This window comes from Aristolochia californica, unplaced genomic scaffold (genome assembly GCF_029961685.1).
Source record: "Aristolochia californica isolate CCGP_79_NKW_82.1479 unplaced genomic scaffold, dmAriCali1.0.hap1 SCAF_6, whole genome shotgun sequence".
Classification (NCBI taxonomy): Eukaryota; Viridiplantae; Streptophyta; class Magnoliopsida; order Piperales; family Aristolochiaceae; genus Aristolochia; species Aristolochia californica.
Window position 1 is genome coordinate 3,127,722 of NW_027182257.1, and position 101,167 is coordinate 3,228,888.

The 101,167-nt window shown below is 37.2% G+C and overlaps 14 protein-coding genes across 25 annotated transcripts; 5 read left to right on the top strand and 9 right to left on the bottom strand.

The window, feature by feature from the left end:
* Positions 1 to 4,477: 4,477 nt before the first annotated feature.
* LOC137934334 (heavy metal-associated isoprenylated plant protein 4) lies at positions 4,478 to 5,451 on the bottom strand. Its single transcript, XM_068778615.1, has 4 exons — positions 5,340 to 5,451; positions 5,069 to 5,244; positions 4,899 to 4,986; positions 4,478 to 4,815 (listed from the first exon to the last, which is right to left on the bottom strand). Exons 1-4 carry the CDS (start codon positions 5,449 to 5,451, stop codon positions 4,484 to 4,486), a joined length of 708 nt encoding a protein of 235 aa, XP_068634716.1. The 3' UTR covers positions 4,478 to 4,483.
* Positions 5,452 to 6,853: 1,402 nt separating this feature from the next.
* Positions 6,854 to 7,806, top strand: LOC137934397 (late embryogenesis abundant protein 6-like). Its single transcript, XM_068778693.1, has 2 exons — positions 6,854 to 7,079; positions 7,160 to 7,806. Exons 1-2 carry the CDS (start codon positions 6,993 to 6,995, stop codon positions 7,481 to 7,483), a joined length of 411 nt encoding a protein of 136 aa, XP_068634794.1. The 5' UTR covers positions 6,854 to 6,992; the 3' UTR covers positions 7,484 to 7,806.
* Positions 7,807 to 7,810: 4 nt separating this feature from the next.
* LOC137934396 (B3 domain-containing transcription factor FUS3-like) lies at positions 7,811 to 14,237 on the bottom strand. Of its 3 annotated transcripts, none has more exons than XM_068778691.1 (6): positions 13,511 to 14,237; positions 9,681 to 9,761; positions 9,450 to 9,610; positions 8,740 to 8,786; positions 8,556 to 8,632; positions 7,811 to 8,442 (listed from the first exon to the last, which is right to left on the bottom strand). In XM_068778691.1, the coding sequence occupies exons 1-6, from the start codon at positions 13,790 to 13,792 to the stop codon at positions 8,005 to 8,007; spliced, it is 1,086 nt and encodes a 361-aa protein (XP_068634792.1). In that variant the 5' UTR covers positions 13,793 to 14,237; the 3' UTR covers positions 7,811 to 8,004. The 3 variants fall into 3 exon arrangements, with proteins under 3 accessions (XP_068634792.1, XP_068634790.1, XP_068634793.1); XM_068778689.1 differs by having other exon boundaries at positions 9,681 to 9,770; XM_068778692.1 differs by having other exon boundaries at positions 9,450 to 9,550; positions 9,681 to 9,770; positions 13,511 to 14,236.
* Positions 14,238 to 14,910: 673 nt separating this feature from the next.
* Positions 14,911 to 24,263, bottom strand: LOC137934432 (uncharacterized). Its single transcript, XM_068778758.1, has 2 exons — positions 23,810 to 24,263; positions 14,911 to 15,396 (listed from the first exon to the last, which is right to left on the bottom strand). Exons 1-2 carry the CDS (start codon positions 24,023 to 24,025, stop codon positions 15,166 to 15,168), a joined length of 447 nt encoding a protein of 148 aa, XP_068634859.1. The 5' UTR covers positions 24,026 to 24,263; the 3' UTR covers positions 14,911 to 15,165.
* A 315-nt stretch (positions 24,264 to 24,578) lies between these two features.
* LOC137967154 (AP-2 complex subunit mu) lies at positions 24,579 to 32,196 on the top strand. The gene is made up of 13 exons (XM_068813616.1): positions 24,579 to 24,940; positions 25,737 to 25,914; positions 26,177 to 26,267; positions 26,470 to 26,564; positions 28,667 to 28,756; positions 28,839 to 28,887; positions 28,989 to 29,127; positions 30,031 to 30,147; positions 30,367 to 30,457; positions 30,612 to 30,754; positions 31,024 to 31,138; positions 31,663 to 31,707; positions 31,797 to 32,196. The coding sequence occupies exons 1-13, from the start codon at positions 24,858 to 24,860 to the stop codon at positions 31,875 to 31,877; spliced, it is 1,317 nt and encodes a 438-aa protein (XP_068669717.1). The 5' UTR covers positions 24,579 to 24,857; the 3' UTR covers positions 31,878 to 32,196.
* Positions 32,197 to 32,346: 150 nt separating this feature from the next.
* LOC137967155 (AT-hook motif nuclear-localized protein 10-like) lies at positions 32,347 to 40,597 on the bottom strand. Of its 3 annotated transcripts, none has more exons than XM_068813618.1 (7): positions 40,502 to 40,584; positions 40,132 to 40,315; positions 39,294 to 39,792; positions 37,974 to 38,026; positions 34,003 to 34,134; positions 33,150 to 33,311; positions 32,347 to 33,057 (listed from the first exon to the last, which is right to left on the bottom strand). In XM_068813618.1, the coding sequence occupies exons 3-7, from the start codon at positions 39,736 to 39,738 to the stop codon at positions 32,752 to 32,754; spliced, it is 1,098 nt and encodes a 365-aa protein (XP_068669719.1). In that variant the 5' UTR covers positions 39,739 to 39,792; positions 40,132 to 40,315; positions 40,502 to 40,584; the 3' UTR covers positions 32,347 to 32,751. The 3 variants fall into 3 exon arrangements, with proteins under 3 accessions (XP_068669719.1, XP_068669720.1, XP_068669718.1); XM_068813617.1 differs by having other exon boundaries at positions 32,348 to 33,057; positions 39,294 to 39,796; XM_068813619.1 differs by lacking the exon at positions 40,132 to 40,315 and having other exon boundaries at positions 39,294 to 39,796; positions 40,502 to 40,597.
* A 2,280-nt stretch (positions 40,598 to 42,877) lies between these two features.
* On the top strand, positions 42,878 to 47,798 carry LOC137934389 (uric acid degradation bifunctional protein TTL). Of its 2 annotated transcripts, none has more exons than XM_068778677.1 (6): positions 42,878 to 43,217; positions 43,309 to 43,400; positions 44,547 to 44,604; positions 44,984 to 45,085; positions 46,323 to 46,485; positions 46,828 to 47,798. In XM_068778677.1, the coding sequence occupies exons 1-6, from the start codon at positions 43,065 to 43,067 to the stop codon at positions 47,304 to 47,306; spliced, it is 1,047 nt and encodes a 348-aa protein (XP_068634778.1). In that variant the 5' UTR covers positions 42,878 to 43,064; the 3' UTR covers positions 47,307 to 47,798. The 2 variants fall into 2 exon arrangements, with proteins under 2 accessions (XP_068634778.1, XP_068634777.1); XM_068778676.1 differs by having other exon boundaries at positions 46,825 to 47,797.
* Positions 47,799 to 57,783: 9,985 nt separating this feature from the next.
* LOC137934473 (protein LSD1-like) lies at positions 57,784 to 60,097 on the bottom strand. 3 transcript variants are annotated; one of them, XM_068778826.1, is made up of 6 exons: positions 59,995 to 60,097; positions 59,664 to 59,818; positions 59,025 to 59,138; positions 58,526 to 58,639; positions 58,254 to 58,363; positions 57,784 to 58,149 (listed from the first exon to the last, which is right to left on the bottom strand). In XM_068778826.1, the coding sequence occupies exons 2-6, from the start codon at positions 59,722 to 59,724 to the stop codon at positions 58,114 to 58,116; spliced, it is 435 nt and encodes a 144-aa protein (XP_068634927.1). In that variant the 5' UTR covers positions 59,725 to 59,818; positions 59,995 to 60,097; the 3' UTR covers positions 57,784 to 58,113. The 3 variants fall into 3 exon arrangements, with proteins under 3 accessions (XP_068634927.1, XP_068634929.1, XP_068634930.1); XM_068778828.1 differs by lacking the exon at positions 59,995 to 60,097 and adding an exon at positions 59,901 to 59,991; XM_068778829.1 differs by lacking the exon at positions 59,995 to 60,097 and having other exon boundaries at positions 59,664 to 59,876.
* A 2,365-nt stretch (positions 60,098 to 62,462) lies between these two features.
* Positions 62,463 to 66,773, bottom strand: LOC137934475 (eyes absent homolog). 4 transcript variants are annotated; one of them, XM_068778837.1, is made up of 7 exons: positions 66,560 to 66,630; positions 66,348 to 66,473; positions 64,684 to 64,988; positions 64,355 to 64,522; positions 64,077 to 64,170; positions 62,953 to 63,144; positions 62,463 to 62,882 (listed from the first exon to the last, which is right to left on the bottom strand). In XM_068778837.1, exons 3-7 carry the CDS (start codon positions 64,960 to 64,962, stop codon positions 62,617 to 62,619), a joined length of 999 nt encoding a protein of 332 aa, XP_068634938.1. In that variant the 5' UTR covers positions 64,963 to 64,988; positions 66,348 to 66,473; positions 66,560 to 66,630; the 3' UTR covers positions 62,463 to 62,616. The 4 variants fall into 4 exon arrangements, with proteins under 4 accessions (XP_068634938.1, XP_068634936.1, XP_068634939.1 ...); XM_068778835.1 differs by having other exon boundaries at positions 66,203 to 66,473; XM_068778838.1 differs by having other exon boundaries at positions 66,203 to 66,465; positions 66,560 to 66,609.
* Positions 66,774 to 67,594: 821 nt separating this feature from the next.
* Positions 67,595 to 70,172, bottom strand: LOC137935067 (plant intracellular Ras-group-related LRR protein 5-like). The gene is made up of 3 exons (XM_068779709.1): positions 69,647 to 70,172; positions 68,051 to 68,964; positions 67,595 to 67,947 (listed from the first exon to the last, which is right to left on the bottom strand). Exons 1-3 carry the CDS (start codon positions 70,170 to 70,172, stop codon positions 67,792 to 67,794), a joined length of 1,596 nt encoding a protein of 531 aa, XP_068635810.1. The 3' UTR covers positions 67,595 to 67,791.
* A 9,899-nt stretch (positions 70,173 to 80,071) lies between these two features.
* On the bottom strand, positions 80,072 to 81,298 carry LOC137934335 (E3 ubiquitin-protein ligase PUB23-like). The gene has a single exon (XM_068778616.1). The coding sequence runs from the start codon at positions 81,296 to 81,298 to the stop codon at positions 80,072 to 80,074; it is 1,227 nt and encodes a 408-aa protein (XP_068634717.1).
* Positions 81,299 to 85,764: 4,466 nt separating this feature from the next.
* On the top strand, positions 85,765 to 88,668 carry LOC137934350 (MND1-interacting protein 1-like). Of its 2 annotated transcripts, none has more exons than XM_068778633.1 (3): positions 85,765 to 85,914; positions 86,001 to 87,606; positions 88,008 to 88,668. In XM_068778633.1, exons 2-3 carry the CDS (start codon positions 86,020 to 86,022, stop codon positions 88,524 to 88,526), a joined length of 2,106 nt encoding a protein of 701 aa, XP_068634734.1. In that variant the 5' UTR covers positions 85,765 to 85,914; positions 86,001 to 86,019; the 3' UTR covers positions 88,527 to 88,668. The 2 variants fall into 2 exon arrangements, with proteins under 2 accessions (XP_068634734.1, XP_068634735.1); XM_068778634.1 differs by having other exon boundaries at positions 86,005 to 87,606.
* Positions 88,669 to 91,082: 2,414 nt separating this feature from the next.
* On the top strand, positions 91,083 to 93,111 carry LOC137934338 (aluminum-activated malate transporter 12-like). Its single transcript, XM_068778621.1, is given in 7 exon segments — positions 91,083 to 91,305; positions 91,386 to 91,526; positions 91,674 to 91,730; positions 91,733 to 91,945; positions 92,033 to 92,154; positions 92,241 to 92,384; positions 92,503 to 93,111. Coding segments are annotated over 7 exon segments (1,509 nt in total).
* A 227-nt stretch (positions 93,112 to 93,338) lies between these two features.
* On the bottom strand, positions 93,339 to 97,254 carry LOC137934937 (DAR GTPase 2, mitochondrial). Its single transcript, XM_068779533.1, has 8 exons — positions 97,081 to 97,254; positions 96,837 to 96,941; positions 96,555 to 96,632; positions 95,970 to 96,117; positions 95,774 to 95,844; positions 95,023 to 95,119; positions 94,727 to 94,932; positions 93,339 to 94,515 (listed from the first exon to the last, which is right to left on the bottom strand). Exons 1-8 carry the CDS (start codon positions 97,243 to 97,245, stop codon positions 94,252 to 94,254), a joined length of 1,134 nt encoding a protein of 377 aa, XP_068635634.1. The 5' UTR covers positions 97,246 to 97,254; the 3' UTR covers positions 93,339 to 94,251.
* Between the last annotated feature and the right edge of the window lie 3,913 nt (positions 97,255 to 101,167).

Consider the following 101,167-nt stretch of genomic DNA (forward strand, 5'->3'; position numbering starts at 1 on the left):
TCTATATCCTTGCCACATACGATTCCTCCGGCAAGTATGTTTGTATTCTTAGTGTCTCATTCCCCATCTTGGGTCCTTGATTTTGTTGCCACAAAACACATGTCAGATATGTCCTCACTATTTTCTAATTTAAAGGAGTATGTTATCGTTAAGCATGTTAATTTTGTTGATGAATCAATTTCACCAGTATAGGCAATGGGAATTGTTACACTTGCTCTTTTTCTTTTCCCTCAATCTGAATTGTTAGTTCCAAAATTTTCTTTAAATTTGTTGTTTGTCAGTCAGGTGGCTAAATCTATCAATTGCTCTCTAGCTTTTTATCCTACTCATTGTGTCTTTCAGGATCTCGTGAGGAGGAAGATAATTGGTTCCGTTTGTGAGAGGACTATACTATCTGGACAACCACAATCCAGACAATACTTTACATGCACTATATACGATTGATTCACCACTTCAGTGGCATCTCAGACTTGGTCATCCATCTCCTGTGAAATTAATTCAAGTAGTTCCAGATTTTCCTTCTAGTATTACCTTTCAATGTGAATCATGTCAGCTGGGCAAACATCACTGAAGCTCCTTTCATGTTTCTTTTCATAAGACAAGTAAAATTTTTGAGCTTGTCCACTCAGATATTTGGGTTCCTTGTCTAGTGACTGATCAATGTGGTCTTAGGTATTTTATTTCCTTTATTGATGATTTTAGTAGATGTAATTAGATTTATCTCATGCGAGAAAAATCTGAAGTTTTTTATGTATTTCAACTATTTTATAATAAAGAATCAAATTGCAATTTCTATCCATATTTTGCTTATAGACAATGGTCATGAGTTTATAAATCTTAAATTTGACTTTTTTTGCCAATCACAAAGAATCATTTGTCAGACTTCATGTATGTTCACTCCACAACAAAATGGAGTTGTTGAACACAAGAATAGTCATTTACTTGAGGTAGCTCGCACTATGCTGATTTATATGAATGTACCAAAGCCTTATTGGGGTGATGTTGTTCTTACTACATGCTTTCTGATAGGTAGAACGTCGTCTTTTGCTCTTAATGGCAAGATTCCTATTTAGATTATTTTACTTATTGCACCTTTGTTTCTAGTATCACCTTGAACCTTTGGGTGTGTATGCTTTGCATACGTCTTTGATCAATCCAAGGATAAATTGTCTTCACGGTCTATTAAGTTTATATTTTTAGGTGTTCTCAGACACATGAAAGATACAAATGTTATTGTCCGTCTATGAAATAAACATTTGTGTCTGTTGATGTTGCCTTCTTTGAGGATGTTTTATTTTTTGAATCTTCAAAATCTGAGTCAGTTTCACCCGAACCCTCTGTATCTAGTTCGGTTATTCCTCTTCCAGTTGATAAATGTGCTCCAACCTCACGAGATGCTCCTATTGAAAAACCACTATAGGTATAACATTGTTGACAGTAACCATCTCATTCTGATCCAGACCCCCTCCTCACATCCAACCATGATTCTTCATCGACTCCTGATCCTAAGATAAGTGATTTAAACCTTCCTATTACCCTTTAGAAAGGTGTTCATAAAGGTGCCCACCATCCTTTATCTCATTTTGTCTCCTTTGATTTCTTGTTTAATAATTATCGTAAGTTTGGTATTTTCATCTCCACTTGTACTATTCCTTCTTAAGTGTAAGATGCCTTGTTGACACCTCATTGGAAGAATGTTATGGATGTTGAAACGAAAACATTAATTGATAGAGGGACTTGGGAGTTTTGTGATGTATCACCAAGTATTGTTGTAGTTGTATATTGATAGGCCTATACTATTAAGTATAACTCTGATGGATTAGTTCAGTGGTACTAGGCTCGTGTTGTTGCCCAAGGGTATATGCAAATATTTGGTGTGGATGTTTTTGGGACTTTTTCTCCAGTTGTTCGCTTGTCTTCTGTTCATATCTTTATTTCTTTTGCAATCCATCAAAGTTGGTATTTGTTCCAACTGGATATTAAAAATACATTTTTATATGGTGACCTTGAGGAGGAAGTTTATATGAAGTAACCTCTAGGGTATGTTGCCCATAGTGAGACATATAAAGTATGCCAACTCAAGAAGGCTCTTTATGGTTTAAAATAGAGCCCGCGAGTTTGGTTTGAAAATTTTAGTCAAGTAGTTATATCCATGGGATTTCGTAGAAGCCACTATAATATCTCATTATTTATTCTGAAACGATCATATAAAATTATTATCTTACTAGTATATGTAGATGATATCATCCTATCTAGGAGTAACAAATCAGAGATTGAAAAGGTGAAATCCCATTTGGTGAATCACTTTCAGACTAAGGATCTGGGTCAACTAAAATATTTTCTAGGTATTGAGGTTGCAATAAGCACGGAATGAACAACTCTGACGTAGAGGCAAAATGTTATTGGTATGTTTAAAGAATATGGACTTTTGGGGGCTACACCCGCAGATACACCTATGGAGGTAGAACTTGATATTCATGATGATCAAAGTCCAGAACTGAAAGATAAAATAATGTATAGAAGGTCGGTAGGCAAACTTATCTATTCTAGATTTACTAGACCAGATATTTCATTTGTAGTGAATGTAGTGAGTCAGTTCATAGAGTATCCATGCAAGATTCACCTAGAGGCTACACAAAGAATCTTGAGATATCTACAATGAACATCGGGAAAAATGTCTCATTTTCAAACCTAATAATCACTTGAGGATTGAGGTTTTCCCTGATGCTGACTATGCAGGCTCCAAGCTTGACAGAAAATCAACCACTGAATACTGTGTATTTTTTGTAGAAAATCTAGGTAGCTAGTAAAGTAAAAAAGTAAAGTGTTGTTGTTCAGTCCAATGTAGAAGTTGAATATAAAACAATGACCCACACTATCAATGAGCTAATGTGGATAAAATCTGTTGTCCGGGAATTTGGCCTCGATCAGAAAGATCCTTTGACTATGTATTATGATAACCAGGCTGCAATCTTCATTGCAAACAATCTAGTCTTTCATGAAAGAACAAAGCATATAGAGGTAGATTGTTATTTCATCCGAGATGCAGTAATGAGGAAAGATGTAACTACTACATATGTTCAGTCTAGTGATCAACTCGGCGATATCCTAACTAAAGCATTGGGAAAATGTGAATTGCTGAACTTTTGCGACAAGTTGGGATTGTTCGACATATACTCTCCAGTTTGAAGGGGAGAGTTGGAAAACAAAAATATGAACATTTTGGTTATTTTTCCTTGTCGTTATTTATATTTTTATGTAATTTTGTTCTACAAATCAAACTACGTCTATGGACCAAATTTCATGTAAAGAGGACACTTAGAATAAAATATATAGGGAACTAGGGTTTTTACTTAAAGTAAAGGTAATATTATAAATTATACTCAACCCTGATTATAAATAGAGGCTGGGGGACGTGCAGATCCCCCAACTCAGCCACTTTCTCAATAAATTTGCAAAAAGGTTACCATAATTGAATACTCAGGTATGAAGCTTTCTTTCAGAACATGAGACATAATAACAGTTGTTAGAAACCAGATACATTGATACTCCAATTTCATGATTTTCTTTAACCCTAGATGACTATACAAGTTTATGAAAAATTGTTTTTTCTACTTGTATACTACTCTCATTTCAAAAAGAAGTCTGTCATGTTTTTGCTAGTAAAGGCAAAACTATGATAGTTTAAACCTTAATTGTTCTTCAGTTATCACTTTCGACCAACCGAAAGAAGTAGAATCAAATAGAGACAAAATTTAGAACTTTAATCTCCATAGCTAATTTAATGGAGGATTGAATTGAAATCTGAAAGTTTTGAGACCCATTCGAGTAAAACTGGTTTTCCTGAGAAAAAGTAGACCTTCTCGATTACATACCCACCAGTAATGTGAAAAACTCAGCTTCAGCAATTCAATTTCTTTGCTTAATTATGATCTCAATTGCATAATCAGTTCAAGCGTTCAAGAGCAAAGATCAGCTACGACGCCCTGTTCTCGTTCCCTTCCATTCCTTCTCCATTAGACGCCATTGAAGTTCAGCCATGGAGGGCTGAATTGAAATCTGAAAGTTCAGAGACCCATTAGATTAGCTAGCCTGGGAAGATCCTTGATGGCAAAAGTCTTGAATGAAGCTGCAAACTGGTAACAAGAGAACATGTTGCTTGTTACCGTTCTGAAATTTTCTAAAATAGAAAAAATAAAAATCTATGAAACAAAATGATTCTCATTGTTCCTATGAATCCATTGTATATCCCAAAGATCGCCTGCGAACCGACGAATGTTGTATAAAACAAACCCAGAAAGAAATTGTTGTTTCTCGAAATCTTAATTTACAGTGCAAATAAGAGGCACTGATTGATTGCTTGGAAAGAAACATTTTACAAAAGAAACATCTACATGATTCGTTAAGTTCCTGTAATCTGCTTCCAGCAAATTTTTGTATCCATCACAACCAAATAAAACAGTTTTTATACGTCAGAATCCGATTACATAACACGACAAGCATTCGGATTTTCGTCACTGAACAGCTGAGGAGCATAAGCATGGTGGACGAAACAAGGAACAGTAGCCAACCCATCACATTTCAGTTCCTCTCTCTGCTCCTTCCCCTCGACTCTGCAAAATGTCACCACGTTCTGCTTAATTCCAACCTCGTTCACGTATTCTTCCTTCTCCTTCCTCACTTGTCTAGTCTGTGACACCACCTCTACATGTTTATGCATCTTCTTCCAGAAATACTCCCTCAGTTGGTGTCCTTCAGCGGTGCTGTCAACAGTGCAAGTCTGTCTCTTCGAATCTATCCGAACGCTGTGCACACCTGAGTTGATCGCATATTCAGAATCCGAGGATCATATGAAACTGGGCCAGAGTTGGCTGAACGATTCGTTGTGGGAGAGTTACCTTTGAGTTTAAGGAGCCTCCTCTTCACATCATATTCGCATTTCTTACAGTGCATAGGGACTTTGATTACTGTCGTACTCACTGCAAGCTGCACCCACTTGAAGAAAAGGAAGCAATAATCTGAAAGTGATTCATATTAAGAAATTTCAGGTTTAGAGAAAGCGGCTTACTTCTTCGGTCTCTTTCTTTATGATTTCTCTGTTGCCATGTTTGCTGGAGAGAAGTGATATCAGCTCAACCTTTGTGTTGGTGGTTTTCTCTATCAGTTCATGAACTTTCATCGAGTCAAGCTTTCCCCTTACTGAAACTTTTCCGCTCTCGATATCAACCTCAACTTTCTGCACTCCTGCTAATGGAGATTTTGATTTGTTAAACGTGCAGCTTAGTAGTACTGGAGAAGAAGAAAAGGATGAAAATATGGGCAGATAATTAATGGATCACCTTGGGTTCTTCTGAGATGCATTTCGATCTCATATGCACAATGCCTGCAGTGCAGATTGACTCTGTAAATGGCAATATTGATCACCTCATCCCTGTCTGCTCCACAATCCATGGCTAATTCTTCCAGATTCCCCCCAAAAAAGATATATTATTAAAGAACCTGAAATGTTAAATTCCTTGAAAATGCTCACAGAAGTAACAAATGGAGCCATAAATGGCAACAAATATGAACCCTTTTCGCAGTGGGTAGAACCTGCTTGAGGTTAGCTCAACGGTTCTGGGTTTCTTGGAGAAAAGTATAAGCAACGCCAAAATGTCTACTGTCTTGAGAGGGTGAAACACGAAAGCTTCTCCATGGAGAGACAACCAGGTAATTAAAATGGTTTACAAATACACGGAAATGGATTACCGTCTTCCATTGAAGAACAGCAAATGCCACAGAAGCTGCAGCTTGCATGGTGAGGGAAATCAGAGGGGGATTATACAGCAGATTTGAGCCTCCATTTTTTCTGTTAAATGGGAGGGAAAGAAATCCAAATGAAATTAAAGAATACGAAGAGGAGGACGTGGGGAAGGTAGATCAAATCAGTGAACAGAGAAACGTATTTTATGGATCATAAAAAAGGTTTGAGTTCTTCTCTTCGACCCTCTTTTAAACGGAAAAAAAATGGCTAAATGAAGTTTTTAGCTGGATCCTGCAATCCATTATAGTTTCAGTTTTTCTGTTTGAAATCCGTCTTAAACTGTGGAAACAAGCTGAAAACATGTATCTGAAAAATGAAGAAGAGGCCAATCTCCATTTTTCCATATGAGATCAGTAACCTGATTTCTGGTTTTCTTGCGGAAATGAATCAAAGATTTGGACACAATCGACCACCAACCGTGTTCATTTTTCTCTTGCAGTTGGTAGGGGCTTTTGCCTTCGTCTTCGTTTCCAATTCAGACAGGAATAGGAGCTTCGACCTTTGCTCTTTGTGACAAAAAAAAAAATGGAGGATGGAAGGGAGGAGCTTCCACCCTCCATCCCAAAGCAAGAACCAGAGGGGAAGAGAAGCAATTTGATATCTCAATCTGTGATAGTTTGATTTCTCACCCTCCTGAGACCTGAGATATCTCAGATTTTTCTTAAATAATTAAAATATCTAAAAAAGCCATTTTCCAATTTTTCCCAATTTTAATAAATATGTTTAATATAATTAAATTATTTCCATAAATAAATAAATAAAAATTATATTTGATTGTAAACTATTATTTTACATCTATTAAAATGAAATTTTTATATATATATTTTTGTATATTTTTAATTTCCCGTGAAAAGGAGACGTGGAATGAAATCTGGATTCTTCAATTACACGTGGCAGCGAGGTAAACAGCCTATCAGAAAAATCGACACGTAAGTGATGACATGTCAGCATTATAACGTGACCAAAGCGCGGTGATCTCTAACCCTATTTTACAGAGAAACTCCGAAGAAGAAGATGAGTCGATCGATAACGTGTCAAAGAGAAGACAAGGCGCGCTCCGCCGCCATTGTTAGTATGAACACGACAAAGACTTACGAGGTCCTTCGCAGGTGTTTTGCGGATTCCTTGCCGAAGAGATCAATTTCTGTGTTTGATTCCGATTTACTCGAATAAAAAGAAAGAGCTAAAAATGCAGGTGATGAAGGAGAAAGCGAAAAACTTGGCCAGTTCAGCCAAAGAACACATGAAAATTTACAAGGCCAAAGCGGAGGAGAAGGTAATACTGTAATAGACGCATCACAAGTACTGATGAAACCCCTTGTGTCTGCTTATCGGGTTTGTTTGTTTGCGTGACAGGCAGCGATAGCTGCGGCGAAGACGGAGGGGGAGAAGGTGGTAGCCCACGAGGTGAGGAAAGCGAAAGAAGCAGAAGCGAAGAGAAAACTGCACGAGGCCAAAGCTCGACATAGAATGGAGAGAGCGAATGCCCAGCACGCCCGCCGAATGGCTGCCACAGGCGGGAGCAATATGTATGTTTCAACCCACGACCACCACGGCGGCCATACCCTGGGCAGCACGATTCCTGTAGTAGCAGCAAAGGCGGCGCCTTCGTCGATGACAGCGAAGGAACCCACTAATCCGATGGGTGGATATCCCAGTGGTGGCAGCAAGTACCTATAGATCAATGGGAAAGCTCCGAGGGACTTGGGAAATTTTGGTAGTCGATTTGCTGTCTCAAAAAGGTCCGATTCATCATCCATTATTGGCAGAATCGGACCTTTTTGAGTTTTCAAATGACGAACATGTTTTTTCTCTATCCAAATTCCGGATCGGAAGGTCCAAAGGAACCGGACTGTATCCTGTTCTCAAGAAAAGGGAAATTAACACTCCCTGCAAACCAATGCAGTTTGAACCCTTGGATGGCCATAATTTGAGACCTTCCAGCTTCAAATTCATTACACAGTTTCACCAACGATGCAGCTAAATCATTATACCTCAAGTAATAGCTACTCACAAATTTGTCAGAGGCCTTATTTTCCTCAATTCATAACACCAGTTTCAACTTTGCAATTATAAACAAGACCAAAGACCAAAAACCAGTCTTCAACAGAGACTATAACTCTCCATTAGAACAACTCCACCACATAAAGCACCAAACATAGTGTCATGCTCTTTACACACCCACTGAAGCAAAGTGGCTTCTATAAGAAGTCATCAAAAGACAAATTATCATCAGACCCTACACATGGACTTCTTTCAAGCCATGGAGAGCTCCCATTTGTGCTACTTGAGAAATCAAAAGGTGTATGAGCTGCAAAGGCATCATCAAGAATGCCAGTAAAGGTAATATTATCCATCATAGGAAGAGTTGCATGAAGGTAGGTCAATTGATTGGCCTCTGCATCGGGCATTGCTGGTACACAAAAAGCATCAATGACAGAGGGAGCTGCAGTTGTTACTTCTGTGGTCTTTGATATGTTGCTCTCTTTAATGGAGGGATTCAGATGATCTTTCATCTTCCATGAGGAGCTTGTCTTATTTGTGGAATGTGCCCGGTCTGTCATTTTTCCTGAGAGGCTCTTCCTTGGTGGAAATATACTACAGGGCATGCAATTTATGATCTTCTTTGCTTGAATTAGCTGCTCATCAATTTGTAAAGAATGAAAAAAAAAAAAAAAATAGAAATCTGATCCAAGCAGCTGTTTGTTACAAAGATGGAAACCAGGGCAAATGATGTTAAACAGAGGCTTACATATTTTTGTGTATGGTCATCCTTAAATATCAATATGACATCACCACATCGTAAACCATTAGTTTTGATGAACTCGCCTGAGATAAAATTAAAATAGAGCAAGATAATCTGCATGGTTTACTGGTACTTAAACAAAAGGCAGAATGTGAATTAAAAAGTAAATGGGAGAGACAAATGCCCTCACCTATATGCTCAAGAATGTACATTCGACTCTTGTTATTTGGCCAATACCTTTACAAGACAAAAATATCAATCGGTATGCATAAAAATATAAATCCAATTTAACAGCCAGGTTTGAGTTTGCTATTCTTCTCTTATTTAAGAGACTATACGTGCCAGGACCAAAGTCATCAACATTCAACCCCACACAGGCTTCAGGAGACCACCATTTAATTCAAAGGACCGAGTGGCATGTGAAACTCTAAATTCTTTTTCCAAATGGAAATTTTGGTGCAAGAATACATGGTTTGTTGTAGACAGGAAACATGCCAAAAAGTTGTTTCTGCTGCCAAACTAGAAAATGATGACAAACTCATAGGTCCAAACATTGGATAGTTGGTTGTTAATTGGTAGGAGAGAACTAGCATAAGGGAGGAAAAGAGAAGGAGTCTCACCATCTCTTTACATTCTGAAGCTACGAGAAATCATGAAAGAAAGAAAGTACTGTTGCAAAAACAGGCACAAGTAGCATGAAATAGCTAGTGTACAAATGTTTTTCTTCTCCAGCTTTTGCTAGTGAATGTATGGAAGATACTCCTTTAGCGTCATATGACATGGGACCATTCCAATTGTATCCAACAGTTTGAAAACAGTGTAACATAAGAAAAATGTTCAGAAGCTTTAAAGACAATGAAGTATGATAGGCAAAAAGTTAACGAGAACATAAATTCAGACCTGTACTTGAAATTCCATGCCTGTGCAGTTTCCATGTCTTCCATGGTTATCATTATACCATCCCTCACATTAAGAATAGGCAGATGGGCTTCAGCCTCCTTCTGAAACCCAATCTCATCTTCCATCAATCTTATGTAAATGCAGTAAGAACAACTAGAAATCTAAAGAAGGCCCCAAAGGTTAGAATAAACAAAAGGCATTCATACATGTAATAGTTTAATAAACACTAACCTTAGGAAGAACCATTCGCCCAAGGGAACTCACATCACTGTTTTGTAGTTCTTTCTGCAGGAGGAATCTCAAATGTCTATCCTGCATTAGCTGACAAGAAAGCTCACATCATAATATAGCTCAAAAGGGGGAGAGAGAGAAAGAAAGAGAGAGAGAGAGGACTGTACATACGTCAGCAAACTTGTAAGATTGACTACATTTGCAATTTCAAGATGTATATCCATAATTATCAGTTTGAATGATATTACCAAAAAGAGGACCAGTACAGAATAGGAAGAGAAAAAGTTAAAATATGTGGCAGTATAGTAAAAATAAATTAATTAATGACAATAAATTTTAATTGGTTTAGTGTAGATAGATTTTTATATCCATAGCAAGGTTCGTCAATCATTTCAACTTGTTTCTTTCTTCACACCATCACATGATTAAACTAGGTGTATCAGCACACTATGTCAGCCCAGGCACTGGTGTTAAAATACACTAAAATCCACTGATAATTGTTAAGTGTGATGACTACATAGAGATTCAATGGAGGCAGCCAAATTCCACACTCGTGACCTTTCATATACTTTTTTCAGAAATAGTATTTATCTAATTCAAAATTCAGTATGATGCCTCAAGCAAGCTTAGTATTTGGCCGGCTAGGTAAAGCAACTGAGCTTGATCAATATTTAAATTTTCAAAACTAATTAGTGGTAAGAATGCAAAAGATTAATCAATGTGTGATAACTGAGAAGTATTTCTATTTGAATCAGGGGTATGTTGTAATTTTCGGATCAGCTGTATCAATATAGAAACAAAGAATATGATGATAATTACCCAAATGATATACAGCCCAACCCACGAATGTGACTAGCTCAACCAGGTTTGACCACCGGCTAGCCCATTGCTCACATCAACAACTTCTTGAAAAATCATGGAGAGCAAGCTTTCCTTCACCTTGATCTTACTGTTACAGACCCACATTCTTTCACAAGGCAAGGGAGTGGCCTCTGCCCAGAAAGAAATCCAATGGGCTTCCTCCTGCTTCATAGCGAGGTAGGCACCCCCAGCCTCCCTTCCGCCTTGTGAAACTTCCACACAACAAAAGGGAAGTTGTGGGTGCCGCCCTCACCAACAAACTAAAAGGGGAAGGGAACAGCCCCAGCCCTTCCCTGTTCATATGCCAGCAATGGGAGAGCAGGGCAGAAAGTGCAAGGTGGAAAAGCCCCCTCCCCTGCTAGAGGCACTCAGAGGTGTCCCCTGTGCAGCCCAACTTCACCTGAGCAGGCTAAGTCACCAAGTAATCAGTTGCACTTAGATTGGTCAAGAGGGGTTTGACTGGTTACCAGGTTTCTCAGGTATCAGACTCAACTAGCCACTCCAGTCTGGATCTGATAACACTGGTATTACCTGCAAACTTTATTGGTATAAATTGAGCACTTTTGTGCACTTTGCTACTAGTTATACAATCAATAATTAATGGGAACGTCTTTGCTTTTTTTAAAGTTACTGATAATGAGATCTTATTGACGGCAAAAATAGATCATTGCCCACAAAAAGAAATGAAGAAAATATAGTGCTTCTCAACCAATGCATTACTTTTAAGATTTCAAATACTAATGATAATTGCACGCAAATCAATGCTTGCAGATTCAACATACAACAATACAAGTAGGTATCTATCTTTTTTCCTTGAATAGTGTTTCGGTCATTTTTAAGGAAACATGGACAGCACTGAGTCTGTTCTGCCCTCGGGAATGAAACAATGAAAGCAATCCAGTTAGTCATAATATTTTAAAATCAGTCCCTAAAGACAAATGAAAAAAAAAATGCTTGCAATTAAAACACAACTCAACAGATTAGTTATTTCTCAGTTTGGAGGAAAAAAGAACAACATATAAACCTTTAAAAGGACATTTTATCGTTTAGTAATGACAAAGAACTTAAACAACATATTATCTACATGTATGAGTCACTTACAACAAAACAAAGAGTCTTGCCAACAACAATTTGGCTAAAGACACATGTAAGCCTACTCTTTCACAGACAAATGGACACACCAAACTATACATGGATTCATAACTTTTAATATTTTTAACTCAGAAATTAAATTAGGTTATTGATAGCAAAGTGAACCATAAACATTGACTTGATAGGGAAAATACTCAACAAGCAATTTCTATATTCAAAAGTGCTGGATTCAAAAAGCTCATTCAGCCATCCCTTCATGCAGCTGAGGCATAAAACACTTGTGCAACACTCCTATGCCGATACATGAGTGAGGTGACAGGCATCTACTGGAACAAAACATAAATTTCTGGATGCTTAACCAGATGATTATACATATCTTTATTGGTTTTTATTAACAAAATACTCATATGCCAAAAGAAGAAAATATCCAAAGCATGAGATTGAATTCAGAACCTACAGCTATCCTAACAGCTAAATCCTTTCTATAAATCAGAAATATTTTGAATGTCAAACATTTCATAGAATATAAAATATGTTTATATTTATTATAAACATATATATGAAAATTCCAACAATTGTCAAGAAAATGTGTAAAACATGTTAAAGGATTTATTATAAACATACAGGTGGCGAGCTTCAACTGCCACATACATATAAAGTAAGTAAGAAATATCCAACACTCAAACTAAAAGACCATCCTCATAAAAGATAGTTCACTCCAAATCTAAAAAAGAGACAAAGCAGATTCAATTCAATCAACTTCCTGTATTTTACTTAAAAAATATAACTAAATCTCATAACCAAAGTTAAATTACCTCGTAAGTATATCTTGGATCAAGAGACCAGCACAATAACCAAGACAGGAAGGACAATGGTAAATACAACGTAGACCTACTAATTGAATTCAACACAGGCAGTGAACCAGAGAGACAGAGTTTCATCAGGATGTTAACAAAAATATTAAATAATTGTTATTAATATTATCAAGTAACCATTTTTTGACAGGCTTCATTATTTATTTCCTAGGAGGTATCAAGTTATAGAAGAAAACCAAATTAATGTCTTTGCCAACAGGATCCAGCACTTGATGTTCTAAGAACAACTAAAGCTAAAAACCTATTTTCTATACAAACATTTACATGCACTTATCACTTTGTTTCTTCTTTCTGTTAAATGGAGCAAATTATCAGAATGTCAACTCTCATCTATCCCAAATATCACGTGGTCACCAGCAAGCAGCGATAACATAATGGACCAAGCATGGATCATTTTCAATGGCCTGAAGCGCTACTGATCTGGAGAGGGTCTCGAGTTGCGACCACCTTACCCGACCATATAGCATATAGAGCTCCAAGTTTAATGTCCTGATTCAAAATTTTGCCACATTCCTTTGGACCTGTGCCTCTCTCAATTTTTCTTCTTTCTCATTTCCTTTTTATCTCATAATTTCCTTCTATACCAAGAAGCAATTGTTAAGAAGAGCACACACAAAAAAAGGCAAAAAATCTCAAACCAAAAAAGAAATTAAACAGAATTTAGCTAAAGAAATACCAATTAAAGGAAAGAACTTCCTTGAACTTATACGGGATTTTTTTTTAATGGTATAAGAAGAAATTTTTAAGCAGGTGATATGTACAGTAGAACTCGACATCAAACGCAAGGTCGATGAATTAGTAATAAGGTGGTTGAAGCACATAAGCAATGCTTCTAAAAATAGAAATGTGAAAAAATAAACGTATGTCAGTACTACACTTCACTCCCAGCAAATAAGGATCAAAATAGCATCCTCAAAATCATAAAGCACTAAACCAGTTAGAAACTCATGCAAAAAACCAAGAGGAAAGAAATGAACTCGGGGAAAATAAATGAAGCCTTACACGGGAAACGGGTGAGGGGCTGTGGATGGTGAGCTTGGGCAAGAGGGGAGGCAGCGGAAAAACGCTGCCGACCGATCGCCTCTGCCTGGCCATTCTCTTCTTCCTACTTGCTCTCACACTGGCGGCGTCACGGAAATCAGCAGTTACGAGCTCGCGACTCGTGTCGGCACGGCTCGTCTCCTCGCCACCCACCTCGATAATCACGGTCCCAGTAGCAACCTCCGTGATGGACTTAGGGGTTTCAGAAGCAGGAGGAGGTGAGTGTAGGTTAAATGCCTCCATTTCTATCACTCCCTCTCAGCCTCCTCCTCCTTGGATCATACAAAAGAGAAAGCTCTGGTAACAGAAAGAAGATGGTAGTGCAGTAAATATAAAGGGCGCTTGAAATAGCGTAAAATTGCTATTTTTAGAAGGAATTTGGTGATTTTGGTCTCTGATTCGGAGGAAGTTAACGCAAGTAGTGTCCATTTTTTCTAAATTTTTTTGATTTTCGGACCGGAGTTCGTGCCAAGAGGCGAACGATGGGTGGAAGAAGGTGGAGAGAGAAAATAAGAGAAAGAAAATAAGAGAGAGAAAGCCCTTGTGGTAGAGAGAGAAGAAGCGATGGATCATTCTGATAATGGCGGTCCAGGTGTTGAAAAAGCTCTGAAATTCTGCTACGAGATGAATGGGTTTTGGGTTTCGTTCTGAGATTTGCTCTCTAGAAAGACAGAGGAAGAGGGTGAGAGGGGCCTTCCCAATCCCGGCTTTTTGAATTTTGAATTTTGCATTTCCCTTCCTTCCCTGCCATTCCCCAAGCTTGACGGTAATACTCCCTCTTTACCGAAAAGCTAACCATCTTCCCTCTTAATGCCGGATCTGTCCCCCTCCCTCCAGATGCCTGGGCCCTAGGATCGCCGTTCTGCGAAGTGGTCGATTTGTATCGTTGGAGGATCTAAGCGAATTACGTGGTTCAAGGGGAATCCAAGCCGTCCATTGGGCAGAGGACGTTGAGAGTTCGGACACACAGTAATAATTCCTTTTTGTCGCATTGCGCGTTCGCGGTGGTGTCCAGCCCCGAGCCGGAATCGATCTGATGGATCTGAGATTAACGGCGGGCGCGGGCCTCTTCAGGTGGGGAACACGATCTTGATCATTAAAGGCTCAGATTTAAGAATTGAGATCACCTGGGATTACTTGCTAATTAACCAAAAGTCGTAGCGGGTTTTAGGCAATTCAACATTAACTTGAACCCTTCGATTCATGAGTTAATACTCATAAATACTTGATAAAGGAAGAATATCTAACTTTAAACTTTAGGTTATGAACATAAAAAAAAATGTGAAGAATGGCCATATCAGCGCGAGCACAAGCTCGTGAATCAAAGACAATCAATCGTTCAACCCTTTTTGTTCCCTCAACATCTAATGTTATTGTTTGCGAAAAGAATAAACACTATTGTTGTTTACCCTTTAGGCATCCGATCCAAACGCTTCTTCTGCAGTTGCCCTTTATAATAGATTTGAACTTTTGAACTGAATTCTCACGTATATGCACACATAGCACAGTAGATGATAAATATACATGAACAAGTGTATCAAAAGAAAGAAAAGGCTAGTTTTTCACATTGATATTCATCATTCAAAACCTTTAAAAGAGAGACCTTTTAAGACCATTCATACCCACTGCAACTGGCCCTTGAATTCCACACTTTGATGAATACTACCGCCTGCTGCTACTACTTGGCTTCTTACTTTCGCGGGTCTTGTGCTGTATTTCACTTCAAACTTTGGAGGTTGGTTTTGATTATCTGACTGCAGCACACCTGAATGGACCTCATCAAGGAACTCATCTGCAACATCACCATCTTCATCTATTCTAAGACGTTTTGCATGCCACCTTAAGCCCTGAACAAACAAGAAAAAAAAATGCAGAAAAAATGTGCTTTGAGTGATGAAGATAATTAGGCTGAGCATCTTCACAGTCAAAAAATCAAAGATATGCTGTAAAAAGAACAGTTCTCAAGCAATGGTTAGCATATACAGGTTACTGAGCTGAAACCCAAAACACACTTCATAGATGATTGTTTTCTTTTCTTCCTTGTCCTACTCTTTTTTTTGTTTTCTTTAAACATTCTTTGCCATGATTCTCAAGCTTTGCACAGAGAAATTTTGCTATGACTCCTAACTTACAAATCAATAGAAGTTACAGAGTTCCTATTTAACAAAAGACTAAGCTAATTTAAAATGTTTGTGCCATCACAAGAAGAGAAAAAAGTGAGGTTAACTACTTTTCCCATTAGAAAATTTCCCTATTGAAAAATAAATTCTCTTCGACTGATTTTCTTACATTTATTACTTCTTGGTTTATTTTTTTCCATTATTTCTTATTAGAGCAACACGCAAGTCATTTTCTTATTCTATTTAACTTTTTTGTGAGACAAGGGGAATTGGGATTGTGAAGTGGGTCCAAGGCCCATCCCAAAATGACTAGTCAACTTAGGAAACCTCTTTTTCGACTAATAAACTCAACATTTTTCTACTCACTAGACCATGTGAAACTATTCCTTAACATTCCCCCACAAGTTTAGGTCCTCTTTTGTGGCTCTACATGTGGATAATTTGGGTGGAGATCCACATATGAGAACCTACTCTTATACCATGTTAAGTTAGGTCTACAGCCCATCCCAATATGACTAGCGTACTTAGGAAACCTTTTTTCCCACTAATAAATTCAACATCTTTCTACTCACTAATCCATATGGGACTATTCCTTAACATGGATGGATATTTTTCCATCTCCTAAAACCTGCACAAACACAAACAAGAAAAAAAAAATTTGAGATTTTTTCCTATGATGAGTCTAGATGTACTTGATGCTAACTACTCAGGTTGACAGTGCAGAAAAAGAGTCTCAAAGTTTGTTATATTATAGATCAAGAAATTCATTGGTTTAGTGTCCACTTGACAAATGATAACAACCCTGCATATTAGTCATCAGCAACATTGATAAATTTGGTGTTGAAATGCAAAATTTCAGGATTAGTATTGAACCAATTTTGGACAAAGACATGGAGTGATTGATCTCAAATTGTCCCCAAAAAAAGGTTTCACTTTATTATGGAAAAGGCAAACAGAGGTCAAATGGCACATTAGTGACCCGCCTCGCCACTTTGTCACAAGTTCTCCAAATAAGTGGGTTCAATGAACACTTTCCCCAAACATCTGAAAACCACAAATCAGAGCATCATAGTGCAGCCACATTTGCGGAATGAAAATTTAAATTCTTTGAGGTTATTTGTCAGAGAGGTGTCAGCTTGATTTCCAGTGATTTCTTTTCTATGCTTTTCTCCTTTTTTCCTTGAAATTGATAATTTCCACATCACTCATATAAGTTTTAACAGCTGAAGTTTTTTTGGATTGGCATTTGACTCAATGGCCACGTGTACGAGAAAAGGATGGGGGGAAGGTTACGGTGAGGCCCCAGATTAAAAATCTCACCAGGGAAAGGGGTGTAGTGAGTGGGTGTCATCAAAATTTCTAACTTACACTCCTCTCATGTGACACCCCCATCCAATCTGATGCTGAGACATTATGCAAGTAAAATACTTATTTTGTACCTTTATGTCCACAAGGAAAAGTCTGTAACCCTGCAAGAAGACTGTTATAAAGTTTGAGATTTAGATGCAAGAGAGAGGAGAGAAGAGAAAAATAAAGAAAGGAGAAAAGGAGGGAAGAAAAGCAATATGAGATCCTGCTCTTGGTTAGGGAGAGCATTTGATCCCTAAACTAATTTATATCACTCAAGTAAAAAATGGACAAATGACTAAAATGCCTCTGAATACAAGAACACATAATACACTACATGTAAAGGCTTATAAAATGAACAGAAAATAGAATAAACTTATGGACTAAGTTTCCTATACTGCAATCTAACCACTAGAAGGAACCATCGTATAAGTGAAAATACCAAAAATACCCCTAGTCTCATTTTCTAACATGCCCCTCAAGTTGGAGCATAACTATCTAATAATTTCAGCTTGTTACATAATATCAAATGTTCACGTTTCTAAAGAGGTTTCGTAAATATGTCTCCCAATTGCTCAAAGGTTTTACAAAAGGTGTAACTATCTTTTCATAAAAAAAAAAGGTGTAACTATCTTCCCTAGCATAATAAAAACTCAGATAAAAAGATAGTCGACTTCAATGTGCTCCGTTCTCTCATGGAATACTGGATTATTTGCAATTAATATAGTTGTTTGATTGTCACATTTCATTATCATTGGCTCATTCACTTGAAGTCACATCTCAATAAGAACTTATTTTACCCATAGAAGTTCGCTCACAATATGAGTCATGACTTTAGACTCGGCTTTTGCACTTCATCTAGCTACCACACTCTATTTTTTATTCTTTCAACTAACAAATTACCTCCCATATAACACCAATATCTAGTTGTACCCTTCTAGTTAATTTTGATCCAACGTAATCAGCATAAAATTTTTTCATAAAATCAACTTTATCATGTGAAGTGTACCACAATCCTTTTTCAGGAGCTCCTTTCAGATACTTCAAAATTTTATAGACAGCCTCTAAATGAATTTTTTTGTGGAAATTCCATGAACTAACTGACTACGCCAATTGAAAAGGAAATGTCAGACCTTGTAAATGTAGCATACACTAACTTCCAAACCAGACCTCTATTCTTTGTTTTGTCCCTAACCTTAGGGCTTTTGTCGTGATGAATATGATTAACTTTCATGAGTGTTTCTATAGGACGAGCACCCAATAATCCATACTTCTTTAACATGTCCTCTACATACTTCCGCTGAGATAGGACAATCTCTTTTCTACTTTGGGCTACTTCAATTCCAAGCATATATTTCAACTACCCCAAATCCTTTGTCCGAAAATATCTCGTTGTATATTCTTTAACTTCCTTAGTCCCCTTATCGTCCCTCCCAGATAATACAATATCGTCCACATATACAACTTGAACCAGAACATTTGACTGTATCCTTAGCACAAACATAGAGTGATCAAAATGGCTCTTAGAAAATCTAAACCCAATAATCACCTTGCTAAATTTCTTGAACCGTGCTCTAGGACTTGGATTAAGGCCATAAATAGCTTTCTTCAACATGCGCACCTTCCCTGTCTCCCCTGAGCAACATCCCAAAAGGTTGTCCATACTAACCTCTTCCTTCAAATCATCATAAAACAATGTATTTTTTATATCAAATTGAAATAAAGGCCACCCTTTGTTTATAGCTACATATACCAAAATGCGAGTACAAGTAAGTCTGGCAACCAGAGAAACCAAAGAAGATGTTTCAAACATATCCACTCCGACTGTTTGAGTGTACCTCTTTGCAACCAACCTAACTTTGTGTCATTCAATACTTCCATCATTGTTATACTTTATTTTGTACACCCAACAACATCCCACAACAGTTGCTCCAGCAAGAAGGTCTTAAAAATTTCTCGTCCCCTTAGAGATCAAAGCATCAATCTCCTCATCCATAGCTCATTTCCACTCTAGTGAAACTAGGGCATCCTTCACCGACCAAGGAATAAAACATGTAGACAAGGACATGGCAAAGGATTTGAAGGAAGGCGACAAAGAATAAAAAAAACACATATTTAGAGATGAGATGAGAAGTATATGACCTTTTGGCTTTTCAAATAGAAACCAAGAGATCCAAATCAGAGATAACAAGGTCTGCAGGCAAAGAGAATGATGGCTGGTCCAGAGAGGGGGCTCAAAAACTTGGGTATCATGTGCTGGTGAAACTTCTGATGCTGGTAGGAAGGTCCACGATCATCTATACATTTGTAGAGGCTTTGTTAATGATGGTGAGATACTTGTACCCAGAGCATCCAAAACAACTATCGGTAATGCACTATCCACAAATGGACTAGGCATATATGGAGATTGATCAAAAGAACACAAAATATGAAGCATTTTAAAACATGTCACATCCGTTGAAACATATGTTTTGCAAGTACTAGGATCAAAGCATTAATAACCCTTTGATAACGTGAATAGCCCAAAAAAACACACAACGACATGAGGAGATAGTTTGTTAGCAGAATGACCAAACAAATAAACAAAACAAGTGGATCCAAACACACAAGGGAGAATATAATTTTTTTTGTATAAACACTTCTATGTGAGTACATCCTTATAAGACGGATGATGACAGTCGATTAATCAAGAAACAAGAAGTCAAAACAGCATCACCACAAAAAGATTTAGGAACAAGCCTTTGAAACATCAATGTTTGGGCAACTTCAAATAAATGCATGTTTTTCCTTTTTGCAAGCCCATTCTGCTGAAGGGTATACATGTAGGAGATTTGATGAATAATGTCATGAAGATCACAAAAAGAAGTAAACTTACGATTCATAAATTCAAGACCATTACTTATACGAAAGGCATGAATCAAAGTACCGAACTAATTTTTTATTTTCAAAAAAAATCAAAAATACATCAAAGACTTTTGATTTCTCCTTCAGGAGATACACCCAAGTAATTTTGTTGAAATTGTCAATAAAAGACACAAAGTAATAGAAACTAAACAAGCTACGGATCTAAGAAGGGCCGCATACATCACAATGAACCTACTCAAATACTAGAGCACTATAGCTAGAACTTGTTGGAAAACTAGTTCTATGGTGCTTTCCCAGATGACATGATTCAGACTCAAAGGAAATATAAACCAGCAAAGAAAGAAATGATTGATGAAGCTTAGCTGGTGATTAGATGTCCCAAGGGCAGGTGCCACAGGTACGGGGAGTTATTTGTTGCAAAAGTCACTTCCTTTAGAATGAACACATCGTCTAGGAAGTAGAGCCCACCCTTCTCATGTCCAAAACCAATCGTCATCTTTGTTTGCAAATCCTGGAAAACACAAAAAAGTAGGAGAATAGGTTATAGAACAATTTAAAGATTTAGTGATATTACTAATAGACAAAAGATTCATAGGAAAGTTAGGATTAAACAAAATGGGACTCAAGGACATACGAAGTGCAGTATGAACAATGCCCACCCCCTGAATTGGGGAGGTAGATCCATCTGCTAGTATAACAGTTCGATAGGATTGAGAAGGAGACATGGATTGAAATAAAGTTGGCATACCTGACATATGTGTGGATGCTCCTGAGTCAATGGTCTAGGAAGGAGAATAAGATACATTCATTGCTTGCATACCTCTGTTTGCCATGGTGGCACTCGCATCGATAGAGGAATCTAAATATTTGGAATCAGAGGAGATGGTGCTAGTCAATTGACTCAATCGTTGGAGTAATTGTTATATTTCTTCTTGTGGATAAGCATAAGTTATAGTCTCCTTTCAGTTGAAGTAGAACTAGCCCAGGCTGGTTTTCCAAACTTCTCTTAGCACCTACCGGAGAAATAATTGGTTCTTCCACAATGAACGCATTTTCTTTCACCTCTATCACCACATCACATCCTCGAGTGGAAGAAACTTTTCCACAACCTCGAGAGGCTTCATACTTTTTTGAGGTAGAATTAAGTTTGGTGTAGCTCCAACTATTTTAATATTTTTTTCACTTTTGGTGGCCATTGCAGATTTAGCATAGGTTACACAATTGAAGGCCTGCTCAAAGGTGGAGACATAATTATTCGACAACAACTAGGCTCAAATGGCCTCATACTCAGGTTTGAGACCATCAAGAAACCGAACCTCTTGAATCTTATTCTTTTCCTTATGAAATTCATCTGCATTAGTAGTAAATCGATGAAAAATAATAATTTCTTGTAGAGTACCTCCCATTTCAGTAAAATAGTCAGTAATTGATTGATTACCCCTTTGCATGCTGAAATACTTCAAATATAATTCATACACCTTTAACAAATTTCTTTCTTGAGATAGAATAGATGAAAGTGCATACTATATTGCTTTAGAAGTTCCACTACTCTTAACCTGATCACTGAATGTTGGTTCCATACTATTAACTAACCAGGTCATCACCTGATAATCTTCAGCCTCCTAGTCCTCAATCAGGGATCTGGGGGGATCATCCTTAAGAGATTCCACCTTTCTCTTCGCCTTCAAAAACATAAGCACACATCTAAACCAATTCACAAAATTCTGTCCATTTAATGTTATAAAAGTAATTTGAATAGAATAAGAATTTCTACCATCTGAACTTTTAGTAGGTTAATCAGAGCTACACAACCTTGCTAGCTTCAGCCATTTTATCTCCAAACAGCGCCTAATCAATCCACAAGCAAAGCTAGCATACTTTGAATAAGACACAAAATACTCCAAAGAAGAAACCTTGTTTGCACAGATCTAGTGGGTTTCACACACCTTAGATTAGGTCATAGAAAGACAAATCTGTCAGCTATAGTAACAGATCTGTAATAACACACCAGAAATCCTCAGATCCACCAAAAGTTCCAAAAACATCACAAAATTAGGGTTGATGCAGGGATGATGTAGGCACAGAATAGATGATGTAGACAGTATTCCAGTATAGAAGCATTAGACAACCCTCTAGAGGGGCAGTAGTAGAATAATAGACTGATCAATCAGCAGAAGAAGCCATCAACCAAATAGTTATAGCAGAAACATGTGGAAAAATCAGACCTTAATCCCACCCGTATATGAATTGCGAAGAATCTTCCTGTAAAAACATTGAAACCTGAAAGAAGAGAAGAGGAGATTGCAAAAAGAACTTCCCAAGCTTGAGATGTAGCCCTCTGATACCACGTAAAGTTTGAGATTTAGATGCAAGAGAGAAGACAGAAGAGAAAAAGACAAAAATGAGAAAAGGACAGAAGAAAAGCAACATGAGTAGGGTAGGGGGAGAATTCGAACCCTAACCTAATTTATATTACTTAACTGAAGAAGGGACGAAATGGATAGAATGCCCCAAAATACAAGAACACATAATACACTACATATAAAAGCATAAAATGAATAGAACATAGACGAGACTTATGGATCAACTTCCTATACTGCTATCTGACCACCAGAAGCAGCTATCACATAAGTGAAAATACCAAAAACACCCTAATCTCATTTTCTAACAACTGTATTTCAGTTCAAACTGGTAAAACCTCTACAGTGGCTTTCAAAGTGCACCAAATTACTGTCTTAGAAAATGGTCCTTCTGGTATAGAGGTTACTGACTAGACTTTTCACCAGTTTCCCCACCAAGTGTCCAACTGCATTTGACCAAAGAGGTCAATTAAAACCAACAGAATACCATCTCCAAAACTTGGGCAGATGAATACCACACCTCAAGGAATGAGAAAAAATGGCAAGAACAATTGATCAGAATAGTTAATGTTTTCACCAATGAGATCAAACAAACCATTTTTTTAATGAGATCAAACAAATCAATAGAACTCATAGAACATGGACAATTGAGTTCCAATTGAGCAGGGATTAAATGCCTAAAAACATTTTAACCGGATTGACAAAGACGCATTTAAATAACCAATTTCAACAAAAGCATGAGGCTATCAATCACTAGAGGTTATCATTTAAAGTCTTTATAAAAGATCAAGGATGGACTTTCAGACTTGCTCCATATAGGTGTCAATGCAATAAGTTGTCGGGAACGTAGGGGAATGAAAGGAGGAAACAATGATCCTGAGTAACAACATTCGCCCTTGAAAGGCAATGAAAGGGAATTATTACTTTTCATCACGAAGTTCACCATCTTCTAAGTTTGTGGGAAATGTCAACATTACAAGGTTGCAACCATTAACCTAAAGAAGGCAAATTTGCAATGTAGAGGACACTCAATCACACCCTTACTTGCACACCTAAGTGGTGCATAGGAAATTTTTACTCAATTTTTGGGATCAATCAACGTAAAAGCTAGAAATTAAGGAATCCCAAAAGGAGAATCTTAAATTCTCATGTAAGCATACTGCCCTTCTGATATCTAAAACCTTATTCCCCACAGAGTTCCTTATCCTAGAGTTTACGAAGAATAACTGAAGTTAACGAGTAAAGTTGGATAATGTAGATAGAGTAACGTCCCGAGATCAGCTATTAGTGTAGCTGACTCGATAGCTAGAGAAGGGTGACCCTCCAATCTCTCGTTGTATGGAGCTTGTAAACTTTAAAGTAAAATTTTCACCCTCTTAAAAAAAATTGGATATTTAATTCAGTGAGTAGCACCAAGAACTAACGCATTATCTGTCCCAAGACTTCAAAGCACACTTCCGCTTCAACCTGTGTTCCTTAAGCATTAGGATTATTCTAAAACCATTATATCTTATTATTAACAATGGCAAATGGTCCTGAACCAGAACAAGCAAAAAAGAGATGAAAACCTGAACACCGCCTTGTCCGAAACTGCACGGAGCAAGAAGAGGTCCCGGATGAGTTTTTTCCACAGGCACGGGTACCTGAACGCTGAACCTTTTGGTGGGGCCACGAGGACGAGCCTCTTCCTTATGTTCACGATCTTCATCATCTTCCTCGTTGGCTTCGTGGCTTTCATCTTTGAGCAAGCCAAGAATTCCCGCTAGCCTTCTCAGAAATTTCATCTGCCTTCTTCAAAGTCCCCAGCAGAAATAGAAAGAAAACACCACAGGGAAAGAGCAAAACCGATACTGGGTATTCTTCGATCAGATGCTGCCGAGCGTCTTGGATTGTGTGAACAGCGTCTGACTTGACAGTTAAGCAAGAAAAGCAGATGAAGGCCGATCGGAATTCGGAAACGTTGCTCTGAGATCTCTCGTTCGGTATTAAATAAATACACGCATCCTCTCTGTCCAGACGTTCGCGAAGAGTTCTTCCAGTTAAAAAGCGATAGATCCACTAAGCGTGTAAGTAAGGTGAGCAACGACGCATCACGCGAGTCAGCATGGCATCGCTTGTGATTCGTCGAAAATGAAGCAATGTATCTGCCCACGTCATCCGAGTAGGAAATTTTGCTTTTCGTACGAGTGAATACGTAATTTATTTCACAGCTTGTCAGACGCGACTTACGCCGTGCTTAAGATAATGCGTCTATCTACCAAACAGACACGTACGAGGACTCTGTCACGTGTGACACCGAAGGCGAAAAAGAAAGCCTCGGAGGAGAAAATTAAGCAGCTGCTGGTGGAAATTTCTCATTTCACTGCCCGTCGGGTCTCTCTTTCAATCCTCAGTCGACGACGAGAACGACGACCAAATCTGCCGGAAAAAGTCTTCTGATAGAGCGCCGCTCGGAAATCTAGATCTGTATGCTGCGTAGTGCTGTTGTCGTTATCGCTCCTGCGGTGATTTGCTGTCGTTTGTTTTCTTTCTCATGATAATCCGGAGATCCAACCTCTGTTTTTGAGATTTGTGTGTCATCGGCTTCAGCTCCGATCCTAGATTGCTGGATCCGAAATGCCTGTCGCTGCTTCGGCTATATATTTCTTGAATCTCCGAGGGGACGTTCTCATTAATCGCCTCTATCGCGACGATGTCGGGTAAAGCCCCTCCCCATACGTTTCTTGTTTTTTCTATATGCCTTTTTTTCTTCTGAAGGATTCTTATTCACGGCCTAAATTGCTTATGTTTAAATTTTTTTTAATCAATATGTAATATTTAGAGTTTAGGATGGACGGCAATGTATTTAAGCGATTAGTTGGGCTTTGGTGGATCCAAGCTTTCAGTTTTGTTTTTTACAGAATAATCATAAGCAGATAGAAGTATTCATGCTGCTCATTCAGCTCATCCTTGGTTAAGAATCTGGATTCTTGAAAAGGAACTACTGAATTGCGTGAACTTAGATACGTCCAGCAATTTGTTGATAACGCAAAGTCTTTTCTGTTTTATCTAGTCTTTTGCTCAAAATAGAGGGGTCGTTTGGGAGAAACAAATGTTGGCGGTTCATGTTGATTAAAACTCACAGTTCTGCTTGTGGGAAGTCTGAAGACTGAAACTGGAAACTAGAGATGTAGGTTGGAGAAAAACGTCTTTTGCAGTATCTTTCGATGCTTATACCTTAGTAATGTTAGTCATTTTAAGGACAAAATCGCAGTTAAAGTCCTTCCAAGAAGTATTTTTGAAAAGAGAAGGAATCTTCATTTCTTTTGCTGTGATAGTAGAAAAGAAGGCCCTTTTCTTGCATTTGTGACTGCTGTGTCATCTGGACTGCCCTTTTCCTTACAGCAATATGAATATTTTTCTAATAAATTATTTAAAATATTATGTTTGTAAACTTTTTTTTTGAATTCATGAATCTCTGTATTAATTGGATATTTAACTTGTTGGCTGCTGCAGCGGTAATATGGTGGATGCATTTCGGATGCATATACTGCAAACGAAGGATCTGGGTACATGCCCTGTTCGTCAGATTGGAGGTTGCTCTTTCTTTTACATGAGAATAAGCAATGTGTACATTGTCATAGTTGTCAGCAGCAATGCCAATGTTGCATGTGCATTCAAGTTTGTTGTAGAGGTATCATCCATCCTTTATGAGTTAACTTCAGTTGCAAATTGATAAAGTTGAGTAGCGGTTATTTTAGGCTTTCTGTGTCTTAATTTTGTCAAACCACATTACTCTGTATTATAACTTATTGATGTGTTACCATTTCATCAGTATGTTGTGCTCAGTCCAATTGTTCATAGCACTTATTAAAGCTCAGTCATGTACCTCAAGTTTAAATGGATTTTCATCTGCAAAAAATTTTGATACAGTTGACATCTCATTTTGTGAGCAGGCAGTTGCATTGTTCAAATCGTACTTTGGTGGGGCATTTGATGAGGATGCTATTCGTAATAACTTTGTTCTTATTTATGAACTTTTGGATGGTATGGTCCTTTATTCATATATTTATCTGCTATTTTTAGAAACTGAAGGCATTTAGAAAAAAACTTGATGTTAGAATATGCTAATGTTGGAATCTCGATAAGGTCTATTGTCAAGTAGAAAATTAAGAAAATATATATATGAATGTTGGTGTTTTCTTTTGTCAATTATCTGAGAGTTCTAGTATCCTCCCTTCTTATGCAGAAATTATGGATTTTGGTTACCCCCAAAACCTTTCTCCTGAAATTTTGAAGCTGTATATCACACAGGAAGGAGTTCGTTCACCATTTTCATCCAAGGTCAGTGTCTAATAAGCATCTTCTACAAAAGAAGGGTCGGTATATAAGAAGGGGTAGATCAATCTCTCATTGTTAGGATCCCCGTCTCTTAGCTCTTTTTGTTTTGATGCTGACCTTTTGGCCTTTTAATAAAATCACCTTTCCAAAAAAAAAAAAAGAAGCATCTTCTGCAAAATTTAAGGATGCATTTGACTGAGGGGAGGGGAGGGGAGAAGGCAGGCAGAATAGAATTGGAATTTCAAATAGCGGGCTTTTTAGTAATGCATTTGTGAACCAGGCCATTATCCTGCTCTTTAGAGTTTAAGGGAGCAATTTGCCAGAAAACAATCATCAGAGAAACTATTCGACTTACAGGCTTCAGAAAAAGTTCAATGAGATTCCTAACTGGGGAATACAAAATGACAAATAGAACATAATTATAAAATTCAGTAAGATTTAACTATATACAGTGCCTTGTTGTCCCTAAAAGAAAAGGCTAATTAGATCCAAAATTTATGAAACTACTCACACAGCTGCAGTCTATTCCCTTCAGTTAACACTAACTGGGAGATAAAATAGTAAATACCATTGTGGAAGGTTATTGTATCTTCTCTGAATTATGGGCCTATGGACCCGTTACAAGAGACATAATACTCTTTTTTAAGAATATATTTATATTTCTTTTCTCATGTCCTAGTTAGTGTTAACTAACAGAAGTAGATGGCAAGAGGTGGGAGTGATAAAATTTTGAAACTAAGAGGTGGTTTCACAAAATTTCAGGTAATTTCCATTGTAATAGTTACCAAATTTATAAGCATAATATGTTTAAAAGTAACTTATAAAAGATAAACATTAAAGAATGACAAAATACCCCTCTTTGTAATGAACAGTAATGATATTAGAAAATATAAACATGCATAACTTACCAAACTCTCTTAAAAGTTCATCTTCAAGGATACTTCAATTTTTATATGATATGAGTAAAGTATAAACTACCCATCAATAGTAGACAGCCAACAATCTGTATTTCAGTATTAGCTCAACAAATATGGGATATGTCCATGATGGATGCTGCCATTTAAATATTCCTTGATTGTTGTAACTGTGTTAATTTCATGTATGAGCTTCATACTTTCTTTTGAGTTACATTAGTTTACTATCCTTGAGTCTTGAAAATCTATTCTGTAATATCGCTGTAAACATTGTTTCTAATACGGATAGTCCCACACACATTAGTGAGTACGAAGATCTTGCATTTATTAGTTGGCAGAAGAGGTTTCCTAAGTGGTTAGTCATTTTAGGATAAGGCCTTGGACCCAATTTAACATGGTATCAGAGCAAGGTTCTCATATGTGAACATCCACCCAAATTATCCACGTGCCACCACGTGAGGGCCTCCGCCCAAATTATCCACGTGTCTATACATGAGGGGGAGTGTTAAGGATAGTCCCACATACATTAGTGAGTACAAAAATCTTGTGTTTATTAGTTGACGGAAGAGGTTTCTTAAGTGGCTAGTCATTTTAGGATGCCTTGGTCCCAATTTAACAGTTTCCATTGTATATGTGCTGAAATTAAGCATATTAGATGAGATTGAGATATTCTAGAGGGTCCTACAGCACTAACAAAGTTGGTGAACATTATTTTAAATAGGCCCATGGCCAACCTTGGTGAAGATTTCATGGCACCTGCCTGTAGTTGCTATTGGTGATCTGATCAATTGCAAGCCTCAGTAACACCAGATTTCTGATGTTTTCGAATATAGTGTAAACACACTATTTTTTGTGTTAATTAAAAGTACAAAAACTTTATGGTATTTTTTTAAAAAGGGTTAAAATACATATACTTATATGTTCATGGGACTCTCGTTTTTGAATGGTGAAGATGTTATTGGAGACTGAAGAAACCAAGTAAACAATCTCATGAACTTTTAATTTCATATGACTTCCTATGTTCATAAAAAAAAAAAAACTTATGAATTTTGTGAGTTTCAGATGAGGTTTAAAAAGTTTAATTTCACTAGTTCAAATTTTCTCTATGCAAAATATGGTTGACCAGTAATCTTTATAAGTAGATTAAGTTATGTTAATTCACTAATTTCTCAAATTTTTATAAATTAACAGCCGACAGACAAGCCCGTTCCCAATGCAACTCTCCAAGTAACAGGTGCTGTTGGTTGGCGGCGTGAAGGCCTTGTGTATAAGAAGAATGAGGTCATCTTTTTCTCTTTTGCTTGCTATACTTTATAACCATGCAAGACTTTGGTCCAAGGTTGACAGAGTTACTCTTTTCCAGGTTTTCTTGGATATTGTGGAGAGTGTGAATCTACTCATGTCTTCAAAAGGTAAGCATGTTAGTCAAGTCATTCATTTTTCTTGGTTTCTTTGCATATTGAATTTGATTAAGGTGTTCAATACCTTGGTGAAATATGTTTTGTGTCTTCAGGTAGTGTTCTGCGATGTGATGTGACTGGAAAGGTCCTCATGAAGTGCTTCCTTTCTGGGATGCCTGATTTGAAATTGGGTTTAAATGACAAAATTGGTCTTGAGAAGGAATCACAACTCAAGGCTCGCCCCTCTAAAAGGTATCTATGATATCCTACTTTCTTTTTCTGGAATGACAAGGAACATAACATTTGCAAACCTTCAGTTCTTAGGTTCTCTTTGTATCTCTAAGTATACATAAATTGTGCTTACTGCATTTTTCCTCTCTTGATGATTAATGACTTTTATTCCTGCACTTTCAATTGTTTCTGGATAGGATATTATTAATTAACTGTTAGAACCTGGGTTGTCTGAGCCAGAACTGGGACTCAATTCGGGTCCTTGAAAATTCGAGTCAGACTGGGGTGAGTGTGACTGAGACTTGCGAGTGCGGTAGCGGACCTGGGAATGAGTAGGGGTTGACTCACCCTGAATAGAAGGGTCGAGCCTGACCCCCTGACCTGACCTAACTTCTCCTCAATCCAAGTTGACCTGGCTGAGTTGTGGGTTCGACTAAGCAAGTCGTAAAACCATGGTTAGAACTTCTTGTCATAATGAACCAGATTTCCATAAGATAACTCTATGTTTATAGATTTCTGGAAGAAAAAAAGGTACGTCTATGCTTAATAGCTCCAGCATTTTTGGACATCATATGTTGTCTATTGATATATGCTAAGTCAACGTAGTCATTGTTTGAATTGTATAAATTGCTATTGGAGATTATAATTTCCTTTTACAGAAAATCTGTTCTCTTATTGATGTGTAAACCTTTTACTCATTTGTTTAAACTATTTCCTTCGGCATTTTTTATCTAAATTCTGATTGAAGACACCCTTTATTTGCAAGTAACTAATCATGAATTTTACTGCACCTCTGTCGGATATATCCAGTCTTTGCACTCATAGATGTATTTCGTTCACGGTAAGACCTACCGTTTGGAAGACTCTTGCAGTTTTGTTACCTTCTAACTGGAGCTGCTACTTTTAAAAATTTTATTTTTTCAGTGGAAAGACCATTGAGCTGGATGATGTTACTTTCCATCAATGTGTTAACTTAACAAGGTTCAACACAGAGAAAACTGTCAGTTTTGTTCCACCAGATGGTGAATTTGAACTGATGAAGTAAGTTTCTCATTCCCCTACTGCTGCTCTTGCATCTAGGTCTATATTCTCAGAAATTTTTGTTTATTTCAGCCAGGACTGGATAATTACATACTGTTCTCCTTGTCATCTGTTACTGTCTGCTAGTTAACTCATCTAGCGAAACCTTCTGGAATATGTCACATAGTTTGTTTGTTGTGGATCTCAACTTTAACACCATACTGATAACACCCCTGATAGGTACCGAATCACTGAAGGTGTAAATCTTCCATTTCGAGTGCTGCCAACAATTAAGGAACTGGGTAGAACACGGATGGAAGTGAATGTTAAGGTATGTAATTCGCACTGCATGTCTCATCATGCAGTGAATGAAACTGGAAATGGAATCATTTTTCATCATTCTCAAAAAATTTGGCACTGCATAGAAGGAGGGCAATTCTCTCAAGTGACTTGGTTCTGCTCTAACAAATGCTAGCAATTTGCAGGTGAAAAGTGTCTTTGGTGCAAAAATGTTTGCACTTGGAGTCGTCGTTAAGATTCCTGTCCCAAAGCAAACGGCAAAGACAAGCTTCCAAGTGACTACTGGGCGTGCCAAGTATAATGCTGCTATTGATTGCTTGGTCTGGAAGTAAGACCCATTTGCCTGAAATGATTAATTTTAGAATTCTTGTTTCTACTACGTGTGGTTGTTCAAATTTTAAGGACCCTTTGTGAAGGTTCTACTTCTGCTCGTGCAGATTTTTCAGTTTGTATACAGCATGTGTAAATTTTACTTATGAGCAGTGAGTTTTAAGTTAATGATATTCCATATGGTGAACATGTAGCATGTCTCATTCCAGCTTAAAGTTTATTTATGTCAATTTTTGTGCATTACAATGAATGTTCTCAATCTTGCAGAATTAGAAAGTTCCCTGGACAAACTGAACCAACAATGAGTGCTGAGGTCGAGTTGATCTCGACAATGGCAGAAAAGAAATCATGGACAAGACCACCCATTCAAATGGAATTTCAGGTATTGTACAATGAGAATTCTTAAGCTATTTTATGTATTCTAAATGCAATAAGATATGTGACCTCTTGCAAACTAATGCAATAGTTTGTTCACTAATATGATGCAAATTTGTAGGATGTGTAATTTCTTTTCTGCTCTTAATTTGTGCTTTTTCATACATACAATACTGATCCCCTTGAGCAACTTTTTTTCTAGTGAGAATCTTTCACCTTGGTCTCAATTTCTTCCTTTGTTGTGGAGGAACAGTTTTGTTCTATTTTGTCTCACACGTTTCACCTTTCTTTTCACAATCACATGGATAATTCGTCCATTCTTTTTCTGTTCCTTAGGAAAAGTGATTGTCAATTATTTAGAAGTACTGGGAGCTGTCATGAAAATGATTAACATTCCATTACTTAGCTAGTATAAGTTCGGATTCAGCTTGGGCACTCAGCAAGTTTTCAATCCTGCCGTTACATTAACAGTTTTCACTCGTACAAGCCAGAAATTAAGTGATTGAGTTAGTGGCAAACTTGATTTTGCAGGTTCCTATGTTCACAGCATCTGGCTTAAGGGTCCGATTCCTTAAGGTAAAATTGAAACAACTCACACCGCTATTCTTTTTGTATGATTGGTACCGATATCTAAACGATTTGGTATTTCGATAATGTATTGACAGGTTTGGGAGAAGAGTGGATATAACACAGTCGAGTGGGTTCGCTATATCACAAAAGCTGGGTCATATGAGATTAGATGTTAGAGACAAAGACGCCTGTTGTTTGACTATTGACAATTTTCTGCAGACTTATTCGAGGGGGGAAGCTCAGCCAGTGGCCAAAACTGCAAATCTGGTTTTGCATTGTTGATAAAGTGAACTACCCAATTATCCCCCACTAAAAGAGCGCCTCATGTTATATTATTCTTGTATTATTTTGCTACAACATTGTTTCTTTTTTTCTTTTTTCTTTTTTGGAGTGGAGATATCTTTCATTTTTTGGTGTGGGAGTTTAGAATGGAATAGTCGTTGTGTAAGCGCTGAGTAGCTCGATTTTAACAAATTGGCTGGTAGCCATTTCAAAGTTTGGTTTGAATGTTGCTTCGTCCTGGCCTCAACAAGAGTCCCAGAGAGTGCAGGGGTCGTATGTTTTGCACTAAATTAGACAGTTGATTTCATATGTTTCGCACAACCCAGAATTGGGACCTAAATCATGAACTCTATAAAAGTCAAGAGTAATAGGAACACATTCAGTAAATTATTGGATCAAGGTCCAACTCGTCTCGATGAAAATTGTTTCTTCACACATAAAAGTCGGCAGAAGTGAACTTCTATTCTTTACACAAATCTCATGTTAAGAGAGTCTGTTGTTTGTGAAACTGCTTAGGGCCATAAGCAGCTTTTCTTATACTCACATGCTTAGTACAACTACAAATAACAAAAACCTTAGCAGGACATCTTCTTGGAAACAAGGAAGAACATGATCTGCTTCCTAGAAAGCTTAAATACGTCTAACATGTAATGAAAACTTGTCATAAAGTACAAATTCTAGATCTAATCCTGTCCGGAGCCTCCACTTCCCCAAGGGCACAGAAGACTCGAGGCTTCAAGCTTCCCATAATCCAAGAGATTAAGACTTTCACTTGGGTAATATTTTCGTGTCAGCATCATGCCTGTGCTGATTGGTAGCAAGAGAACCTGGCCAGCTCATCGTGGGATATCCAGACATGTGTTGTACAGGTTGATTGTTGTTGTTGCAAGTTCCTGTGCTCCCGTTGATAGGGCTGCCAGGTTCAGATGATTCACTTGAGGTCCCCTGAGAAGGTGGGCTGGCCGCTGTTACAGGACCCATGCCGGCCATTTGTATGCCGGCCGAAGGAGATTCACGATTTGCCGATTCAGGCTTTGATTTTTTACTGTCAGAAATGAAACTGCCAACTACTACCTGATTGAATGTGAGAGATTGGATGAATCAGTACTAAAAACGTAGGATGGGGAACAAGAAGCTAAAAAGGGGTCTTTTAGATGCATTCAGACCTGTACAGGTGTCGCAGCCATTAGCATACCAGCTACACCACCACCCAAAACACGACCATCAGATCCAGCTAATGAGACACTCAAACCACCAGTTCTACTTCGAGTTCCACCACTCTCTGTTAATAAGAAAGAACCAGAGAGAGAAATAATCTCAAAACGACCCTGCATGGAAAAAAAAAGTTGGGGAAATTATGTATGTTGTGTTCAAAACAGCTTGCATCACAAGAGACAAAAATAGAGCATAAAACATTAATCAAATATTTCGTATGAAGGGCAGTTGGATGACCAGTTTGATGACCAAAAAAATACAAGAAATACACCAGCTTTTGACACACGCAATCTTTGTCCTTTGCTGATTCCTAGTTTCTATTATCTGCATCCCAAAACAGTCATGAGGTTGTCTTACTCATATTTCAAGACTTACATACACTCCATCTGTCATAAACACTATGCCAATCAACGTCCTGACATATTTTATAATCCTTTCTTTGCCACATTCTTATTTAATCTCTCATTCGCCAGCCAATAAAAATGCTCACAGCCACCAAATAAAGCTTGCATGCCTCCATTTTCTATTCGTGGACAATTATCTCAGTTTTTTTTAAAGTAATATTATATCTCAAATTCAACTAAAACTATAAAAAAAACATCTTTCAAATATAAGGGTTAAAAATAAAACTTAAAATGATCTATCATAAGATACACATGTTCTAACATTCTTTACATTATTTGAATCAGCATGAACCACTAAATGAGAGGCAAGAAGAGCGGTCCCAAATACATGTTCTGTTGCTTTGATAATTAATTGGAGGCAGAGATATATAGGGAACTCAAAAAGAACCTCCACACTGACCTCATATGTGACCGTCCCACCAGATGTTGCCGGTTGCCGAAGGGTGACATTACAAATTGCACCGTTTGCTGACAAGATGCATACTGTACGTGATCCTTGCTGAGAAAAAGCCATGATCTTTGATGCCACATCCTGCCAAAAACAAGGCAAACATATAATATGCTTCCAACGAAAAAGTTCAAATCCTGTATCAATATTTTTCAGAAAACATAAACTGTATTTATTGCATCCAGATCCATAGACAAACCAGGGAATATAACAAAACATCTACCATAAATGACCATTTTCTCAAGTACAAATCGTTAAAGTTTTTCATCATCATAACTTGATCAAAGAAAAAAAAACATTTTTTTATCATGGACACTGAAAGAAAGTCCTATTAAAAATAATAAAATAGTGTTAATTACACGTTTATTATTTATCCTTTTTTGCTCAACCTTTTTTCATTCAGTAAACTCCTTGTAGCTCTGGTAGTCGGGGCAGGGATCGGGCTGGAGGAGCAGTGCAATTTGCTTTTTTGGTACTGCCAATGAAGAGGAAGCTAATGTGATAATCCAACCAGGTTTAGCTAGACTGTAAAGGGTCACAGAACAATCTCCTTTCTGCAATATTTTTTTACCATGACCACCATTACTTGAATGAGATTATTTGTCACAGTGACAACATGAAATTTCATTACATACAAGTGACATCTCACTCCGGTTTTCTATTTGGAAAAAGAATAAAAGATTTCAGTCTTTTTGTTTTAAACTTTGGCAGAAGAGTGGGAAACAGATACATACTATGATATAATTCAAAGTCAATAATTTGAACTTTAAATACCGAAGAGTAACCAAAAAGCAGAGTTCTTGTCAATTTTAAGGAGCAAAAGGAATCATCATTTCCATATACAGCACCCTTTTCTCATTTTCTAATTGTATTCCTTCATCGTCTCTCATTTCTAGATTCCAGCTCAAGAAATAAGGAGGCAAACCAGCCACCTCCACATATTATGCAAATGAAATCAGCTTCATGTTACAGTTAGAAAGAAAGGATTCCAGACTCAACAAATATAAAAATATTATGTTTTTTTACCCCCAATATAATATTAATTAGTTTCCCATAAAAACAAAATAAATTGTACCGTACTCCTTGTCTTTTCTTGCTATTATTGTTGATTTTATGAAATTATCATTTTCTCTTCTTAGATAAGAAAGAGATATGATTGGAATAATTTCAGTTCACTTAGTTTACTTAGTTTACTTAGTTTTCTAAGAAAGTATTTTCTAAAGGAATCTTATTTCCTAGGATGGGTGAAAAGGAAGCAAAGCTATTATTGTAACTTATGTCATAGTTTATGTTATAAATATGAGAGGGGTAAATCCTAACCTTAATCTCTTCCATCCTATTTCTTCATCAAACATTCTCTCTTGCCTTCTCTCTTTACTCACATGATCTCCTCTTCCACCCACTTTGTAAATTCTGACAAGATTAAATATGACACATGAAGCATGCCAAACAAGGGTGAGTCTCCTTCTTGATTTACCTAGAAACAAGTAGCACACTGGGGGTTCTTAGACCATCTTGACTAAAATGCATTAGGCTGATGGGATTCTTCATAAGACAAATGATTTTTGGTTTCCAGGATGGAGGTTCATTTTTTAGCCTCAGTAGCTCAATGCATTAGTATGAAAACAAGAAAAATAATTAAAAATATGTAATTAATTTTATGCCATTTAAAAATCACCAAACCTGTAAGTCCTTATTAACACACATCGATTGTAGCAATTTCAGTATCAATTAGGTTTATCTACAATTAGGCCCTTCAAGAATAGGTTGACTCGCCTATCTAGCTGGCTAAGTTTGTTAATCATTTGTCTCAACATTCTAACCTCTGAAAGGCTTTTTACCTATTCTAAAACAAACAATTTTAGAGGAAATTTTGAAACCATGGAATATCATAAGGTAAATTTATGCTCCTGGGAAACCTCCTTTGGATGAATAAGGCACATGTTGCCTAGGTTATCAAAATTCCCTTTTTCAGAGAGAGCAAGATCCTATCTTGGTTAACTCCAGAATACACTTAACAGTCCACAAGAGATTTTCTTCATAGTAGAGGAGGTATCATATATCATGCAGTCGATAATAAAATGGCAGCAAAAATAGTAGCACAGCTGACACAAATAGTCTCATACTATATTTGAATTAAATAAACTCTCTTTATCAACAGATCAAGTTAAGTTTCAAACAGAAACTTTACAAGTTCCACAGATCACCAAAAAATTTCAACAATAACCTTAACGCCCCAACAACCACACAAAAGGCCACAAGCCTCGATCATTGCATATGAGTCTTTCAAGATCACCTGAAACTGTGCTTGCTGACCTTTTTTTTTTTCCAATATATCACCAGTGCTTGTGTGAATATAATTTCTAGATAATTGCATTTGTCATGAATGTACAACAAATAAAATAAGCAGCATAGAGGTATAGAGGGCTCAAGGAGCCTGATGACCTATTTATGGGGTGCATGTGTCCGTGTAACTATCTTTGCCATGAACATACAACAAATAAAATAAACAACATATTTTTTAACCATCAGTTCACTGAAAACAGAATGGTGTTACTGCTTCAGTAATAAAAAGAAAAACTAGCCTAGGATGGTAATAGTTTGAATGTCTCAATGTATTTTGGTACCATCAATTCACATGTATCAGCTGAATACACTGAACAGAATGAACCTTGAACAAAACCCACCAGACAACTCAAATAATGAATGAACATCATAATCAAATTTCAAAACAATTAACTAATTTAATAGACCTTTTTTTACGAAAAATGCATCTTATAAGCCCAAGAGGGACAAAAAGGCCTTGGGGAGGAGGGGGTTAACAAGGGATTGAAGGGCAACCCCCTCTTTGGCCAAGGAATCAGCAAAACAATTAGCAGACCTAGGGACATGAGACCAAGAACAAACAAACAAACAAACAAACAGAAGTTCTAAATCTAAATAAAAAACAAGACCAAAGACACCAAGGAAGGTCTTTTTTTCTGCAAACACTAACTAATAACAACAGCTGAATCACCCTCAATCGCCAGCGGGCCCTGAAAACGATCTCTGAAGATCCTCAATCCATGCTTCAATATGTGGAGCTCAGCTACCATAGAGTCAGTCATGACAAGGAGGCCAGCATAGGAAGCAACCACGCACTGGAAGAGTTGAGGAAAACACCTCTTAAGCTAGCTTACCCTGGAAAGAGCTGTCAAAATTGAGTCAGATGACAACTTCACCAGGGGGCAGCCCCACTCGACCACAAGGGATGGCTTGGGGATGGAGAGCCAAGCAACAGAGGACCAGGCTCTTCTCCAAGAGCTGTTAGAAATGTAGTTGAAGGCTTCAAGGGTATGAAACCAAGATATAGTGCACGCAAAGTTCTGTCCACGGTGATAGAATATGGAGTGCTCTTGTTCAGGAAAATCCTTTGATTTCTCTCGAACCAAAGACTCCAAGGAGTGTGGGCAAGACAAGCTTTCATGATAATCTTCCCAAGGCATGGAAGGGTGGCGCCCAAACAGAGATCAATCAAGCTAGAGAAAGAGCTGGGGGAACAAACCAGCATCTCAAAAAGATTTAAAAAGAAACTCAAACACGCCAAGAGTAGGGGCAATGAACAAGCAAGTGATCAATACTCTCAATGGACCACCCACATAGCTCACAATAAAGAGAGACCAGCTGGGAGCCACATTGCCAAGAGTTATCTCTGGATAGGATCTTACCATGAAGAGCACTCCGAACAAAGAGTTTTGTTTTATACAGGCCACATAAGGTCCAAGCACGGCTAGCTCTAGCAATGGCAAAGATTTAATAGACCAATTTAAACATGTACATAAAATGCAAAGCATGGCATATGAATTTTTCATTACTATTTTCCTTTAAACAACTTGAGAAAACAAGCTAAAAACACACAAAGACAGTAAGCATTATAGAATTACCTCACCAGCCTTCACAGTAATTATATGTGGAGTAAAAGCAAGCCCTGCAGAACCTGCCAATCACCCACTGATAAGCACACCCTACTGCAAAAAGCAAAGCAACTATATATGCCTAAAATAATAAACACGTATGTAGTATGAGAAGTGAACTGTATAATGCAGAGAAAATATGAGATAGATGAAATCTTTTTGGTTTGTGCCATGGAGCACGAGGGGCAGTATATTGATCATAAATAACTTGAGCTCTTCCAAAACGGCACAACTGGCCTGTAACGTGTAATGGTCCCAATGCATCACCAGTATAGAACACTCTAGTCTCACAAATCTTAACCCCTAGAAATGACATGATGAGCATATGGCAGCACAATCTTGAAGAGGCAAGTATGTCTCAAGACAGTTTTTTATTCCTCCCAATAAGTGTAAACAGTTTCTTTGTCATTAACCTTTTCTTTTTACTGATTTTCAAAAAAAAAAAAAAAAATCCTTCTCGATATATCTTGTTATCAACTTTTTAACAAACCATATTTAGCAAAGTGGGCCTATGGGTGAATCAGTCAGGGGGTCTCGACAATAGTGGTTGAAAGAAGAAATAGAATAAGAAAGAAAGTACATTGGATGAAAATGGTATGGGAAGCCTTGAAGAAAGGTAAGTTAATAATGAGGTCACCTAAAGTTAAATAAGATGGAGGAGGAAGATAGCTTACCCCCTGGTAGTTGGATAAGGCTATGACGATGATGAACATGATGTTTGTTAAGTTGGGTCTAAGGCCCATCCCATAATAACTAGCCAAATTAGGAAACTTCTTCCCCAGCTAATAAACTCAAGATTTTTGTACTCACTAATCTATGTGGGACTATTCCTTAACAATGTTGAAGATGATGATGAACATGATGATGATGATGAAGATGATGATGAGGGCAGCAACGACAATGATGTTCTCAAGCTACGTTGGTAAAGTCTTACCAATAATAAAAAGAGACCCATGTCAAAACTTGAGAACTTACAAAAATAAGCTTCACTAAAAGAATAAGAAAGAGAGTACTCAAAAAGCCTTGAGCACATTTCTGAAACCAACTCTCTCCCTTCTTCCTCATATGGTTCAAATGTTAGTACAAAACATAACTTACTGGTGAAGTTGATTAATCAATACACGGATAAGAAACAGAAGCTTTTTGTCAAAGATAACAATAAAATGGACAATGATGCATATAAAGAAAAATGGACAATGATAAAGTAAGACAAGATAAATAATAGTACATAAGAAATGTGCATCCACAAAACAAGCACATTAAAGAAAGACAAAGTAGGAAAGGAAGTACCTAAAGCATCTAATTGTTGTTTCTTTCCTGACCCAGGGGGGCGCCCTCGATTCCGCTTAACAAATGGTTCAGAAGATGGTGTACTTGAATAGCCCATTGATCCTGAAACTGCCGACAGAGGAGTCAGAGCCAAAGCCATATTACCATCAGGCCCATACTTCCTTGGCCTTCCTCTCTTCTTTTTTATGGGCTCACTCATGCTGAAGCCACCACACGGTCTCATAGCCGAAGATGCATCCCCATGATATGGAGAGTTTGACGTATCATTTGGCTTTGATACAGAAGGTAGTGCAGTACCAAATGGAAGCCGCATGGCCTGCATCATCCCTGCTGAATGGGCAGTCATCATTGAGGTATTTGGCAAGTTTGCTCCAAAAGAATTGGGACCCACAATCATTCCCGGAGGCTCATTCGGGGCCAACCGTGCAGGTTCTCTTGCGTCCATTCAGAAATTTCAAGCAGTCCCTCCAGTTTTCTCCACACTGATAACTAGGAGTTTCTTGCTAAGAAAAAAAGATGAGTTTACTCGAATGCCAACTTACGCATTTACAAAAAATAAAAAACTAAAAAAAAAACATATGATAAGTCATACTAACGCAGGACCGAACTAGTCACCACTGTAGAGAATCTAAAAAATATCAAAAACGTAGAAATCTCCAAAAAAAAAAAAAAAAATAGGCCACAAATGGGTTCTTCATTCACAAAAAGAAAATCAAGAAAACAACTCACAACGACGCCTCAGACACGAGAAACTACCAACGCATAGAAAACAAAACCATGGACATGTCCAGCAAGGTTTATTAAACAAAAATGCAAGAGAAGAAACAAAAAGTTCTACCTCGGAACAGAAAAACAAAATATGCAAGGAGAGAAATTAGGGTTGAAGCAAGTTTCCACTACAAGCTTTTTCCCTCGGCAACCCCTTTTTCCTCCAGCAGCCAGGCCGTCCAAAAATGAGAAGAATGTAAAGAAAAAAGTGGAGACACTCTTCTCTCCCTTCTCTCTCCCCTCCTCCTTAATACCTAAAATAAATTAAAATTAGCAAAAAAAAAAAAACAATTTAATAAACTCCTCATCACATCCTTATAATAAATTTTCGATCTTAAATTATTCAAAACAATTTCAAATCGTGAAATAATATAACATACAGAATCCACAATCTTCGTGTATTTTACTTTTTTTTATTTTTTAATTAATTAATTAATTACCTTTTTTGGCGTGTCGTATTCGCGCTTGCGCCACTTCTGGTTGTTCTTTTCCCTCCTGAATCATCCTCGTTCAAATATTAGGGTTTGCCCCTTGCATGTGTCTCGCCACATTGAACCACTTCCCCATGTAACTATAAAAAATTGGAATAAGCGAATGCGAAAGAATCTAACAGATGGCATTACTCCGCTTAGATTTTTTACTAGAATCTCCATATGATTCTCTGTAATTTCTTTTAATTTTATGTTTTTGTAATTTTACTTTTTTGAAAATTTTATTTTTTTATTTTTTTATTTAATAATAAAAAAATCAACTAAATATAAACCCAAATGTAAACAATAAAATCCCAATAATTCTTTAATAAAATTATAAAATCAAATAAAACGTATAAAAATTATAATATACAAAAAATAAAAATTACAATAAATCCCAAAAAATCTTCTTTTTCTTCGTCTCCTTCTCGTATTTTTTCTTCTATGTTTAAGAATATATACAAAAGAGTCTTACATAACTCTCACATTAAGAAATCTCATAGAGTCATAATTAATACGGTGGAGTATTACAGGAGTCTCGTAAGAAGATATCTTATAGAAGAAACTCTGTTAAAAGTATTTTTGAACTTTTTTTTTTAATTATCGAACAACATCATGAACTAAAAGAGTTAACTCTATTTTAAAGAGTTTCACTTTATTGTTTTGCTTCACTCTACCTGGTATATTTGTTGTTTACATCTGTCTTTTCATTTTAGTCTTTTTTAAACTCTCCTGCTTGCATCTCTCAACGACGAGGCACTCTTTTATAGGGATATAAGGGGATAAGGTGTCAAGATTGACTTTCCTCAAACCCAACCCCAAATTGACTCGAACATTTTCCCTCTCTTCTCACTCTCGGTGTACAGACAGAGCGCCACCTCCGTCGCCGTAGTCTCCTGCCATTATCGGCACTGAGGAAGACGACGCACACCGTGAGGAAGATGAAGTTTAATTTTTTCTAATTTAGGAAAAATTAAACCTGAGTCATAAAAATAATAATTTTTATTTTTTATTTATAAAAATAATATTTTTTTATTTATTCAATATATTCATTTTATAATTACCGTATTAAATTAGTGATTTAATAGTCATAATTAAAATATTGTTAAATTAAATATTTGATGAATTATTTTGGTTTAGTTATCTTATTGCTATAATTAATTAAACAAATGGTTTTAAAAATTTGTGATAATATATTATTAATTAATAATACATAAAATATTTATTATGTTATTGATAAAATAATATATATTTTTTATTATATTATTATTTTTTATTATTATATTAAAATTAGTGGTTTTTAATGTTAAAATATATCTTATGTTATAAATAAATAATTTATTTATTTATTACAAACCCAACGAATTTATTTTAATTTTTGTTTTTGTAATTTTTACATTTTTGGAAATTTGATTATTTAAAAATTGTATTTAATAATAAAAAAACACAAACCACTAAATATAAACCCAAATATAAACAATAAAATCCTAAAAATTCTTTAATTAAATTATAAAATAAAAAATGTATAAAAATTATAAGAACTATTAAATCAAACGTATACAAAAAATAAAAATTACAATAAATCCCAAAAAATATTCTTCTTCTTCTTCTCCTTCTCATATTGCTTCTTCTATGTTGAAGAACATATGCAAAAGAGTCTTACGTAACTCTCACATTAAGAAGTCTCATAGGGCCATAATTAATACTGTGGAGTATTATAAGAGTCTCATAAGAGGAGGTCTCATAAAAGTATTTTCAACCCCAACCCCAAATTGACTCGAACATGTTCCCATCACAATCCTTATATATTAAGGTAGCAAATGGGTTAGGTTAAGTCGGGGAACTGTAAGATCCACATGAGATCCAATACAAGTTGGGTTTTTAAATTTTAATACACATATTATTATGGATCATAAGTATAATAATAAAAGAGAATAACAAAATCCTGGAAATTAATCCTCTAATTTGATCTCCATGACAAGACTCTTTCCACTCTCTATGAGACAATGACACTTCACCTTCCCCTTTTGAAATGGTGCCACCTTTTTCTTCTAGTGGAACTTCCCTATGACACAATGTGTCACTTATATGCCAAATTATTTGCTTGAGTGGAAATTTCATGTGTTACCTTTTGGGCTACTATATTGCTTATGTGGAATTCCCTTTTAATACCAACTGTCACCAATGTCCCAAATATTTTACTTTTGTGACTCTTAAGTGGCATCTAAATGACATTTTCCTTTTAATTTGAATTTGATAGTGACCCTCTATAATCGACTTCATCTTGACAACTTCAATTTTGGTAATCGACTGCAATTTGAACTGAAAGCCTAAACATTTGAGAATATTGACTTTGATCATTGATCCATGGGGCGATATTGATCGTTAATCAATATTATTTCTATCTAAATACTAATTTAATCCATTTTGCTTACGGATTAGATCAGCGTATTGGAGGCCGTTCGGATTGCGTCCCATTTGCAGCCTTTACTGTAAATACATGCCCTGAATTGGGCGAGAGGGAGCAGTGGCGATGGATACCAAGGTGTGGAGTCCGCAACTGCAGGAATCCGATTTTCTGGCGTGCTGCGGCAGCGCCAGGTTCGCTAGAGAGATGGCGGCGGCAGCTCCGTTTGCGAACTCTGAACAGGCTGTTCTAGCCGCGAGAGAGATTTGGATGAATAAGGTTGTGCTTTATTTTCGCAGTTAAATGATTAAGTTATTGGAGAGTTTTAGACGGTGATGATCTTTGCCTTTGGGGGGTTTTCGAATGTCAGGTAGATGTGACTGGATGGTTAGAGGCCTTCGCTGCGCATCCGCAAATCGGTGAAGGGTCTTCTGCACGCAAGACGAACGAGACAAGCGCAAAGTAGGTTTTTTCTCTATTTCACTGCTCTGATCTGAAATGAAAATGAAGGGCAGTTGGAGTTTGACCTTGTTGTTAAGACAATCATTGATTTTCTGGGAAAAAGTGTCTAGCTTACTTTTTCAGTAGCAACGACTTATAGGCAAACGTAATGACCGAGGTTTGTTGGATTTCTTATTGTTTTGGAATTGAAGAAAAGGGTTTCGTTTGGAGGACTGTATTTGGCTTTCTCTCTAATAAAAACATAGGAGAACTGAAAATTGCTTTGCTTTTTCTGTTAAAAATGGTCTCTTGGGATTGAATCAATGGTATATGGCTTCACCGTACCAGAGGAAGCCAAGTGGAATGAAGGCTTTTAGTTATAGTAAAAATCTGATTGATCAAATCAAAGCATTGATTTGGTCCTGCATTATATCGAGTTAAGTTTTTTAATTTTTAATTTTTTTGCTGTTAGTGACGTTTAGAGAGAATATCAGCTCAGCTAAAAATGTGATAGAGTGGAGCATTTTCGTTCCAGAAAGGAACTTTTGTGAAAGTGTAATACCTCATTTTACTGGCCACTGACCAAACGTATATACTTGTCTAACTTTTTTTTTTTTACTTTTTAATACAGAAAGGCTGATCAACTCTGTAGGGCATGAAAACAGCCATAAGGCAAAGGTCCCAAGGCTTCTTTAATAAGTTGTAGTTGTCAGAGGTGGTTCCGGTCTACCTCTTTTGAGTAGGGGTGGACGGAACCTAACCCAGGTGGACCGGAACCACCTAGCTCTGACACCCACCGATCCCGTTCCCTACCGCTTTTACCGGGATTCGAATGCGGAACGTGGTACCTAGTTCTGATACTATGTAAAATGCCTAGCCAATACAACTCAACAGGCCGGTCTCTTGGGTTGTATTGGCTAGGCGTTTGACAGTAGTTTCAATTTGTATCTGTTTGAGCACTCTTTAGTGTCAGTTTGGATGCAACTACTAGCATTAAGTGTAAAATCATGTGTAATTTCCCTGAACCATCTGTTTTACAATTTGATCTTTTCATTTCCATCATCTGCATTGCCAATTGCATTTCATCTCCTTTTCTAATAATTTCCTAGTTTAGGCTTGACTAGTTTTCAACTTCGAAATGGTTCGTTAAGGGTTGATTATTTGTAGGTGGAGCAAGGGAGAACAATCTACTGCTTTAGCAACTGCAACAAATTCCACTTTGCAGGTATGCAAATTATTAACACACTCTGTTGTTTATACCTTTAGCTAGCTAGCAGAATAATAGTTCCAAATTTTATCAGAATTAATTGATTTTGTTTAAACAAGGAATCCTTAAACAAACAAGTAAGTCTCTTTCTTTCTTTCTTTCTTTTTGTGTGTGTGTGTGTGTTTAAATTTACCATAACTCCATACATGAAAAATTAACCTGTGATGTTGATGCATCATAATACTGGTGACTGTTCCTACTAGTCACACCAATCTTAGAACCAACTAGAGTTCGATTCTTACCTCATTACAGGGCTGAGTGTTATTCATTGTTTTTTGAAGTCTACTACTTGTGATTATTGTGGATCTAATCCTTTTCTGCCAACCATATTTCACAGGAATTATTTGAGTGGAATGCACGGTACAGACAGAAATTTGGATTTGTTTTCCTTATACGTGCATCTGGGAGAAGCACTCCTGAAATACTTGCAGAATTGAAGGTAATTAAAAATTGTGCTGAAATGACATTTCCTATTATTTTGATGACATTGTGGTCTATCCGCCAAAAGATTTACAGATCCTCAGTTCAGTATATGACTGCGTAGTAAAAACTTTATTCAAGATTAGGAATGGTTCCACTCCTTTTTTTTGTTTTTTTTTTTTTTACAAACAAGGTAGGTCCTTTTCCATCAAAGAAACAGAATGAGGGTACAGTCATAATACTTTTTGTACTTCAATATGTTAAAAGATAACTCTTAAATCCGCCATACTTGAAAGTGGCACTACTGAAGTAAAAGGTGAGAGATGCTAAGTTGAGATCAACTTATGGCAAATTTATGAATGATTAATTAGAAGTAGAAAACACTTGGCACAAAACAAGTAAAAGGGAGTTGTTTGAAATGTTAAGCCATGTGCAAGCGTGTGTGTAATAGTACAAAGGGTCAGAATGATGATGGATAATGGCTTTTTCAAAAAAAATGATGGATAATGGTTTGAAAAGATGATTTTAAATGACATGCATAGAAGTTTGGAGACTTGAAGGAGGGTAGCGTAATGATGGAGTTGGCAAATAGTAGAGTGGAGGAGGATCATGAAGCCAATCCTAACATAGTTAGGAGAGAATGATGATGAATGAGCAATCACTGGTTGGTGTTTATATTGGTTTAAGGTTCCTGAAGATGCATTCTTCTTTTTCTGGCTACTGAAATGGATGAGAAGAATGCATTAACAGAGAAGAATGCAGCGGAGTACAAAAGAGCGCAGCATTAAATTGAGCCCTTAAAAGTTGTCTTTAACTTTCTTTGGCATGTCTTCTTCGGAATGGGGCTGGGCTAATTGTATTCTTTTTCTATGTCTCTTTTGAGGTCAAAATGCACTGAAAACCTGAGTTTTTGTTGACTGAGTTAGTTCTGTTCATGAATTCTTTTGCCAGGTGGTCTAAAATCCACTAGCTAACTGCCATTTCTCCTTTTAGATTCTCTTAGGAAGCACCGAAAATACTGATGTTGCACTAGAAAACTTTGATGGCTGTGTTTCCTGTTTTAAAAAACTGGGATGCTTCTTCATAGTAAATATTAGGAAGTCAAAAGTTTAGGCTATCTCTTGTGTCCTTGTCAGAGCTTAGCTGTTATTCATTTAGGTCACTCATGAATGAAATGGTTTACACATTCTAAGATTGCTATTTTTACCCATACTTGTTTCCAATTATTCTGCTCTTATTGTGAATTTTTTTTGCAGAAAAGGTACCCCAACAGGCCCATAGTCGAACTTGAGGTTGCAGCCCAGGAGCAGATGAAAATTACAGAATTGCGTCTTGCAAAGCTCTTTGAATCGAAAGTTCCCACAGCTTCACCTCCAACTAGTACCCAGTATCCTGCCAGCCTAACCGAAAAAGCAGAAGGTGCTATTCATGTCAGAACAGAAACTCCTTTTTCCTTTCATTAGATGTTCAGATCACATGCCATATTTGGTGCTCTTCTCTGACACTGTGTCCAAATCAATTTTTGGAGGACAGTATAATTTGTCATCTCTCATCTCTGTTATTTTCTACTTTTTCTAGTTCTTTTATTTCATCTAGGCATATTCTTTTGATAGTTTCTATTTTTTCTTGTTATTTAATTTCATCAAGGCGTATCCTTTGACTTTAGCCTTTTAGTTTTTAAACAAATTGCTTGAATTTCTTATTTTTCTTCTGAAAATCACAGTTGTTGAGTTCTATTGTCTTCAAACTTTCATGTAGAAGACCGGCTAAGTGTAATTGGTGCACATTTGATTACTGGAGCGAGGAGAATTCCTGCCCAAGTCCCTTCCATCGGTTCAACTACATCTGTCAACTCAAATAGGACCCGCCCACCAATTACAACGCATGTACTGGATGTCTCCCAGGGGAGTCCCGCTTCAGGTATTGAGGTGCATTTGGAGAAGTGGAAAGGCTCTTTAGATCAGCAGCTGTCATTCGGAGCAAACAGTCCAGGTGAGTGGGTATTCCAGGGTTCTTCAGTCACAAACTCAGATGGAAGATGCGGTGCACTCACAGACATCGTTGATAATGTCGCCCCTGGATATTACCGCCTAAGCTTCAATACAGGGAAATACTCACCTAATGGGTTCTATCCATATGTTTCTATAACATTCGAGATCAGGGAGTCACAAGGGTCAGAACACTTTCATGTCCCTCTTCTGCTTTCACCCTTCTCATTTTCAACATACCGCGGAAGCTAGAACTCGTTTTTCAGGCTAGAAAGCTGTCTGTGTAGTCAGATGATATAAGTTATAGTGAGCCAAGCAGAAGTAGAGCCAAATACATCTGGATGATTGTATGAGTTTTATTCACGGATGAGGCTAAGTTTGGCTTGAACAAGTTGCCCAAAAGAATAAAGAAGAAAATGTGAAGCAGAATGCAGGATTGACAGGCCATTCATGCATGTATTGAAGGAATGTGAAAGATTTCAAAAGTTTTTACGAGTGTACTGAAGCTCAGCTCCCATCTTCAGTGAAAACAAAATGCCAATCTGTAAAAACGTGAGTCGTCCACAACAAATGGAAATATTTCGTTAGAGTGAAAGAAGGACAGTTGTGACGTTAACTTCATCGTGCTCTTGTCCTTCTCTGATCAATTCATCGAACATAGCTAATGCTGTTCAAGGGATATTGAAGTCTAAACAACTCTGTTCCTGTAACCCATCTTTCAAAATACAATAGCCGCTGATTTTAGATCCCCACAAGCTGCTTATAAGTTAATTATCTGTCCATGAAAAATCCATTCCTCTTTCTGTTTTAACGATTGAGAGCAGCCAATTCTGTAATGACGGGAAGTGAAGCTGTCGGGACTATAGATTCTTAGAGCATCCCAGTGGTTGACTCTTTTTGTTGAAAATCATGCATAAGTGAGGCCTGCAGATTCTGAGTTTGACAAGGATTGGAACGAGTATGGATATGTTGCAGGTGTTACGTGTGCAAAACATTTGCCTTCCGCAAGAGGAAAGACGGCAAAACCGGTGGAGCTCTTGCTCGATGCTTCTGCTGGTGGCGCTGGCTAATGTTGCAATTAGAAGAAGAGGGAGGACATTTACTTGCAGGTAAATGGTGGGAAATTGAGAATCCTTTAGGTGGGTGGGGGGGGGGGGGGGCTTAGTCAACAAACATAAAATTTGATCCTCATCTTTGTTTCATGTATCTACATGAACTTCATATTCGAAATGGGGGTTAATGTGGACAAGTTCATGTCCATTGAAAAATAATTTCTACTGTTAGTGCTCCCAAATGAGGAAAACACAGAAAATAAGAGAATATGTAACTTGTAATAGTATATTTAATTAAAATATAATACTTAAACATTAAATTAGGTAAAATAAATATTTTTATTACACGAATAATTAATTTAATGTATAACTAAAATATATTAATGTACTAATTAATTTAGTTATATATTATATTAGTTAAAGATTATTATTTATTGTACATTAATACAGTAATTACGTGAGTCAATTAATTGTGTGCATGATTAATCATAAAAATAAATAAATAATATTAAAAATAACATAAATGAATATAATACATTTAGTTATTAATTTATTGATAATATATGGTGTTCTTTAACATAAAAAAGTCATGATTAAACAGGAAAAAATTATCAAAAACTAACTTTAATACACTATATATTTTTACATATTATTAATTAAAAATATTTTTCCATTAAATTTAAAACCATTGATTTTATTAATTATAAAAACGAGTTAATTAAACCAAGTGCTTGAGTTAACAATATTTGTAGTTATAACTAAAGATATGTGATTATCACTAGCACTTTTCAACAGGAATGTCCTTGGATATTATAACTTAAGAAAAGTTAAAAAATTCCTGATTCCTTAAAGCTTCATTTCCTCATTGTATCAAATGAGATTGAACAAGTTGAGCCAATTACAATAAGTAGCAAACACAAGAAAATCCAGTTGATGGAATTCAGATTATACAAGAGTAATGATGCCATTAATTCTAGAACAAGCAGTCATAGTTGCGGAAATAATTTTTTGTCAATATCGGTGGCCTATATGAAAGCCCAAAAGACTAAGGCAGAGACAATTACAAAGAGTTCTTGTGAACAAACAAATGTACTGTGACAACTCCCCTGAACCCAAATCTACTGTTTTACTTGTAAAAATCGAAATCTGTGTCAGGCTTCTTCACGTTGGTTATGTAGCTTTTCTCAAAATCCTAGGAAAGAATTATGTAACGGTTCTTCCGGACTACATGCATTACCGCTTCTTGACAGATTGCTGCAATCTGCAAACATTTTACCAGAGCAACAAAATATATGTTAAACCATCAAGAAATCTGAAGAGTTACCAAAGTTCAAAAGTAATAATAAATACACTTACTGCAACACTGATTTTGTCAGGTCGAGAAATATAGTCTTCTAAATCAACCTCATCACCCAAGTTCATTTTAGCAGTGTAGACCTGTTGTCAAAACACATACAACAGAATAAATAAATAATAAATGATTAAAATGCAAGAATTTGGTACAACAAAATTTAACACTAGAATCACCCCAAAAAATGTACAAACAATTTCTTTCCTAGCAAGTTGGGAATGGTAAACTTGAAATTGATATTTTGCTAGGCCAAGAGCCAACTGAAACAACTGTGCTTTTAGTAAGGAACCAACTACAGATATGTGATTATCACTAGCAATTTGCCCGTGGCTGTAAACAAAAGACTAAGTAGTTATAACTACAAATTTTAAAGATATGTGCTTGAGTTATAACTAAAGATATGTGATTATCACCAGCACTTTGCCAACGGCTATAAATAAACAGAGAATTTTGGCTTGCTCAACCAAGAGATCGAGCATTTTGCTGTCATCTTTGAAGGTCCAAATGTAATATGGTCGAGCAGTTGGTTGTCTTCTTACAACCATGTATAATCAAAATCCGAGATGGTCCTCATGGAAAAAACTTTATCAGACAACCTTTACCCGTCACGGAAACACAAACCATAAAAAAATAGAATACTATGTGGTTGATATGTATAACACCCGAATCTCCTCACCACATGGCAAAAAATATTCTATAACACTTAAAAAATTCTCAACAATATTCTAAAACATTTCAAAATTAATCAAACTATTTTCACTACTACATGTGCACTCAACAATGCAAAAACACACACATCAAGTCCAAATTCACCGAACACCCTTGGTAGAGCCCCATATGACTTAGCAGTCACTACGAACTGTACCTCGTCAGTGATGGGGGTCGGGTTTCGTTGGCTAATGGAAGCCTGTGTAGGCGACTCAGCCTTGTTTGAATTGGACTTAAAAATCCCTAATAAAACCTAAACCCTAAACCATCAAACCCTAAAGTCCCTAAACCCTAAACCCTATCACCTACTAAACTCTAAACCCTAAACACTAATTCCAGAACTTAATACCCTAAACCCTAGACCCCCTAAACCTTGAAAGCCCTAAACCCTAAACCCTACACCCTAATTACAGAACCTAAACCCAAAAAACCCTAGACCTTAAAAACACAAAACCCCCAAAACTTTAAAAACCCTAAACCCCCTAAACCTTAAAAACCCTAATCCGTAAAAATACCATAAATCCTTAACCTTAAACCCTAAACCCTAATTCCAAGTCCCTTAAATACCGAGCACCAAACCCTAAAAATAAAACCCTAACCCGAATCAAGAATTTAGACCCTAAACCGTAACCCTAAATCCCACAATTATGCACAAATAACCCCCAATTAGGCACTGAAACTAAAATTAAATCAAATAAAACACTAATTTAATGGAAAAAAATTAGGGTTTAGTCATACCTTCTGAAATTTGGGAAAAACCGAATCTGAAGGGTGAAATCAAAGCTGAATGGGGAAATTGATGCCTAATCGAAGTAGAAATTAGGCAATCGATGCCCAAATGTCAAAATCGAAGAAAATCAAAATCGAAATGGGGAAAATCGAACAAAATCGGAAGGTATTTTGGGGGAAAAAAGAATAGTGAGAGAGAGAAGGGAGTGGGAGGTTGAAAGGAGAAGGGAGGGAGAAGAGAGAGAAGAAAGGGAGGTCGAGAGGGATAAGAGAGAGGGAGAAGCGAGAGAGAAAAACAGAGAGCAAGTCCGAGAGAAGAGAGGGAGGCACGAAGACGAAAGAGGAGGTGTGGGAGAGAGGGCGAGTCTGAGAGAAGAACGAGAGACGGAGGCCGGAGAAGAGAGGGAGCAGAGATGGAGACTGGAGAGTAGAGTTTGAGAGAAGAGAGGGAGAGGAGACGTTGGGGGCGTAGGGAGACGAGAGAGGGGGTGCGGGAGAGAGGGAGAAAAAAATGAAAATGATAAGAGAGCGAGAGAGGGGGGTGCGGGGAGAGAGAGGGGAAAAAAACGTTGAGGGTTCGAACCCCCGCGTTTTCTTCATCCAGATGATTGGCAAAAAGGGTCAGAAACCAGATTCCATTTTTTATAATGTGGAGATGATGTTTCGCTTCATCTCCAACATCCAAATGACATGAAGTCTGGCGCTCCACTAACGACGTAAACTGATGAACAACATAATGCGGCTGATCTTCATCTTACCCTTCAAGTTGACTAACCCCCCCTTAGGGTTGAAAATGAGGTGTGAACGTGCTCTAAAAGGCAACAATGACAGTCGTACGTTTTTTCTCCATTATTAGGCTAAAAGTTTGTGCGGAGCCCTTGGCAATTTGTACCTGCAGACAAACTGAACAATTGAGTGGTCTTCAAAATATTTCCCTTAAAATCGATATGTTAGAGAATTTTGTAAGCAAATTGTTTTCCGTTTAAATTGAACTATATTTTTGTATTGATTTAAGAGTGTTATTTATATATAATTTATAACAGAAATCTCCTAAATTGAAGGATAAATATAATCAACATAAATCTCCTAAATTGAAGGGATAAATACAATAGAAATCTCCTAAACTGAAGGGAAGATAATATTCTTTATGCTGCCTCAAGATAAGCGAGGCTTTGTAAGAAAATTAGTAAGTAGGTCAGGAGAAGTAATATGAGCAACTTGAAGTAGACTAGATTGAACCTGATTACAGATTAAGTGATAATCAACTATTAAATGTTTTACTTTGGAGTGAAATACGGGGTTCGAGTTTAATTGAGTGACACCAATAGACAATAAGAGAAGATCACAAAGTCACACCAAGTTCAGTAAGTAGAGAGTACACCCACAGAAGTTTAGTAGCAATAGCATCAACTGATCGATACTTGACCTTAGTAGAAGAACGAGTAACAGTGTGTTGCTTCTTTGAACTCCAGGAAATGAGATTATGCCCAAGATAGACAAGGTAGGCACTAGTGGAAGAGTAATCATCTTTATTGCTAGCTCAATCGGCATTTGAGAACCCATGTAGAGATATTAGAGACTTACGATGTAGAAGAACTTCATTATCCAATTTGCTACATAAAAACCTTAAAATTTGTTTGACAAGTACCAAATGCTCGCCAGTCAATTGATGCATAAACTGGGACATCTTATTGACAACAAAGAAAATATCAGGTCGAGTGAGAGAAAGATATTGTAAGCTGCCAACTACTTCACAAAACTGAGATGGATCAGAAAGTGGAGAGCCTAAGGTTATAGTGAGTGATGAAAACTTTGTCGGTAATGGGGTGAGAATAGGTTTAACATCTTCCATATGAGTCATTTTGAGCAGGTCTTGGATGTATTTGCGTTGAGAGAATAATATGTCATTGCGATGTGAAAAACCTCAACTCCAAGGAAGTAAGAAAGAGAACCCAAATCTTTTAGAGAGAAATGATGAGAGAGGCAATCAACAAATTGAGAAATGTGGTCATCACTATTACCATTAATAATAATACCATTGAAATAACCCAGTAGAAACAAAATATGCTTGCTAGTATTGAGAGTAAATAGGGAAATATTAGAGTGAAAATTCTTGAAACTTGAACCCACAAGAAATTAACAAAGTTCATGATACCAAGCCCGTGGAGTCTATTTGAGACCATAAATAGCTTTATGAACTTTACAAACATAGGTTAGATGTTTTTAATAAACAAAACCCGGAGGTTGTGCCATATAAATATTTTTTGAGAGCCAACCTTGAAGGAAGACATTGTTGATATCAAGTTGACAAAGGGACCAACCATTGCTAACTGTAATACTAAGTACAAGTCTCATGGTGGTGGGCTTAAGAACCAGGTTAAAAGTCTCATGGTAATCTACACCTGGTTGTTGATGAAATCCTTTGGCCACAAGACGAACTTAGAATCTGTCAGTGGACCCATTAGAGTGCCTTTTGATTCGAAAAATCCACTTACAACCAACAAGATTAGTGATACCATCAGGAGGAACTAACTCCCATGTCCCATTACAAGCAAAAGCATCATATTCTTCAGACATAACTCGATGCCAGTTATGATCTTTGAGGGCTTGAGTCATGGAGGTAGGTTCACGGTAGGGTTGGGATGGTAGGTGGGTGTAAAGGTTGAGTTTTTGAATGGGTTTATAGATATTGTTTTTGGCTTGAGTGGTCATGCGATGTTGGGTAGTAGATTGGGTTTCGATGGATGGATGGGTAGCATTTGGTGATTGTTGGATGAGTCGTGGTTGCTGCTCAGTTTCTGTGTGATGTGTTGGTGTCTCAGAGGTTTGTAAATTATCATTAGAAAGAGGCATGTCTTGAGGGCACCCTTGAGGTGGAGTGTTAGAAGTGTTGTGGTGACGAAATTGATGAAATAGTAAGCACAAGGGGAATCCAAATATCTATAGTGGTGGAGGTGGGACAAGGTAGGTGATTGTTGAGGGAGGTGCACGAGAATATTGACTTTACAAACTTGACATGACGAGAAACAAATATTTTTGAAGTAGATGGGTCAAAACATAAGGAAACACTTTGAGATAAAGAGTAACCAAGAAATACATATGGTTTAGACCTTTGATCAAGTTTGTGAGATGTATATGGACAAAGTCAAGGATAACATAAACAACCAAAAATCTTTATTTTAGAATAATTTGGAGTTTGGTGGAAAATTAACTTATAAGGAGATGATAGATTGAGCTTAGGGGTTCACATAATGTTTATTAAATAGACAACTATGGCAAAGGCATGAGACCCAAAGGTAATTGGAAGGTAGGCATGAGAAAGTAAGGTGAGACTAGTTTCAACAATATGACAATGTTGTCTTTCTGAGTAGCTATTGTGTTCAGGTATATGGGGTGGAGTGGTTAGGTGAAAGATGCTACTTAAAGAAAGGTAATCTTTAAGGCCCATATATTCTCCTTCATTGTTTGAATAGAGTGTGATAATTTTTATCTAGAAGTAATTTTCCACAATGGCTTTGTAATAGTGAAAAACTTTCTAAACTTCAGATTTTTATTTGAGTGGGTAAAACAATATGTATTTGGTATAGTGATCAATGAAAATGACATAGTAGTTGAAATCATCTTGTGGGAAAACCGAAGAAGCGCATAAATTAGAAAAAAATAATTTCAAGTGGTTGTGTAGAGATAAAAGATGAAGTTGGGAAATGCATCTTATGATTTTTTTTTGCACAGATATACATGATAAGAAAACTCTTTTGGCATAGGAGTAGAAAATTTTAAATGATCGATAGAAAGAATATGTGTCAAAATAGGAAGAGCAGGATGACTTAATTGATGATGCCAATTGGATGATATGGTTTTGACTTGAGAGAAAGCAAAAATTGGAGAAGACATATTTATGAGTCAACCACTCATATACTCCTCTAGTGCTGCCCATCAAATGGATTGCCCTCATGGAAAGATCATTCACATGAAAGGAAGATGGGAAAAATTCAACGAAAATTTTATTAGTAGTGCAAAATTGAGATATAAAAATTAAGTTCTTTTGCATGGTTGGCATGCAAAGGACATCATTAAAAGTTAATATAGTGGTGAGAGTTGAAAGAGATATAGAACCGGTGTAAGTGATGGAGAGACGAGTGCCATTGCCAATCATAATATCATCAGAGCCTGTATAAGGTATATGGAGAGATAAGTTGCTAAAGTCTTTTGTGGCATGGTGAGATGCTCCACTATCAAGTAACCAAACCGGATTGTTGGAGGTGACGTTAGTTGCATAATGAGCTCGTGGTAGCCATGGTGTTGCCGAAGTATGAGAAGGAGGAAATCTTGTGTTGGTTGGTTGGATTCGTACGAGTTTAAATGATGGGCATCACTTAGCCAAGTGCCCTTGGATGCTACAAATCTAACAAAACCTTAGATATGGATGAGGTCAATAACGATTGGTGTAGTCATGCTTGGTTAGCAAGGGTTGTTAGGCGATGGGCGCTAGCCGCATGACCATACATAGTGATTGATCTGTCTGAGTTGATGTACAAAAAATAGGCGGTAAGTTGGAACTGAAAAACATTGAGTAGGCAGTCCTCGATTGTGAGTTTTTTTTCCTTCCGCATGTGTGGCTCACTTCGTCTTCAACGTCGCACTGACAGAGTTGGGAGCGGAGGTAGTTGCACTTGGGCAGTCATTGCGGTACATCGAAACACCATTCCGGAGGCTCACCTGGAGTTGTCGGAGGCGCATGGAAGCTCGGCTACTACGAGTTTTCACTGTAGCTCTTTGACGTGTACACGCTTTGTCTTTTGATTTTGATCTCTAAAAAAAATGGTTGAATGAACGACGACGACGATGATTGGTGCAGAGCAGAGGAGGGATAAAGACTGCAAACAATGGGGTCGAACATCGATCGAGTAGAAGAGAAAGGGAAGAGGAAGAGATGACAGAGATTTTGAGTGGTGGTAGTCAGAATGCAACGACAATGGAGGAGAAGAAAATGTATTTCTTTGATACCATGCAAACAAATTGCTTTCCGTTAAAGTTGAACCACATTTTTGTATTGATTTAATAGTAGTATTTATTATACAATTTACAACAAAAATCTCTTAAACCGAAAGGATAAATACAATTTACAATAAAAATCTCCTAAACCCAAGGGAAGATAATCAGTTCTTTAGATTTTCCCGTCTTCAAACTACAATGACAATTCATTGTTCTGATTTTACTAGACTGGTTTTATAATTTCTATAGAAAACAGTATATCCCTCCAGTTTGTTTACTCCAGCTTTGTTTTTAGTTCTTAAAGTAGTGAACACCAGACCAGCTTGTTTTATATGGTTTCTGATACTAGGAGAGCATGTCAAAGTTTAGATCACAATTGAAGAAATAGTGGAATGATCCTTTAATGGCTTTGGTTCTTACCCACCATGAGAGCTTTAAAGGCCAACTAGGCAGAAAACGAGGATTAATTAGCATGCTTTGCCTTTCTACCTTTGCATTTAATTTGATCAAACAAAATCATGGATTCCCCCTTTATCCAATCAGCACCGATAGAGATATGAACAATGACAGAAGAGATTGCTGCTTTCCAGGATAAGATTTCCTAGGATTTAATTTGGTGAAGTCACAATAACAAAAGTAAGACCGACAGAAGAAATGGGCCAAACCATTAAATGAAGCAACAAAAACTGCAAAAGTTCATTCTAGATCAGGTCATGACAGCCGCCCTGCACATGGGAGTAAATAGACAGATGATGCTACTGAAGGATAATAAGTGATTGAGACTTGATCGAAGCACTCGGTATTCCTTAGCTATTTACAAATCCTTCTGACCCTATACCAGAAGACATCAATAATGACAGTGGGTACAGAAGATGAGAAAGACAGGTTGCTGCCTTGCTGGAACTTGTATCTCTCTCAACTGCAACATTGGAAAATGGAGTGCAGAGAAAATAAAAGTTTGCAGTGAAGTAATGGTTCTTATTAATTTCCAGGAAATTTTCAGGCTGAACAGCTGTCGATGAAGCCCTTGATCAACCCTTTTAACCATCTTTGATCTTTAAGAGAACCCAATAAACGAATTCCAACTACAGTATTCAGAGGTTTCTCTGTCTTGAGATTCCTCAATTTCACTATAAATTAGCATCAGAACAAAGTTTTAATATTATGGTCCTGGGTTAAATATCTATACCTTACGTTACTCTTAACAGGTTGGTCTTTTGGATAGTATTAACTAAGTGCTTAATATTTAGTATTAAAACGGGTTCCCATATCGCGTATTCGAATCCCAAAGAACGGGTTCCCATGTCGTGTGTTCGAATCCCGAAGGGGCCAACCTCTATGTAAAGTAGGCCGACCTCTATGTAAAGTAGGCCGTCGCTAGAGTGGGCTGCCGTAGACGTCGGCTCACGAAGGTGGGTGTGATGTTATGATTCTGGGTTAAATATCTATGCTTTCTGCTCCTAATAAGCCAGTCTTTTGGATAATATTAGCTAGGTACTTAACATTTAGATACTCCGCTCTTTTTGATAAATATGTGCAGATAAAGTGACTGAAGGACTGTAGCTGCAATTTGAGGATACGAAAGTAGTCAATGATATTCTGGCTGATTGAGAAAGATGAGTTTCAAGTCTTAAATGCTTATGAAATGTTAAGGAACACCAGTTTAGCCTAGAAGACTATATTGCAGACGGGAGCGACGGACTTCACACGACAAAGATTAAAAGGGAAAATGTCCAATCATGCTGTCTGATCTGTTCTCTGATTGAAGAATTCTTCTATCTTGCCTTTCTCAAGGAAAAGAAAAAGGATTCTTCTGCAAATAGAAAGTTCCATAACTAGACAAGAAGGCAGTTAAATATACACATGACTACATGGTTTATATGATCATTGATAATTTAGTGATGAAAACTTTGATGAAATGCTGGATTTCATGGTCGTGCCACACAAAACACAAATCCCCTTGCAAGGATCATTATTAGATAAAACCTATTCAAAGATGATATTCTCTCATAGAAGGATCCTCTCACATCAAGCAAGCCAAAACTGCTTATTCAACCACAAAAAGAAACCGAGGAAAGAAAAAGGAAAAAAAGCTTTTCTTTACATTTTACTCATATGAGTGGACCAGCCAGAGATGCACCTCTTTTCCAGCTGGTTCAGCAGCACACAGGAGAAGGAAGATCCCTTGCAGATGGATTTAACCATGCTTGCCATCAACAGAAGCTCAATTATTGAACTTTTGCTCAGTGTTTGGGGGCGCCTGTGAGGTCCAGAAACAAACACCTTAAGATCATGAAAAAAGTCTAGGAGATGGGGAAGATGTAGTATCTAAATAAATAAAAGACAAGTCATTTGATTACTGACCCCAATGGATGTCACAAAATTGCAGACTGCACATTTAACAGATCTTGCTCCATATTGGTACATCAATAACATACGGCAATTTCCACAGTTAACATGAGCAACCTGGTTAGCTGTTACAGAGACAAGATGTAAGTAACTGGTGGTTGTCTTGAATATTTGATTTACTCTATGTGAAGTGCTCCCAATGTTGGTTCAGTGATTTAGTTTAGCCTTGCTGGTTGATTGTTTTCTTTTCTCTAGTTCTGGGTGTAATGAAGGTTCTGATTTCTCACCTTCCATAGCCAGATTAACTGTGTGACAACAAGAGCACTGCACATTTGTTGCTCCACGAATGTACATCAATAGAGTGTGGCAACCTCCACAGATCAATTGGGCCATTTCTGTTCCTGTTCCAATTCAAAACAGCTTGATGATTTGTAGTGGAAAAAACCTATGGTCATTTATCTTGCAGTCATCTTTAAACAATCATAAGTTTTTGCTTGTTTGGTGCTGCAGAATACCAGTGCTCCAAATTAAAACTTGCTATGTGCTGCTTAATGATCCTGCGTAGCTGCTGGCCTTAAGAAATAGCAGATTTCTGATACAGAATTGTCAAAACTACTAAAAAAAGCAAAAACATGGACTACTTGAGCTTGTGCTGAACCTTATTTTATTAAGCATTCACTATCATTTGTCAGTAAATAACTCAGACCCATTATCTCTTTTTAGGATATATTGGATTCCTTTCCAGTTGTCCAACTAGATGGAAGAAAATTTTAAGCAAAAACATACCAGGAGGTGGTACTGTTGTCACGGCGTTGCAGACAGCACAGCATACAGAAGTTGCTCCAAGCGGATAGAGGAGGAGATTCCGACAGCCGGAGCAGACGAGTTGGCTCTGCACACCTACGGGTTTCGCATAAAGGTTAGTCAAAGTCATCTCACATTTTTAGAAATTAGATAAGAAAAGTTACGACCAGAAATTGAATCTCCAGATACCCATCTTCTGATTTCTGAAAATATGCCTTTTTAGCATTTTAACGCATACTTTTGAGACCATAAATGAGTGGTTCTTGTTAGACAATCTCGTTAGCAGAAACATTCAAAAGCAGAGGAGATCTGAAAATTTCCAACAATAATTCGCACCGTCTTGAAGACGACGAACTCACTCGAAGGAAAGAGGCAAATTCTCTAAGAATTTATTCATATAGGAGACAGTGTGAAGAGAAGAAGACCAGTGTGGTGATGGCCAAAGACATACCGGAAGGATCTCCGGAAAACCGGTTTCATCTTGTCAGGAACTGACCGCTTTTACACATTGCAAACAGAGCCAGATTTGAACGTGTGGCATATTTTGAAGAAAGCAGAAGAAGAGGCGAGAATTCAGACAAAATTTCGAACCAAAAAACCAGAGCAACCGATGAGACTCACCACCATTGGGTGGACTAAAATGCGTCGGAGGGGTGGGATACGGAGCCAGAGGAACTGGCATTGCTTTTCTGACGTGCGTTTGGTTTCCTTTTCGTATGCCTCCACCGCCTACAAACCTAAATCAAGTAAACAAGCTCTCCTTCATTCCCACCAAACTGAAAGACGAAAACAAAAGTAGTGTAAGACCCCAGAAAACAAAGCTGCAACTGAAGAAATTTAGTAATATCCAGTAACAACCGTCCATGAGCTGAATTCTAGAGAGAAAAGGCCATTTGTAATTAAAACCGAGAAGGAAAGTTAAGAAAACGAAAACCCATTGAAGATCAGGTACCCATTGAAGAGCAGACGACGAGACAGCGAGAAAGTATAACTCTGCTGTGTGGATAATTTGACAGAGAGAGAAAATTTAACACAACTATAACTCTCTCTTTTTTATTTTTAACCAATTTCCTTTTTCATGCTTTGGGTGAGTGGTTGTTGATCAGAACGCTGTTCCCCTTTTATGATTCACACTGGTTGCGTTTCAAGACCAGCCTTGTCAGGTCAGTGTCTGCGTCTGACTGCCTTCCTCTTCTGTCTTTGCATGGGTTACTGTAATGCAAAGAGATGTAAACGTGCTTTTCCCACGACTCACCACACGCTCTCTTCTGCAGATTTCAGGGTGGAGGTTGGGCCACGTACACGGCAAACTACTATCAAATCCTCCAAAAATGGAGCCTGGTGAAGGTAAAAGTTGATAATTGCTTCAACAGTTGGTCCCCATCGGTTTTTTATGCCAAGCAAGAGATTGCACCCTACATGTTTGTACTCGTGCCTTTACTGTACAGGCTTTCGTATTGCGATAATTGACAACGCCGGACAAGGAAGAGCTATTGCCTGTTGCTATTTCAGAGAAAACTCTGTGTATACAAGGAAGAAGTTATCGCGAAGGAGCTTTACAGCAAGTTTGAGTGGTCAGACCAGAGCTTGATATAAGTATCTCTTCTCCCTTCATCTTTTACTGTACAAAAACAAACACCCAGAAAGCATGAGAAGTAGTGTGCCCCATAAATTTTCATGTCCTGTCTTATCAACAAAGTGACCCACTGAATCAAGAATCCCATCCCTTCCCACTACCAGAAACGATGGCCTTTGCCTTCTTGAAATCCATATATGCAGCAGCAGCAGCTCATGGAGGGCCATTCAGCGGGTGACATTGGAGCCTGGTAATTTGAGTTTTGACAGTCAAGGCTGGAGTAGCAGCAAATCTGCTGAACTATGTATCGGGAAGAAGCCGCTTTTGAAATAGACATGTCGAGGATCCCATCCACTTCAATATATTGGTGTGGTCACCCAAATGACTGAATTGCCTTTTGCCTGTGCAATGAGACATTCTGCATCAATGCTGCCCAATCGTTTCCAAGCTTGCTACTGAAATATCAATTATTTTCAATCTCCTCCACCAAGTATGATGAAAAACAAAACGACCATTGGCTCCGAATATTTTTCTGAAACATACTTCTCGGAAAAGATTTTGGGTCCCGAAGGAGATGGTACCACAGTTTTCACCTATTGTGATTGTTGCACATGAAAAACTACAAAAATGGCTGTAAATTCCTTTCTTCATCAATTGAACAAACAATCATAAAGTAAATTACTCCTCACCAATCCTATTTTCTTAGTTGTGTTTCGAGGAACTCTTCTTTCTGGCTCAACTTTCCAATTATAGCCTGTCTTCCACCCCCTTCTCCTGTACAAAGTGCTTCCCTGAAAATAGCATAAGACGACGAGGAGAAAGACAAGAAAGATGGGATATGTTTGGACAGAGAGGAAGGTGGCAGAGGCGTGGGACCATTTTTATTGTACTTTGCAGGCTTTTCTCCGCGTTCATTGTTGATCCAAAATGGATATTCGCCAAAGTTTTCTAGAACCAGCGACTTAGGGCTATAAGTCGACGATCTGTTAGAAAATCAGAAAAAAAAAACCCCATTAATCCGTCTGTAACTAGTTTAATAATCTCTCAGCTTGTTGATCCGTCTGTAATTAGTTTAACTGATATTATCGTATCCTTGAAGAGATAAACTTGTGGCTCCGGCAAACTAGAAATAGCCTTCCCCAATTGTCCAAAAAGTCGTCTAAAACCCTGTCAACACCTTCTCGATTGTGTGGCGGCCGGTTAAGAGCAGAACGGCTTCTTTTTCAGTTGCCACGCTGAGCTACTCTTAATCACCAATTTGGTCCGTAACAGGAGGGAACATCTTATCTTATCTTACTGAAGCTTATCCTGATTACGCAGGTCGGATTAATGGCATTAGAAAACACGCAGAGGCAATCATCCCATCTTCTCTTTGCTTCTGTCACAGAATTGCTCTCTTTCTCCGCGTGATTGGAGATGATGTCAGGATTGATAAAGCTATATAAGCATTGATAAGCTTTGTCAGGATTCAGGTCCTATTCTTTGGTTTTGGTAAGAAGGAAGTCAAATCTCAAGAGTGGAGTTGTATGGTGGGGTTTCAAACACAAATCGGATATCCATCTCTGTCCCTATCCTACTGGTTTAAATTGTAGAATTTTCTAATGAGGGAAGGGACTTCGGAGTTGGGATTTGTTAGTCTCAGGGTGCAGTTTGGGGAAATTGGAGGGTAAATTGAACTAAGAATTGATTGATGAGTACCATTCTTCTTTTCTAACTATCAACTCCTTCACTTTCTGCTCAAGATTAATACAAGACACCGGCAATTGTGATTGATACTGCATGAGCTGTATATTGTGTAGCCCAGAGGTAGTGAAATCAGTAACAACAATAAGAGAACTATAGCAACGAGTATATATATACTAAATAACTTTCTTGGATACTCATAACCAGTAAACACATACCCTGCTTATTTTCATTCATCTATGAACAAAGGGAAATGGAATGTAAATGAAAAGCTAGCAAAACCCAAATTTACAAACACAGTAGGCTGTCAGCAGTTCACTGCTCAACATCATTTCCAGTGGTGGCACTGCTCTTATATATGACTTCCATATAGCGCTTCACCATTTGCATAGTTAGGCCAGGGAACCTGTGAAAACCATCAGGTCGTGGATCGATTCTAATAAATGGCCATCCCATAGCTTCTGCAGCTTTGCACTCTTCAAAACCATCTCCAATTACACAAAATTGGACATTGGCACCAGCAAACCGCTGCTTGACCCAAGAAAAGCATTGGAGTTTGCCCACCTCCCATGAGCTGTAGACTGAAGAAAATAGTACTATCAGAAACTCTCTTTTCCTTCTTTTAATGGAATTAAGGCATATGGAACTAACCATTTTGAGCTTCTATCAAGTCATCGAGTCGAAAGAGTAGGCACTTGACAAGACTGGGGACCAAGGAACCAGAAGTAACCAAAATATTGACATTTTGGTGTTTTATATCTGTAGCATTAGGGCCACACGTGGGTGAAATAAGTGGATCTGACATTCCAAGTCTTCCTGAAGTCTCCTGCAAGAGGGTCCGAGCTACACTTTGCAAGAATGAGGATTAGGAACAAGAAACACACACACACTCTCTCTCTCCCTCTCTCTGTATTTTCTTTTTCTTCTTCTTTTTTTTCCAGGTTTATAAAGGAATACAGTCTACTTTGTCCCTTTCAAACAAGAAGCAGGAGTGCAATTTATGCCATCATAATGAAGAAAAGCACAATGTGATGTAGCTGGAGAATATATAGACAGCAAACCCTCCATACCATCAAAAGTTGCAGTCTTCTATAAAATAGTACGATGTCTAGAGCAGATCTACGATGAAACCTAAACAAGCATGCAGTAATGGGTTGATTACCGACATAAAACTCAACATATGGAATAATATTTATATATCCTGGGGCATTATATTAATACCTAAATAAGACTATAATATAAACACCTACATAAGCTGCCTTTAATTTCCTAGTTAACACTTACTAGGGCATAAAAAGATAAAATACATTCATAAAATTAATATTATGACTTTTTTCCAAAGGGAACCCATGATTTGTTGGAGGGGTTCCTAACAAAATGCTGTGAGACCCACTTGATTGGATCCTCAGAAATCATGTGAGATTCACCTAAATAGTCTCCCACATCATTTTGTGTGCAACAACATTGCTCATAGACCTAAGTTATAAGAAGATCATAATATCACATTTAGAAGAGTACTTTCGTCTTTCATCTGCTATAGTTAAGAGTTAATTCAAGGAATTAATGGCAGGGAAACATACGTATTTTTTATGGGATTATAGGACTATGTACCTATCAATTTGAAACTCAGGGGTATGCAGGTATGTATGCAATATTTCAGGGGGTATGTAGGCAATTTACTCTTAATTTATTCAGGACATTTCATCCACCAATAGGAATCTATATTATGACAGTCAAATTTCGTCATATTGAAGCTTGTACTCATGGTTTAATACCTGAAGAGAACCATCCATCTGTATAGGAATCAGTTAAGTTATATAGTTGTTCCCATAGAGTAATCATCTCTGGATCAAGGAAATTGTGCAAGCCCTGCCGCAATGGTAGTGATAAGATTGATTAGTCACATCATCAAACTTCAGAGTTTTTATTCATACAACTACATCTGTGGGTGAAGCTACTGTAGTATTTGATCAACTGATCACCAGGATATAAAAATTCCAGAGACTTGAAGGAAGAACAATAATTGTCAGGGGTGCAACAACTTAATGTGTACCTTTGCATACTTCTGTGCTATAATACGGTGCCGGTATGCGAGCTTCCTTTTGTTGACATCATCACAAGGGGTACCAAGGCCATCATTTTTGAAATCATAGTCTGATAGGTCTTTGGCATCATCATACTCCCTCAAGATATCAAGGGATGGCTCATTGTAATTCTCAATCTGGTTTATAGCAGATCATAGAAGAGTTGATAATTTCTCTGATTTTATAACGTTTTAACATAGGACATCTTCTCTGATATTAAAATCTTAGAGAAAATGAAAGACTCATGAAACAGTTCAAAGAGCAGGATCAAATTGAAGGTTTGCCACAAGCTACTCACTTGCTCATAGAAGAAAAATTCATCAGAAAATTGAAGAATATATTTCTCCCAGTTTCTACCGATTTCTTTCCCTTTGTCTATATCCTTTGAGCCATTGAAAGATATTGCAAATGTCCCATTCAACAAAGACTTGAGCAATATAAGTGTCTCATCCATGTCCCATATGTACACAGTCATCTTATGATCTGAAGTATCCTGGCCAGTACCTTTTGCCTTTTGACAATCAATGATTGAGGTTTGAACTGACGAATGGTCCATCTGTTCAATCTTTTTCAGCATAGGGGTGCAAGATGAAGGGAAGCAACCTAAATATCACTACAAAAGATCAGAACTTAAAACCATTAAAAGAAATGAGAATTCAATAGTTCAGATGGAATGCCATAATCTGAATACACATCCTATTGTGTTTTGAATGTTGATTACATATGCAGACACCCATTCATCCCCTGGAGAGACTTGAACCCAAACCCTCACACTAAAAACCTCCCTAAGTGACCATTGAGCCAAAGGCCTAAGCTACAATACACATCCCATTATTGTCATGAGAACTATGATATCTCCAACAACACAAGAGTATGTGCTTTAGTTTGCCAAATAAAACCAAAAGTATCAACATATCTAACTACTACAAGATCCCCAAGATAAGTGGTTCGAGACAACTGGGTGAACAAAAGCACAGAAAAGTCATTGGCTAAAAATGGTGTTGGAGACAGTGGCCCAGTGTCCTGCTCTGGATTCAGGCAACAAAGAAAAGAATGAATAACTCAATGACTGCATTCTGCCATTTATTGGGTCAAAGAAGAAAAATAAGGTGAAGATTGCTAACCAAGGAAGCACAGGAGAGGATTCCCAGGCCAAGCTCAAAACTCCTTCAGGTGTTCATTTTTTGAAACATGAATGGCTTTAGAAGAGGTAAGAAGATTTCCTTAAGATTAGAACAGGCCCCAAGTGTCAATTGGCAACAATTTGAATGAACGAGTTGATAAGTGGGATCTTTCTAACTTTCTTCATGTTTTTCTTGTTGTTAAGAAGCAAAGACCTGAGGGCCTAAACAACTGTAGGGTATATCCAACGCTGAAGTTCAAATATGTTTCTGTGACATTAGTCTTTTCTTCCTGTGCCATACAAGACACCTGCAGTTTTTCCCACTTTAATTGATGTAAACTTTCTATCATTCTTGGCTGAAATCCTAGCCCAGGAATCATCACAACCCTTATATAATTATTACTTTTCCGGCGTGCTTCAAAATTCTTGAGAACGGAAAGTGAGGCCAACTACAACCAACAATATAGAACATTTCCTATCAATTTTAACAACAAAACACTACCAATGATCATTGAGGCCTGAGGATAGCGAACACGTAAATCGAACTCGACTGAGGAGCCCCATTACTTTGCAAAATCATCATATAAACAGCAAAACAGAAGCGATTGCATACTAATGAAGGAAGGATATTCGATTGAATCCGGCGTCAAATTACGAAAGCAAAAAAAGAATGACCCAGAATGAGAAACAGAACCTTTCCCAATTAAATTTCCCAGAAGGAAAGCAATTATCTTCTCCACGGGCTGTTGTCGTGCTTTCAAAACTTCTCGTTCTGAAGCTCCGCAGTAAAGCTCTTCCAATTATGATAAGAGAGATGAACTAGAAAACGAATCTCGTACCTCTCACTATCACCAAGCGAGTGCTCCGTTAAGAACTAAGAAAGAAAGGGTGAGGCAGAAGCAGCAGCCCTAAGGAGCCAAAGAGCATCAGAAGGTCCGCATCTATTTAACCAGTTGCCTGTAGCCCTACATCGACGAATCATTCAAATACATTCAAAAGAAAAATAAAACCCATTTATACTTTCTTAACTCGAGCATCTTGGCCTCATTACCTGAGCTCAGCCTGATCGTATCGGTACTACACGGAGCTAACCGATTTAAGCAGGCGCAGCAGGCGGCAAGCATGCGCCCTCAGCGCTCAGCGGCGTTGATGGGTTTTATGAATGGTTCCAACCCATCGGCAGCTACTTACAAGATCGTCAACAAGGGAAGGTTTTAGCTTTTCACAGAATCTGTGGTTCGACTGTGGAAAATCCTTGTGCGATTTCCGTAAAGCTAAAGTAAAGCAATTAAAAATTGATTAAAGACAAAAAAAAAAAAAACGTTTGGAAATCAATCATAGCATTACCCTTAATTCACAAATTTCAGGTCATATTAGTACCGAATTTATAAGCTGTAACAAAGAGTCATCTTACGAAGAAGCTATTTCTTCATTTTTTTTTGTTTTAGCCAGATTAATACACCAGGAACGGCCAATAAATTTGATATGTGTTGAATTTTAAGGCCTTCTCTCCATACATATTACGAATCCCATTCAGACCCATCAATGCTTCAAACTAGTCTACACTGATTTCAAAAATAAAATCCATTAAACTTGAGGTAATTGATAGTTAAATAAACTTGAAGGGAAGGATCGAACCTTTCCTCGCTCTGATGAATATGTGGGATATGGTTAAACGTATAAATTTTAAAAATACAATTATCAAAATAAATTTTATATTTCTGTTATTTTGAATCTAATAGTGAAACCGTGTATTGGATTCGAATTATAAGATCTTATCATTAAAAACAATAGATTGTTTTCAAATAGATTATGACCCGGTCCAATCTTCCCCTTCATCCGGCTCCCACGTCTTTGCACTGTAGTTGGCTGTTTCTTTTTCCTTTTTCTTTTTTCTAATCAGTACAGAGCTGCCCGAGTTCTGCAGAACTTTCTGGCTTCTTCTGTGTAAAAATCTTGAAACCTCCACCTTTCTCACAAAACAGCTGAATTGAAAAAGCTCCCAGTCTACACCTGCCCATGGTTTTTGAATTATCTTTATCACTCACACAAGATTGAACAGTCTCCCAGAATAGATACCATGAACCCAAATCATACTTCTTTTGTTTTTACATGTTGAAAAGCTACAGAAGACATCAATCCTGACGTTTGACTTACAGAGACAGGTTTAACTAAGTTACAGTCATTACAATTTGGATTCATAAAATACTGAAGAGGATTGTTGTGAAACATGGAAGGAAATAGTCTGAGCAGATCCCATTTACAAACAGTGTAAGATAGCTATTAGAATGAAATTGGAATAGAAACGACACTCGTATTTTGGGTCTTTTTGTGAGGCTGGAATAATGAGCACACCCAATACCAGAAGCCTTTCTTCTTCACTGCAACAGGACTCACATCCTTCTTTGCAATGAGATTGGCCATGTACTCGACCACCGCCTGATAATTCAGAAGAAGAGAAATGAAGGCACTCAGATGAAAATGCATCATTTAACTGAAGTAAAATGATTTAGCAGAATTAAGAAACTCCATTGTGACATACCTGGGCTCCCAACTTGACTACTTGTTTGGGAGGCACTTCCAGTGGAGTCTCATCTGCATGAAACACTCTCAGCTTCGACAAAAACCTGAAGGATTCAGGCAATACTCTTATTTGGTTGTTGCTTATGTCTAACTCTTCCAGCATTTCAAGATTACCGATCGATCTAGGCAGAGATCTTAAGTCAGCAAAATTTCTCCCCACATTCAATTTGACAAGACTGGTTGCAAAACAGAGATTTTCCGGTACCGATTCTAGCTCGTTGAAGCTCACATCCAGTTCTTTCAACTTGGAAAGAGAACCCATTGTAGTAGGCAATGCTTTAACTCGATTGTAATGCATTGACAGTAGTTCCAGGTTCTCAAGTTTACCAATTGCTTCTGGAAGAGCTTTTAACTGATTGAAATCTAGCCTTAGCTCAATAAGTGAAGTCCAAGACCCAACTGTATATGGGAGTTCTCCAAGCTCGTTTATCTCCACATTTAATCTCTTCAACCTTGTAAGATTGCCTATAGTTTCTGGGAGGACAGATAACTGATTCGAACTCAAATCAAGATGGACAATGTTGGTCAAGTTTCCTATTGAAGTGGGTAGAGATTTCAATAGGTTGGCATGCAAGTCGAGATCAACTAGACTGGAGAGTTCTCCGATTGCTTCAGGAAGGTTTATGAGCTGGTTAGAGTGGATATCAAGTTTTGTCAAACATTTCAGGCCACTGATGTTGGATGGAAGGGCCATGAGTCGGTTCTCTGATAAGTTTAGCTCAGTGATACCTGATAATTTCCCCAAGGATTGTGGGAGCCATTCAATCTGGTCCATCAGTTTGCCTTGCAGGTTGAGCTCATCAGCTCCAGTTTTAACCGTAGTTTCAATTACACTTGCAACTTTTATCAGACTTAGTTTATCTCCATTGTTGTCTGTGACAGATTGGACACCAGGTCAGATGTTATCGAGGAAGCAAGAGAAGATCACATATAAACAGTAAAGCACATGAATGGAAGCCAGAGACTACTCATAGAACTACCCATCAGCCACAGATTTCTAAAACATAAAAATGTCAACTAAAACTTGCTTTCTGCTTTCACCTGGGCACAGTTTTCTAACTAAAACATTAATTTTTTTATATACAGCATTTCTATCCTTCATGAACATAGAAGGCTATGTGAAACTCTGAGACAGTCAGAAAAAGATCAAATGAAAACACGGGTTTGATGGCAGGATACGTACTCTTTTTTACAAAAAAAGAAAAAGAAAAACAAAGACTAAAACACGGATCAGAAACGCGAGTTTGTAAAACTGATCCAGTCATATGGTTCAAAATAAATTCAATCAGGTCATTCAAAAAAATTATAAACAAATTCAATCAGAAAGTCAAACTATGACTAAAACACAGTATTTTGGATAAAAACAATCATTAATTCCAAGAATTTCAGAACCATGGATGTTAGCAATCACTTATCATTTCATATCACAGTCAAGGAATAGGAGGTTTTCGTTTCTTGAGACTCGAAATTTTTTCCTCAGAAGGCCACATAGTTATCTTTCTGGAAATCATCCTTAAAATCCATTAAGCCCTTCCTGCGAAACGGAAAGCCGTACCTGGAAAAGGATAAACTTTGAGAGAAGAGCTATGAGGCAGTCCTTTTGGAGCATCGGCTTCTTGGGTCTCTTCCTTTTTCTTCTTCTGAAAGCTCTCATCGGTGATGTAACTCTTTCTCTCACTTGTAATCACAGAAACGCCAAAGCCATCATCTTTTTCATTCTGGGCATCACCCGAAACCAGTCTAGAAGTTCTCTGTATGAGCTCGTCAAAGGCCTGAAGGCTCTTATCGAGCTCAATCACATGAAGAGCCTCTTTCCTCTGTTCCTTGGCCTGCAAGACAACCATGTTTTTCCTTACCTCCTGTAATATACTAAACAGCTCATCCGGCACATCAGGCGGCTTCCGTTCTTTCGAAATCTCATCAAGCTTGGCCTGTTCCTCGCTATCCACAGTTTTGACAACAGATATGGCTGCAACAACGTCGTCAATCGTCGGTCTGGGTGGCAAAGACCTCATAATCTTCATGATTTCATCAACCACTTCCACAACCCCAGGTAGATTCTGATGCCCGGATATCGCCATATCTGGTTCTGATGATGGGAAAAAGGAGCCGAGAAGAGAAATGGGTTTCGTTTTTGCTCAGACGATTGGCGAGGTGGTGAAAATGAAGTATAAAATATTTTTATGCTTGGATCGTTCCTTAACAGCGACTATAAAATATGATAAAAAAATTTATTTTAATCGGATTGAGACTGCAAATGATTCTGATGTGTCTCTGAGGACCGAATGGGAATAAATCTATTCTAGAAGGAGTAAAATATTGACAATAAAGAGGCTTGAAAGATGAACAGACGAGACCAGGAAGGTTGTGATGATTCTACAATTATCTTTGACCCTCCTTCCCACATCAGTGAGTCTATCTCGGAAACTATGCAATCGCTCTGCAAATCCTAAACATCTAAAACAAGCTCTGCTTCTAAAGACAAAGAATGGAAACTTGACACCATCTTGCTGCAGCCAGGAGTTCCATTTGCTGCTTTGCCTTAGAGTGTAAAGAATTTCAAAATTTCAATCCTCCCATCATCGTTTCATTGTTGTTTCATAAATGATTTTATAAGGATATTGTGAGATCAAAGTTGAGTTATTAGATGATATGGACAGAGTCGATGACCCAGAGCCACGTCTGGTAGTATATAAACAAGCATCGATCAAGTGGGGCTGTGGGTGGACTTATGAGGCATAAGGGGTGTCCTACCGGAACAAGTTATCAAACTGGTCCATCGTTCTTCTTTGACGACTTAGGACATGGATTCAGACACCTTGAAAAAGAATTTCTTTGCTTGATTTTTACGAGTTGAATACTGATAAAATCAGTAACTTGCATTCAACGAGGGAATAAACATTCCCCATTTGGGTGTTTGATGATCATTGTCTTTCTTTCTCTTCAAGGTTAACTGCCTTCCTCTTTCTTCTCTCTTCTCTGTCTTCTTCTCTGAAGCCGGCCATTACTGATACGGACCTGATAGGAACCAATAACAATACCACCTGTGATTGCTTTGTAGCATGGGTTTGTCGTCCATAGATGGAACTCTACATGGAATTCTCCTCGGCAAAATGAATCTTAGGATTTATGTTATAAGAAAAGAAATAACTATCTTATTAACACTTGGATAACCTTTCGGCAAGGCATCTCCTCATCAGATCTTACTGTTATAATGAGCTATTTATTCTCTAAAAAGTTGCAGAGGATACGGTAGTTGATTCATGAAAGAGAGACAGCTGAAGAGATGATGTAAGTAAAGTAAATCAATGCGTAAAGGGAGAGACAATTTTTCTACTTTAGTGTTCATCTCTCAGATTCTGCTTTCGTCAATCGTAACAACAATTCGGAACAGATTCAGCCCCGGCTGTGAAATCTGAGTTGAATCGTTCAAACTGGGTTGTTTTTCTCTGTACAGAAACTAAGCTCGAAGCCAGTCGGAGGTGGGAGGGAAGATTTGGTTGAAAATAGAATGGACGAGCTTGACTCTCCAACTTACTCCATCGCCCTTTTCCAAATTCAGATTGTCTTGGCCGAGTAGAAAATTGAATGGACGTGGGATGACATGAAGCCATCAAACTTATCTGCAGAAATTCATGAAAAACGGCAGAAACTTCCCTGGTTACGGAGATAACAAGAGAAGTTTCCATAATCTAATGAGCCATTTATGTTTTTTTGTGTTCAGTCAATGCTCAGAAAAAACAAAACAAAAGCTAAAACAAGGTCCAGTCCATCTCCTGAACGATCGAAACTTAAACTTCAACCTCATTGATTTATTGTTTAGGAAAATTTACCAAAATAATCATTTAAAACAATTTATTTTAAAAAATAACGACGTCATCAAATTATTTTGAAAAATACATAACTTTAACCGGTCTACTGCACATGTGTGCAGTCAAAGACAACACGTAAGCTTTGATTCCTTACATGTTGCCACTTCATTAGTGTAGAGAAGTTAGATGAACACGTGGTCTGCCACATCATTATTTCGCCACGTCTTTTGCCATGTCAGTTACCATGTCATTAAATGATAAAATTTAGAATAATTTAAAAAAAAACATAAAAAATCAAATACGATTTTTATTACCTTATATCTAAAATAATAAATTATTTAAAAAATCTAATAAACAATTAAAAAATTAACTCTTACTTATTTAACACCATTTAATATCAATAAAAATATTTATTAATTAAAAAAATTATCGTTACACTTTTTATTACTTTATATTTAAAAAATAAAATAAAATAAGTATACTAATTAGATTTAAAATATTCAGAAAATTAAAATATTTAGAAATTGAAAAAATATACAAAAAATTTATTTTAGAGTTTAAAAATACAATTTATTTGTATAATTTTTATCACATTATTTTAAAAATAATAAATTATTAAAATATATATTATTTAATTAAAAATCTTACAACACCTTTTATTATCAATTAAAAATATTTATTAACTGAAAAAATATGAAAATTTTACTTGAGTGTAAAAAATAAATGTACCGGTACACTTTTTATTACCTTATATTTAAAATAATAAGTTATAAAAAATCTTACTCTTACCTATTTAACACCTTTTTATTATCGATTTAAAAAATATTTTAATTAAAAATTTTGAAAATTTTAGTTTTGAGTTTAAAAATCAAATTTATCAATACATTTTTTTCAAATTTATCAATAGACTTTTTTTAACCTTATATTTAAAATAATTAAAAATAAAATAAATATACTAATTAATTAAAAAATTTTACTCTTACTAATGTAACATATTTTATTATCGATTTAAAATATTTTTAAATTTTTTAATTGAGAGTGGAGTGTCGAGGGCGAGGGCAAGGCTGAGCGGCAGCAAGAGGAGAGAGGCCGAGGCCGAGCGGCGGCGAGAGGGCTAGAGGAGAGGGGGCGAGAGGAGAAGAGAGGAGGCCGAGGCCGAGCGATGACAGCGAGAGGAGAGAGGCCGAGGCCGAGCGGCGGCGAGAGGGCAGGAGGAGAGGGGGCGAGAGGAGAGGAGAGGAGAGGAGAAAGATGAGCGGGGAAATAAAAAGTGTATTTGATTTTTTTATAAAAAAATTATTCAATTTTTTTAATTTAATGACGTGGCAATTGACATGGCAGAAGAGGTGGCAAAATAATGACGTAGCATATGATGTGTTCATCTAACTTCACTGTACTGATGACATGGCGATATGTAAGCAGTCAAAGTTTACGTGTCGCCTTTGACTGCACACATGTGCAGTGGACCGATCAAAGTTGGGTATTTTTCAAAATAATTTAATGACGTCGTTGTTTTTCAAAATAAGTTGTTTTAAATGGTTATTTTGGTGAAATTCCCTTCCTTTTAATTACTCAATCGACAGAAAAAATTGGAACTCTAGCATATTTTAGCTTTCATGTGATACGATAAATAGAAGAATTTAGGAGCAATCTTTTATTCTTTATTGTAAAAAGTTGTTAAAATCTTGATAAGCCATTTCAATTCAGAAATTTATGTCTATAATGATTTCTTTGCAGTTGTGTAAGTTTAAGTGAATTTGGTTAAGTATTTCCAACTTAAAAGAATGTTCTATTAACTAAGAAAGAGAGAGAGAAAGCTCAGGTAAACAAGGAGGAGAAAAATTAATTTTTTTTTTATTATCGAGTTCTCTAATCTATCACCGATTTCTGATTTAATAGGATGATATATGTAATTATTTCGTATCTTAAGATAATCTATTGCCGTATTTTTTCCTTTTATGTGATTTTATTTTTTGCCGTTTCAAAATATATATTTCTAGCATTTTAATTTTTGTAATCTAATATATATTCATTTTTCAAATTGAATACGAAACCTCAAAAGGGTAAATATTTTGTCAAGTTTTAAGATTTTATTTATTTTAGTTTTTGAATTAAATATTACAATAAAATCTTAGTGTATTTTATTCTATAGGCTTGATAAGGATTATATAGGGCTAATCAGTTACGAAACATCTTAAGGTGCTAAAGATACGATAATGAAACCTCCACCATTCCATCAACACGTTTGCTTGGTCAATGCCGTAGACTTTATTTCTCTATTCGCAGAAATTCGTCGTTTCCTCTCATTCCCTCCTGCCCAACACTCTTCGTTGTCGTTCGTTGCTGATGCCATCGCCTTTGTGAGCTTTTAATGAGAAAGCTTTATTCACCATGATTTGGAAACCAAGATTACATCATATATTTATACATAAATTGGAAACAAAAAATTTCTATTTATGGCTCTCGTGATTGGAACAAACGTGCAGTTTGAATCGAAAAAATTCAAAGAGAGGGCCTAAATGAGCCTATCGTCTTCATCTATTTGGAAATATTTGATAGAGCTTTAGCTAACTCTAGAAAAATTTAGGTGGAGTGTTTAAAAACTATCCTTACTGCTACTGAATTCAAGTCAAAGCAAACAGAGTAAAAAAAAGGCAACTCTCAAGATGAGCCTAAAGATTGGTCTCATGCCCTTCTCCCAAGTGCTTAGTAGGCTAGAGAATAGTTAAACCATGAACAAGTCAAAACTCTATTTATTGATGAATATTGAAACTTATTAGCTATTTACTAGTAATATTTATTTATTTATTATTTCTAAGAAGACTAGAGAGAAATGTAGTGTTGAGGGCTATCTATGCAAGATATGAGGAGTTAACTGATCCCTCTATTTGTTTAAGAGGAAGTTTAAATTCTAACATCTTTCTTATAACATCATTTCTCCAAATTCTTGATACCCATCAAACCTAAATTTTTAACTGGCTTTTCATTATATGTGCAAGTTGGACACCAATGAAAATCCCTGAGAAATGGGCTACTTAATTTTTTGTGCTTAACATATTTCATCAGCTTGGAGAAAACAAGCTTTTCCATTATGTATTTATGAATACTTCTAAAGTTGCTTTTTGATTTTTTTGCCTATGTTGACATTCTTCCTAGGTGTATGTTTTTGTTAGGATAATGAACATGATTGATGGATTTTCAGATGTTGTAATTTGCAGTATTTCTTGGTTGAAGGGATTTCAATCAAGCGCTCCTCTTCTCACAATTTGTGGACAAATCTCTCTCCTAGCCTAAAGTTTGTCTTCTCCCTTTTATCTTCTCTCCTCTCTACCCTCTCTCTCTCTCTCTTTGCACTTTTTTTCTCTTCTTTTCCCCCTCTCATCTCCCTCTCTCATCTTGCTCAAGGTTCCAAGCATGGGGTCCTAAATTCAACAGGGTATCAAAACATTGAAGTTGTTATTTGTTGAGCGTGTTTGTGAGAACTTTCTATGCCTTGTTGTCACTATGATCAGCCCATTCGAGGTTGTGACAATTCATAGTTTACTGCCAAGCAAACAAGATTTGGAAAGTGAGCCCCCCTTTTTTTAGGGTATGCTTGGATGAAGTGGAATAGCAAAAGTTTGTAGTAAGTTTTTTTCAAATGCAAGGAGGTTTAGTCCAAGTTTATTTTTGGTACCACCGAATAGTGTGAATTTTTTTTTGAAACTTGTTTTAGGCTTTTTTAGTTATGAGGAGGTTTAATCGAAGCTTATTTTTGGTACCACTGAACAATGTGATAGATTTTGCTCAATTGTAAACATGTTTAGTCGAAACTCGTTTTTGTGCCATTGAAAAATGTAACAAAATTTGTTGAAACTCATTTTAGACTTTTCCAGTCATAGGAATGTTTATTCGAAACTCTTTTTGTGCGACCGAATAATGTGACATATTTTACCCAATTGTGAGAAAGTTTAGTCTTTTTTTGTGCCACTAAAAGATGCAATGAATTTTTCAGAAACTTGTTTTAAACTTTTCTAGCTACAAAGAGGTTTAGCCAAACTTATTTTTGTCACCAATGAACAATATGATAGATTTTTATGAAATCTATAGTAGGCTTTTCCACATGCAAAGTGGTTTCCTGCCCTTGAATTTCGTCAAAGATTAAAACTTTGATTGGACTCCAATACTTGGAAGATTTTTACCCTCATTTTTATAAAACTTACTTTTGTTGAAGCTAATTTTTTACCCTAGAAGTTGCTTAAAACTTGGATTTGAATGGTGACTAATTTTGCCACCATACTTGCTTGAAGCTTGAAAGATTGTGGAGGGGACTTGCCTCCAATTCTCCTTAAGCTTGGATTTTTTTATTTTAAAGAAGACTTTTTACTTTCAATTTACTTGGAATTTGATGTTGTGGAAGAGTTTACACCATGAGGTGCTTGAAAATTGACTTTGAAGGATGACTTCTCCCATCTAGTTTACTTGATTTTCAATCCTCTAAATTTTTTTGGAGTTTTGTGCCCAATCTACTGAAGTTAAGATCAAATTTTCATCTCCCGTTGTTTCATGCTTGGAGTTTTGAAGATGACTTTTTGTCCCCTAAGTTTGTTTGGGATGTGAAAATTTGTAAAAATATTTCCAATGAAATAGACTTCCTATAGATATTTTGGGTCACTTTCGCTTTGGAATAATACATTGCATGTTTTAAGCTCTTTAGGTTTGAATTCTTCAAGTGTGACAAGTGATCACGAACAAGTGTTCCAGGATTATATATGGGAAAACGTTTTGTTAAGCTTTTGGTAGGGAAAATATTTGTTTTGCCTTTTGCTCTCTATTTTGAATGAATTTGAACTTCCATTACTATTGGCACAAATGTACCAAAGGCGATTTTGAAAGAGGCTATGCTCAGAGTGCTTAAACTTTTCCATAGGAGTTCTTTAGTCCTTGTTGGCTTGCTTTGGGGAGATGCTAATTTATTGGTTTTTCAAGTTTACATGTTAGCCATTATTGTTTTGAAGACTTTATCATGACAAAATTCGATGTTACAACTTATTCATTCTTTGAATAAAAAAATATTTCTCATTATTCTATAAGCTTGAGGAACTTATCTTGTAAGGTGAAATATTTTTTTGTCGGATGTCCAACCATTTGATAATATTTTCAATACCTTAGATAATTAATCTAGCCAATTCCATCTGACCAAACATAGACTTGAGATGTTGTTTGTGCTTTATTCGTTAGTGGAAGGTATCGAACAACATTTTCAAGGATTGACTTGAGAGTCTCAATTGACAATGTCTCCTTTTGCTTGTTGACGCTTGCTCACTTGTTATTGGAGCAAAAGATGTATCCTCCGATGCTGGGTAAAGCTAAGGAAGATTTTTGGGATGTGAAAATTCTCCAAATTTTGCCATCAATGATTTTATTTTGAACATGAATTGTGCAATTTGAGCATCTCTCAATTTGATTTGTTTGTTCCTTCCTTTCTTTCTTTCATTACTTGTTTTAGCTCTACGACTTGCTCCTTCCAAAGTTTTATCTAGTACCATGATGATGGATATACTAACTCTTGTAGAAGTTGGTTATGGTGAACTTTTTTTTGTGATGACTGGAGATTCCTCACATAATTTTGAGAAGAAGTATTGCAACACGTATTGTATTACTCTACCATTGCCAACACCGTGGGGCTTGAAGAATGACAAAGACTTGTTGATTGAGTTTTGATATGAAGTTCTTCATTTTCAATTGCTATAGACGTGGTTGTCCAAAAATTGACATATTACACAATCTTCTTTGTACATTCGAAAGCCTTAAACTATTTTTTTCTATTTAGGACACAATTTTAGTCCTTGAGACTTATTTTTCCTTGTTTTACTTTGACAGTTCGATGATGGATTGTGTATTTAATTGCCTCCTTATTTGAACTTAAGTGACTCGTATTTGAGCTAATGGCTTTCAGATTATCATTGTTCTGCGTGCTTTGAGAGGTCATGAAGTAGGAGCAACTTTTTTTTTCCTAAAGTTTGAGGAGAAAGAGTTGAGAGATAGAGAGGTAACACTACCTATGCTAATAATGTTGACATACAATGGGATCTAATCCGTGAAGTGGTGTGGTTGTAAGTACAACAACAACAACAAAAATTACAAGACTTAAGTGATTTGAGGTCCTATTTTTTATTTAGCTCTTTAACTCGATCTCCATGCACGAACTTCATTTTGGCCTTGAATAACTTAATGGGTGAGCTATAGCCTCTCTTGGTTGACTAGCTAGCTTCAGTTTTACAGCTACTCTTTGATACTTGACGAGGAAATCTGGACTTGTATTATAATAACACCTCCAAAGATGGTGGCAAGATAGTGACAGAGGTGACTGTTTGTTGCTATCGTTACTATAAAAATCCAGTAGGGCTTCAAGCTAACTTGAAGTTTGAGGCATTGGAAAGGATGATAGATTATGACAAAGTGTTTTCTTGGTGCAAGTTTTGTAATGGCTTCAAGTGAATTTGACAAAGCTGCAATAGGATTTATGCTTATTTCAACTTCTATGAGAATTTGAGTTGGGTTTGGGATCTGTACCTCTAGAAGATTTTTCCAACATATTCTCCCCTCCAAAAAAGTTTTCCTCTCCCCAAAGGTCATATGTTTCATCCTATGGTGGTTTTCTCTCTTTAACCCTATATAGGGTCCTATTTATAGTGTGGTGTAGGTGGTTCAACCAACCCATGTTTTCCTTTCCCTTATCTTTTCCTTCTCCCCTTGACTAGGTACACATACGTGAGGAAAAAAACACTTGACAAATTTTTTCTTCTTAAAAAAACACTTGACATACTTTTTCTTCATCCCATGGGAGTATGATACCTCATCTTATCCATTTGAAATAGTGTCAACTCTTCCTTGTAGGTGGAACTTTCCTACCACACTATTTGTCACTCGTATGCTGCCTCATTTTCTTTAGTAGAACTCTTTTGCGACACCATGTATCAGCCATGTGCCACCTCATTTTCTAATGTAACACTTAGGTGGCCTTCTCTTATTCAACTTTAGTGGTGGGCATGTTACAATCAATTTTGTCTTAACCATCGATTATAAGCAATGATCTTAATAAATGATACAAATTTTGGTGAAGGTTTGATTTTGACAATTGACTTATTGTTTGACAAATCTTTATGCCTTGACCATCAAGAGTTTTGACTTTAACCATTGGTCAACTAGCAATCAGGTTCCTTCAACCTAGATTATTGATTAATGTCGATGATCTAGACCGTCGATTAGGGTTCTAACTTTTGTGATCAAATTTCTACAAATATACAATAAAATTTTATTTTTCTAAAAGACTCCAAAATTTCTAATAACTATAGAATTCAATTTGGTTTTTCAAAAATCAAAATGAATTCTTGATAGGGAAAAGAAAAAAGAGTAGGTTTAAAAGACAAGGACTAGAAGCTCTCCTCACTTGATCTAGTGGAGGATAAGCAATGGCTGTTAGGAATTAAACGCCCTAATTCCAAACTAACGAGAACAATAATAATAAACGTGGAAGGAGGAAAAAAAAACAAGCACGAAAAAGCACAACAAGATTTATACAGGTTCGTCTCAAGGTGAGACTACATCTTGTCTTCTTCCACTACAATAATCTACTATGAAGATGAAATGGTTTACAAGAGAAATCACACACTTATAGGTGTTTCTCTCTAACCTCTCGGGCTGCAACTCCAACTCCTTCTCAGTGATGATCAAACACTAATAACGGCGCTCATCAATTATAAAGAGAAAATTCTCAAACTGCAATACAAGAGTAAAAATTTTCCTTATCGTTTAAGAATTATAATATGAACAGTAAAAAAACCATTTAAAGCTATTATTTAGTATATGTTTGACATCATAAACAAAGCTATTGTAGCATTATAACATCGTCTATTAAAATATTTGATTAGTTTTAAGGCTATTTTTATAGACATTTTTGTGTCAGTTCAAAACAGACAAATTTTTTATATGATGCTGCACTCAAATTTTCCACTACAAAATTCTACATTTTTGAATCCAATGGAACCAAGCTCCATGTGTTAATGGGTTGTTAAAGAACAAAAGTGAATTGTTCTTGAAAGCATTGGAATGCGTTCCAAAATTTTTATTTTTTAAACATGATACGGTTTACCATAATGATTCATACAGATTATAAACAGCTTAATCTACCTACTCTCATGCACGAATCTCAAATAATCCCTGAATTCACTAGGAAAACAAGGGTGTTGCCTCCATGAATTCCCATGCAGCTTGATGATCTTCATCGCCTTCTCCTTCGTCGAGCACCTGCCCTCGACGCGCAACAAACCCAGAATTTTTTTCACCGAACCAGACATCACCATTTCCTCCAGGACTCTATCCGTCGGCACAACACTGCAAATCAACCACAAGATCCTCACCCCCATCTTCGTCGCCAGTTCTGAAACTCTCAGTATCTTCTTCGACACCACGGAGATGGCCAGTCCGTGATCGACGAACGCGGATCTACCCTCTGGGCATCCGCAGAGTTTTGTCAGCAAGTACAGCATCTTCTCGCATTTGTGTTGATTCGCGTCGGAGAGAAGCTCGATCAGTGTACAGACGGCTCCGGCTTCTATCGCCTTCAGCAGGTTCAGCTTCGATTTGGACGTGATTTCGATCAGTACGTCTAATGCGTAGGAGCTCGCCTTGGTACAAATCTCGTCCGAGAGAAGCTCTAGTAGAGATTTGAAGACGTCGATGTCCTGGTCGGCGATGATTTTGATCCAGTCGCTCTGGTTCTTCACCATTTTCTGCAGAATGGCTACTGTGTTCAGACGAGCCTCCGCGCTTCCCCTCTGCAGCATGATGGACATGGATTTAACACACTCGGGCTTTGACAGCAATTGGACCGACGAGTCGTCTGATAAAGAGAGTCGGCTGAGGACAGCCAGAGCCTCCTCGCACGCTCGAAACGTAGCGAAATCGCCGTTGTCGACCAAAAGCTGGAAAATAACAGTACCCAATGTCTCGATTCCTCCAAGTTTTACTAAATCTTCTTTCATATCTTCGTCCATCTCGATCATGGATCTGAGTTTCTTCAGGCAACTGACCTTGAACGGCGTGGATTCGAGCTTACCCAGTTGACAGACCAGCTCCTCTCGATTGACCCTCGCCGGTGACGGTGGTGATGAAGAAGAAGGAGATCGGGAGGCTTGATCCAGCCAGGAGTTTATAAGGCGCTTGAGGGTGTGATTAGGCGTGAGATCGAAGCTCTCCAGCTGTTGCATGGTGGCGGGGCACGTCGTCTTCTTGTAGTCGTTGAACCATTTCTCGATGTTCCTCCTCTCGTACGTGACCCCGGTGGATATAGTTACTGGGTCCGTCATCATCTCCATCGAAATGGGGCACCTGAAGAGCAGAGGGACCTCCATTGCTGCACCACCAAGCTGATCCCCTCTCCTTCGCTGAATTCACAGTACTGCAAAAGATCGAAACACCGAAAACTCACGATGCTTAAATCCACAGCCAGAAAAGAGAAGAAGAATCAAAGTCAGAACTCGGAGCCATTAATTAAATAAGCAGATGCTAAGTTGTGCGTTAACAAGCAAAACCCTTGGAAAAATTCAAATAATCTCCAGTCTTGAATCCTGATTGCGGCAGTTGACGCAGGGTATGAGCTGCTGGCCTGCTGCCTTTTTACACTCCTCCCACAAAACCTCATCCGTCCATCGGATGCCATCAACGGCTGACATCTCCGACCGACGGGGTTTTGACTTTAGGAGTTGGATATCCTGTGAAAGTATAAAGAGGAGGAGATTGAATAATGGATTCAAAGAGTGTGTCTGGTTACACCGGCGACCAAAGGCGATGTTTTATTCTGAATGTGGGCGGTTGAGCTGCGTGCTGGTGACTTATCCCTTGGACTATTTCTCTTGAATTTTCTTTTCTTTCACTAATTTGTTTAATTTATCAACCCTAATCAGGAAAACCCATTTGCCCTCCCGTAATCTTATTAGTTCAAGTGCGTCTTGAATTTCTGGAGGGTGGGATACCCTTCAAGGCATAAACATGGAAGAGATTGCAGATGGGATACCTTTGATGTCGTAAAAATGGAAGATATTGCAGAAGCAACTGGCCAAGGATCTTTTTATCGAGTTTGAATGCAGTATTAATCTCAATGCATTGGGAGCAGACAAAGATGTCATTCGGTGTCGTGAATTCAGATTAGTGGACAAATGAGAACTGAGATTCTAATGACAAATCTGAAAGATTGAAAATGCGTATCTTCAACTCCATTAGTCAAATGATTTGGGGAATTAAACAACAGGGAAGATGACGGTGGGAAGGCCTCACAAGTTTCGTATAAATCGCAAAGTCAAAGGCAGGAGAGGATATTAAAAGATAAGAGATGGGTGGAGCATGTGGGGAAGAAAGAGAAAATGGTAGAGGTAGGAGACAAGGGGGACGATGACTGAATGGTGGATATGGATATACATTGGCATTTTGTCAAACAGGTGGGATGCAAGTGAAGTTTCTGGTTGCTTCAGGCCATGAACACTCGAACAGTGTCCGTCTTGCCCAGATGCTGCTGTCATGGTGGTTCACCGAGTGTTTCTTGTTGATTTGAATCATGGGGAGGTTGAACTCCCGTTTTAATAATCTAAATGGGGGTTTTCATTGGTTTAGCAGGTGATGCTCAGCGCAGTTAGCTCAGGTACCTGAGTTGATAATCAAATTTGGATCAGAACGATGGTGCATTAAACAACTCCAAAACAATTATCTATTTTTTAACAAATATTGACAAAATTAATCAATTTTTAAATTTAATATAAAAAATACTAACTTTGACCGGTCAACATGTGTGTGTAGTCCAAGACGACACGTTACCTCTGACTACTTATGTGGTTACCGAAGGAACTAATGCCATGTAACTTAATACGTCATCAGACAAGCGGTAGACACATCATCAATGTGCCATGTCATCATTATTGATTTAAGTTTTTTAATTTTAAAAAATTTAAAAACAGTAATTCCTGGTTTTAAAAATGTTACACATTTTATTTTCTTAATTATTATAATAAAAATTTAAACCGTTTATTAATTATTTAAAAAATATTTTTAAATGTAATTAATACCTTACAATATCGATTTAAGATATTTTTTAATTTGATACAAATTTTTTTAAAAAAATTATATATTTTTTGAAATTCTTATTTATTGGTACATATATTATTACCTTCTTTTTTATAATAACAAAATAAAAATTTGTATATTAATTAATTAAAAAATCATATCCATTATATTTAACACTTTTCATTATCGATTTAAGATATTTTTAACTTTAAAATTATTTTAAAAAATATTTCAGTTGTTTTTGAAAATATTATTTGTTAGTACGTGTTTTATTACCTTCTATTTATTTAATAAGAAATAAAATTTTATATTAATTAATTAATCTTTTATATTTTAATCTATTTAACACCTTTCAGTATAGATTTAAGTTTTTTTAAATTATAAAATATTTAAAATTTTAATTTTACTGTTAAAAAATCTCATTTGTTGGTACAAGTTTTATTACCTTCTACTTATAATAATAAAATATAAAATTATTATATTAATCTATTAAAATATTAGTTTTTATAATAAAGTTTTATTTTATAAAATAAATTGAAGGTATTAAAACTCGTACCGATAAATAAGATTTTTAAAAACTAAAATGTTTTAAATCGATTATGAAAGGTGTTGAATAGGTAAAAATATAATTATTTAATTTATTAATATAAATATTTTATATTTTGTTATTATAAAAAAGAATGTAATAAAATATGTTTTTACAGCTAAGATTATTAAAATATAAATTATTATTTTTACAAAATATTGTATTAAATTATATAATATCATAAATTGATATTGTAAGGTATGAATTACACTAAAAAATATTTTTTAAATAATTAATAAAGAAAAATTATACTTTTTATTATATTAAATAGAAGAAAATTAAATGAGTAAGATTTTTAGAACTAGAAATTAATGTTTATAAAATGTTTTTTCAATTACAATAGAACTTAAATCAATAAAGTAAGGAAAAGGGGAGAAAAAATATATGGTGCATAGATGGCATGTCAGATGGTATGTAGTGTGCATGTCTTATGACGTGTTGATGCGATGACATGCGATGACATTTCAAGTGACATGGTGTCTATTCTTTTGGGTGTTGATTTGGTATGATGCAACATATATGTAATCCAGGTTGGCATGTCATCTTAGACTATACACATGTAAATAACTTTCATTATTTATCTATATAATAAAAATAAATAAATAGAAATATAAATCTAAAGGGGGACCCATTGGAGGGGTGAAAAATATCATCCTTGGGTGTTAGTGTAGACAGAGTTCAACTTCAACTCATCCTTGAGTGTTAGTATAGACGAGTTCAAGTGCACTGGAAAACAAATTCCAGTGTTAGTGCCCCCAAATGAAAAGTATGATACAAACAAAAGAATGAGTAACCTTTTATAATATACTTAAATAGAATATATACGTAAACGGATAATTAACCAAAATAAACATGGTTACTACACTTATAAGTGATTTAACGTGTAGTATTAAAATATGTGAATATCCTAATTAATGAAAAACTATATTATATTATTTAATGATTATAGTTTATTGTAAATTAATAAAATAATTACGTGTGAGTAGAATAAATTATTAAAAATTAATAAAAAAGTAAAAAATAACATAAGCGCATATAATAAATAAATAAATATATTTATCAATAGCATAATATATATTTTTATGTATTAATAATTAATAATATATTGTCACAAAATTTAAAACCATTGGTTTAATTAATTATAGTAATGGGATAATTAAACAAAAATAATTTATCAAATATTTATTTTAAAATATTTTAATTATGACTATTAAATCACTAATTTAATAAAGAAATTATAAAATAAATATATTAAATAAATAAAAATAATTATTTAAAAAAAATATATATATTATTATTCTTATTACGATAGTTTAATTTTTCCTAATCTTAGGAAAAATTAAATCATCGTCTTCTTTACGGCGCACGTTGTCTTCCTCAGCCATGGGCCAGCGAGCCACGGCGATGGAGGCGGCACTCCAACTGTACGCCAAGAGTGAGAAGGGAGGGAGGCTGAGAGAGAAGAGGACCGGGAGGTCGGCCTTTCATACTCTGCGACGAAGGTTGAGAGGGAGAAGAGAGGGAGGAAGGCCGATGGCAAGGGGTTGGCCGAAGGATTGCAGGGGGGGCACATCGTGAGACGCAAACTAAATAATGCGGAGGGAATTCATTCCACTTAATTGTGGACTAACCCCCCTAAAGGTAAAGCATTTACATTTTTCTTGAAGGAGGAAAGTAGAGTAGATCGGAGGGCCCCTCCCCCATTTAGATGGAGGGGTTGGATCACAAAGTAGGTCGGGTAGTGGTCCTGCTCCTTTTAGACGCAAAAGGCCCTCACTTCATGTCGATTTGTCGGCACATAAGCCATCCTTTTCTCGGAAATTATACTAATAGTTATTAGTAAAATCTTCTTGAATTTCTAATTAATTTCTTAGTAAGGTATAAATAAGATTTCAAATTAAAAAATTCTTAAAAATTATTGAAAATTTATGTTTATACTTCAATTTCAAATCAAGGTGTTCATTCAGCTGACCTGAGCCCGTTCATCCTATTAGTTCACTATCGGAACGATAGGTAGATCAACGGTTTAGATCCTCCAAAACATGCCACATCGAATCCAGTTTTTAAGGGTAGTTTCGTAAAATCTCTTGCTTCAAAAGGAATATGTGGCAAAACATCCTTCCAATTGCATTACTTTCTCTCCTGTCGTCCCCAATTCCCCTCGACTTCGGTCGTCTCTCACCACCCCCCAACTCCCTTACAGTCGTCAAAGAAACCCCCCGCCCCTCCTAAAATAATAAATAAATAAAAAAATTGATTAATACCTTGGCTGATTGATCGATTCGTTCCCTCTTCAAAATTGAGTTCGAATATCGTACACTTCAATCGGTTAGTTTCTTTCTCTTCGTAAGTTTCTTGATTTTTCAATTACTTTTATCTATTCATTTCCTTTTTAATTTTATCGTTTTTTTCAGTTAGTTTTCTTTCTCTGCAATGGGGTGCTCTGTAAGAGAAAAAGCTCTCCGCAACAATCGAAAACCTCGACCTTCAATCAAAGTCGACGATCTTCACATCCACGGTAACCCTTCGTTAATTGGCGCATCCACCGCAAAACCCCTTAACCAATCGGATCCCAGTGACGAAAAGCTGTTGAACCTTAACCCTAGTTCAAATTTTGATGAAACCGGTTGGGGCTACTGCACCGAAGACCAATTAGAAGAATTACTGCTGAAAAATCTTGAGTTCTTGTACACTGAAGCGATCTCCAAACTTATTGCTCTGGGCTACGACGAGGATCTCGCTTTGAAGGCCGTGCTGAGGAATGGTCATTGTTATGGAAGTATGGATGTTTTGACTAATATTTTACATAATGCCATTGTATATATTAATAGTACTAACTGTAGTAATAATAATGGTAATCATTCGGAGCCCGGTGTGGTTTTTGCTAATTTGAGGCAGTTGGAAGAGTACTCTTTGGCGGGGATGGTTTGTTTACTTCAGCAGGTTCGACCCCAGCTTAGTAAGGGAGATGCCATGTGGTGTCTTTTAATGAGCGACCTCCATGTGGGTCGTGCTAGCACCACGGAAATACCAGTTCTCCCTTCTAGTACCAGTAATGGGGATCATGGTGGAGCTTATGGGGTCTGTAAGTTTCATGGGAGCTGGGGTTTTGGTGGGACTACTGATTTGTCTGCCAATGGATCGGAATTTGATGCTACAATGATGAGTTTTGCTCCTTTAGGTATGAGTGAGATTGAGTGTCCCAAAAGATTCAACCTATCCCCGTCCATGAAGTCATTGTTAAAGAGGAACGTGGCTATCTTTGCGGCAGGATTTAGGGCAAATTCTAAAGCAATTGCACAGTCCCAGGTGCAATCCCACACTTGCCCAAGCTCTTCCTCATCCAGTGGTGAAGCAGTCAATGGGACTGCATTGGGGTCAGAGATCTCACATACCGAGGACTCGAAGGATAATCAGAACTTGGATGCAGTTAATTCTGTATTGGGGAGTTTGGGCAATTTAAGCCTGGATGACAAATCTGAGGGGGCCTCTGATCAGAAGAATGAGATGATTTTGAATTTGATGCATCAGATTAGGGAGTTGGAAGTGCAGGTGAAAGAGAGGAAAGAATGGGCGCACCAGAAAGCATTGCAAGCTGCAAGAAAACTGAGTAGTGATCTTACTGAATTGAAGACGTTGAGAATGGAGAGGGAGGAGACTCTGAGGCTCAAAAAGGGTAAGCTGGCCCTTGAGGATACAACCATGAAGAAACTTTCGGAAATGGAGAATGCACTACGGAAAGCAAGTGGTCAGGTTGACCGTGCTAATGCAGCTGTTCGGCGACTTGAGACTGAAAATGCTGAAATTCGGGCAGAAATGGAAGCATCAAAGTTGAGTGCTTCAGAGTCAGTTACGGCTTGCTTGGAAGTTGCAAAGAGGGAGAAGAAGTACCTTAAAAGGCTCTTGGCTTGGGAAAAGCAGAAAATTAAGTTGCAGGAAGAAGTTGCTGATGAAAAAGAAAAGATTGTCCAATTGCGACATCAGTTGGTGCTTATCAAAGATGCACAAAAAGACACCGAGGTGTGTGACATAAAGCATAAATATTTTGTTCTCTATTCTTCTTTTGACACATTAATGATTCTGCCATGGAGATAATAGATTATTTATTGGATTCTCAACTACACTCGTTGAGATTATCCATTTGCAATTTGTACCAGGGTGCTCTTGCTTATTGCGCTCTTTGTTTTGGCAAAATGTCATTGTACATGCTGCAACTTGTATGGGTAGGAACGCATGGTTTCTTATTTGTCATGAAGTTTATGAATTGGCATCTGTCAACTATCGAAAGTAGGCGCGATTTTTGTGCACTTTTTTTGTTTCTAAAATTCATTTATCTTGCAAGGTGTAAAAGACTTGGTTCGTCTTGACCGGCAAAACTCATCTATGCTGATTCTGGTGGTTAACGTTGAGCATTTCTGCAGATAAAATGGAGACTTGAAGTGAATGCTAAAGAGCTTGCTATTGAACAGGCTGAGGAGGAACGAAGAGCTAAAGAGGCTGCTGATGCCTATGTTAAAAGGAGGCAGGAATCTTTGCATCGCAAGATAGAGATTGACTTTCAGCGTTACAAAGATGATATCCAACGATTGGAGCAGGAGCTTTCTCGTCTCAAAACTACAACAGAGTCAACTGAAATTAGTTCTGCAACAAATAGTTTACCTATCAGAGACTCAGATGCAGCAAAACGGCCTAAAGAATCCAATGCAAAGTTACTTCAGGAGTTACAGAAATTGCTTGAATCATCGAAGAAGGATGTGGCCCATGATAGGGAATGCATAATATGCATGAAGGAAGAAGTGTCTGTTGTATTTCTTCCATGTGCACATCAGGTTCTCTGCGTCAACTGCAATGAAGACCATGAGAAGAAGGCGAAGAGTAGCTGCCCCTGCTGCAATGTTAAGATTGAGCAAAGAATCCGTGTCTATGGAGCGGCATCGTGATTTCTGTCGGTGGTTGATGGTTTCTGTTTCTTGTTACCATGGCTAAGTGGAAGTGTAGTAGTAGTGGTTGAGAGATGAATATCTGAAGTGAGTGATGCGGCTGTTGCTTTGATTGATAAATGGAACCTACCCTGCATGCATATCACTGCCTCATTCAGAGTAAATAAGTCATGAAATCGCCCCATAACAGCAATTTTGCTTTTGAGACTCGAGACCCAAAGTTCTTGTTCATTTAGCCAGTAAAACTGGTCTTGTAATAAGTAAAACGAAGGTAAGTTTTGAAGATGCCTAGTTGCAGTTCTTTTATACTTCAGCTATTCTACTAATAACTGTAAACAGGAATGAGCATTTTATTTCTTAAGATGTGGACTAAGACCCACCCATTGAGATTATAGGAAAATTGTGGTAGATGATGTGAATCAATTCCTCATAGAACAAATTTATCAAAAAAGAAATTTAAAAAGATTGTGGATACACCATTCAGTTGTTACAAAGGGAAGAATTCCAGCAACAACATAGAACTTCTCCCAGATCATATAGGAAACTGGTTTTGATTCTTCTCTTTGAGGAGTTGCTTCTTCTCTTCCTTTTAATTTCAGATCCCTCCGTTTCTCAGGATTTGCACCAAATGATTTTTTTGTATAGGATGAACAGTATATATACTAGTATCTCATGTATCTGAGGGCATTCCAGTGGAGCTGGGTGTCTTTGGATTTTCCAAATTTCTCACCAGTGTTAAGATTTAGACGTCTCAGATGCATCAAATGAAACAGATCCAGTGTAATTACTAAAAATTCGAAACTAACTGCTCCCACTCGCTCTCTCGTCTTCTCTTTATGTACGTCTGTAAACTGGAAATGGACGCGTTCCTTAAGTTTGACTCCATTAAGGAAAGCTCTGGGGAGAAGGAAGAAGTACGAAGCTCCAACAAGAAACCAGAAAACGAGTGATACTGAATTAAACAATTGAACCGGGCAGGTGAGCTGGTTTTCAGTTTTCGGCGTGATCGAGCGCCACACGACAGAAGAACAAGGCTGCGTTCATTAGGTCTTGATATTCTCCCATTTTTCTGGGCACACGGGGGTGCGTGACATCTCTGTCGGGTGTCAATCACGGATCTTATGGTTGGCTCCTTTTCATCTCTCCGTCCGGAGAAGCTGCCTCTGCTGGATAGATGCTTCAGTCCACAGGGGAACGCACAGTCTGGCAATACCTGGGCCTTGAAATCTGCCACTGTAGATGCCCGCGGCGCTGTTGCAGTCAATAAGGAGGCAAAGGAGAGAGCAGTTTAAAATGAATGAGAAGGTTGGGGAGATTGAGAAAAACAGTGGCTGATATTCGAAGAAATGGGAATCTCTGAATCTCCCTCTTTCTCTCTTTCGTGCCTCTGACTGTGAAATGCAACAACTGCTTCAGCAGCAGGCGCTGTTCCAGGTCAAAATATTGTCGATGAGTCCCGTGACAACGGAAAAGAAGAAAAATATCACGGTGTTCTGGAACCACGACGAATTTCACCTTCCCTGACTCCATGGGAAAGTAAATGCTTCACCGTCTTCCCCATCTCGATCGACTTCATTAATTCTGAAAAAATCCCACTGCGATCTAGCATTGTTTCAGTTAATAACAGAACAACAATGCATTAGTGCTTAATATTTTGGCCAAATCTGTCCTGGTAATTGGCTGGGGCAAGGGAGAGAATGGCTATCGTTTTCCAAACCAGTTGGATCCACTATCTTCTGCAGCAATCGTTGTGTACTAGTGTCTCCCGCAGATTGGACATGCGCAAGAGAAAGCAAACGACTCAACTCCTTACCCTTTTTAAAACTTCTCTACCTAAAATTCCTAAACTCGTCAACCTGATGAATCAACTGCGTCAGCATGAACTGGGATTGACAAGAAGACAACTATCCTTAGCTTAGAAATATCATTATCTAGGAGGAGATTTCTTAAAGTTTGACAAAACTAAAAGCTACCAACGTTTTTATTTTAATGGACAGAAAATCTTTAACAGATGTTGCCCATGATCTACTTAAGAATGTCTTTAACATCACTAATGAAGACGTGTTCTCCAGTAAAATAATCTCTATCAGCCTTTTCGACATATTATTAGTTCTTACTCTGCTGTGCTTTAATGGATTCCATGTGAATCCAGTATAGTTGCTCTCTTACTTGCAATAAAGGGGAGCCAGCCCTGCCTTGTAGAGAAAGAGATGCAAAACAGTCCAACACCCCGACTTGCTTTTATTGGAATCTCTCATTCTTTAAATGAATCATCATGTTCAATCCCATGACTTCATTGCCCGTGCTTAGAATTGATACAATAAGTATACCAGACAGCAGTATAGTCCACATTATGCTTCTATATATATGCCCGAGTCTCAGACTCTTAAATCCCTGGAGGGTTCCATCTTCTGCGGTTCCAGGCTTTTCTGGATATTAGATAGTATAATCTTGTCTCGGTTTCTCCTTTGAAGCCGAGTTCTGGGTTCTTGTAGGGTTGGCCGTTGCAGGAAACCGAGTTTCTGGCGAGGAAGGTGCTGGCAGAAGCGCTTAACGATGGAGTTTGCTCAGAAAGTTAAAAGATGTCCGGTGTCTCTTTGTCGGAAGGCATGGGAGCTTGGTCGGGATGATCCTCGACGACCGATTCATGCGCTTAAAGTAGGATTGTCCTTGACATTGGTTTCATTGCTGTATCTCATGGAGCCGCTGTTCGAAGGTGTTGGTCAGAATTCTCTCTGGGCCGTCATTACTGTGGTCGTAGTGCTTGAATTCACTGCAGGTGAGAAATTCTGAATGAAGATGTTTGACCTCTTTCTTCTTCTTCATGGTCTTCTCTTCTTACATACCCTTTTCATTCAGGTGCCACTCTATGCAAAGGATTGAACAGAGGATTTGGGACTCTCTGTGCGGCCTCTCTGGCATTTTTTATAGAGTATATAGTGCAGAAATCTGGACGTGTCTGCCGTGCCATCTTCATTGGAGCTTCAGTCTTTCTGATAGGTACTCCTACGTCTGTCTGCGGTTTGCATCTTTTCGAGAAATGTTTCTGTTCATCTGATAAGCTGTCAAAGTTTCCTTGAATCTTTCTGACCCGGTTTCTTTTCTTCCCTCCTTCCCTGTTAATTTCTCTCCGCTCTGGGGTACCAGGAGCAACTTGTACATACTTAAGATTCTTCCCTTACATAAAGAAGAATTATGATTATGGAGTGTAATCTTCCTTCTGACCTTCAATCTGATCACTGTATCAAGCTACCGAGTCGATAATGTGTTGAAAATCGCACATGAACGGATGTATACAATAGCGATTGGCTGCGGTCTCTGCCTTATCATGAGCCTTCTGGTTTTTCCAAACTGGTCTGGCGAAGACCTCCACAATTCCATGGTGTCCAAGCTTGAAGACCTGGCAAAATCAATTGAAGGTACTTGCTTGTTCTGAAGCAGTAAGCATTTATATGTATATGCAGAGCCAAGTAGAGTAACTAATTTGTGGTTTCACAACATGGCAGCTTGTGTTAATGGATATTTCCAAGATGCAGAGATTGAAACTATAAGGGAGCAATCATCCAAGGACCCTATCTACAAGCGTTACAGAGCAGTTTTAGACTCCAAATCTACAGATGAAACCCTCGTAAGCTCCTTGGAATTTGAATTTTGTGAATCCTTGTTATTGACGATCAACTTGTGAACTTCTTTGATTTTGGTTTAATTGTTCAGGCATTGTTTGCAAGCTGGGAGCCGTGGCATTCGATCCACTGTTATCGGTATCCATGGCAACAGTATGTGAAACTCGGGACTGTTCTCCGTGGTTTTGGGTACACAGCAGTTGCTCTTCATGGTTCCCTGGGGTCTGAGCTTCAGGTATTATAGAAGAAGTTTCTTGTTTACCTCTTATTTTCTTCAACGTTTCAGTAGGTGAATTAAAACTGTTCTTGTAGAATTCCCATTTGAGCATGTGAGCGATCTAGTTCTGTTGCAGACTCCAAAATCAGTCCGAGCACTCTTCAAGGATCCATGCATCCGAGTTGCTAGAGAAGTGGCGAAAGTTCTGATAGAGCTGGCCAACAGCATAAGAGACCGGCGGCAGTGCTCCCCCGCTGTACTATCCGACCATCTCGAAGAAGCTCTACAAGACCTTAATATTGCTATCAAATCCCAACCTCGACTCTTTCTCGGTTCAGACCAAGTCCAAGCCACCAACATGATGGCCGTCGCCGCAGCTGCAGCCAATCAGAAGTCCAATAAGGGTATCTCTTTGTCTTCCGTCAAGACAGACAGTTCGGCTCTGTTCGAGTGGAAGCACAAAAGGGTGGAGGAAATATCGAAATCAGAACGGAAAGTGTTGAGACCCACGTTGAGTAAGATCGTGATAACCAGCCTGGAGTTCTCGGAAGCTTTGCCTTTTGCTGCATTTGCTTCCCTACTGGTGGAGACAGCAGCGAGACTGGAGGTCGTGATCGAGGAAGTGGAGGAGTTGGGAAGGGTAGCAGGGTTTAAGGAGTACGAGGGAGAACCCCATGTGGAAATTCTAGTGAATACTCCGAGGATGCCCACCAGCAACGATTTCCCCACGCATCCCATGGAATGAGGAGATGAACCAGAGCCTCAAATTCCCAAACAAATGGAGCTAATAATCCTTCCGATTACTACATATGGTGATTGATCAAATTTCAATAGGATTCATGGAATTTATTTTTTCCTTTCGTTTTCTTCATGTTTTGACAGAAGTGTAGTCACTGGATTTTTGTAAAAAAAATATCTAACCATCTGTTCTGCTCTGCAATTGGAATCGACAAAGAGAGGTGATTGATTATGGTCACCTGTTCAACTACTATTAGAATTACCACCCTTTAATTCATCCAATGACAGTAAGAAAGTTCAAAAAATCTCTCTTCATCTGGGATCTTTGCAATATAAAATATTGTTAAAAATCAACATCTTTGCAGAACAGGGAGAAGGGAGGGTTTTTAATCTACCCAAAGGCAGCAATTGATCTCCCCTTTTTACCTTCATTAGTCGAAAGAACTTTCTTGCAAGGTCTCTCTCTCTCTCTCACACACACACATTGAACTCCCCTTTTCACCTTCTTTAGTCGCCAGAACTTTCTAGCAAGGTCTCTATTAAAAGAATTCCATCAACTGTCCAGTAAAATCTGTGTTCCAGCTGTTGAATACAGGCAAGGTGCTCAAATGCTGATATAGGGCCTCCATTGATCTGATTACATGCTACACTACCAAATCATTCAAGTTTGAAGCTTTCAATCATGAAGGATACAGGACTGAAGACTACAACGATACCTTTGATGCTTTTCTCTTCTACTGAAAAGACAACAATGAAGCAACACAATCATTCACCTTGCCCTAAGTTGGGGGTAGTGGTGCTGCACTCTTTGATTAAGCAAGAGGTGGACCTCAGTTTGGAGCTGATGGACTCTTGATCAGGCTCCCATTGGCACCAGTATTGGGTAGCTTTGCTGGGGTTGACACCAAGTCTGGTATTGACGACCTCCGGCAAGCAAAGTCTAGACTTGGGCTGTCATATGCTAAAAGGACAGATGGGAAGGAGTCTTTGTTTGGGGATGAGTCTAGAGCAACTTTAGAGGAGGTGCAAGTGTTCTGTAGCCCCAAGATTGCAAGTTTATACTATGAAAGACTAAGCTTCTGTAACACATTTAACCACGTGTATATGTGATTACTTGAAAGAATAAGAGCTATAGAGCAGTACTTCATTAGGTAGTAACTTCTTGATCATACACTGGAACAGGGTCTAATGTATAGCATCCAAGCCTTCCTGTCCTACAGAGGTTGATCAACTTTATGGCAACCCTCTTGTAGCCGTCTTCACCTGTGTAGGATGGAACTCTCAAAGCTTCATGCAAGGCAACAAATTGAGTTTCGATCAGCCCCACCATTTCTTTCTCATTTTGTAAATTCCCATTAAGAGATGAGATGGTCTCAAAAAAGGTGCGTCGAACATCCTTTACAATGAAATCCTGCACAAACAAATTAGTACAGATAGGTACGATAGTCAAAATTACAACAGGGAAGAAAAATAATGAAGGAAAGAGGAAATGAATGTGAATATCTTAGCAGAAGTATGCTTGAGTGTAAGCCAATTGCTGCAACAAAATGCAGGATCCACCAAGAACAGGTGGTACCTCTTAACTTGGGTGAGTGACTAACTAATGCAAAAGCATAAACTACCTGTGTGTGGTCAGTGCGGTACTGCCTCTTTTGTGGTTTACTGGCATTGGAATTGTTCAAGAGTTTTTGTTTTGGGTCTGTAAATAACATGTCGTCTTCCTCAGAGATCAACTTCTCCCAACGCTTGTACGCATCACTTGAATTCAGGATTGCTAAAAAATACCGGGCAAGCTCAATTTCCCCAACAACACTGTCACTTATTGCTCCTGATGCACAAAAGCAAAACAAATGGTAGCTATAGATAAATGTTTCAGAACATGTATAACAACTGGGGCATATATATGAACACAGTGTACCTGTGAGAACTAGCTTTGAGGCCACCTCGACATCAAGAATCTGAGGAGTTAGAACACCCGGTGTGTCTAGAACATAGACATTCGGGTGGCTTGCTATCTGAAATAGAAAATAACTATTCAAATCTATCAATTTGGATAAGAATCAAGCAAGAAAATATACTGTCAGAGCAATGAAAAATGTTCATCAAATTATCCTCAAAAATGGAAAAAAGTGTGTAGAGTAGGATCAGTATACATACTCCAACAACTTCATTTAACCAGTTATGGTGATTTGCTATCTTCCAAATGAAGAGTTTATTTCTGTTGTTATTTCCATTTTTTTCCATCATTTTTATTTTTCTTTGTCAGTGCTAGCTCGTTTGATTACTAATGATAAGTACGAAAAACAAAAATAACAACCTGTAGACAATCATTATTTACTGATAGAACATAATGCTTTTCCCTTGAGAGGTGTCACCAAGCTTGTCAGTCAAATACAGATGCACCTACAAGCAATCCCTTGTTAGTTGAGTTGTATCTTGTCTACATCATTTTCAGCATGAAATTGGTAGTTAGCTGTATGAAAGCATCATACAGATATTGGTTTCTTTTTTTCTTGTTTGGAAATTGATGAGTTTCTTCATCATATCATTTAAAACAAAAAGTCAAAGCAATGAGGAGCTCATCAGCATGAAATAGAAACTCTAACTACTAATAAAGAATATGACCAGCTGGAGATATATCTTAGAAACAGCAAGTCCATAGGTCACACCTTATAGCTGCTGATGTCCTTTGTCTCTCCAGGAGATGGATTCACAGTTGCATGCTTTAGTTTACCCTTCTCTATATACCATAAATAAATATATGACAGAAAGCATAAAATATTTTAGTAAGTGAATTCTTTTTCAAATAGGAAATAGTTCAATTCAATTTTTTATATTTTGGTAGCCAAATACGAGATTGAATACCTGCTGCACTGACCCGACCAATTTGATGCAAAGAGTTTACAATAGCAGACTTGCCAACATTAGGAATTCCAACCAGCATTATAGTAGCAGTATAATTGGACTGACATGCCTTTAGCTCACGTAGCTGTGTTTGTAAAAATTTCAACAACTGAAGGAATTCAAAATAGTGGTGTTTAGTAATTGTTACCAAAAAATAGTGAAACCTCCAGAAATTTGGAAATCCAAAAATTAATCTTTCAAGGTTAATTACTCTAGACGCCCTAAAAAAATGCTTACAGTACTCTTTCTTGAAATTTTTTAAATTACTCTCAACCCCTTCTCTTCGTTTTTATGCCCAAAAAAAAACACGAGAATGCCCTTAAAAGCTGAATATTTTTCTTTAATTTATGACAAAAACTATTGGGCCTACTATCGCTCCACATAATAGTTTTGGTGATAGTTTTTTTGTACAACAAGCATTTTAATTTTTGCACTCCTGGATAACAGCAGCTGACTGCAACATTTTTGGGACGATGCTATCAAAAGATGATGAAGACTACTAGATGAAAGCAATGGAGTTGAAAGTATAACTAATTCAAAAAGTACCTCCTTGACGTTGTCCTTGTTGTGTGAGTTAAGACCATAACAACCACAGTTCTGTGAATCAAAGAATTTCACCCACTTCTGCGAAGCAAAACGCTACTATTCAGAAATTAATCAAATTAGTCGATTGGTGAATGGAATATGTTTTGTGTGTGTGCAGGTGCGTGCAACCAATATTAGAAAACCAAAACTTCAATTTACATCATCTGCATTAAAAAAACGCATGACGGATTAGCAAGATAAAAATCAAGACAAACAAAAAAAAAGGAGAGTTCATTGAAGAACCTGAGTCTGATAGCGATTAGCAAGATCAGTCTTGTTCAACACGATTACATGCTTAGAGGGAGACGGATGACGTCCTTGATATTTATAAGCGGAAGAGAAGGGTATCTGCAGAGGAAAAACAAAAAGGAGTGTCAATACACGTGCAGAACAAAATCTACACGGAATTAGTGTAAGAACCGTATGTGGGGAATTTCATCAAACAGGTTTGCTTCAAAAGTCCGGCAAAAGGAGCAAAACGGTTTACCCTGGAGTCTCTAATTTCAACAACCAAATCAACCAGAGGAATGCGGTCTAAAATAGCTTGAGAAGCTGCGGCCATGTGGTGGCCAAACCATCCACCGCCCTTTTTCGTGGCCGCCTCCTGGACAGCACTGCCAACACGACCGGCGAATGTCGCCGTTACCGCCATGGAGGAAACTTCGAAAAAAAATGAAAGGCTGGTGAGAACTTCGAGTTTCTTTCAAACTCGATGGCCGATAAATAAAATGGACCGCCGTTGGCAAGCATCGAACTCGGGTCAATCCCGTGAAAGACTGGTGCAATCGCCACAATACTAAAGCCAAAATCATTGATGTAACGTTTTAATATAATATAATTATTAAAATAAACTAACTAACTTATTTTAAAAAAATTTAAAATATTTATTCTAAATAATAGCATCGAGAACTTGTGAAATTTACTCTAGCTGGGTGAACTCTACTCTAATTGGGGTGCCCCTAAGACAATGGAAGATTTGACCTAATTCCATACCAATAGCAGTTTTTTTTCTAGATGAACTTAGTTCTTATCTTTGTGATATCTACACACATTGATGTGTTCTTTCACGTTTTCTTGGTTTAGCATTTCCATTTTACAAAAGACTAAGTGCTATTTCATACACAACAATTACAATATTATCTGAATTATAGTTCAAAGTAGTTGATTACAGTAATTTACTGAATTTTAGTTCAGAGTAGGTATGATTCATGGCTAGTGTGAATTAGCTAATTAATTTGCATGGTTGAGAGTTTAGTTTGTCAGTCTTTCTTCTTACATCAGACATAAACATCTCCAAGTAGCAAACATTCTCGATTAAAAATAAACCAAATATATGAAGTATTTAATGACAAAGAACATGGTCTCTTTTTGAGGGTTTAATTTTTTCAGTATTTATTTTTTGACCCTTGTTCTTTCTCTTTCTCTCTCTCTTTTTTTTTTTTTTTTTTTTTTTTTTTTTTGCTTTCCTTTCATTCACCATTTTTTAAAATCAGTTGATTATGTAGCAACATTTCAAATTGAGTAGCATTGTTCTATAAATTTTGGTAAGATAAGTTTATTGGTTCAATTCATGTTGCTGCATGAAACTACGCATGTAGTTCATAATATATTTGTGAGAATTATGTTTGACGTGTTATAGTAATAATTATCTTAAGTTGCTATTGCATTTTGTTTGTGGCCTAATGGATAAGGCACTATTTTAACTGGAGAATTTGGGTTCAAATCCTAGCAAAGTTATTTATTTTCCTTGCTCTAATGTGAAAAGGCCATTTGGTGTTTATCTCTATGTTTAGGGTTTCATACAAAATATATTGTTGCATGAGAAAGTGTCTTGAGATTTAAATAAATAACAAACATATCCATGATTAACATATAACCAACAAAGACGATGGAGGCTGTAAATCAAGTGATACTGGAATTGCATGTGAATTTACAATGTGAGTGGTTGTTTGGTAAGTTCACCTGCACATTTGTATCTTATTTTCTACTATTTTGATTTTTTGTCATTTTTTTATACAAAGTGTCAGGCAAGAGCCAAACACTCATGTGCATCCTCAAGTGGACCACTGTCATTCCGCCATGAAGGCTAAGCTGAGCCTATTTGTTCTATCTAGGAGGATTATCATCCTGTCATAACTCTATTTAATGGTGGAATCTACTAGAGGTGAATTGATTGTGATTGTCCTATTCTAATACCATGATAAATGGTCAAAACCTGAAGGGGAAGAACGACAAACTCGAAGAGATATACGTAGTTTAGGAGAGTTACCTACATTCAAGGTATGATTCCTTAGACAACAAAATGATCACTATTCTAGGTTAATATTTATATTAGGAGCATCATTCATCAATAAAAAAATTATATTAATGCACTTAATCGTGGGGTTATACATTACTTAGATAAAAGGCGAATTAGCAGCCTGAGATCACCAATAGTTGACAACAAGTCTACATCTTCAACATCTTACACAAGAAGATAGTGTAACTCACTATGGGGACAATCTACACTACCATATTCTCTAACAATGACCAATAGTGCTCTCATCACATTGATTATCTTTTTCTTTGGGTGCCATCGGTAGATAGATAAATTGACACTAAATTTTTACGAAAGTTCAAGGGGTGGGGAAATCATATGGGATTCTAAGGTGAACACTCTACTCTCTTTGGATATTGTGAGACCATCAAGGTGGAGTTGAGAGCTCTTAATGGACTCTTAACTATTTTGTGACACATTCTCTCCCACCTACATTTGGAAGGCGATTTGATGTCCGTCGTCACTTGGGCATTAGGGAGGAATGTCATTCCAAGAAGGTTTGATATGAAGTACTTTGATGAGATAGTATATTTGTAGAATCTTTACTATTTGATGGCTGCACACCCCTAGGGGTGCCAATAGTTTAGTCCATGCTACACCTGAGTATTGAAGACATGCACCTACCCTTGTCATAGTCCTTTTACATTTTAATGTTTTCGAGTTTGTTGCATTTTTATGTATTGTCTTAAAGGGGATCAATTTGAATTGGATTGATTGGTAGTAGTTTTGAGCAATATTTGGTCATAGAGAATCCCAAATCTAGAACCTAGCTTTGAACAAGATTTGGAGAAAGAGGATCTAACTCAAACTTGACCCAATTTCCCTATTTTACCAATGAGATGGTTCATTCATTTCTTTAACTATAGAAGTAGATCATTTGTGGCATAATACTCATAAGCTTTTTTCCATATTGTATGCACTTATTTACATAGTGTTATTTTTTGTTTTTCCTTTTCTAGGCCTATCTTTGATGTTTAGTTTGTTTAAAAGGTAAAAGAGTGACAAATCAAGTTATCTTAGAATGGATCATCAAAATTCTTTGACTTCCTTAAGCTATGAAAAATCATATCTAGATGTTTAAATATAATAACTCTAATATGTATAAATACAATCAAATTAAATTAGTCCTAAGATATCCTGAACATTATCTAACATGAGACAGAATTAGAGCCATCTATTCATGCTCCAGCCATAAATGGAACCGATTTAGGTAACCCTGACTCATCAAAACTGAGTACAATCAACCAAACTCTTGTCCAGTCTCATTTACTTTCTTTTGTCCTTTGTTTCTCAAGCATTTCAGCAACCATGGAGTTCTATTGATTAATACTGGTCAATGAATCACATAGCAGTAGATCACATTTACATCTAGTAATTAATCTGGTGCAACTCATAAACAGAAAAAACAAGGAGTTCAAAATGTTGCAGAATTTTTTATCAATTTGAGGACTACTTCAACTCTCTCACCCAATAAAATAAGCCTTGGACAATGTGGCTATATACATTCACAGATTCAAACGTTGTTAGACGGAGAAGACGATCGACAAGAAAGAACACGGTTTGTTTCAAATCGTTTTATAAGAAATTGTTTCGTTTGCAGATCGAAATCCACGTTTTCTGGGTCTAACATCAGCGTTTCTGGGTTCCTTTCAGGTCTAGAGTTGGTGGGTTGACGACGTCCATGGCCACCTTTCCTTTCACGTCCCAGTTTCCATCTCGCCGTCTCACCCTCCCTCTCTGTCTTTCTCTCCATCTGAACTACTTGCGGCCAACACAAGACCTAATTCATTACAGTAATAAATAACTCCCTCTCGAGCTCCGCATGGCTTAGCTGTTAGGTCGAACGTTAGGGAAGGTGAGGTCACGAGTTTGATCAGAGACCAATAAAAAATAGGAAGGTTATCAGATAACCAGATCTTCCAGAGCCACTTCTTCCATCTAACCTCTACAATCCTCACAGTCATGTTTCATGGCTTGCTGAAAGTCACTAGTTAAAGAAGGTGTATTAGTCATCTGGATCACCATCAGCTCGACTGCCAGATATTAAACAATTCGTGTTTTTTTCATCTCAAGCTTGAAAGGATTGTAGTAATCAAGCTGTAGGAACTGATCCTAACCAGCATCAGCTTCAGAATATGAAGAAGCAAATTAAAATATCGTATGGAATTCAAAACTGAACTCGTTCAAGAAATGATTTTAGCCAAAGAGAAACAGTTTTTGGTTTCTCAATCGAATGGCTCTCACCATCTCCGTTTTT

What these genes read in the sequence shown, in the direction of transcription:
- LOC137934396 (XM_068778689.1), bottom strand. Translation starts at nt 13,792, where the DNA reads ATGGAGGCATTTAACCTACACTCACCTCCTCCTGCTTCTGAAACCCCT. An exon ending in GGCGAATGGTTCTTCCTAAG is followed by an intron (nt 9,611 to 9,680) that starts GTTAGTGTTTAT and finishes GGCCTTCTTTAG; the next exon opens with ATTTCTAGTTGTTCTTACTG. An exon ending in GCATGGAATTTCAAGTACAG is followed by an intron (nt 8,787 to 9,449) that starts GTCTGAATTTAT and finishes TGTCTTGTAAAG; the next exon opens with GTATTGGCCAAATAACAAGA.
- LOC137934350 (XM_068778633.1), top strand. Translation starts at nt 86,020, where the DNA reads ATGGGGTGCTCTGTAAGAGAAAAAGCTCTCCGCAACAATCGAAAACCT. An exon ending in ATGCACAAAAAGACACCGAG is followed by an intron (nt 87,607 to 88,007) that starts GTGTGTGACATA and finishes GCATTTCTGCAG; the next exon opens with ATAAAATGGAGACTTGAAGT.
- LOC137934432 (XM_068778758.1), bottom strand. Translation starts at nt 24,025, where the DNA reads ATGAAATTTCTGAGAAGGCTAGCGGGAATTCTTGGCTTGCTCAAAGAT. An exon ending in TCGGACAAGGCGGTGTTCAG is followed by an intron (nt 15,397 to 23,809) that starts GTTTTCATCTCT and finishes TTGTTTGTTCAG; the next exon opens with GGCTTAAGGTGGCATGCAAA.
- LOC137935067 (XM_068779709.1), bottom strand. Translation starts at nt 70,172, where the DNA reads ATGGCGATATCCGGGCATCAGAATCTACCTGGGGTTGTGGAAGTGGTT. An exon ending in CAAAGTTTATCCTTTTCCAG is followed by an intron (nt 68,965 to 69,646) that starts GTACGGCTTTCC and finishes AATCTGTCACAG; the next exon opens with ACAACAATGGAGATAAACTA. An exon ending in TAGTCAAGTTGGGAGCCCAG is followed by an intron (nt 67,948 to 68,050) that starts GTATGTCACAAT and finishes CTGAATTATCAG; the next exon opens with GCGGTGGTCGAGTACATGGC.
- LOC137967155 (XM_068813619.1), bottom strand. Translation starts at nt 39,738, where the DNA reads ATGGACGCAAGAGAACCTGCACGGTTGGCCCCGAATGAGCCTCCGGGA. An exon ending in GTGGGACGGTCACATATGAG is followed by an intron (nt 33,312 to 34,002) that starts GTCAGTGTGGAG and finishes TTTTCCATGCAG; the next exon opens with GGTCGTTTTGAGATTATTTC. An exon ending in TGGCTGCGACACCTGTACAG is followed by an intron (nt 33,058 to 33,149) that starts GTCTGAATGCAT and finishes ACATTCAATCAG; the next exon opens with GTAGTAGTTGGCAGTTTCAT.
- LOC137934937 (XM_068779533.1), bottom strand. Translation starts at nt 97,245, where the DNA reads ATGGCGGTAACGGCGACATTCGCCGGTCGTGTTGGCAGTGCTGTCCAG. An exon ending in ACAAGGACAACGTCAAGGAG is followed by an intron (nt 96,118 to 96,554) that starts GTACTTTTTGAA and finishes GAATTCCTTCAG; the next exon opens with TTGTTGAAATTTTTACAAAC. An exon ending in CTCAAAGCTAGTTCTCACAG is followed by an intron (nt 94,933 to 95,022) that starts GTACACTGTGTT and finishes TTTGTGCATCAG; the next exon opens with GAGCAATAAGTGACAGTGTT.
- LOC137967154 (XM_068813616.1), top strand. Translation starts at nt 24,858, where the DNA reads ATGCCTGTCGCTGCTTCGGCTATATATTTCTTGAATCTCCGAGGGGAC. An exon ending in CTCTATCGCGACGATGTCGG is followed by an intron (nt 24,941 to 25,736) that starts GTAAAGCCCCTC and finishes TGGCTGCTGCAG; the next exon opens with CGGTAATATGGTGGATGCAT. An exon ending in AAGGCTCGCCCCTCTAAAAG is followed by an intron (nt 29,128 to 30,030) that starts GTATCTATGATA and finishes TTATTTTTTCAG; the next exon opens with TGGAAAGACCATTGAGCTGG.
- LOC137934473 (XM_068778826.1), bottom strand. Translation starts at nt 59,724, where the DNA reads ATGCCAGTTCCTCTGGCTCCGTATCCCACCCCTCCGACGCATTTTAGT. An exon ending in TTTTAGTCCACCCAATGGTG is followed by an intron (nt 59,139 to 59,663) that starts GTGAGTCTCATC and finishes CGAAACCCGTAG; the next exon opens with GTGTGCAGAGCCAACTCGTC. An exon ending in GACAACAGTACCACCTCCTG is followed by an intron (nt 58,640 to 59,024) that starts GTATGTTTTTGC and finishes GAATTGGAACAG; the next exon opens with GAACAGAAATGGCCCAATTG.
- LOC137934389 (XM_068778676.1), top strand. Translation starts at nt 43,065, where the DNA reads ATGGATACCAAGGTGTGGAGTCCGCAACTGCAGGAATCCGATTTTCTG. An exon ending in GAGAGATTTGGATGAATAAG is followed by an intron (nt 43,218 to 43,308) that starts GTTGTGCTTTAT and finishes TTCGAATGTCAG; the next exon opens with GTAGATGTGACTGGATGGTT. An exon ending in CAACAAATTCCACTTTGCAG is followed by an intron (nt 44,605 to 44,983) that starts GTATGCAAATTA and finishes CATATTTCACAG; the next exon opens with GAATTATTTGAGTGGAATGC.
- LOC137934397 (XM_068778693.1), top strand. Translation starts at nt 6,993, where the DNA reads ATGCAGGTGATGAAGGAGAAAGCGAAAAACTTGGCCAGTTCAGCCAAA. An exon ending in AGGCCAAAGCGGAGGAGAAG is followed by an intron (nt 7,080 to 7,159) that starts GTAATACTGTAA and finishes TTTGCGTGACAG; the next exon opens with GCAGCGATAGCTGCGGCGAA.
- LOC137934334 (XM_068778615.1), bottom strand. Translation starts at nt 5,451, where the DNA reads ATGGATTGTGGAGCAGACAGGGATGAGGTGATCAATATTGCCATTTAC. An exon ending in GCATCTCAGAAGAACCCAAG is followed by an intron (nt 5,245 to 5,339) that starts GTGATCCATTAA and finishes CTCCATTAGCAG; the next exon opens with GAGTGCAGAAAGTTGAGGTT. An exon ending in TAAAGAAAGAGACCGAAGAA is followed by an intron (nt 4,987 to 5,068) that starts GTAAGCCGCTTT and finishes AAGTGGGTGCAG; the next exon opens with CTTGCAGTGAGTACGACAGT.
- LOC137934475 (XM_068778834.1), bottom strand. Translation starts at nt 66,632, where the DNA reads ATGCTTGCCGCCTGCTGCGCCTGCTTAAATCGGTTAGCTCCGTGTAGT. An exon ending in TAGCACAGAAGTATGCAAAG is followed by an intron (nt 64,171 to 64,354) that starts GTACACATTAAG and finishes CCATTGCGGCAG; the next exon opens with GGCTTGCACAATTTCCTTGA. An exon ending in AGATGGATGGTTCTCTTCAG is followed by an intron (nt 63,145 to 64,076) that starts GTATTAAACCAT and finishes TGCAAAGTGTAG; the next exon opens with CTCGGACCCTCTTGCAGGAG.
- LOC137934335 (XM_068778616.1), bottom strand. Translation starts at nt 81,298, where the DNA reads ATGGAGGTCCCTCTGCTCTTCAGGTGCCCCATTTCGATGGAGATGATG.